Here is a 143,055-nt window from a genome sequence, read left to right on the forward strand (position 1 = left end):
AAGGAAACTGGGAAAGTTAGGAGAATAATGTAAAAGTTCAGAGGAGAGATGCAGAGGGTAACTGCTGTGGAGATGAGATGGTGTGAGGGAGTGGATCCAACTCTAGGGGATGGTAATCAATTATAGAAACAAGAAGATTTGGTTACTAAAAAAATGGTGTGAGTCCAAAAGGAAGAGACCAACCCCCATTTCAGTGTAGGGAATCAGATAAGCAAGGTAAGTGCTCTACCCCTGAGCCACATTCCTGGTTCCAGGAAGAATTTGAATAGAACTTCTAACAGATATATTTTCTGGCCTGAGCAGCTATAGTTCCTGATACCATTAATTGGATAAAAGTACAAGGATTGATGTGTGCGCTTCCGTGCGTGTGTGTGTGGGGGGGAGGGGAGAATGTACATTTAGAGGAAAAGGAATATTCACATTAAACGAAGAGCTTTTTTTTTTTTTAATGACACTCAACATCAGCGCCTTAAACCCTGAGGACATTTATTACCTGGCCAGCAGTAAAGGCTTTATTTTTACAGCCCCTGACAGCTGACTGTGGCCCCAACAACGTCCACGGGCAAAATATTAATTGTGATTAATGAGCATGTGGCACAGTATAAAGACGGGTTGGTTTATTGTGGCTTCCAAGGGAAGTGGCACGGGTTTTTCCGCCGCCACTCTCAAGGAAAAGGGAATTGGACAGCTCCCCGCGAGGCCGGCCGCCCTTCCCGAGGCAAGGGCGGCCAGCGGCGGGGCGGCCCGCAGTCTTGGGGGAGCAGGAGGCGTGCGCCGGGCCTTCCAGGTCCCGAGGGTACCGGCGCTCGCGGATGCTCCGACTCGGTCGCGGGGGTGCCGTGCGGAGCCCGCTTTGCAGCCGGCCGCCCCGGGCATCTCGCGGGGGCGGGGCTGGCGGGAGCGGGTCGGGGGCGGGGCTCCGCCGAGGCCCCACCCCGCGCCCGTCGCCCCCGACTCCCCGGCCCGCGGTGCGCAGCGCGCCTGCGCCGGCCCTCGCCTCGGAGCAGCCATGATGGTGGGTGTTCTCGGCGGCGCCGAGCCCGGGACGCGCGGTGGGGGCGGCGGGCGCGGGGCGGGCGCGGGGGCCGCGCCGGCCTGGCACTAATGTCTCCTTTTGTGTCTCCCCTACTCCTTCCTCTTCCCCGCGCGGCCTGCCGGGCCCCGGCGCCCCGACAGGAAGGCCTGGACGACGGCCCCGACTTCCTCTCGGAGGAGGACCGCGGAGTAAGTTCTGCCTCTTGCCCCCCCCTCGCTCCCCGCTCGCTGCCGCCGCCGCCGGCGGGACCACCCCCCGCACCCCCGTCCATCCCCAGGGCGTGGTCCCCGCAGGGGTCCCAGCGCGCCGCGCCCCTCCCTCCCCGCGCTGCTCCTTTCGCTTTCCCTGGCGCCGCCCCGCCCTCCCGCCGCCTTCCTCCCTCGGGACCGCCCGGCTCTGATTGACCCGAGACCCGCGGCGGCCCACTGGCCGGTCCCGACCCCGGCGCGTCTGTCTCTTCCTCCCGCAGCCGGGTCTGGGGGGGACGGCGGCGCCTGGAGGTGGACACCTCCCCCCTCCCCCGGCTCCCTCTCCATCCCCACCCCCCGCTACTTTGCGAGCTGTGGAAACCCTGGCGGCACCCTCGATCTCCTCTTTCTGGGGGACCTTCTGGAACCCGCTCCGCCCACTCGCTGTATCCCCCTGAAAACACAAGCGTACGGGCTGATTCTCAGAAACCTTTTTTTTTTGCAAGACATTTTACAGTCGCAGAGCCCTAAAGGGCCTCTCGGGTATTCTGGGAGATTTTGCGAATTGCAGATAATCCCGCGGCACCTTTACTTTCATGAATGCCACCCCACCCCCATCCCCCATTCCCCTTTCTCCCCTTTCTCCCCGAATCCCCTCCTTTGCAGAGTTTTCCTCTCGGTGGTGTTTGAGGGAGTTGCGTTCCGCTGCAGAAGGGTCCTTGAGGACCCTCTCGCCCGCCCACTCACTTGCCTGGGCTGCAGGGTGGCTGTAGGTGAACAGTGGCTTGTCTGCGGGAGCGCTTGAAAAACACCTATGCGCGGTGGTTTGCTTTTAGCTGAGCACCGGGCTGCCCTCACATATTCTTCTCCTTAACCGCCTGCACTTAAGTTTTCGATTTTACTAAACACATCTTAAGTAATGTGAGAGACGCATTTGGGCAGGTGATACTCTTATTTTGGCGGGGCGGGGGGCGGGGGTGGGCATACCTGGCTCACGGTTTAGTTAAGGCTCTGCACTCAGGGATCACTCCTGGCAGGGGCGGGCTGTATTGGGGTGCAGGGGATGAAGCCTAAGTGGGCCGCATGCAAGGCAAGCTCTACTCTACTGTCTCTCCTGTCCCATTGGCAAGTAATAATCTTTTTTTTTTTTTTTTTTGCGGGGGTGGGGGGTGGTACCGGGCTGACTCCTGGGCTCTGCACTCAGGAATTACTCCTGGCTGTGCAGGGGATCGTATGGGGTGGCTGGGATTGAACCCAGATCTGGTGCATGCAAGACAAGAAGCCCAACTCCCTGTACTATTGCTCCCACCCGGGAAGTGATACGCTTGTAGGATATTATTGTCCCTTAAGCGATGAGCTAATTTTAAAAAATAAAAATAGATAACGTACTGACGTTCTGAGAATTGATGATCTTTATAAAGCTTCAAAGGTAAGAAAGACGCAGAGGTTGTGCATTCTTTGTTCTGCATATCAACGAATAGATGTGCTGTTCGTTTACATAGAAGCACCCTTTAGAATTTCTAGTTAAGTCAAAAGCATCATATGTATTCCTGGTTTCTAAACATTCTAAAAAATATTTTTTTCTAATAAAATTGAAGGTAAGCCACATCCAGTAGAGTTTAGGGCTTATTCCTGGCTCTGTGCTCAGGGATCACTTCTGTCAGTGCTGGGGGGAAGGGGTGGCAGTGGGGGGTGTGTGCATGTTGGGTACAGTATAGGTGCCAGAAACAAAAGGAGTCAGCAACCCCTGTACTATTATTTTCCTTCTCAGTCTGATAAGTAGAATACATAGATATTACATATAGTTGTGTGTTAAAATAGAAGAAACCAGTTGAGTTCTTACACACACACACACACACACACAAACACACCACCACCACCACCCCCTGTATTTTGGGCCACACTCAGTGATGCTAAGGATTTACTCCCGGCTCTGAGCCTGGCAGTGCATGTGGGACCATGGGATGCTGGGGATCGAACCCAGGCTGGCTGCCTGCAAGGCAAGCTCCCTACCTGCTGTATTATGACTCCAGCTTCCACCAGTATAGTTCTTAGTTCTTAATTAACTAAGATTAGTTGATTATGGCAGTTATAATTAAACTGATTTTTAAAGCTGAATCACCATTAGATAAACAGTTACAAAGTTGTTCATGATTGAGTTTTAGTCATACAGTGGTACAACACCCATTCCTTAACCAGTGCACATTTCCTGCCACCAGTGTCCCCAGTTTCCCTCCCGCCCAGCCCCACATTTCGCCTCTATGGTAGGCACTTAACTCTTTTTCTATTTTCCTTTTAGGCACCGTGGTTTACAGTACTGTTCTTGAAAGGGTATCTTGCATATCACTTTACTTCTTTGAGCATTCAGTTTTTGTCTAGAGCGATCATTTTCAATTGTCCCTGTCATAGTGGTCCCTTCTCTGTCCTAATTGCACTCCTTTTCCCCTTTGTGGTAAGCTTCCTACCATGGACCTGTCCACCTGGCCTTTGTTTCTATTGTCTTTGGGTGTTATTCAAGTACTATGTTTGGTTTCATTTTGTTTCTTTATATCTCTCAAATGAGTGCAATCTTTTTGTTTGCCCCTTTGGGAAGCTCTGACTCATTTTACTCAGAATGATGCTTTCCATGTCCATCCATGTATAAGGCAATTGCATGACTCCATTTTTTTCCTAATGGCTACATAGTATTCCATTGTGTAGATGTACCATAATTTCTTTATCCACTTATCTATTCTTGGGCACTTTAGTTGTTTCCAGATTCTGGCTATTGTGTATAGTGCTACAGTGAACATAGGAGTGCAGATGGCTTATCTGCATTGTCTTTTGAAGCCCCTAGGGTATATTCTCAGGAGTGGTATTGCTGGGTTGTATAGAAGCCCAGTTTCTAGTTTTTTAAGAAATGTCTATATTGGGGGGCTGGAGCGGTAGCACAGCGGGTAAGGCGTTTGCCTTGCAAGCGGCCGCCCCGGGTTCAATTCTCAGCATCCCATATGGTACCCTGAGCACCGCCAGGGGTGATTTCTGAGTGCAGAGCCAGGAGGAACCCCTGTGCATTGCTAGGTGTGACCCAAAAAGCAAAAAAAAAAAAAAAAAAGAAAGAAAGAAAAAGAAATGTCTATATTGTTTTTCAGAAAGGCTGGACCAATCAACATTCTCACCAACAGTGCATGAGAGTCCCTTTCTCTCTTTGCATCCATTCCCAGCCTGGTGGTTGTTTTTGATATGTGTGAGGCTCTGTGGCATGAGATTAAACTGATTTAAAAAAAAAAAAAGATAAAACATTATATAGGGGGCTGGAGCGATAGCACAGCGGGTAGGGCGTTTGCCTTGCATGCGGCCGACCCGGGTTCTAATCCCAGCATCCCATATGGTCCCCTGAGCAACGCCAGGGGTAATTCCTGAGTGAAGAGCCAGGAGTAACCCCTGTGCATCGCCGGGTGTGACCCAAAAACAAAAAAAAAAACACCATTATATAGAACTGGAGCAATAATACAGCAGGTAAAGTGTTTTCCGTGTATACGGCAGACTGGGGTTCACTCTCCAGCACACCATGTGATCTTCTGAGCCCATCAGGAGTGATCCCTGAGCACAGAGCCAGGAGTAAGCTTTGAGCACTGCTGAGTGTATACAAAACCCCTAAATAAATAAATAAATTTCCTTATAGGAAATTTGTCCATGTAGGATTGCTATAATTAGAACTTTTAGCATTGCACTTTAAAATTATTTTGTTCCACCTTGTAAGAAGGTGTCTTGGTAGAGAAAATTCTTGAACTGAATTTGCAAATATTGACAAATATTGCAGAGGGAACATCATGGATTGAAAAAAATAATGCGAGAATTTTCATTATTCAAAAGCAGCAAGTAAGTAAAAATAAAATCAGTATTTAAAAAAAATTTAAACAGGGGCCAGAGCAATAGTACAGTGCTTTGGGTGTTTGCCTTGCACACAGCTGACCCTGGGTTCGATCTTTGACATCCAGTATGGTCCCCTGAGTGCTGCCAGGAGTGGCCCCTGAGCTGATATTGCCGGGTATGACCCAAAAAGAAAAAATAAAAAGTTTGTTTCTATAACGAATTAGATAATTAGAGAAGAAAATCTTTTCGCCTAAGAAAGTACTGTTTTGTGATAAACTTAAAAAACAGACTTTAAAAATAAATAAAACAGACTTTAAGAATATGCAATATTAAATTTATTGGCTACTTTTTTAAGATCTCTTCTGCCACACCTCTGCATAATAGGGTATTTTTTCCCAAATGAAGGACAGTAACGTATTATTTAGTAAACAAATGAACCCTTTGAATTGAACACATTTTGCTCTGATGTGCTTGTTAAATAAGAACAGTCCGTGCCAGTGTGATGACATAGTTCTCTTAGCACTTAATTTGAATTCTAAATATTATGTTTATTGTTTTCAAAATTGCTTAAGGTGGAGTAACCACACTCCTCCTAGATTCCTAGTCCTCCTTCTATATTTCTTATCTTCATTAATGTCATCATTTTCCATTCATGCAGACAAGAAACTTCTGAATCATGTTTTTCATCTCCATAGACACTGAAAGTAGTTAATTTCACTTCAGAAATGTTGATTATCCCACCTTTCATTTGCATGGCCCCCACATATGCTCCTTGCTATTTCTTTGCTGGCTTTTTGCTTAAAAAAAAAAAAAAAGGATCTGTCTCCTATCTTGTACTTTTCAATCCTGCTATTACATTACTTCTGTTACCTAAATGATTAAATCACACTGCACCAATAGTCATTACCATTACTTCACAGGAAGACACAAAGTCCTTAGGCACTTAGCATTCAGCATCCTTCATATCCCTTTCAGCCTGTTTTCATTTTTCTCAGAATACTCCATTCTAGGGCTGGAGCAATAGCACAGTGAGTAGGGCATTTGCCTTGCACACGGCTGACCCGGGTTCGATTCCTCCACCCCTCTCAGAGAGCCTGGCAAGCTACTGAGAGTCTCTCACCCACATGGCAGAGCCTGGCAAGCTACCCGTGTCGTATTCGATATGCCAAAAACAGTAACAAGTCTCACAGTGGAAAAGTTACTGGTGCCTGCTCAAGCAAATCGATGAGCAACGGGATGACAGTGATACAGGGATACTCCATTCTACTTGTCATTGCCCAAGCACCTCTATGCTTTGTTCTGGCACTTGGCATTGAAACCAGGCCCTCCTATATGTGAAGAAGCATGCACTCTACATCTGAACTACACCTATGCCCCAACTGTACTTTAATCACTAATTATATGTGGTTTTCAGTGTTTTTCCTCACTTTTTTGCCCCCCAGTGAAATTTATTTTAGCTTTCAAGACTTAATGTAGAAGTTTGTATTTTCTTTTATACTTCACTGCATTTAACTTGAACACATTCCATAATTATTGGTAATGATTATTTACTTTGGGTTTGGGTACCATACCCACTGGTGCTCAGGATCTGCTCCCAGCTCTGCTTGAGAAACCATGCATTGCCAGTGAAGTCCCTACTGTTTTTCCTATGTTGAAAAGAAAAACAGGTTCAGAAAGATCTGATAACTTATCCAAGGACATACAGCCCAGTACAAGCTATGTGCAAATTCAGTAGTTTAATTCTAGGCCTTAAGCTCTAAACTACTGTTATTACCTAAGTAAACTAAGCCTTACATGTTTTGTGGATTTAGGGACCACACCTGACAGTTCTCGGGGGTCTGTTACTGGCTCTGTGCTTAAGAACTACCCCTGTCATTGCTGAGGGGAATTGAACTCTCAACCTTAAATGTTGGGCCAGGAATTTTTGTATTGGTCTTGTTTGGGGGCCACACCTGGTGGTGCTCAGGGCTTACTTCTGGCTCTATGCTCAGAGATCATTCCTGGCAATATTTCGAAACCATATGTGATGCTAGGGATCGAAGTGTGCAAGACATCTTAACTCGTGTACTATTTGTTGTGCCCTGATCAGGAATTTTGTAGGCTCTCAGGGAAGGGGAAAACTTGCCAAGCAAGAGGATACATGTGTAGGTGATTTGGTTTCAACTGGATATCATAGCTCTTTTGTTGTTTTGGGGGGTCCACATCCAGTGGTGCTCAAGGATTAATCCTAGCTCTATACTCAGAAATCACTGCTGGCAGATTCGAAGGACCATGTGAGATGCTGAGATTGAACCTAGGTTGATTGCATGCAAGGCAGCCACCCTACCAGCTCGGGCCCACAATAATATTAGTTATTACTGGAAGATACAAAGGTTGAAATGAATGGTATGATCGAATATAAATTGGATACATGACTCCAGGCAGTGAGCAGTGCTGGGGGATTTGAAACGAAGAAGGACATGCCCAGATGAAAATTATCTTGTAGATTACGCTGTTGTGAAAGTATCCTTGATTGATGCTTCCTTTCAGAAAGTAGAGAAACCAGTTAACAGGCTATTGCAACAGTCTAGATGAGAATGAAGACCATAGAAGTAAAAGAGGAGATAGCAAAAAGATGCTTAGAGGAGACGGCATGATGACTGAGTAAGTACACAGGCTAGGCAGAGGAAATAAAAATGAATAAAAAGGAGTTAGAAAGTGGATAATATGTTCTATTTGAGGTACCTATGAGACATTGAATCCTGTCATGGCCATTAAAATGTAAGATCTGTAAGAGCAAGGATATGTCTTCACTGATTTATCCCCAGCACAACATAAGCACTCAGTTATTTAATAAATGAAAACAACCAAATGGATATGACCAGCTTAAAATTCCAAATAGCAACTTAAAATAGACTTGAAGATAGAAATGTGGGATGTGGGAGTTAGTTAATATGGCTTAGATTGGTATGGTAAGGTAAGGTAAGGTAAGGCTAGATAACAACAAGGGGAAACTGACAATAGGGGGTAGGAGATGGCATGGATAGACTCATTGGTACTGACATGGCTAGGAGGAGTCCCCAGAAAATAGACCTTCTCCACCCCCCCCCCAGCACCCCACCCCTGTTCCCAGTGTGCTAGGACCTTATTCCTCTCTCTGTTCCAGGATCACTCCAGGCAGGACTCGGGGAACCCTAGGGGTTGCTAGGGATCAAACCTGGGCCCTGTCTGCTATGCTATCACCCCAGCCCCAAAGTTGAGACTTTTAAGAAGAAATTATAATCATCACCATGAGGGTAAAATACTACAGTGGGTCAAGAAGACAAGAAGTGTTAATATTTGGGGGACTGGAGCCATAGCACAGCGGGTAGGGCATTTGCCTTGTATGCGGCTGACCCGGGTTTGATTCCCAGCATCCCGTATGGTCCCCTGAACAACACCAGGAGTAATTCCTAAGTGCAGAGCCAGGAGTAACCCCTGTGCATTGCTGGGTCTGACCCCCCCAAAAAAAGTGTTAGTATTTGGAAATTAGGAACTTACTCTCGAAGTTTTATGAGACGAAGTCTGCTTAATTGGAATGGCAGCATCAGCAGGTCCTGGAGCAGATAGGAAGATCAGGTGTTGAGGTGGACTGACAGTTATGAGCAAGCAGAGTTGGGGAGGTAAAGATGTATTCGTGAAAAGGTTTATTGTTGGGGGTTGAGTGTGCGTCAGTGGTAGAGCATATACCTTCTATGTGTGAAGTCCCTAAGTTTGATCCCCAGCATCACAGACTCAAGAAGAGTTTGTCTTAAATAAGAGAAAAACAGCGTTTTCTAGTGTTTGTTTCTCTAGGACACAGGAGTCAGTGTTGCTTGGGAGGGTTGATAGAGGGTTTAGTTTGTACATTGGAAGTAGTTGTGAAAGGAATCAGGCTTGCTGAGCAATTTGTTCAGGATTGTTGAGTGAATTTAAAAGGTTTGTTCAACTTCTGTGACTTTTCTCTAGTCATACTTAGAAATTCAAGAAGTGAAGTTGATGGTTGAAATGATCCCGAGTGTGGGAATTTGCAAGCCAGGTATGCTAAAAGAGCAGTGGAAGTTTATAAGGCCAGCAAGAAAAGGATTTTTGTGTGTGTGTGTTTCCCCCTGTGGGAAGCTCCCAGGTGGTGCTCAGGAGGTCTGGGGGCCCCACCTGCAGTTTTCAGTCAACGGGGGCTGGTGGGTCAATGCAAGGGACCAAGGATGTGCTGCTTAGGCCCTATGGTGCTGGGAAAACCCTGGCCATGGTGGTGGTGCTGGGGGCTTCCATGGCTGTACATGGCATGGCCTTGGGGTCTGTGTGGTGCTAGAGAGCAACTCGGCATGCACCCTCACTGCTCTGTTTCCTGACTCCAAGAAATGGCATTACAACCATTTAAAGATTTTATTATTTTTGGTATGTTATGTGAGGAAATCTGCTTGCAGTGTCAAATTTCCAGACAGTGTCTGTATAATCAACCATTTGATCCTTGGGTTTGGAGGCCATAGAATAATAATAGAAATTATTTATCACAAGACTTCCAGAGTCATAACTGGACTGAGTGAAATAAGTATAGGATTTGATCTAAATGTTACTTGACTGCCTCATGAGGTTTTTCATTGATTGTACTATAAAATACCTGGATACAGTGTCTTAGCCTAGCTATATAATTAGACCTTTTTTTGGTTCTTTCCTTTCATTCAACAACAAAGATTTATTGAGGGCCACCCCTTAGAATTTAGCAATGAATAAACAAAATCTATGGCCTCACAAAGTTGAAATTCTAGTTAGCGAGGACTATTTTTAAAATATAGCATCAGTGAATAAGTGCTAGGGTAAAAAAGGAGGGAGTCATAGGGATTGGTTGTGATTGAGTTGTGGGGGTGGTTGAGCTGCAGTACTTAGGTTGGCCGGAAAAAGTCCTTCCTGAGAAGGTGACATTCTAATAAAAACTTAAAGGAAATGAGGGAGTAAGTCAGGCACAGAGATAGCTGAGCGGAGTATTTCATGTAGAAGGACCAGTCACTCCGTAGGTTCCTCAAGCAGCAATAAGCAGCAATGTGCCTGGGTGTTTAGGGAACAGTAAAGAGGCCAGATGGCAGAACTGCAGTGAGCTTGAGGAATGAATGGTAGATTAGTCAGAGAGATTATGTCAGAGGCAGATTTTATAGGACCGGTGGGCCACTGTAGGTATTTCCGCTTTTCTTCAAGTGGAAACCCCTTAAGTTTTGAGCAGAGGAATGACTGGACTCGAGTAAAGCATGGGTTCTTAGCTCTGAGTGATCAAACTGACCTTATTAGTTGCAGGAAGTTAATTAAATGTTGAATTGGGGCTGGAGCAATAGTACAGGGAGTAGAGCATGTAATTTGCATGCGCTTGATCCAGGTTTGATCCCCACCATCCCATATGGTCTCCTGAGCCCCACCAGAAGTAAGTTCTGAGAATAGCTGGATATGGCCCAAACTCCCCCCTCCAACACCACAGTTGCCTATTAATTGCCTTTTAATGCATTGAAAGGCATTATTCTCATTTATAAAAATTTTAAAAACTTAATTTTGGGGAGGAGGGTCACACCCAGTGATGCTCCAGGGTTACTCCTGACCCTGCACTCAGGAATTACTCTTGGCAGTGCTGGGGAACCATATTGTAATGCCAGTCATTGAACCTGGGTGAGTCACATGCAAGACAGACGTCCTACCCACTGTACTATCGCTCCAGCCCCAACACTTAGAATTTTATTATGAAATAACAGGAGCTGGAGCAATAGTATAGCAAGTAGGATGGGTGTTTACCTTGCATACAGCTGATCTGGTTTGATCCCTAGCACCCCATGTGGTCCCCAAGCACTACCAGGAGTGATAGCTGAGTGTAGAGCCAGGAGTAAGCCTCAAGCACCGCCAGTTGTGACCCCACCCACCCAAAAAAACAACAGATTCGCTTCTAGTGGAAGTTTCATTGATGTAGGACATGATTTCTTATTGACTAAACTTTGCATTCTACATCTTAGTTATTAGTAATGACTTTTTAAAAAATCTGGGGCCAGGGAAAGTTCAAAGGACTGGAGCACTTCCTTTGCATGCAGAAGCCCTGAATTCAATCCTGGTAATACTTAGACCCCAAACACACAAGTTCTGGTGGGATCTGGTACTCAGAGGCCCCTTTCCACCCCTTACCCCTGTAAAACCAGATAGCCATTGATCATAGGTATATGCCTTGCATATGCTGAAACCTGAGTTTGATCCCTGACACAGTGTTTGATCCTTCGCTGGTTGGGAGACTACGTGGTACCTGGGATGGAACCTGGGCCACCTATCCACCTGCAGTGCAAGCACTCAGCCTATGAGTGAAGAACGCTGCTGGGTGTTGCCCTGTTGACCCCTGAAGTATGGCTGGATCCCAGCATTGAGCCATTGACTGGATTTGAACACTGTTTTAGAGGCCCCTGCACCCACTCCCACCCTTCCTCTCCCCTTCTGCTTTTTTTCCATTGACAGGGGAAATGGGAGGAAAGTTGTTTTAGGTTATACAGTATATATAGAAACTAACTGCAGAAAGATGCAATATCAGAAGGAACACTTTGATACTTTCAACTTACAATGAAAAATTATAAATTAATCTCACCATCAACATCTTGCTATGATCACATTTGTAATTTTTACACATATTTTTCTGAAATTAGTTTTAGAATTCAGTTGTTAAAGGGCATGAGTGGATTAAAGGTCTTTGGCAATACATGAATAGACAGCATGGCTTTTTTTTTTTATTTAATCATCGTGAGATACAGTTACAAAGCTTTTATGTTTGAGTTTTGTCATATAATAATTGAACACACATTCCTCCACCAGTGCACATTTTCCACCACCAATGTCCCCAGTATCTCTCCCCCATCCCAAACCTCCCCCTGCCTCTATGACAGACAATTTCCCCCATACTCTCTACTTTGAGGCATTATGGTTTGCAATATAGGCACTGAGAGGCTATGACATTTGGTCCTTTATCAACTTCCAGCACACATCTCCCATCCCGAATGATCCCTCCAATCATCATTGACTTAGTGATCCCTTCTCTCTTCCAGCTGCCTTCTCCCTGAGCTCATGAGGCAGGCTTCCAATTATGGAGCAATATTTCTGTCCCTTGTCTCTACGGTCCTTAGGTGTCAGTCTCACATTTGTTATTTCATATTCTACAAATGAGTACAGTCATTCTATGTCTGTCCCTCTCTTTCTGACTCATTTCACTTACATGATACTCTCCATGACCATCCACTTATAAGCAAATTTCATGACTTCATCTTTTCTAACAACTGCATAGTATTCTATTGTGTATATGCACCAAAGTTTCTTTAACTAGTCCTCTGTTCTTAGGCACTCGGACTGTTTCCAGACTCTGGCTATAGTGAACAGTTCGACAGCATGGCTTAACTGGCATACTTGGGAGACTTTGTAGTAGAATTATACAATAAAGAAGTACAGGCATAGGGACTAGAGCTACAGTCCAGTGGGTAGGGTGTTTGCCTTGCACGTGGTCGACCCGTGTTCAATTCCCAGCATCCCATATGTACCCCAAGCACCTGAGTGCAAAGCCAGGAGTAACCTGTGCATCACACATTTGGGTGTGACCCAAAAAGCAAAAAAAAAAAAAAAAAAAAAAAAAATACAGGCATAAAAGAGACACATTCATACATTTGTTAAAACTCTTCAAACTCTGTGTTTTAAAATATGTATTTCAGGGGCTGGAGCAATAGCACAGCGGGTAGAATGTTTGCGTTGGACGTGGCCAACCCTGGTTCGATTCCCAGCATCCCATATGGTACCCTGGGCACCGCCAGGAGCAATTCCTGAGTGCAGAGCCAGGAGTAACCCCTGTGCAACTCCAGGTGTGACCAAAAAAAAAAAAGCAGAAAAAAAAATATGTATTTCAATGTATATAACATTTAAAGATGAAATTTTTGTTTTTGAACCATACTCCCAGCAGTGCTCAGGCACCATGTGGTACGAAGGTCAAAACCAGGCCTCCTACATGCATACATAGCAGGCACTCAGCATGTGGAGCTGTCTCTCTGACCTAAGTTTAAAGTTTAAATTAATTAAATAGCTGCACAGACTGAGTACTTGCTTTGAGTATGGGTAATTGGCCCGTATTCTATCCCAGGTACCAAGTGGTCCCCCATGGGAGTCTGGTAAGAGTAGCTTTTGAGCACCACTGAGTATGACCCAAAAATAAATAGATTTTTTAATGATTTTTTGTATATATGATTTTAGAAATTGAATCTAAGGGAACAGGAGCATGTATGACATCCTGTTTTATCACAGGTTCAAGTTTAATTACATATACAGAGTTCTTTTTTGTCTCTTGAGGTAATATCCAAAAGTTCTAGGGTTTTAGATGTGACTTTCTTATGGGAAGCTATTATTCATCCTGCTATCATAGACATTTTTAAGGTGATCTGAATATGAATGAAGAGAGAAAAAGGAAACTGTCTAAAATTAAGAAGTTGGAGAAAAAAATATGAAGAACTATATAAAAATCTGGTTAGGCTATACAGAAACAAGAAAATCAAAGAACATAGTGCTCTGTTATGTTTCCATTATTGCCAAAACAGTTATATAGTTGTCACAGAAAAAGAATACTTTTTTTGTAATCCAAGGCAACTTTTCATTTCTTTAATCAGCCTTGCTACATGCACATTGAGTACAATGCATTGTCTTTCAGTGTTGGGAATCAAATCCCGAGCCTCACATATGTGAGACGTTTGCTCTGCCGCTAAGCCCTGGCCTGCAGTAATAGATTTTAAATATTATTTTAGGATTTTTTTTTTTTTTTTTGCTTTTTGGGTCACACCCGGCGATGCACAGGGGTCACTCCTGGCTCTGCACTCAGGAATTACCCCTGGTGGAGCTCAGGAGACCATATGGGATGCTGGGAATTGAACCCGGGTCGGCCACGTGCAAGGCAAACACCCTACCCGCTGAGCTATCACTCCAGCCCCTTAAATATTATTTTAAGCACCCCACTTTTGGTTTTTATTTGGGGGGTGGTTTCCTGGCTTTACCTGACAGTACTCAAGCTACTCCCCAGTCATTATTGGACACTTATTATTCCTGGCAGTGCTGGGATCAAACCCGGGATTCCATCATGCAAAGCATCCTCTCCTGTCACTTGAGTTCTCTGGCCCTGTGCCTATTTATTTATTGGTTTTGGGCCACATTCAGTGGTGTTGTGGGTGTGGTAGCTATCCTTGGCTCAGGATAGCTGTACCTTGGGAAGCATGTGAGTGCAGGGGCCTGCTGCATGCAAGTCAGGCAGGCCTCTGTCTTCTGTGCACTCCAACCCATGGAACCTACTCTTTTTTAAAAAATTGTTCTATTTTAAACACAATTTGCTACTTTTCCAGTTCTAATAAAGTTAAAACTACCCTGTTTATTGAGAAACTTGACAGGATGTGTATTTTGGGCGGCCAGAGGCATAGTACAGTGTGTAGGGCTCTTTCCTTGCTTGCAGCTCACCCAGGTTCCATCCACAGCATCCCAGATGGTCCCGTTTGTTTTTCACTTATTAATAGATCACAGGATTTTTTTTTTTTTCCCTTTTTGGGTCACACCTGGCAATACGGGCTGGAGCGATAGCACAGTGGTAGGGAATTCGCCTTTCACGCGGCCAACCTGTGTTTGATTCCTCCGCCTCTCTCGGAGAGCTCGGCAAGCTACTGAGAGTATCTCACCTGCACGGCAAAGCCTGGCAAACTACCCGTGGCGTATTGGATATGCCAAAAACAGTAGCAATAAGTCTCACAATGAGACGTTACTGTTGCCCACTCGAACAAGTCGATGAACAACGGGGATGATAGTGATAGTGACAGTGACCTGGCAATACACAGGGGTTACTCCTGGCTCTGCACTCAGGAATCACACCTGGCAGTGCTCAGAGGACCATATGGGATGCTGGGAATCAAACCCGGGTCAGCGCGTGCAAGGCAAAAATGCCCTACCCGCTATACTATTGCTTCAGCCCCCACAGGATTTTTTTACTTAATTTTTTTTGCCATATCTGATGGTGCTCAGGTTTCTCCTAGCGTTGTGCTCAGGAATCACTCCTGGAGGCCATAGAGGGTGCTGTGGATCAGACCTAGGCCTGTCGCGTGAAAGGCAAGTGCCCTACTTGCTGTACTTCACTCAGGCTGCAGCTCGCAGGAGTTCTGTTTAAAGAGGCTTACCTCTTATCTATATATAACATACATTTGTCTTGTAGAAATTTGGGTGGGGACAAAGAAATAAATAATAGAATCTGCTGCTATTCATATTTTGTTTTATTTCATATGTCCTTTTCTGTGTGCATTTAAAATTAGATAATTAAAATCATTGCATATAAACAGTTTTGCTTCTAACGTTTTCCCCCTCCATTTAAATTATAGTTGAGCTGGGATAGAGAGTTCTGGGATTGAGGCATTTGCCCTGCTTCCTGCCTTCTTCAGTTTGAATCCCTGGTACCATTTATGGCCCCCTTGTCACCACTGCCAAAGGTCACTGCTGAGCACTGCCATTGTGGCCCAATCCCTCCTCCAAATAATTATAATACTAGATTAGGTGAGGATCACAAAGTAAGTCTGGGTTTTACAACTAGAATATTTAAAACAAGCTGGTTAGACTTTAAATACTTCTTTGCAGCTAAGACTTTGTGATTAGAGAATGTGGTTCTTGGTTGGGGGGGCGGGGCGGGATTATAATATAGCAGCTAGGGCATTTCCCTTGTATGCAACTGACCTGGGTTTAATCCTTGGGACCCCAACAGCAGGTAGGTCATTAGCCTTGCATGTGGCCAACCTGGGTTCGATCCCTGGAACCCCATATGGTCCATCAAGACCACCAAGCATCATTTCAGAGTGCAGGGCCAGGAGTAAGCCCTTAGTACTACCAAGTGAGGCCCCCAAACCAAGAAATAATATAAATAAATATACTATGTAATTCTTTTATAAATTTCCAGGTTACCCAAATATGTTAGAACATAGGGAACTGAAGAGTTAGTAGAGTGAGTATGAGTATGGCACTTGTCTTGCACATTCCTGGGTTCCATCCCTGATACTGTGTATGATTCTCTTAAATCCCTCTAGGAGTGATCCTTGAACATAGAGGTAGGAATAAGCATTGAGCACCACTGGGTATCTATCCCAGACCAAACCAAACAAAAAATTACGCATGCACATATACATACTGGGTTTGGGGCCATACCAGTGATCTACTGTAGCCTAGGCTCGGTGCCGGAAATGTGGGGGTGTGGGTCACTCTGATGATGCTCAGGGGACCAAGTGATGACAGGAACTGAGCCTGGGTCTCCTGCATGCAAAGCAGGAGACCTGATCCTAGAATTTTTCAAATTTTATTTATATATATATTTTAATTTGGGGCCCATACCCAGCAGTACTCAGGGCTTACTCATGGCTTTGCACTTTGAGTGGACAGAGGTGAGGGGCAGGAAAAAAAGAGAAGATATGAAAAGAAATTGCTTCAGGAATAACGAACTCAAAACTGGCCAGAAAGATAGTACAAGGGTTATGTACTTGCCTTGCATGCAGCTGACTCCAAAACCTCATGGTCTTCCAAGCACTGCATGGAGTGATCCCTTAAACACAAAGACAGGAGTAAGTCCTGAGGACCACTGGGTATTGGCCCAAAATCAAAAAAGTAAAAATAACATATCCAAAGCATTTGCCCCAAGATATGTAGATTAAATAGACTAGAATGCTTTTTTTTTTTTTAATATTTTAGGTTCTTTTTTTTTTTTTGTATTATAGGGGAAGAGTGAATTATACAAGCCTACAGAACTTTCTTTTTTTTTTTTCCTAGCTTAAAGCAATTAATGTAGATCTTCAAAGTGATGCTGCTCTGCAGGTGGACATTTCTGACGCTCTTAGTGAGAGAGATAAAGTAAAATTCACTGTTCACACAAAGGTAAATGTGATTTTATACTTGTGCTATTTAGCTATTTATTGTGCTATTGTCAGAAGTTGACCAGAACTTTAATTTTTAACAGAATCAGAAAGACTAGTTTGCAATTTATTGCTGTTATTTTAGCAAGGAAAATTTTAGGGAGAGGGTCCAAGGATCGCTCAGTACTGGACCTTGAGAAGGAACTCTCATGCACTGCCATTTCTGGTCCCCACTGCCATAGCAGAATATGCAACCTGCTATGCTCTGCGTCCAAGTGTGTGCACCCCCTGCCCATCAAAACAACAGCAACATTGACAGGTAGGGGGCAAGGAGATTGTGATTATAAGCAAAATATATAAAAGTAACTTAAAATTTTAGGAAACTGTATTTTCTTTTTTTTTGTTTTCTTTTTGGGTCATACCCAGTGATGCACAGGGGTTACTCCTGGCTCTGCACTCAGGAATTACTCCTAGAGGTGCTCAGGGGATCATATGGGATAATGGGAATCAGACCCTGTTCAACTGCATGCAAGGCAAACGCCCTACCCACTGTGCTATTGCTCCAGCCCCTTAAGATTAAACAATATTTACAACCTAGACTTAATGGAATTTTTACTTTCCCTAGACTTTTTTATTTTGGTTTTGGGAGCCACATCTGGCAATGTTCAGGAATTATTCCTGGTGAGCTCAGGGGACTATATTGGGTGCTGTGGTTGAACCCAGGTCATCCAAGTGCAAGGCAAGCACCCTACCCACTGCATTGCTGCTCTGGCTCCTCTAGGCTTACATTAATACCTTTTCCAGTCTCTGTGGGATCTCCAGACCACGGGACTGTCAGGATAGTTTGCCTCACTATAGACTCCCTCACCAGTACAGGGGTGTAAGCTCTTGGTCTCAGCTTGCAGGGCCTTTTTCTTTGTTTGTTTGTGTTTTTTTTTTCCTTCGGTTTTTGGCCACAACTCAGTGTTGCCCTTCAGTCACTTCTGATGGTGCTGAGAGGACCATATGGGATGCTGTGGATCGAACCTGGATTATCTGCAAGCGAGCAAGACAAAGCGCCCTGCCACTGTACTATTGCTCTGGCCCTTTGGCATGGCTTTTCTGAAGCCTCTGGCCATCTTCTGCACCTTTCTCACTGGGGATCCCATTCGGCAGAGCTGTCAGGATTGCATATGCTAGGCACTGGAATTTTTATTTTGGCATCACACACCACACTCAGTGGTGCTCAGAGGCTACTTCTGGCTTAGCGGTTTGGGCTTGCCCCAGCAGTCATCATGGAACCATGTAGCGCTGGGGACACAAAGCCCGTGCTTCAGCTGACTCTAGCTCCGAAGCCCAGGCAGCAGATTTGAACTCACAGCCTCTTGTCCGACAGCATTTGAAGCTACTGAATCATCTTCAGGAACCCTTTTATCTTTCATCAGTCTTACTAAATTTTGTTGTTGTTTCTTCAGTTAATTAAATTACTCTTAGAAATTAATTTTCATTTTAGATTTTAGTTGTCAGGTTCATTTTCAGGTTGCAGATCTATTTTATTTAGTTAAGTTTGATATGTCTTAATGTAACTTCAAAGTAATGGGGAGTTTTAAAGTACTGGTAAATAGTTCATGTTTATTAAAATCTTTTTAGTGTCTTTTTTAATTTGAAAGAATCTCTTTCTTTGCAGAGTTCATTGCCAAATTTTAAGCAAAATGAATTTTCTGTTGTTCGACAACATGAGGAATTTATCTGGCTGCATGATTCCTTCGTGGAAAATGAAGATTATGCGGGTTACATTGTAAGTATTTAGTTTTGTTTTAATTTCATTTTCTTGGAACAGTTTTTGTTGTTGATGTAGTACCCATCAATGCTCACTCTGAGCTTGCTCCTGGTGGTGCTTGGGGGACTATACTAATCATTCTGGCCCCTTTATCTGAACTTTTTAGGTACTTTATTATGTGTTAAGTCTCGTTTAGTAATTTGATATAATTTTTTGTTTTGACTTTGAGCCCATACTTGGCTTGCTCAGGGCTTACTCCTGGCTTTGTGCTGAGGGATCACTCCTAGCAGGGCTCATGGGGCCAGATGGGATGCCGGGATTGAATCTGGGTGGACCATTTTCAAGGCAGATGCCTGACCCTCTGTTCTGTCTCTCCAGCTGCTCTTTTTTTCCCCACCTCTTCTTTTGTTTTTGAGCCACACTGGGACTGTTCAGGGCTTGCTCCTGGCTCTAAGCTTAGGGAGCTCCTGATGGAGTTAGAATCAAACCCTGGTCAGTCATGTGCAAGACAGGACTTATTCCTGGCTCTAAAGCCCAGGTAATCACTCCAGATGGGGTGACAGGGATGAAACCCTGGATAGCCATGTGCAAGACAAACACCTTACTCAGTGTGCTCTGTCCCCTGATTTTGAACTGTTAGGTAGACAGATTTCTTTATTTAAGGGTTGGAAGGCTTGGGGCCAGAGAGATAGTACAGGAGTTAAGGCACTTGCCTTGCACGTAGCCAACCCCTGGCACTGTGTATGGTCCCTGAACACAGAGTGAGGAGTAAGCCCAGAACACCACTGTTATGGTGCCAAAACACAAAAAAATAGTGCTTTGTTATGTTTCCTATTTAATATAAAGAACTTAAGGAAATTTTCACCTTTTTGGGAGCTGGAGCAATAGCACAGCGGGTAGGGCGTTTGCCTTGCACTCGGCAGCCCGGGTTCCATTCCCAGCATCCCATTTGGTCCCCTGAGCACCGCCAGGGGTAATTCCTGAGCGCAGAGCCAGAAGTGACCCCTGTGCATCGCCGGGTATGACCCAAAAAGCAAAAAAGAAAGAAAGAAAGAAATTTTCACTTTTTTTTTTTTTTTTTTTGCTTTTTGGGTCACACCTGGAGATGCTCAGGGCTGACTCCTGGCTCTGCACTCAGGAATTACCACCATGTGGGATGCTGGGAATCGAACCTGGGTTGGCCTCGTGCAAGGCAAACGCCCTACCTGCTGTGCTATCACTCTAGCCCCAGAAATTTTCACTTCTTAAGGCCTGCTCACTTTTTCTAATCTTGGGTGGGGGGATATTTCAGTTCCTTATTCATTCAGGATATTTTTCACTGTTAGTCTTTAATGGTAAAACTACTAGAGAAATGAAATCATCTTTGATTTTCTATTTTTGTTTTTTTTTGTTTTTGTTTTTTTCTGTTTTGGGTTCACACCCAGCAGTTCTTAGGGCTTATTCTAGTCTCTGGCTTGGGGATCACTCCTGACAGACTGGGGAGGAGAGAAGGAGTACCCAGGATAGAACCCAGGTCGACCATGTATAAGGCAAATATCCTACCCGCTGTACTATCATTCCAGCCCAAAAAATGAAACAGTCTTTGAAATTAGTGATTTTGTGCTGGGGATGTAGCCCAGTGATAAAGTACATGCAGAAATCTTGAATTTGATCCTCAGCAAAACAAAAATAAACATAATGTCATATGTTTTGTTATAGATTCCACCAGCACCACCACGACCTGATTTTGATGCTTCAAGGGAAAAACTTCAAAAACTTGGAGAAGGAGAAGGGTCCATGACAAAAGAAGAATTCACAAAAATGAAACAGGAACTGGAAGCGTATGTGTTTTGTTGTTGTTGCTGTTGTTGTTGCTTTTTGTTAATTCTTGCTTGTTTTAATTCCTTTTTTTTCTTTTTTTTTTCTTTTTTTGTTTTTTTTGGTGCTCTCTGATATCCCATCCTTTTAATCATTTTCACCATAGTAACTCTTTTGGAAGATGCAGTTTTAAACCACACAACCAGTATTAATGATCATGATCAGAGTCCACAAGAAAATTATAGAACAGTTACCTGCATTGTAAAAGTCTTTAAGTTGACAGTTTAAATAGACTCTTGAAGTTAAATAGTGCAGCATCCAAAAGCTTATTTAAAATATAATAGGGGGAAAAAAAAGTAGAAAACTAATGATTTGGCCAGGGTGAGGGGGCACACCTGGAGGTGCTCAAAGAACGTTGGAATATTGGGAGTTAAATCCAGGGTTCTTGAATGCAAAGCATCTGCTGTACTTCTTTTCTTAGAGCTGTCTCCCATGCCCAGAGAATGAAGCAGGTTTTTAGTTTGATATTTTTCCCCCCCGGCCATCACTGGTAGTATTCATAAGTTACTCCTGGCTCAGGACTTGGTGGTTGCTCCTCAGAATGCTCAGAGGACCATGTGGTGCTGAGGGTTAAACCCAGGCTTTTAGCATGCAAAACATAGACTCTGGCCCATTGAGCTCTCTCTCAAGCCCCTGGAAAATAAAGAATTTTTAAAGCAGAATATAAATTATTTTGTTTAATATTTCCAGGGCCATGGTCATTTCCAACCTTATTATTGTTTTTGTTTTTGTTTTTTTTAAGGTTTGGGGGCCATGACATCTGTGGTGCTCAGGGTTTACTCCTGATGGGCTCAAAGAACCATATGTCCATGTGTATAAGGCATATGCCGTACCCACTGTACTATCACTCCACCCCGCTAGTTCTTTTTTTTGATGCATGCATAATATCAAAACTTCTGTTTTGCAAACAAACATCAACTAAGCTGCTCTTTGCATCTATTCTATTTTCTATTTTGTTAAATGAGAGGGTGTGATTACCTTTCTTTTTCTGCCTTTCACTTTTGGCATAAAGGAAAGGAATTGGAATAAAATAAAGACAGTAGTTTTAAAATGTATTTCAGGGTCAGAGATTTAGTACACTGGATAGGGCGCTTGTCCTGCAGGTGACCAACCCGTGTTCACTCCCTGGCATTCCATATGGTCCTTGAACACCATCAGGAATGATTCCTGAGTGCAGAACCAGAAGTAACCACAGAGCACCACTAGGTGTGGCCAAAGAAAAATTTGCTTTTAAAAAATCAAATTTAAAATGTTTTTATGGGGCCAGGGATATTGCTCACACTTCATCTTGTATGTGTGAGTCCCTGGGTTCAATCCCTGGCACCACCAAAAAAGTAAACTAAATAAAAATAAAAGTACTAGCGCTGAAAAGAGAATACAGGGATTAAAGCTTTTGCCTTGAATCCCTCTGACTCCAGTTTAAATCCCTGATGCTGCATATGGTCCCCTGCGTGCTGTCAGGAATAGCCCCAAAGCACCACTTGGTTAGGTCCAAAAACCATTCAGTCAATAATCAATATATAAGACTAGAGTCCAGGGAGATAGCTCAGAGAGCTGGAGCACATTATTTGCCCACGGGAAGCCCAAGTTCAGTCCTCAGCACTGCATGCTCCCCTGAGCATAGCCAGGAATAGCCCCTGCGTGTCACCATATGTGGCACCAAATCCCCTGCGATAAAACTAAAATGTTGCCAGAGAGTGAGTTAGTACACTGGGTAAGGTGCCTGTCTTGTGTGTGGCTGACTTAGGTTTGATTCATGGCACCACATTTTGTCACCTGCACACCACAGGGAGTAATCCCTGAGCAGAGCCAGGAGTAAGCCCTGAGCCAACACCGGGTATGGCCCAAAAAACAAAAAAGAACGAAAAAGGTTTTTATTAGTTATTTTATATAGTTTCACATATACATATACATATATATGTATTAAAACCTTGAAAAAATAGATTTCTATTATATTTTCAACTTGTTGAAAATAATTTTGTATTATATATTGTTTCTCTGTATTTTGAGAGTTAAACAAGAGAAATAATTTCCTTATATTATCATCACCTCCATCACTCTTTTCCTGGTCATTTGTGCATTTTTCTTGTCTTCCACTTAGTTTTGCTTTTCAAACATACATTCACAGCTGCTATTGGATTCCTCTTCAGAATACTAAATTTAGGGACCAGGGATTTGGCTCAGAGGTACACAGCATGCCTCGCATGTGTGAAGCTCTGGATTCTATCCTGATAATATAAAAAGTACAGAATGCTAAATTTTCTTGGTAAATAAATGAGCAAAGTAGGTCTTTCTTGTCCAAGTGTAAGGTGACAGATATCTTAGGAATTCTGTCAGTGGTGGGTGCAAACTATAGTCTGATAGCAGAGAGATGTAATTTTTTTACATTTTTGAGACTAAAAGCTGGAAATTAGTAGAGCAGATTAATATAGAAGAATCTATGGTTTTCCAGTGGCCCTGATCATGATTCTTTTGTGGTCTGGTTAGGGGTTGGATAACAGAGAACCTTGGGTTTATTCTACTGCTACCTCCATCCTCTGCATCCTTCTTTTTTGTCTTCACTGAATGACTACCCTCACAGAGATCAAACTTCTCCCAACATTGGTCCTGCTGGTTTGCTGGTATGTAAAACTTATCCTCCTTGCACGTAGTTGAAGCAAGAATATTGGGCCGTTTCCTTGAGTGTTTTTTTTTTTTTTGCCCCCGAACTGACATATATTACTATTGATCGCTGTGAATCACTAGTGATTTTAAACATTTTAAATTCAGTTCTCTCAATTTGCGAGATGTATTGGCAAAAATTAGCCTGTGCTATATTTCTTGTGTGTTTGGATCGTTAGTTAAAAATTATTACTGTTGAAGTATGTTTACTAAGGTTTGGGTTTTTATATTTTTCTTAAACACAAAAGTGTTTAAGAGCAATAGTTATCTATAATTGAATCATTAAGATAGTACCACATAATTAAATATATTTTACCTGGAACTGAAGATAAACACTCCTATATCTGTCACCTTTAACATCAACTTGCTTAGGAAGAACGGTTCATAAAACCTAAAAATATTAACACTTACATATAATAAATATTAACCAGCATGAATTCTTTTTCAGAGCTGGGATTTGTATATTTTATTAACAGTTCAACTAAAATTTTTGTTTACATGAATTATCTTTGTATCCAAATATTCATTCACAGTAATCCAAAGAATATTTGCTAAAATATTATTGAATATGACTTTCTAGTTGATGCAGTAATTTACCTTTAGTTTTGTGTATTGTTTCTAGCGAATATTTGGCAATATTCAAGAAGACTGTTGCAATGCATGAAGTATTCCTATGTCGTGTGGCAGCGCATCCTATTTTGAGAAAAGATTTAAATTTCCATGTCTTCTTGGAATATAATCAAGATGTGAGTATTGAATTAATTAAAGCAATCAGTTTATTTTAGTGAATTGAATCACTAAGGTGATCAAGGTTTATTTTGAGTTGGTAGAAAAGGCAGAGTTATTTTTCAAGACAATTTGAAATGATACTTTTTCTTTTATACAACAGGTGTTTTTTTTTTGTTTTTGTTTTTTTTTTTTGCTTTTTGCTTTTTGGGTCACACCTGGTGATGCACAGGGGTTACTCCTGGCTCTTCACTCAGGAATTACTCCTGGCAGTGCTCAGGGGACCATATGGGATGCTGGGATTCGAACCCGGGTCAGCCGTGTGCAAGGCAAATGCCCTACCCGCTGTGCTATTGCTCCAGCCCTACACAACAATATTTCAGAGGCACTCACGTAGATTAATTGCAATAATGATGATATATCATCTTACTACATGGGCTGCTGATTTTCATTCTGTATTATGAACTTCTTAAGAAATGGGGTTATTGGGGGCTGGAGCAATAGCACAGCGGGTAGGGCGTTTGCCTTTGCACTCGGCCGACCCGGGTTCGATTCCCAGCATCCCATATGGTCCCCCGAGCACCGCCAGGAGTAATTCCTGTGCATGGCCAGGTGTGACCCAGAAACAAAAAAAAGAAATGGGATTATCAAATTAATGGTTATTTTGGAGCAGGATTGTTAGGCCACACCCAGCGGTGCTGGGGTTGCTCCTGGCTCAGTGAGCAAGGGTCAGTCCAGCAGTGCTAAAGGAACCTTGCCTTGCTGGGGATTGACTCTGGGACTTCTGCACTTCGCAAAGCATGTCCTCTGAGCTATCTCCTTGGTTCCTTATTATGTTTCTCAAGTATACATTGGGAGTGTTCTGAAGTCTCATGGGGAATTCCAGAAGATTATCTTGTTGTTGTTTTGGGGTCACACTCAGCGATGCACAAGGGTTGCTCCTGGCTTTGCACTCAGGAATTACTCCTGGCGGTGCTCAGGGGACCATATTGGGGTTCTGAGAATCAAACCCGGGTCAGCCGCATGCAAGGCAAATGCCCTACCCACTGTGCTATTGCTCCAGCCCTCCAGATTACTTTTGAGTAAACTTTAACTCTTAATTTATTTACCTCATAGGGCTGGAGAGATAGCACAGCGGGTAGGGCGTTTGCCTTGCACGCGGCCGACCCGGGTTCAAATCCCAGCATCCCATATGGTCCCCTGAACATGGCCAGGGGTAATTCCTGAGTGCAGAGCCAGGAGTAACCCCTGTGCATCCAGGTGTGACCCAAAAAGCCAAAAAAAAAAATTATTTATTTACCTCACCTTCAGGAGCTGATCCCTTCCTGCTTAAAATTATTAATAGTGCAAGGGGGGAGGATTGAAGTGGTTAAACTTCAAAAATTTCTTCATTCATGATGCTGCATGATGCTGCATAGTGGCCAGCAGGTAGGACACTTGGCTTTGCACACAGCCAGTTTCAGTTAGATCTCTGGCATCCCATATGGTTCCCTGATCTTCACCAGGAGTGATTCCTGAGTCAGAGCCAAGAGTAAGCCCTTAGTAAACAAAAATCATGATGCTGGCATAACATTTCTTAGTGAGTGATTCATATGTATCTTCGGATCTGTATTTAAATAATGAGATAAATTCATAATTTTAGCTAGAAACAGTTGTAGCGTAGTTTTTACTTGCTTACAAGTCAACATCAGCATCAATTTATTTTTTTTCTTTTTGGGTCACACCCTGCGATGCACAGGCATCACTCCTGGTTCTGCACTCAGGAATTACCCCTGGTGGTGCTCAGGGGACCGTATGGGATGCTGGGAATCGAACCTGGGTCAGCCGCGTGCAAGGCAAGCGCCCTACCCGCTGTGCTATCACTCCAGCCCCCCATCAGCATCAATTTTGTGTGTAAAATTTTTCCGCCTGATTTAGTTTAAGGGACTGGAGTGATAGCACAGCAGGTGGGGCGTTTGCCTTGCACGAGGCCCACCCAGGTTCAATTCCCCCGCCCCTCTCAGAGAGCCTGGCAAGCTACCGAGAGTATCTCACCCACACGGCAGAGCCTGGCAAGTTACCCATGGCGTATTCAATATGCCAAAAATAGTAACAAGTCTAGAAAATAAAAAATTTTAAAATTAAGAAAAAAAAACAGTAACAAGTCTCACAATACAGACGTTATTGGTGCCCACTTGAGCAAATCAGTGAGCAATGGGATGACAGTGGCAGTGACAGTGATTTAGTTTAAGCAGTTATGACAGTTAAATGTCCTGTTTCAGTATACTGAGAAAAAAAGTTTTTCAAGTGTAAAATAACTCAAGGTCACAGAGATGCTTCATCATAAGCATGAATATATTTATAAGCATAGATTTACATGGTACATGCATGTATTATAGCTAACAGTTGTAAAAAATGTTGACTATATCAGGCATGCGGGATGTAAACTCGAGTAGTATTCTGTGATTATCTACTTAAATAGTAAGAACTTCTAGAACTGTGAGAATGCAGAAGGACATGTTTTAGACATTTCCAAGAGAGGCATGGAAACGTGGGAGTCTAACAGGCAGACCGAAGGGGCTTGAATGAAAGAAACTAGAAAACTGTGGAGATTAAATGTGAACTGTTTTATACTCATCGAATGTGAGTTTAGTCAGATCTCTGTGTAAGAATATGATGTAGGGCCAGGGATGTTGTTCAGCAGTACAGCACCTGACTTGAATATATGAGGCTCTGCATTTGACTCCTGGTATTGCACGGTCCCTCCAAGCACTGAGCCAGGAGTAGCCCCCCAGCACAGCCCCCAAAAAATAGTTTGAAATAAGACCTAAGGTTTAGGAAGGCAGTTAGAGGTTTGTAGAGGTGACATTGAAGCCAAAGAAGGACATTACATGACTTATGTATCTGTGGGGCATCCTGGGGCATCCTCATGCTGCAAGTGGTAAAGTTAGAAGAGCTGCTCTCTGCTTTGCCTTTAAATGGCCGTTCAGGGTCGGGGGCATGGGGTAGTGTGGAAAGAATGCCTCACCTGAGACTGGTGAAGTTGTGAATTCGTTCCTTGGCTGCAACCCACATGTCCAAGTGTGATCCCAGCAGCTGTGCTATTTGGAATTCACGGCAAACACCAAGCCAAGTGCATGTGACCTCCAGTCATGGCAGATAACAAAAAGGAATGGAAATAAATGTTTGGGGGGAGTTGTTTTGTTTTGGGGCCACACCCTGTGGTGCTCAGGGGCTATTTCTGGCTCTACATTCAGGAATCACTCTTCGTGGTGCTCAAGAGACCATATGTGGTGCCGGGGATCAAACCTGGGTCAGCCATGTGCAAGGCAGGCACCCTACCCACTGTACTATCTCTGGCCCCAGTAAACAAATTTTTAAAATTAAGATAAATAACCAGTGGCTGGAGAGATAGTACAGTAGGTAGGGTGCTTTCCTTGCACGTGGCTGACCTGGGTTCAATCTCTGGCATCCCCTATGGTCTCCCTATCTCTGCTAGGAGTGATTCTTGAGTGCAGAGCCAGGATTAACCCCTAAGTATCACTGGGTATGACCCAACAGATAAATAATATAAAGAAAATAAAAGAACCACTCATACCATTCAGTCATCTTTTGTATTGCTTTTTAGTTGCTGACACTCAACACAGGATAAGAAATGACAGATGAGTTCAGAGTAAAGAATTTGCAGAGACTTGTGTTTCAGTACTTTAACAGGATCATGTGATTGTTCTCCAATAAATTTTATGTTTAAGGACTGAGAGAGTATGTGACAGGCTTAGCACATCTTTTATAGGATGCCTAGGATGTATCCTTGATACTTTATGGTCCCCTAGCACTACCAGAAATAAATCTCTCCACTCTTCTTCACCACCAGGTGTTCCCCTTAAAAAAAAAAAAAAGAAACTTTCACACCTCGAGGAACTTCTGATTTAAATTTTTTCGGTTGCCTTATAAAGTCCTGGTGGGCTCACATCTATTTGCTTGCACATTTCATTGTGTTACTGTGGATCACCACAGCGGAGCTCTCGATTGTACTCAGTAGCAGTGTGGGTACTGAGCACATCCCTGGGCCCTGGGTCCTGGACCCTAGTGCCCTAAAGTTTGGAAATCACTAATAAATATGATACAGTTGACAAGTTTTAAGTTTAAAATTGGGGTCTTGGCAGGGATGTAGCTCAGTGGTAGAGTATTTGGTTACCATGTGTGAGGTTGTAGGTTTGATCCATTACTCCCTCATTTCACCCCCTAAGAAAACAAACAAGCAAACTAGGTGTGTGGGGCTAAGAGATAATACAGGTGTGGGGCTGATAATACAGGGCTTGAGGCACTTGCTTTGCTAGTCCATTTTTCCTGTGGGGGGGTGATGATATGTGTGTGATCACTTAAATGAAAAATAAATTAAAATTTGAGATTGCCATTTTATTTTCAGAGAGTAAAAAGACAGTTATTCCCAATGTTTTTTTTTTTAATTTGACTTAAATTTACCTTTCAGTTGAGTGTACGAGGAAAAAATAAAAAAGAAAAGCTTGAAGATTTCTTTAAAAACATGGTTAAATCAGCAGATGGAGTAATTGTTTCAGGAGTAAAGGTAAGATTTTGTTATTATTAATAGAGAGGCATTTGATTTGAGATTTTACTACTTTTTTTTTAATTTAGGCACTGTGATTCGCAAAGCTGTTTCTAATAGAGTTTCGGGCATATAGTGTTCCCACTCCAGTCCCAGCACCAGTGTCCCCAGTTTTCTTCCCACCTCCCAACCCACCTTCTTAAAAGACACACTGATGTTCTACATCTTTTTTTTTTTTTTTTGGCTTTCACTTTATGTTTTATTGTTATTATTTTTTTAATTTATTTTATTGAATCACCATGTGAAAAGTTACAAAGTTCTCAGGCTTATGTCTCAGTTATACAATGTTCAAACACCCATCCCTTCACCAGTGCCCATATTCTACCACCAAAAACCCCAGTATGCCTCCCACCCCCACCCCCCACCCCTGCCTGGGTAACTGATAAATTTCACTCTTCTCTTTACCTTGATTACATTCCATATTTAAACACAAAACTCACTATTATTGTTCGAGTTTCAACACAGACTCACTATTTTTGTTGGAATTTATCCCCCAAGAATATGCCCTATTGACAAGGAAATATTTGATATTGAGTTTTCCACTGATGAGAATGAAGAAATAAAAAGTCTCGGCTGCGCGGTTTACAATTTCTGTATTTTAGTAATTAAATCCAGGGAGATTAAAGTTGGAAATTGAATCATTTCCCTTCCTGGAGCAGCATGGAGCAAAAGCTTAGTTCACAGTCTGGATACATGGTTGCAAACACTCTCTGGAACCCCAAATCTTATAGCTGCCTCTGGTTCCTGCTCGTTCGGCATTCCCGCGGCTGTGCAGAGGCATGGCCACCTGGGTCGAATCTCGGCCGGAGCCCAAGCTCCGGCCCTGGCCCAAGCCTGCCCAGGTGTCCCGGTTTCAAGTTCAAAGCACACTTTTTTTTTTCTGAGCCACAAAGTTCATACCTGCTCAAAGGACCCATAAAATGTCGGACACCGGGCTGGAGTGATAGCACAGCGGGTAGGGCATTTACCTTGCACGCGGCCGACCCGGGTTCGAATCCCAGCATCCCATATGGTCCCCTGAGCACCGCCAGGGGTGGTTCCTGAGTGCACAGCCAGGAGTAATCCCTGTGCATCGCCGGGTGTGACCCAAAAAAAAAAAAAAATGTCGGACACCATGCCTTCTCCCTCGGGAGGGAGGAGAGACCAATTTTGAGAAGGATATTTCCTTCGTTAGCCGGCTTGGGGCAAAAGCTTAGTTCACAGTCCGCATACATGGTTGCAAGCACTCGCCCGATGTTCTACATCTTTGAAAAGAAAGATGGATTGAGATTTCAGTGGTGCAGAAAATTATATTGTAGTAAAAGAAAAGTTTGGACAGTAGAATCTTCAGGGCTGGGAAACTTGGGTCCCCTGATTTGGGTTCCACTCTTTGGGAAGCCCCATCTTCAAGAGGTTTACAGGAGTTTTCCTGTTCCTCTGAACCCCCCACCCTCAAGACTAGACTGTGTTCCAGGTATCGAGAAACCCATAATTCCCTGCCTACATTCCAAGCCTCTTCCAAGGTCCTGTGTGGACTTCCTCCCTAAGTTTATTCTCTGGAACAGGATTTCTTCTTTTTCTCATTTGGTTTGGTCTGGTTTTGGGGCCACATCTGGTGGTGGTCAGGGATTATTCCTGGCTCTTGCTGAGGGGTCACGCCTGGTGAGCTTGGGGCACCAACCATATCGGGTGCCAGGGACCAAATTTGGGTCAGCACTGTGCAAAGCAAACACCCTACACATAGAGCAGGGTTTCTTAAACTTTTTCTACTTGCAACCCCTTTTTTGTCTGAAAAATTTATATGTGACTCAAGTATATAGGTATATAAAATAAGTAACCCTTGGGGCTGGAGTGATAGCACAGCAGGTAGGGCATTTGCCTTGCACGCGGCCGACCCGGGTTCGATTCCCAGCATCCCATATGGTCCCCTGAGCACCACCAGGGGTAATTCGTGAGTGCAGAGCCAGGAGTGACCCCTGTGCATTACCGGGTGCGACCCAAAAAACAAAAACAAAAATTAAATTAAATTAAAAATAAATTAAAAATTAAAAAAATAAAATAAGTAACCCACTTAAACATTTGCTGATAAAAAATTATAAAAGAATTGGGGCCAGAGAGAGAGATAGTACAGCAGGTAAGGCACTTGTTTTGTATGTGGCCAACCAGAGTCCTACCTCAGGCATCCCATGTGGTCCCCCAAGCACCACCAATAGTAACCCCTGAGCATTGCCAGGAGTGACTCAAAAAAACCAAACAAGGATTTTTTTTTTTTTTTTTTTGCTTTTTTGGGTCACACCTGGCGAAGCACAGGGGTTACTCCTGGCTCTGCACTCAGGAATTACCCCTGGCCGTGCTCAGGGGACCATATGGGATGCTGGGATTTGAACCCGGGTCGGCCGCGTGCAAGGCAAACGCCCTACCCGCTGTGCTATCTCTCCAGCCCGGATTTTTTTTTTTTTAAGTATTTTGATTGGTTTTTGTTTCTGGGCTACACTTGGCAGTGTTTTAGGTACCATGTGGTGCTGGGTGTGGAACAAAGGCCTTTTGCACGCAAAGCGTGCACTCAGCCCTTCACACTCTCTAGCTCCAAGAAATTTATTTTAGGGGCCAGAGAGATAGTGTAGCAGACAGGGACATTGCCTTCTATGTGCTGAAGTGGGTTCTATCTCTAGAACCCGCTATGGTCCCGAGCTCTCCAAGGAGTGATCCTTGAGCACCGAGCTAGGAGTAAGCCCTGAGCACCACTGGGTGTGGCACAAAACCTAAAAAAAAAAAAAAAAAAAAACCATAAGCAGTTTTTTAGGTTTTGTGGCACAAAACCTAAAAAAAAAAACCATAAGTCATTTTAAGATGACATTATTCAGTTATGCAACCCTGTACAGGGTCACAGCCTACAGTTTAAAAATCGAGCCTCTGGGGGCTGGAGCGATAGCACAGCGGGTAGGGCATTTGCCTTGCACGCGGCTGACCCGGGTTCAATTCCCAGCATCCCATATGGTCCCCCGGGAACCACCAGGAGTAATTCCTAAGTGCAAAGCCAGGAGTAAGCCCTGAGCATTGCCGGGCGTGACCCAAAAAGAAAAAAAAAAAAATGACCTCTTGGGGCTGGAGCAATAGCACAGCGGGTAGGGCGTTTGCCTTGCACACGGCCAACCTGGGTTCGATTCCCAGCATCCCATATGGTCCCCTGAGCACCGCCAGGGGTAATTCCGGAGTGCAGAGCCAGGAGCAACCCCTGTGCATCGCCGGGTGTGACGCAAAAAAAAAAAAAGAAGAAGAAGAAGAAGAAGCGAGCCTCTGAAGCAGTGTTTCACTCAAGTGAGCAATTGCACCCCTCATGATACTGAAACAATCCTGGGGAGGTCGTAGATTTGGGTGCTATTGTAGGACATTTCCTGTTTGCTTAAGAAGATAGATTTCCATTGGGGTACTGAGTGGTTTTGGTTTTGTCTTTTTCTTTCTGAAGGCGTTTATATAGGGGCCTGGGGAGATGGCTCAGTGGGTTATAGTGCATGCTTTGCATGCAGGGAACCGGGGTTTGATTCCCAGAACTGCATGGCCTATGAGGACTCCTAGGAACAGCCAGGAATAACCTCTGAGCACTGCTGGGTGTGTGACCCAAAATCCATAGTTGGGCAGGCAGAAGGCCAAAGGAGTTTGGTAATCTCTGCCCTAGAATGTTGACTGTTCCATTCTGGTATGTGCTCTCCCTGCGTGTCAAGGTGTGATCACGGCACAGTTGGTTGGAGGGGAACCTCAGGGAGATGAGTGTGTGGAGTGAAATGTCCAGCCACAAGCACATGAGGTGCCTCACTGGGTGCGAGGTAAAGAAGGGGCTGCCTCCGTTGGTATGCAAATCCTTAATCTTGCAGGTATTAGACATCAGATTGAGAATTAGAAGAGCTCAGTGAGATACTCATTTTCAAGCTATACGGCCCCGAAAGTCACTGATATTTGGTTTTATTTTGTTTGTTTGTTTTCACATTTTTTGGGTCACACCAGTGATGCTTGGGGTTTACTTCTGGTTCTGCACTAAGAAATAACTCCTGGTGATGCGCTGGGGACCACATGAAATGCTGGGGATTAAACCCAGGTCAGTTGCGTGCAAGATAAATGCCCTCCTTGCTGTACTGCTCCAAACCCCCGAAAGTCACTTTTTAACATAAGCACTTTCAGAATTTTAAAAATATTTTTAATATACCCTACCTCTCAGGATTGTTGGAAAGGCTGAATAAGGTAATATGGATCAAAATTCTTTAAAAGTTAGTTACCTAAGCAATGCCTATTTTTTTCTTAATGATGTCTTAAGAATGTAAAAGAATAGATTTACTTGGACTCTTACCATTAAAAGGGGGAGATCTTTATCAAGCAAATCCCTAGGGGAAGAATGTGGCTTTATCCCTTTTTTTTTTTTTTTTTTTTTTTGGTTTTGGCCACACCTGATGGTGCTCAGGGATCGTTCGGTCCTAGTGGTGCCTCAGGGACTATATGGGATTCTAGAGATGGCACCAGGTCAGTGGCATGCAAGACAAGTGCCCTGCTCACTGTACTATCTCTCTGGACAATTTTTTTTTATTATTGTAAGTTTATTTGCACATTTTTCTGTTGGAGCTAGCAGGTGTGGTGAGAAGGGTGAGAGAGTGAGGGCAGGTGTAGAAGAAGAAGTCAAGAAGTGTCGTGCGCATGCGCGCCTATGGCGAAGCAGGGGCAGGTCGTCGGGTGCTGGAAGTACAGAGCTCCTGCATAATGTGGGCACTAAAGTCTTGCCAGGCTCATTAGTGCTGTCATCTCAGTGCACCTGACTCACTTGCTCTGTGGGACGTGGAGAGACTACTCCTTGAGAGTTTGGGTAGCCATGATTCTGAGACAGAGACAGGTCCGCTCTCAAGTCCCTGCTTATTTAATAGGGACTCTACTTTCCAGGGAGGTTTTTTTTGTTTGTTTGTTTGGGTCTTTTGCTTTTTTTGTTTCTAGGGCACACTTGGCAGTGCTCAGGATTTACTCCTGGCTCTGTGCTCAGAGATCACTCCTGCTGGTGGGCTCTGGGGATTTTAGGGGACACCAGGGATCAAACACAGATCAGCCACATGCAAGGCACGCGCCCTACTTGCTGTACTGTCCCTCCAGTCCCTTAGCTTCCATAGTTTTGGTACCAAGTATTGATTTTTATTTTTGTTTTTATTTTTGTTTTTTGGTTTGTTTGGGGTTTTTTTTGCTTTTTGGGTCAAACCCAGTGATGCACAGGGACTATGTGGGATGCTGGATGCTGGGAATCGAACCCCAGTTGGCCATGTGCAAGGCAAACACCCTACCCTCTGTGCTATCACTTTGGCCCCTTTTAACATTTTTCTTAACATGAAATGTAAAACCACCATTTGATTATCATTTTTGTAATCTTCTTAGTAAATAAGTGACAATTATTTAAAACACTATTTTTAAAAAACATTTACAGTGTTTTTGTTGACAACCCTTAACTTTCTTGGTTTGTACAACCCTGTTTTTTTTTGTTTGTTTGCTTTTTGGGGTTTTGGGGTTTCAGGCTGGTGGTGATCAGGCTTACTCTCCTGGCTCTTTACTTGGGAATCACTTCTGGCAGGCTCAGGGGACCATATGTGGTGTGGGAGATTGAACCCAAGTTGGCCACATGCAAGGCAAGTGCCTTATCTTCTGTATTATAGCTCTGTCTCCTTTTTTGTTTATTTTTGTTTCAGGAATTTTTATGGTTGTTGGGCCCTACCTGTGTGTGCTCAGGGGTTCCTCCTGGTTCTGCACTCAGGGCTCAGGGATCACTCCTGTTGGGGCTTTCAGGCACCATATGTGGTGGCAGGGATCGAACCTGGGTCAGCTGCATGCAAGGCAAGCACCCTACCTGCTGTGCTGTTGATCTGGCCCCAAAAAGTTAGACAGGTGTTTTGTTTGTTTTGTTTTAGGACCATACCCAGTGATTGCTCAGGGGTTACTCCTGGCTCTGTACTCAGGAATCACTCACGGCAATGCTTTGGGGACCACATGGGATGCTGGGGATCAAACCCCAGTCAGCAGTGTGCAAGGCAAGCATCTTACCCACTGTACACTCTCTCTCTCTCTCTCTTTCTCTCTCTGGCCCCTAGACAGTTTTTTATTCCCATATTTACAGTTAAGAAAACTGGTATATTGGGGCTGGAGCAGTAGTACAGTGGGTGGGGCATTTGCCTTGTACAAGACCAGCCCAGGTTTGACTCCTGGCAACAAAGAGAGCACTGTGCACTACTGAGTGTGGCCCAAAACGCACACGCACATGCATGCACACACAAATCCAGAAAAAGGAAACTGGTATAGCATATATTGGGATCAGGGATATAGCTCCATTTAGAGTATTGCCTTGCTTGTTGGCTGCTGGGGTCCTCCCCACAAATACTGCGTGTGCATGATTTACAGCTTTAAAGTGCATTTTGCCAATGCTGATTTTTGCTTCTTACATTCTGTTGATGTGAGTCAAATTATATCAACTGACGATTTTTCTTTCATTAAATGTTATTTTACAAGTGAAAAAATACTGTAATGTTTATATTTTCATATATATCCACCTTTTTTTTCCACAGAAAAAAAGATTGTAAGCAGTGGTTAGTAAAATAGTTGTTCCTAGATAACTAGTCTCACCAGATTTATTAAAACAAAGAGCTAACCTTAATGAGTAAAACTTGTTAAGTCTTGGCGGATGGCCTGTAGAGTGTATTTCAGTTGCCTATCAGATTATTCCTTTTTTTTTACTCTATGTGTTTTTATTTATTTTATTTTTATAAAGTTGTTCACAATAGGGCTGGAGTGATAGCACAATGGGTAGGGCATTTGCCTTGCACGCGGCCGACCCGGGTTCAATTCCCAGCATCCCATATGGTCCCCTGAGCACCACCAGGGGTAGTTCCTGAGTGCAGAGCCAGCAGTGATCACTGTACATCGCCGGGTGTGACCCAAAAAACAAAAAACAAAAATGCCAAAAAGTTGTTCACAGTAATTTGTTACATTTAATATTCCAACACTAATCCACCCACCATTCTACCTACCCACCACCATATTTCAAATTCCACCATATTTCCACTCCGACCCCCAAACCCTGTCCCCAAAGCAGTACCTAAATAATTTATGTTGTTTATTATAAATAATCCACTAAAGTGATCCAAAAAATTTCCTTAGAGTTAAAAAATGTGAAGATTGTTGTATTTCATCGCAGAGTCGTTAAGTCCTTGTATAAGAATGAGATGTCATGCAGATTTTCCCCTTTTTCCCCTCTAAAAAGCAATTGGTCCTCCCCTGGCAGTATTGATTTGTTGAAGCAGAGCATGAGCAGAAACATACTTTAGACTATAACTTGTGAACGTGAACCATATGGAATGCTCTGAACCTTCAGCTACAAAACCACTGGAAGTTTCTTAATTGATAGAAACATATGTACAGTAAAGTCTGAACTTAGTGAAATCAGTATAACTTAACTGTTAGAGGCTAGGTATGCTGTTTTGCTGATGATCTTTTATGATGATAATGTTTATTTATGTTATTGTTATACTATAGTAAGTAAACTTAAAAGTTCTTATTTTCTTTTGATCCCATAGGATGTAGATGATTTCTTTGAGCATGAAAGAACATTCCTTTTAGAATACCATAACCGAGTTAAGGATGCATCTGCTAAATCTGATAGAATGACAAGATCCCACAAAAGTAAGGTTTTTCTTATGGCTATAGCTTATATTTATATATTTAATAATGATGGAGATTTTATGTTATTTACAATTTGAGGAAGTTGTGATAAAGAACAGAGGTTCTCAAACTATGGACTATGTATAAAGCCTTGAAAATCCAAGACTCTCTTTAGGAAGTCTGTGAGTTTAAACTTTTTTTTTTAGTTAATGATGTTCTTGATAAAGCAGTAAATTATCTATTGCACTAAACCTCCTTGGAGCACACATTTTAAAAAAATATTTTAGGTGATGAGTAATTTAAAAAATAGTTTAAAAATATTTTGAAAAAATATGCTTGCATACAGCTCTTGGCTCCATATTGAAATATGACTGATTGAGTTGGGACTGAACCAGCTGTTTTTTTCATAGAACACTTTTGAAAGATCAACTGAATAAACAAATTTAAAATAAGTTTTTCAGATTTGAGTGTTTGGTAAATATTTTCTCAGAAATTAATGGAGCCTGTCACTTCAGTGAAAACTGATAATATTTGTTGACAATGATAAAATTCACTTTTCAGCAATATTTAGAATTCTGGAAAATATCCATCACAATGAGCTCACTTCCCAGTAGTTAAAAAGTCAGCTAAGGATTAATGATAAATTCAGTATAAAGTTCTTTTTATGCTTTCTACTAGGAGGCTCAGATATTATATGTCAGTTTTGGGGAGTATTGCATAATTCATTAGGTCAATATTCTCTCTCTTCATGGAGGGGTAAAGGTCTTCGAAGAGGTTCAGGGGCCACTCCCTCTGATACTCAGCCAACTGAGCTTTGGTTTTGCTAGAGTTCAAGGATGCAGCGATACTCAGCACCTGTAGTGTTGGGACCTCCAGGGCTGTACCCAGTGATGCTCAGATGGTCATGTGATCTGGAGATTAAACCTGGATAATGTTGCCCTAACCTTTGTACTATTTCCCCGGCACCGAACCAGTACTTTCTAAGTGGTCAAATACAGGGTGTTACAAAGTCTTGTATGTAGAATTCCTTCAGAGTTTAAAGGGGTAGAGAGGCCAGAGCGATAGTACAGCAGATTGAGAATTTGCCTTGCACATAGCTGACCCAGGTTCAATACCTGCCATCCCATATGGATCCCCGAGCACTGCCAGGAGTGATTCCTGACCAGGAGTTACCTCTGAGCAATGTCTGTTGTGACCAAAAAAGCCTAAATAAATAAATAAACAAAGTAGGGGATGGAGAGATAGTATAATGGGTAGGGTGCTTGCCTTGAATGTGGCCAACCTGGGTTTGATTCCTGGCACCACATCAAGTACTATCAGGAGAAATTCCTGAGCACAAAGCAAGAAGTCAGCCCTGAGAATCACTAAATATGACCCCCAAAAAACATAAAAGAAAAAGTTTTCCTTGTGGCCCTTTGTTATTCTTCCTTCTACCTCTTGTCTTCAGGCATCTACTGATCTTTATAGATTGGTTTGCATTTTCTAATTGTTTGATCTTGTAACTAAATAAAATTATTATTGAATTTATCCATTATGTGTATGAGTAATTTAAAAAATAGTGTATCAGTTGTTCTTATCTCATTCGTATTTTTTTGTTGTGAGTGCTATTCTATCCTATGGATATGCCAAGCACCTATTTGTGAACTACATTTTGGTTTGTTGGAATGTTGTCTAGCTTTTAGCTATTCGTCATAAGTGTGACAGTCATTTGTTTTATGTCTTGATATAGATATATGCTTTAATTTCTCTTGAGTAACACCTAGACTAGATATGGCTGGGTTATGAAGTAAATGTATATTTTAAATATTTTTAAACTGGCAGGCCTTTTTTGGGTAGGGAGGTAGTCTACACCCAGCAGTGCTCGTGACTTGCTCATGACTCTGTGCTCAGGGATCTCTCCTTGCCATGCTCAAGGGTCCATGTGTGGTGCTGGGGGATGATCTGGGGTTGATAACATGCAGAGCAAGCACCCTAATCTGTACTGTCTTACTTGCCCAAGATAAATTTTAGTGGAAAAAAAATTTTTAATTATATATGTATGTATTAGTGAAATTTAATGCAAACAAATACAAAAAGTTTATTGGTAAATTTTAGATTCCCAATCTAACAACCTTTTAAACTATTACTGCTTTAATTTTGGAGTGGTATCAGAGTGCCTTAGTATATAGTAAATCTGAAAATATTAGTAGAATATTTAGTAGAAATTGGAGATTGAAGAGATAGTACAGCGGGTATGGCATGTGTCTTGCATCCTGCCAACCCAGGTTAGATCCGCAGCATCCCACATGGTCCTCCAAGCACTGCTAGGACTAATTCCTGAGTTCAGAGCCAAGAGTAACCATTAAGCATCACTGCGTGTCACTCCACCACCCCCCTCCCCAAATACTTATAGGATATCTCTTCCTTTTCTAGCTACATAATTGAATCTGGACTTCTAGATATACTTGAACTAAAATAATTTTTTTGCTGTAGATTGAATGCAGAAGCAAATAAATACAGGCCACCTTTTATTACATCAGACACAAAGGAGATTTGTGGCAAATGTGAAAAAGTGTCAACAAGACCTTTTTCAGGTCCTCAGATTAAAGGTGGTCTAAGACCACACTGTTTGAGAACATCTGATTAAGGAGAAATAATAGCTGCCTATAAATATAAATCTTCATTTTGAAGCATTTTTAAGTGCACCACTGAAAGAAGGAAATAAAGGTCCCTGACTTGATAACATCTATTCTTGTTTCATTCTTTTGGGAGAATTAGGAGTTTTGGGGGTTTTTTTTTTAGTTTTATTTCTTTACATCTTCCTAATTTATAGATCTATTTGATGAAATAATAGTTTTATTTGCCTTTTTTTTTTCTTTTTGGGTCACACCCGGTGATGCACAGGGGTCACCCCTGGCTCATGCACTCAGGAATTACCCCTGGTGGTGCTCGGGGGACTATATGGGATGCTGGGATTCAAACCTAGGTCGGCCGCGTGCAAGGCAAACACCCTACACGCTGTGCTATCACTCCAGCCCCTATTTGCCTTTTTTATAATTAAAAAATTGTAAAAGTGTGGGAAACTTTAATTCCTCCCTAGGATCATTACTGATTTATTTCAGAATCATGGGCAGGTCTCTAAATTCCCTTCTATTGGTTTCCTTATTTATAAGATTACATTAAGAATAAAATACCCTTTATCTGTGCCAGAGAGATAGTTCAATGGACTGAGCACAAATCTTGCTTCCATGTGTTCCAGCTTTGATCCTTAGCTCTCAGGGCCCCTTGAGAACCAAGGTAGGAGTAACTGTTGAGTGCTGCCAGACGTGACCCAACCCCCCAAGGCCCCAAACAACAACAAAATTCATTTTAGAACCTGTGGGGTTGGGGAGCACTTGCCTTGCACACAGCTAACCTAGATTTGATCCCTCATCCCATATGGTCCCCCAACCACCACCAAAAGTAATTCCTGGTACAGAGGCAGGAGTAACCCAGGAGGACCTCTGTGTGTGGCCCAAAAACCGAACAGACAAAAACCTATAGAGTCCAAAAAGATAGTACAGAGGGTAGGGCGCTTGTCTTGCACACGGCCAGCCTAGGTTCAATCTTGTCATCCCAAATAGTCACCAAGCCTCACCAGGAGTGATTTCTGAGCAAAGAACCAGGAGTAAGCCCTGAGCACTGCTGGGTATACCCCAAAGCCAAAATATAAAATGAACTGTGAATTGTTAATTATGAACTGTATCATTCGTAAATATCTGTTTTTTTGTCAGCCATTATATTAGACATGGATGATTTCCAGATGAAGAAAAAATATATTCTTTCTTGTTTATTTTTTATTTTGGGTCACACTGGCAGTGCTTAGGGCTTGCTCCCAGCTCTGTACTCTAGGGTCACTCCTGGTGGTACTCAGTGGATCATTTGCAGTGCCAGGGATCAAAACCAGGTTGGCTATATGTTCATTACTCCCTGTACTAGCTCTGCAGCCCTATGAAAATATATTCTTCAAGTCAGAGAGATAAAGTCAAGTGGTAGAGCACATGTCTAGCATCATCTATGCCCTTCATTCCATCTCTGACACTGCATACTTTACCCCAGCATAGTCTTCGTTTTTAAGACATTAGTAGCAGACTAGACAGATAGGAAGAACAAAACAGAACATTATAAGGCCAGAGAGAGAACACAGTGGGGAAGGCTCTTGTACAGTCTCTTCTATCTCTCTGGCCTCATATAAAATTTTGTAGATAGAATTTTACAGAATAATAAAAGGAAAAATGGATCGGCACTTATCTTGCATGCATAAGCACTGCTGATGTAATAAAAAAAAAAAGACAAATGTTCTTACTGTCAATATCACTTTGAATTCTGATCACTAAAACTGTGCAGTTTGTATGTTTTCATGGTCATATAATAATGCAGTCGCATAGGGGTAGTATTTCTCTGAGCCAGATGATAGATTGCCGAATTTCAAACTGAAAAATAACTTTAGCAGTGGGCTGGGCAGATAGCTCAAAGGTCAGCATGCCTTCTTTGCTTGCAGAAATGGTCCCTCCGCATCACCAGGAGGAAACCCAAAGCAAAATTTTTTAAATTTAAATGTATACCGTGCTAATGGTCAGTTTAAATGTATACCATGCTAACATATTAAGGGGGATAGTTTAAAGGGCTAGAGCATATGTTTTACACATGAAATCTCTGACACCTCAGGTGTGTCATGAACTCTCTGAGCACTGTGTGAGCAGGTGTGATCCAGAGACTGAAAAATAGTTTATTGAATGTTAAATACAAAAATCAGTTCTGATTGTTCTCTTTTGATAAAGAACTTATAAATTATCTGGGGGTGAAAGGCTCCGCTGCTTATCAGCCGACCCAGCCTGCAGATCAGTGCAGGGCTAGAGGATGCAGCACTCTCAGAGACAGCCTGGGTCACACTGGCCTGCTTGGGAGCCTCCAGGGGCCACACTCAGTGATGTTCGGAGACCTCCAGGGCCACACCAGGTGCTAGGGGTAGATCCAGGGCTGGCTGCCTGCAAGGTAAGGCCTTAATGTTGTGTTATCTCTGGTTCCTTGGTAGTTTTTGTTTGTTTGCTTGTTTATTGTTTTAATCGAGTTCTTTGGATTTGGGGTTGTTTTGGGGGGAGGGCAGAGGAATGCATGTGAGGATCTAAACCAGGACATCACTCATGCAGGCCTGTGCACTGTCTCCCCTAGCCATGTTTTTTTTTTTTTTTCAGTTTTTTATTAGAGAATCACTGTGATGTACAGTTACAAACTTATGAACTTTTGTTCATAAGTTTGCATTTCACTCATACAGTGCCTAGCCATGTTTGTTGTTTTTCTTTGATTTGGGTTTTGTGTGTATGTGTGTTATATTTAAAAAATTTTTTGGGGGGCCGGAGCGGTAGCACAGCGGATAGGGCGTTTGCCTTGCATGCGGCCGACCCGGGTTCGATCCCCGGCATCCCATATGGTCCCTCAAGCACTGCCAGGAGTAATTCCTGAGTGCAAAGCCAGGAGTAACCCTGAGCATCGCTGGGTGTGACCCAAAAAGCAAAAAAAAATAAATAAAAAATAAAAAAATTTTTTGTTTTGTCTTATTTTTTGTTTTTACTGGGGAGATAGCTCAAGATACTGAGTTTGATCCCTGGGATTGCATGGCCCCACCATGCACCTTGGTGGATCCTGGGCACCAGTGAGTGTGATGTGTATTAGAAAAGATAATACTAAGCAGGGCTGGAGTTATTAAGGTGTTTGCCTTGCACACAACCAACCCGAGTTTGATTCCCAGCATCCCATATGGTCCCCTGTGTACCACCAGGAGTAATTCCTGAGTGCAAAGCCAGGAGTAACCCCTGTGCATAGCTGGGTGTGACCCAAAAAAGCAAAAAATAAAATTATATATATATAATATATAGTAATATATATAGTAATATTATATATAATATATATAGTAATAAAATTTTATATATAATATATATAGTAATATATATATTACTAAGCACTTTCACATAGAGAAATTACCCTTCGGAAGTTTGTATTTAAACTTTCTGTATAAAAGAAATCAAAATAGGGGCTGGAGCGATAGCACAGCAGGTAGGGCGTTTGCCTTGTATGCGGCCAACCCAGGTTCGATTCTCAGCATCCCATATGGTCCCCCAAGCACCTCTAAGAGTAATTCCTGAGTGCATGAGTCAGAATTAAACCCTGTGCATCTCCGGGTGTGACCCAAAAAGCAAAAAAAGAAAAAAGAAAAATCAAAATAGATGTATTTTGAGTAATTTCAGCTTTGTAAATTGAACATAATTTTGTGAGACTTCTATATAATAAAACACATAAAAGTCTTATACAGAGACTACTCATACAATGGGGCTGGAGAGATAGTACAGCGGGTAGGGCATTTGCCTTGCATGCAGTCAACCTGGGTTTGATCCTTGGCATCTCATATGCCCCCCCCCAGCACTGCCAAGAGTAATTCCTGAGCTCAGTGCCAGGAGTAACCCCTGAGCATCATCAGGAGTGACCTGGAAACATTAAAAAAGATGACTGTTATGTGAATGCCCATACAAAGTAGGCATATCTTGAATTACATTAATATTATCAAATGATTTTGATATCAGTAATGACAGACATTTGTATAATATTATATTTATTTTTCGGTTATATCGTAATATTCATTTAATTCTCCAAATAATTAAGTAATTATATATGGTGGGTACCATAATTAGCCCCATTTCTAAATGAGGCATCTGAGGGAGAGAGGATTTAAGTGATACACTCAAACTCAGTTTGTTAGCTAGTTAATTGAAAAGTTAGAATTGATTCCTTTTTAGGTAGGTGTCAGATTCATGATCCAGATCGAGTTTTTGTGTTATGCAGTCCTTTTTGTGAAATGAATAGAAACATCTATTACCTTTGTATCAGTAAGTACCTTGTCCTGTGGTACAGCCATGAGAGAGTATGATATTGAAGTTTCAGTCTTGGTTTTGGTTTTTTGGGCTACACCCAGCTGCTGTGATCAGAGCTTACTCCTGGCTCTGCATTCAGGGGACCATATGTGGTGCCAGGGATCAAACCCACGTAAGCCACATGCAAGACAAGCACCTTATCCTCTGTACTATCACTCTAGCCCCTGATACTGAAATTTTTTAGTACTTGGCATTTGAAGTAATGGTGTCACATCCATCACCTTTCCAAGCTCTATAATTGTCTCTCCTGTCCCAGATTTAGAAACAGGTTTCTAAATCCTACTGTCATGCTTCCTAAATATCATACAGATTTCTAGTTTCTTTTTGCTTTCACTGTTCTCTTAATCCTCATCCTCAGTATCTGACATAACAGTTTTCTAGTTGGTTTTCTTCCCTGCCGCCTTTGTCTCTCCACTTCTAGTCCTTATACAAAATAGAAGAATGTTTCGTCTTGGTGCCAACGATCAAATTCAGAATTTAAAAAATTTGAAGTAGATAATTTTTTAAATTTTTATCCACAATGTAGCGCTAGGTATGTGCTACTGCTTGATCTAACACATACACACAAGCACACACCCCCACCCACTTAAGGTAGAAGCACCACTGGGCTTGACTTTAAAAAAAAAAAGTGTCGATCTGGGCAAGAGCAATAGCACAGTGGGTAGGGCGTTTGCCTTGCATGTGGCCAACCCGGGTTCAATTCCCAGAATCCCATATGGTCCCCCGAGCACCACCAGAAGTAATTCCTGAGTGCAAAGCCAAGAGTAACCTCAGTGCATCGGCGGGTGTGACCCAAAAAAGAAAAAAAAAAAAGATAATACTAACCACTCTCGTGTAGAGGGGAGAAAGGAAAAAAAAAAAGAGTCGATCTTCAGGGGTCAGAGCGCTAGCACAGTGGGGAGGGCATTTACCATTCATGCAGCTGCCCGGGTACAATCCCGGATATCCCGTATGGTCCCTCTGAGCACCAACAGGAGTGAGCCATGAGCCCTGAGCACAGAGCCAAGAGTAAGCCCTGAGCATCTCTGGGTGCAAAAATGCAAAAAATTAATTAATTAAATTAAAAGTCCATCTTCAGCTCTTTGCACCTCTCTCTGCACTCTGCAGTTCCATAGTTCCACAAGGCTTGCTGAATGTACTTTGCTCTTTCGTATCTTCCTGGATTTTACCATGCCTGTTTAACCAAATACTGTCCTCTCCACTTGGCCTGCTAAAGATTTCTTCATCCTCAGGCTGGAGAAAGAGCTCAACAGGGTTCTGTCCTCAGTATCAAAGTTAGGAATCAATTCTAACTTTTCAGTTAACTAGCTAACAAACTGAGTTTGAGTGTATCACTTAAAGCAATCCCAAGGAGCAGACCCTCCAGCACAGAGCCAAGAGTAACCCTTGAGTGCCAGCGTAGCCCCAAAACAAACAAAAATGTCTTCTGAGCTCCAGCTCATTCTGTAGTGTCTAAAACTTATCTTAACTTCCTCAGGTGAAGTAATCAAATGTTCTCCCTATTCCCAAATACTTCTAATATAATCATTCTTTTGTATTATAGTTGTTTCATTTTCTATGCTTGGGGTATTATGTTTTATGTACATTATTTGGCAGGGTGATACTCCTTGGGGGATAATTTCATAAGTATATTTTTATAAGTTTTTTTGAATCAATGAATAAATATATTGAATTCATAATACTTTTTCTGTAGGTGCTGCTGATGATTACAATAGAATTGGTTCTTCATTATATGCTTTAGGAACTCAGGATTCTACAGATATATGCAAGTAAGAACTCTGATTTAAAACAAGTACAAACAAAATTTTGTTGAAAGCCTGGGTATACGGAGTAATTTCTATTTTAGTAGGTATTTTGGAATTTTATCAAGACAATTGAGCTTTGCGGGGCAGGGGGGAAGACAATTGAGCTTCTTTATGAACTTAAGTCAGTGTCACTTTTTCTTCTCCTTTTCTACACTTATATTTTTATCTTAAATAAAAATGAGCCTGTAGTAGCTACTCTGAAGGGGGTTTTGTGTTTGTTCTTTGGCTTCCCAAACAGTGCTGGAGGCAGAGGGGGCCATTCCCAGTGCTTTTTGTGCTGGGTAGGAACAGGGGGCCACTAAGGTTTGCTGCTTGGGCCTACCAATTTAGAGCTTTTTTTTTTTTTTCTTTTTGGGTCACACCCAGTGATGCATAGGGGTTACTCCTGGCTCCGCACTCAGGAATTACCCCTGGCGGTGCTCAGGGGACCATATGGGGTGCTGGGAATCGAACCCGGGTCGGCCACGTGCAAGGCAAACGCCCAACCTGCTGTGCTATCACTCCAGCTCCAGTGTAGAGCTTCTTTTTTTGGGTGACACCTGGCAATGAGCAGGGGTTACTCCTTGCTCTGCACTCAGGAATTACTCCTGGCAGTGCTCAGGGGACCATATGGGATGCTGGGAATCTAACCCGGGTCGGTCGCATGCAAGGCAAACGCCCTAGCCACTGTGCTATCACTCCAGCTCCAGTGTAGAGCTTCTTAAACCTGGAGGGATTGTACAGTGGCAGGGATTGAACTTGTAGCCTTCACATGCAAAATGCGTACTCTTGACTCACTGAGCTAACTCCCTGGCCCTACTTTTATTGTGTTTCATGTGATGAAAATGGGCTGGTTTATGTGTGTAAGAGAGTGGTTGGTTGGTTGGTTATTTGTTTATGTTAGTTTTGGGACCACACTGGCAGTACTACTCTGGCGAGGTGCTCAGGGGTCATCCTGGTGAGACTTGGGAGATTTTGCAGTGTTGAGGATGGATCCTGAGCCTCCTGCATGTGAAGTTTGTGCTCAGTGCAGTGAGCTCTCTCTCCGACCCCTATGGGGTTCTTATTTTTTGTTCACTTGTTTGTTTTTCAGAAAAGGGTGGGGAGGATAAAAGGAGGAAAAAGAGGACAAATTCTGGTTCTTAATGTTTTGATTTTTGGTCCACACCTGCAGTGCATAAAGGCTTGGTGTTTGGGGGACTATGCACTGCCAGGGATCAAACCCTGGGCCTCTTTCATGTAAAGCTGGTGCCTAACATAGTTGTTGAACTGTCCCTGATCATGAGAAAATGTGTTTTAAAAATATTGGCAGGTTTTAATAGTTAATCATAAATGCTATTTTAGAATTAGAATAAGGATGTATGCGTTTATTGGAAGCTAGATTGATTTTTCTTTTTAGTTTCGGGGTTTTTTTTTACCCGGGGAGTGGGGGGATTGTATGTCTTTTGGTATATCCAGAGATGCTCTGGGGCTACTCCAGTAGTGCTTGGGGGTTTCTTCCGAAAGTGGTGGTGGGGTGCCATGTGATCAAACCTGGATCTCCTGCACACAAACTATGTGCTTACCATTGAGTTCCCTCTATGGCCCCAGAGTCTAAATTGATACTTAAAGTAAAAAGTGAAGGGCCAGAAAGATGGTATAGCAGCTAAGGTGCTTGTTTTGCATGATGCCAACCCATGTTCGAACCCTAGCACTACATATATCGCCCCACAAGTCCTGCCAGGTGTGATCCCTGGGTGCAGGAGTAAGCCCTGAACACAGCCAGATGTGGCTTTCAAGCCCCCAAAGTAGTAATGATAATTTCTTAATTAAAATTTTTTTTAATTAGGGGCTAGAGAGACAGTGCAATGGAGAAGCACTTGCCTTGCATGCAGCCAACCTGGGTTCAGTACCTGGAATCCCATATGATCCCCTTAATCACCAGGGATGATTCCTGAATCTTAAGTGCAGTGCCAGGAATTACCCCTCAGCGTTACCAGGTGTGGCCCCCAAATTTAAAAAGTGTGTGTGGGGGTGGGGGGGAGTGTGTATGTGTGTGTGTGCGTGTGCGCGCACAGGTCACTCCTGGCAGAGATTCGGGGACCATACCAAGTGCCAGGGCTCAAACTCAGGTCACCTGCTTGCAAAGCAAGTGCCTTACTCACTTGGGTCCTGATGCTTTTGTCTGTACTTCTTTTTTTTTTTTTCCGTGTGGGGTTGGACCACACCCAGCAGTGCATATAAATTGTTTTTGGCTCTGTACTCAGGGCTCATTCCTGGTGATGACTGGGAGAGTATATGTGGTGACAGGTACTGAACCAAGTCAGCCACATGTTTCACCTCCTGTTTTGTAACTTTTAATAGACTTGTTAATTGTAATATCTATAGTTTAGTGAGTCTTTGGATTTTCCAAGGGACACTGAATGAGGGAAGGTGTTCATATTAGCATAGAAGAGTTCTCGGAGTGCAGGGGGAAAGGGGAGGCCGAGCGGTAGTAAAGCGGGTAGGGCATTTGCCTTGCAGGCGGCCCACATGAGTTCAGTCCTTGGTATTTCATATGGTCTCTCAAGCACTGCCAGGAGTAATTACTGAGTGCAGAGCCAGGAGTTTTAGCCCTGATGACCCAAAAAGCCAAAAAGAAAAATTATCTGGGGGTCAGAGATAGTACGGTGCTTTTAGCACTTGCCTTATACACGTGGTCAACCCCAGTTTGATCCCCAGCACCACATATGGTCTCCCAAGATCTGTCTGGAGTACTCCCTAGGTACAGAGCCATGAGTAAAGCTCTGAGCACCTCTGGGTGTGGCCCAAAAATTTAAAAGAATTTAAATGAAGGGCCAGAGATATATAGTTCAGGAACTTAGACACTTGCTTTATAAATACCTAACCCAGTTCAAACCCAGCACCCACAAATGGTCCCCTGAGCACCAGAAGTGGTCCCTGAGCACTGTCATATAGGGCCCCAAAACAAAACAAAAACTAACATATGGCTTAGACTGTTGTCTTGAAACTTCATGATTTTCTGTATATCATTTTGTTGAATTAATTGAAGTCTATCATGAATAAGACCATCAAATAATGCTCTTTATTAATCTTGTTTGAGGGTATATTCTCTGAATATTTGAGGAGAAAATAATTTCAAACTTTTTTTTTTTTTGGGTCACACCCAGCAATGCACTTGGGTTACTCCTGGCTCTGCACTCAGGAATTACTCCCGATGGTGCTCAGGGGACCATATGGGATGCTGGGAATTGAACCCGGCTCAGCCACGTGCAAGACAAATGCCCTACCCACTGTGCTATCGCTCCAGCCCCCTAATTTCAAACTTCTTATGAAATCTTTTTCCTTTTCAGGTTTTTTCTCAAAGTTTCAGAATTGTTTGATAAAACAAGAGTAAGTACTGTTAATTCTTTGGTAGTCTAAACCTTTTATACAGTAGTATTTAATTTGTAACTATGTATGATTTTGTTGAGCAAGATTACATTTCAAAATAATAGAGACAGGTTTAAAATCAAAATTAAAATTGGGAGGTGAGGGGTTGGGCCTTCAGAAAAAGAACTTAAATAAAATTGGGGGACTTCAGAGATTATTTAAAGGGCTAGTGTATGATTTGGATTTGGGAGGCCAAGACCCAGGTTTAATCCCTTGCACATTGCATAGTCTTCTGAGCACTGTCAGGTATGATTGTACAACCCCCTCCAAAAAATGATCACAGGGCTAGAGAGATAGTATAGCAAATAGGTCACTTACCTTACATGCATCCAACCTACTTTCAATCCCTGGCACCCTATATGGTCCCCAGAGAACTGTCAGGAGTAATTCCTCAGTGCAGAATCAGGAGTAACCCCTGAACACCTCCAGGTGTGGCCCACAAACAAACAGACAAACAAAAATATGATTTCAGAGAGATAGGGCAGCAGGTAAGGTGCTTGTCTTGCATGTAGCCAATCCGAGTTCAACTCTTGGTAACCCATATAGTTCCCTTAGCTCTGCCAGTTTTGATCCCTGCATGCAGAGCCAGGAGTAAGCCTGAATACCACAGGGTGTGACTCAAAAGCCAAAAATAAAAAAGAAATCTGATTTCAGCAACTTGTCAATTGAGTGATATATAGTGAAGACAAGATGAAATCAAATGGGGCGGGAGAGATAATATAGTAGATTGGGTAGGTTAGTTGCCTTGCACGTGGCCTATCCTGGTACCACATAGGATGTCTTGAGCAATGTTAGATCTGGCCCCCACTTCACCCTCCACAACAAAACCTAAAAAATAATTAAAAATACACAGTCACATATAATTCTTTGGTTCATCATATTTTATTTTTTATCATTTACCAAAAAAATAGGAAAGTAGGAAGGACCCCTTGATAAAGTATGTTTTCAGTGGTAGGTAAGGACTGGTAAAGACTCCAGGAACTCCTGCAGGGCATGGATATCAAAGTACTGCCAGCCTGAGTAAGTCAGCTGTCAGACTGCATCTGGACCCATCCTGTCTTCTCAGTGAGGCAGCTGGCCCTTGCTGTAAGCGAACCCAAGTACAGGTGCTCACTGCTTAGAGGCCAGTTCCTTGAGAGACAAATAACTACTTGATGTGGAAAAAGTTTTCCTTGGATGCTAGCAATCTGAAAAAACTTCTTGTGCCCCCCAATTCATCTTACTCTCACTTTGGTGCTAGGGGATTATGTAGAGTTGGTTGGGAAAGTAAGAAGAAGAAATTCATGGTCCTGGACAGGGTAGAAGGGAGTCCTATTTCAAGGCAGTCCAGACTGACATTGTGATTAATGAATCCTGGAGGAAGGTAGCCTCGTTCTTGTAAAACTTGGAGATGACGTGGGTAAATTGCTTTCCTTCTCTGAGGTCTGTGTGACAACTTTGGTAGTCTTTTCCAGAGGACCTGGTGTCTGCTCCATTTGTAAAGGTACCTGGTTTATCAGAAAATATATAAGGCATGAGAACATCTCTTTGAGAGATAGGGCAAAGACCAGGATGAAACAGTTAGTTGAAAAAGTTACATATGTGAGGAGCTAATTCGAGTCTAATACTTGCTTATTGATACTTCCATCCCAATTTTCAGCCTTTGTGGTTTTCTGTCTGAATCTTAAAACCTTACAGATTTTAAGGCCAGAAGAGTTGCTGCATTCAGTAAAATGTAGTAGAGCTGGCAGAGGTAGAACTGAAGCGTGTGAAGGTAGTGTCATTAAAAGTTATGCTTTGCAGGAAAAGGAAAGTTAATCGTAATCTTCACAGGTTCCAGGCTTCTTGTTTTTCATTGCAGAAAATAATTTCCAGAGAAAATAGTGAAATAAAATAGTTCTAAGAAAATATGAGAGGATCAGAGAGATAGTACAGGGATTAAGGCTCTTAGCTTGTGGCCCACCAACCTTAGTTTTACCCCAGCACCACAGATGATCCCCACTAGCTCCACCAGAGGTCACTCCTGAACACAGAGCTGGTATTGCCTGGTATGGCTCCAATACCCCAAAAAATAAATACAGAATTACTGTTCTCTAGGCTGCCTCTCAGTCTTTGGGCACAGAGTCATTTCTAGGGGCTTGACTGTCCAGAAGACCTGTGGTCTTTTTAGGATGGATCCTGGCCTTTATCCTCAGCTGGGAATAGTATATTCCTTTTAGACTGTTTTCTTGTCCCCCCAAACATTTCTTGGTTTTAGTGACTCCCTGAAATTTACTGCTATAAGGGGCTCTACTACCTGACTACCCATCTCAATAGGAATGGATACTGTTGTAATTATAAATGCTGAGTAATTACCCAATTCCCCCTCCCTTTTTTTTTTCCCAGAAAATAGAAGCACGAGTGTCTGCTGATGAGGACCTCAAACTTTCTGACCTTTTAAAATATTACTTAAGAGAATCTCAAGCTGCTAAGGTACCTTTATTGTTTTGTTTTATTTTTTTATTTTATTTTATTTTATTTTTTGGTTTTTGGGTCACACTCGGCGATGCACAGGGGTCACTCCTGGCTCATGCACTCAGGAACCACTCCTGGCGGTGCTTGGGGGACCATATGGGATGCTGGGAATCGAACCCGGGTTGGCCGCGTGCAAAGCAAACGCCATACCCGCTGTGCTATCACTCCAGCCCCTTGTTTTATTTTTTTAAATGGGCTAATTTAACAAAAAAGCAATCTGAGAGCAGTTGCCTGGGATGTGTGAGGCCTTGGGTCCACACCACTAAATAAATAAAACCATTTATTTTGAGATTGTTACACTTAAGATTATTTTTAAAATGATTTATTCTTGGAGTCTAGAGAGCTGACATTTCCCTTGCACGTGGCCAACCTGGGTTAAATCCCAGGCACCCCATTTGTAACCGTAAGTATCTCCATCAGTAATCTCTGAGCATAGAACCAGGAGTAAACCCTGAGCACCACTGTGTATGGCCCCAAAAATAAAAAATGTACAGAGGTTGAGGTGCCTTTCTTTCTCATGGATAGCCCTGATACAATCCCTGACACTGCCTATGGTCCCCTGAACACTGCTGGGTATGGCAAAAAAAACTGATTGTGGGGATACCAAGTTAAGGATACTATCACCATTGAATTGTGTACTTTGAATTAATGAGTAAACTATGTCTATAAAAGTTGAATTAAGTTTCCCCCTATTGGGAATTCCTTTTCCTTTCTCTTCTACTTTCCAATAAGCTCTTTTCTACTTCAAGTAAATATTTCTACAAAATTTATTTAAGGGTCTGGGGGTGTGACTCAGTAGAGAGCATGTATGAAGATATTTTTACCTGTACTGAGGAGAACAGAGCGTACTAGAAAGGTTAAGTGTCATGTTGTAGTCACCGTGTTCGCTCTGATCTTGATTGTGGGGGTGGGGGTTGCTTCTGGGGTGTAACTGCTGGGAATGTGCAGCATATCTTACTGTGAAACATTGTTTATAGGATCTCCTCTATCGAAGATCTAGGTCACTAGTGGATTATGAAAATGCTAATAAAGCACTGGATAAAGCAAGAGCAAAAAATAAAGATGTTCTACAGGCTGAGACTTCCCAACAATTATGTTGTCAGAAATTTGAAAAAATATCTGAATCTGCAAAACAAGGTACAAAGCAAACAAAATATTAACCTTTTTATATTAAATTAATATAAACGAAATATTAACTTTTGCTATGAACAAATAAATATGATTCATAAATATATGATTTATACTGTTTTGTAAATTAAATATGTACTTCCAATTTCTTTTTCAGAACTTATAGATTTTAAGACAAGAAGAGTTGCTGCATTCAGAAAAAATTTAGTGGAACTGGCAGAGCTAGAACTGAAGCATGCAAAGGTAGTATCATTAAAGATACTTCATTTTAGTTTATACTTTAGGAGTTAGTTGATTATGAAATTATAATTGGGGGACTGGAGTGATAGTACAGCAGGTAGGGCATTTGACTTGCAGTCAACCTGGTTTCACTCTCCAGCATCCCATATGGTCCCCCGACCACTGCCAGGAGTAATTCCTGAGTACAGAGCCAGGAATTGCCCCTGTGCATCGCCAAGTGTTACTCCTGCAGTGCCACGGGATGGGATGCCAGGACTGAACCCAGGTTGACCACATGCAAGACAAAATGCCCTAACCACTGTACTATCTTTTCCAGTCCCAATGTCTGTTGCTTTTTTTTTTCTTTTTGGGTCACACCCAGCGATGCACAGGGGTTTCTTCTGGCTCATGCAGTCAGGAATTACTCCTGGCAGTGCTCGGGGGACCATATGGAATGCTGGGAATCGAACCTGGGTTGGCTGCATGCAAGGCAAATGCCCTACCCGCTATGCTAACTCTCCAGCCCCCCCCCCATGTCTGTTGCTTTCTATGAAGATACAATTAGAACTGTTCCTGAATTCGATTCAAATTTTACAAGATAATTGTACTTCAATGTGCCAGATGGGCTGGAGAAATAATACAGTGGGTAGCTCATTTGCTTTGCACACAGCTAACTTGGGTTCAATCCCTGACACCCCAAATGGTCCCCAAAGCTGACCAGGAGTAATATTTCAGTGCAGAGCCAGGAATAAGCCCTGAGCACTGCCAGATGTAGCCCCCAAATCAAAACAAAAAAAGAGCCAAGGTGATACTGTAGCAGATAAGGCACTTTCCTTATGTGGGGCCAGTCAGAATTCCATTCCTAGCACCATATAGGATCCCCTGGGAACTCTGAGTGTTACCCAAAAATTTAGGGGAAACAGTGTGTAACCAGGGAGATAGCACAAAGGGCTAGTGCATACGGGAGCCCTGGGTTTGGTGCCTAGCACTGCAGTGTTCCCTGTGCACTGCAGGGTGTGGTGCCAAAATGGATAAACAAAATACTTGGTTTTACTGGAGAGATAGCACGGTTGCCTTGCATGTGTCTGACCAGGATTTGATCTCCAGCATCTTCTATGGCCCCCCATACACTGCTAGGAGTATTTCTTGAGTGCAGAGCCTGAAATACCCCTGGGTGTCTCTGAGTGTGACCCAGTAACAAAAAGCAAAACTTGGGTTTGGAACTGTGATGTTCCTCAGTTGTACAGTTCTTGCCTTGTGTGTATGAGGGTTCGGTCCCCAGCACTGCATATTACATATATATGTGTGTGTATATGTGTATGTATGTCTGTATGTATGTATGCATGTATAATATTATATACATGCATACATACATACAGACATACATACATATATGTATGTATATACATATAATATACATTCTCTTTTCACTTGTTTTATAATATTTTTTTACTTTGATTTTTTGGACGAGTTGTTTGTTTTGTTTTGGGGCCACACCTGGACATTCTCGGGCCTGACTTCTGGCTCTGCACTCAGGAATTACACCTGGTGGTGCTTGGGGAACCATATGGGATGCTAGGGATCAAACCTGGGTTGGCAGCATGCAAGGCTGTACTACCTGCTGTACTATCCCCATTTTTTTTTTTTTGCTTTTAGTTAAGCGCCCCCCCTTTTTTTCCTGTAGTTTATGAAAGATAAATTTGAAGCAACCTTATAGCAATTTTGAAAATAGAGATTCTGGGGCTGGAGCGATAGCACAGCAGCTAGGGCATTTGCCTTGCACGAGGTCGAGCTGGGTTTGATTCCTAGCATTCCATATGGTTCCCTGAGCACCGCCAGGGGTAATTCCTGAGTGCAGAGCCAGGAGTAACCCCTGTGCATCTCCAGGCATGACCCAAAAATAAATAAATAAAATAAGTAAAAATAAAAATAGAGATTCTGAATTGGAGTGGTAGTGGATAAGGCGCTTGACATGCAAGAAATTGACCCTGAGTCTATCCCCATATCACTGGGTATGGCCCAGAGTCAAAAAGTAAGAGATTCTTAGGATCGAAGCTAATTTTAAAAATCATCTGTTCAAGGTCAGAGCAGTAACACAGTGGGTAGGATGCTTGCCTTGCATGCAGTCAACTTGGGTTTGATTTCTGACATCCCATATGGTCCCCTGAGTACCACAAGGAGTGATCCTTGAGCGTAGAGCCAGGAGTAATTAATTCCTTGTAAGTCCTTGAGCATCACCAAGTGTGGCCCCTCACCCCCTAAAACAAAACCTAAAGAAAATAATCTTATTCAAGCTTAAATAGTATTCATAATGTCTCTATGGGTACTTGACAACTGCATGGCCTCCCAGAGCCAAGCTAGGAGGAGTCCGCAAGCACTGTCACACCATTTCCCCTTAAAATAAGTAAATTATAGGGGCTAGAGCGATAGCACAGTGGGTAGGGCGTTTGCCTTGCACGAGGCTGACCCGGGTTTGATTCCCAGCATCCCATATGGTCCCCTGAGCACTGCCAGGGGTAATTCCTGAGTGCAGAGCCAGGATTAACCCCTGTGCATTGCCAGGTGTGACCCAAAAAGCAAAAAAAAAAAAGTAAATTTTACAGAGCAATTATACAGTGGATTGGGCACTTGCCTTGCATGCGGTTGACCTGGATTTGATCCCTGGCACTACATATGGCCCCCAGTCTCTGCCAGGAGCAAGCCCTGAGCACCGCTGGGTGTGGCCCCCAAACAGACAAAAACACATAAGTAGAAAATCTTGGGTTAAGTTTTCTTTTTTGTCTTATTAGTTTTTCTGTTTTTGGCTTTTGGGCCACACTTAGCAGTGCTCAGGCCTTACTCTTGGCGTGGCTCGGGCAACCACATGGGGTGCCAGCGATCAAACCCAGATTAGTCACATACAAGGCAAGCACCCTACCAGCTGTACCATCACTCTTCCATTGAAGTATATCCCAGCCCCAGGTTAAATGGGGTTTTTTGTTTGGTTGGTTTTTGGTTTTTTTTTTTTTTTGCTTTGGGAGTCACACCCAGTGATGCTCAGGAGTCACTCCTGGCTTTGCACTCGGAATTACTCCTGGCCGTGCTCAGGGGACCATATGCGATGCTGAGAATCAAACCCGGGTCAGCCTCGTGCAAGGCAAACGCCCTACCCACTGTGCTATCACTCCAGCCCCAAGTTAAATGTTTTCATTGTAATTGCAGGTTACCTTTATATCTATTAAATATTAGCATCCACAGCTTTAGTTTAATGCATCAAAATTTGGGAAGGAAGGGTGAACTTGGGTTTGATCATACAGAATTTGATTATTTGACTAGTTATTCCTTTCAAGCCACGGACATTTTTTTTGGCAGGGGTACATGCCCAGTGATACTTAGGAACTGCTTTTAGCTCCGTATTTGGGAATCACTCCGGTAGTGCTAGGGGAGTGTGAAGTGCTTGGGATTGAGCCCCAGCTTCCTGCATTCGAAGCGTGTGCTATTGCCCATTGAGCTATCTTTCTGGTTCCAAGTGGTTATGTTCTTCTCATGTTATCATCTTAAGTTTGCATTAAGAGATTGATTACCAGGAACAGAGCAATAGTACAGTGGGTAGGACATTTGCCTTGCACATGGCTGACCTGGGTTTGATTCCCAGCATCCCTTTTATAGTCCCCTGAGTACTTCCTGAATGCAGAACCAGGAGTAACCCCTGAGCAACACCAAAATACAAAAAGAGAGTTGATTACCACCCCCCCCCAAAAAAAAAATTAGTGAAAACATTTTTGGATGTTCAGTTTTATTCTTTTTTTTTTTCTTTTTGGGTCACACGTGGTGATGTACAGGGGTTACTCCTGGCTCTGCACTCAGGAATCACCCCTGGCGGTGCTCAGGGGACCATATGGGATGCCAGGAATTGAACCTAGATCAGCCACGTGCAAGGCAAATGCCCTAACCTCGGTGCTATCACTCCAGCCCCGTTTTATTCTTAAGAGTCATAAATAGGGGCTGGAGTGACAGCACAGCAGGTAGGGCATTTGCCTTGCACGCGGCCAACCCAGGTTCGATTCCCAGCATCCCATATGGTCCCCCAAGCACTGCCAGGAGTAATTTCTGAGTGCATGAGCCAGGAGTAACCCCTGTGCATCCCCAGGTGTGACCCAAAAAGAAAAAAAAAAGAGTTATAAAAATAGAAATAGCCAAAATATCCATCAACTACTGGTTGGATAAGCAGAATGTGATGTAATGATCTGTACAACATGGATAAGTCTCAAATGGATTTTCCTAAGTGTGAGATACCAGACACAAAACAATTGAGAAGTATCTGATTTGTAGTGAAAGAAAGTTGACAAGTGGAGAAAGGGAAGGATTAGAAGGGGCTCAAGTAGACTTTGGGGGTGATAGAAATTTTTGTTGTTTTGGGGCCACACCCAGCAGTGTTCCGGGACTACTGTGGGCTCTGCTCAGGGGTTGCTCCTGGTGTTGCAGAAAGGGACCGTGCATGCCAAGAATAGAACCTCATTTTCCCTCTTGCAAAGCTTGTGCTCAGCTCATTGAACTATCTTTTCTTTTTTTTTTTTGGGTCTCACCTGGGGATGCACAGGGGTTACTCCTGGCTCATGCACTCAGGATTTAGTCCTGGAGGTGCTCGGGGGACCATATGGAATGCTGGGAATCGAACCTGGGTTAGTTGCGTGCAAGGCAAACACATTACCCACTGTACTATTGCTCCAACCCTGAACTATCTTTTGACCCCTGGAAATATTTTTTATATTGGCCATGGTGGAGGTTTTATAGGTGTACAGCTCTGTCAAACACTCATCTCATTAAAAAGTTGACCTGCCTTGCACGCGGTCAACCCGGTTACGATTCCCAGAATCCCATATGGTACCCCGAGCACCAGCAGGAGTGCGTGAGCCAGGAGTAACCCCTGTGCAATGCCAGGAGTGACCCAAAAAGAAAAAAAAAAAAGTTGACTTTTAAGTGCAAGTAAGTATGGGCCAGAGTGATAATACAGCAAGTAGGGCACTTTATTTGTATACTACTAACTCAGGTTTGATCCCCGGCATCCCATATGGGCCCCCAAACACTGCTAGGAATAATTCCTGAATGCAGAGCCAGGAGTAACCCCTGAGCACTGCCAGTGTGGCCTAGGAACAAAAACGAGGAAAAAAAGTAAATAAAAGGTTAATTAAGGCCTACATCTTTAGAACCACATATGATCCTCCAGCACTGCCAGAAGTGATCTCGGAACACAGCCAGGGGGCTGAAGCAATAATACAGCGGGGAGGGCATTTGTACACAGATGACCCAGGTCGATCCCTAGCATCCCATATCGTTCCCTGAGCCCCGCCAGAAGTAATTCCTGAGTGCAGAGCCAGGAATAACCCCTGAGCTTCGCCAGGTGTGACCCAAAAAGCCAAATAAAGGAAGGAAGGGAGGGAGGAAGGGAGACAGACAGAACTAGGCATAAGCCCTAAACACTGCTGGGTGTTGAACAAAAAACAAAAATTTACTAAGCCCGTGTGGGTTTTCTGGTGTTCACTGTTGCACTTTTTTGTATATGTATTTTTTTAATCTTTATTTAGGGGTCGCACCTGGTGGGAGTACTCAGGCTACTCCACAACTGTTCTCAGGGGACATGCAGTGCTGGGTATTAAATTCAAGCCTCCTACATGCGAAGTTTGCACTCCATCCTCATGAGTTATCTTTCCCACCCTTTTTTTTTTCACTTTTTTCCTTTTCACATCAGATGGATAGTGTACTGACATGGCAGTGAGGTTTGAGGGAACCATATGCCACACAGAAGCATGTGTTCCCAGTTGTACATGCTATGAATCACAGAAGGTTCTGCTTTTGCTCTTTCTAAACAGATCATAAACTGAGGCCAGAGAGATAATATAGGGGACAAGGTATTATCTTGTATGCAGCTGACACTGGTTCAGTCCCTGGGCATATGGTCACCTGAGCATGGAGCCAGGAATAAGCACTGCGCATTGCTGGGTGTAGCCCAAAAACCAAAAATTATGGTCTGGAGTGAGAATACAGTGAGTAGGTCATTTGCCTTGTACATAGCCTTGTCAGGTTCAATCCTGGGCACACCATATGGTTCTCCAAGCCATCCAGGAGTGATCTTTGAGCACAAAGCCAGGAGTATGCCCTGAGCACTACTAGCTGTAACCCCCAAAACAAAACTGTAAAAAGCACATTTCATATTTTGTTATGTGATGATGAGGGGGGTAGCAATTAGGCCATGCCCAGCAGTGCTTACTTCTGGCTCAGTGCTCAGGAAGCACTCCTGGTACAGTGCAGGGGACCATATGCAACATCAGCCAGGATCAGTTGCATGCAAGGTAGATTCCTTCTCTCTCTGCCCCTTGTTAACATGATAGTTTAATGAAATAAAAGTTTAATCTGTAAATATGGATACAGGCAGGTTCTTTTCTACTGTCAATTGCTTTTGTATTTATACTGTTATAGTAAGGCAGAGACCAAAGGCTTCTCAGAGCCTGAAAAGTTTACTGTTTAACTCTTCAAAAAGTGTTTGCTGGGCTCTATGATAAGTTGATACCAGCATATCTTTTTATATCCTTTTGAAATTATTGGTTTGTTGGTTTGTTTTTTGGGGGGAAGGGGGTCACTCCCAGCAGTGTTCAGAGACCACATGTGTTTCTGTGTTCAGGGGCCACTCCTGCCATACTTGGGAACCATGAGCAGAGCTGTGATTGAAACCATTCACAGCCTCAGCCACATGCAGGACACATGCCTTTATACTGTCTGTCTCTCTGGACTGCCTTTTGGCTTTCTGGGTTTGGGTTTTGGACCACACCCCCATACTCAGGGCTGACTCCTGGTTCTGTGTTCAGGGATCATACCAGGCAGGCTCAGGGAACCATATGGGATGCTGGAGATCAAACCTAGATTGGCCATGTTCCAGACAAGCACCCTACCCACAATACTAGCACTCCAGCCCTACCGACCTGCGTTTCTGGATTTTGGGGGGATCATACCTAAAGGTTCCTCCCAGCTCAAAGCTTAGTGGTTTTCCTAGGAACTGTGCCATGCCATTAACTGAAACTGGGCCCTGTCACATGCAAGGCATGTACTCAGTTCATTTAGGTATATCTCTGGCCCTATGGAATACTTCTGTATCTAATTTTAACTTTTTTAAAAAATAAAAACTGGGCTGGAGCGATAGCACAGCGGATAGGGCGTTTGCCTTGCACATGGCCAACCTGGGTTTGATTCCCAGCATCTCATATGGTCCCCCGAGCACCGCCAAAAGTGATTCTTGAGTCTACAGCCAGGAGTAACCCCTGAGCATCGCCAGATGTCACCCCAAAAATAAAATTGCTGTAAATATGTACTGAAGTGTTGTGTATGTATATGTGTGTATACATGTATGTGTACATATGTGTGTATGTATATATATATAATATATACACAAAAAAATACTTGGGGGTGGTATTTGGGCCACACCCAACTTTGTTTAGGGATCGCTCTTGATGAGGCTCAGGGAACCTATGCTGTGATGGGGATATAATTCAGTTAGTCACATGCAAAACAAATACCTCACCTACTGTACTATCTCTTCAGCCTCACAATCTTATTATGTCTTTTTAAATTGAGATAAATTGGGGAGGGGGTGTTGCTGGAGCAATAATACAGTGGGTAGGGCACTTTCTTGCATATGGCCAACCTGGTTTTGATCCCTGGCATCCATGTGGTCCCTGGAGAACCCCCCAGAATAGTTTCTGAGTGTAGAGCCAGGGATAACCCCTGTGCATCACCGGGTGTGGCCGCAAAACAAAAGTGGCTTTTGAGGGGCAGGAACATATAGTGGGTAGGGCGTTTGCCTTGTATACAGCCAACCCAGGTTCTCTGAGATCCCTAATGGTTCCCTGAGCCCGCCAGGTGTGGTCCCAAACCCCAAAATAATACAAAATGGATTTTTCCTGAAAGATTCTTCTACATGATTTCTTCCTTGTGAATTTAAACTTCACAATTTATTTTCCTTTTTTTTTTTTTTTTTTTTAGGGTAATCTGCAGCTACTACAGAACTGCCTGGCAGTGTTGAATGGAGACACATAAACCACACTCCACCCCCTGGTTACAAAGGGCTGCCTTCCTTCAGATTTCATTTTTGTTTTCTTAATGATGTTAGGCATTTACTGCTCACTGGAACAAACAGCTGACAAAGTGCATCTACTCTCCTTTCCTTTCTGAGTAACAAGGGAGTGGGGCTGTCCGCAGTGCTGCAGCCCCCGGGAACAGCGTTCTCCCTCGTCAGTGAGCCCGGACCATCTCCCGCTATCCATCATCGTCGGTCCTGCCTTCCTCCTCCGGGGCCCAAAGCTCCTCCTTTTTTACAGTAGCCTCTGTAACTGTGTTTATTTTATGAATGGTATTCCTTATGGCTGCCAATCTATTTACCTTTAAGTGATTTCTGAAGTTTAACTCTTTCCAAAATACATTGTTCAAACAAGAGAAAGATTGCTTTTCCTATTATTTTTTTTTATTTTGTTTTAAAAAAATATTGCATACCACCGCAGTTCATTCATGTATCCTGGGAGAGCATCTTAATCAGACTTATTTTTAATTAACGAATATTTCTTAGACATTTTGGGACAGACTTTCTGTAATCTTTCTAAGTATGATTTCTGAAAAGCAGCAAATGCATTAGTATGTTTGCCTTAAACTTGTAGACTAAACCAATTATTGTCAAATAAACAGTGATAACAATGATACTTTTTAAACTGTGGTTCATTGTATCACTAAAAATTTGGAGTAGCTATAATAAATCGCTCTGATGTATACTTTACAGTGCAGGTGTTAATGGTTTTTGTCTCTTCTTTCAAAGTGGCATCTTGAACCAAGTTCACTTATCCTGTATTAAAGAAGAAGCTACTTTGCAGGGCTGGAGCAATATCACAGCGGGTAGGGTGTTTGCCTTGCACACGGCCAACCCGGGTTCAATTCCCAGCATCCCATATGGTCCCCTGAGCACCGCTATGGGTGATTCCTGAGTGCAGAGGCAGGAGTAACCCCTGTGCATTGCCAGGTGTGACCCAAAAAAAGAAAAAAAAAAGAAGCTACTTTGCATGCTTTCTGCAGAAAGCATAGAAGGTAGAATTTGGTAGAGTCAGTTAAGAGACAACTGTTTTTTCAAACACTGGTTTCCGGCAATCAGTCCCTAGCACAGGTAGTTCACCAGGTAACATGCCACTTGAGCCTCTTGGTAGCTGGCCTGGCCGTGTAATTTGTGAGAAAGTAGACATGCTATAGGATATGGCTTAGTAGTACTGGAGCTAGGCAAGGTCAGGTTATTTGGAATAAAAAAAGATACTAAGTGTCAACTATTGTTGCAGATGTTACTGGGTTTTCTGCTGTGAATGATCAAGACATCATTTCTAGTCTCGGATTACACTGGAGGACTGGAGAGAGATAGTACAGGGGTACCTTGATTCCCTAAGCACTGTCAGGGTTTACTCCTGAGCACAGAGATAGGAATCGTGCCTGAGCACAGGTACCACTGGGTATGGCCCCAAGAAACAAAAAACAAAATTAAACTGGAATTTGGTTTTTGTTTTGGGGCCATACCTGGTGATGTTCAGGGGTTACTCCTGGCTCTGCACTCAGAAATCACTCCTGGGGGTGCTTGGGGGACTATATGGGATGCTGGGTGGGATCAAATCTCAGATTGGCCATGTGCAAAGCAAGCACCTTATCCCCTGTGCTATACCTCGAGCCTCTGGAATTTGTTTATGTTTTAGGGCATCAACCAGCAGTGCTCTGGGACTGTCCCCAGTTTAGTGCCTAGGGATTATCCCCAGTGGCCAGTGGGGCTGGGGTTGGGGGAGGGAGAGTAAGCTGTGCAGGGTAGAGGTAACCCAGCCTCAAGTGAATTTTTCTACTAACTGTATTAGGCTCTGTTTCTCCACTCTCCTCTTTCTAACTTTCCTCCCACTTGGAACCTACAGGCATTTGTATAGGTCGCCCCCTAGGGTGGGTTCCTAGTTTGACATTTTCCCAAACTATTGTGGAGAGTCATTGGTGAGGAGCTGGAAAGATAAGCTCAGGGGGTGAGTCAGTTGCGTGTGGTAGCCAACACAGTTTAATCCCAACACCACTTACGGTTACCTGAGCACTGCCAGAGTGATCCCTGAGCACAAAACCAGGAGTAAACCCTAAGGACAGCAGGGTGTGGCCCAAAACCAAAAAGATGCCTGGTTGAGCCGGGAGCCATAGTACAGAGGGGAGGGTGCTTGCCTTGCACATGGCAAACCCAAATTCAATCCAGGCATCCCATCTAGTCCCTGGACATTGCCAGAAGTGATCCCTGAGTGTAGAGCCAGGAGTAACCCCTGAGCACTGCCGGGTTCCATTAAAGATGCATAGTCTAGGTCTCGTGCTAGCTTCTCTGCAGCATGTTCTCTGTCGCATGGGTGTGTTGGTTCTTCCTGGCAGTGCTGTTGTGCTGTCTGTTCTTCCCTTTGTGTTTCCTTCTCTTTGAAAAGATATGCTCATGCAATGCCCTTTGATGGGTGAACATGGAAAGAAGAGCTCTGGCTTCAGGGTTCAGGTTCAGCCCCTCCACCCCGCCACCAGCCGTCCCTACAGCTTCAGAGTGGTTTATTTGACCACCCTCTGCCTCAGTTTCTCTACTATAAAGGAGTAGACCTACCTCACAGGGGTGTTGTGAGGCTTAATAAATGGTGTTCCAGTACTTTGGAAATGTGAAAGTACTCTGTGAAGCAAGTATAGGGCAAAAAGCTATGCTCTGTTCCATATCCATCAGCTCATGTTTCTATCAAGACGGCCTTTTGGGGGGGGATGGAGCAGAGTGTGAATTGGAAGGGACCAGCCATTGGCTCCTGATTAACGTTTGTACAGTGCCTCTAGCAGTGGGCTCAACTGGAACAGCAGTCAGCAGTTACGTTATTTGCGTGTGCTTGTGAGAAGGAGATTGCCATTACCTACAGTTGAAACCCATCCGAGGGCCTTCCCACTAACAAAACGTATAAGTGAGAGGGCTGGAGAGACAGTGCAGGGGTTAAGGCATTTGCCCCCACTTGATCTTCAGCACCCCATATGGTCCTCTGAGGACCACCAAGAGTGGACCCTGAACATACAACCAGGAGTAAACCTGCCAAGGGTGGCCCAAAGCCAAACACAAGGTAAAAATAATATGTTACAGGCTGGGGAGATGGTTCAAATGGTAAGTCGCACATGCCCAAAGTCATCCCCAAAGGTATCAATATCAACAGTAATTCCAAAACACTCTAAGTGCCTGATTTTAAAAAATGCCAGAGGCACATATGCTGCCTGAGCCCATATGCTGCTTGTGCCCATGTGGCCGAGCACATTCGGTGCCCGAGCACATGTGCCGCCCGCTTCTCCCGTCTTGAGATGTGTACTTTCATGCTTTTCGTGTCTAGTGCTAGGATGTGTGTAGAGCTCTCTCCACCCTTGAAGAAGCCCGCGTTCTCTCTTGAACGCATTACTCTTACTCTTCTCTCTCCCTCCACCTTCCCTCAAAAAAGAACCCTAAATAAAATGTTTACTTCACTGAAAAAAAAAAAAAGTCAGAGGTTAAGGCACGTTCCTTGCCGTGGCCAACCTGTACCTGGCATCCCATTCGATTCCCCCAGCACTGCCAGGAGTGCTCAGGAGTGCTTCCTCAGTAAGCCCTGAGCATCACTGGGTGTGGCCCCAAAACAGCAAAAAACGCCAGCCCTGAACACTGCTGTGGGGGGGTAGCATTCATTTAAACATTGTCCAGTTCTTTTTTTGTTTGGTTTCTGTTTCTTTTTGGGGCCACAGCTGGTGGTGCTCAAGTGTTATTCTGTCTCTCAGGAATCACTCCTGGCAGTGCTCAGGGCACCATATGGAACAACAGAGATCAAACCCAGGTTGACCATGTGCCAGGCAAGGGCCTACCTTCTGTACTATCACTCAGACCCCAGAACATTGACCATCCCTTGCCTAGGTGACAAGGATGAAACAGGAAGACATGTAGTGGCAGAGACACAGTTCGCAGTCTCAGATTTTCCTCAGATGATGTTTTATGCCCAAGGAGAGTGATCTGGGTGTTGCAGTGGAGGTGGAGGGTATTAGAGTGAGGGTTAAAATGGTGAGGGTTAGAAAAAAAAATTGTGACAAGACGGGTGGCAGATTAAATTTCAGAAGAAAATCAGAACTGTAGGCTAGTGGGGCTGGAGCGATAGCACAGCGGGTAGGGCGTTTGCCTTGCATGCGGCCGACCCCGGTTCTAATCCCAGCATCCCATATGGTCCCCTGAGCACGGCCAGGGGTAATTCCTGAGTGAAGAGCCAGGAGTAACCCCTGTGCATCGCCGGGTGTGACCCAAAAACAAACAAACAAACAAAAAAACAGAACTGTAGGCTAGTGGTTTTCAGGAGTTCTCCCTGGCTCAATGCTCTGGGAGAAGGCTCACCCCATGCCATGTTTAGTTACAACCTGAGTCCCCCTTACACATAGTTTGTGCTTGTCACCTATTCAGCAGTCTGGCCCTGCAAACTGATCTTTTTGAAATGGGACACTGCAGAAAATAGAATAGTACAGGGGAGGGACAAAGGGCGATTGGTTTAAAGGAAAACCTGATTCGGTGGGAGAGCAGATGATTCAAGACTGTAATCAAGAGAGAGAATTCTATTCGAACCCAACATGCTATATCTGAGTAGAGAATCAGTGCCCACCTCTCTCAGGATAAATGGGCAGTTTAGGCTCATTTTTCTCTTCAACCTAGAATGTCAGGAATGGCCATTGCGCACTGGCCCAGTGGTCACCCGCAGACTCCCTGCACTGCCCTGTCAGGCACATGCTGTCCTCCACGTTACTGTTAACCACGGGGCACGGAGATGACAGCCAGACCTCTCCAGGCCTCATTGTGACTTTCTATTCCCAGGGCAATAACTGCTTCAATTCAAGACCTTGTTGGCCAGGGAAACCCACACCTATGCATGCTGGAAAAGAGTGAACTCATCAGCTCAGGCCCTTCTGCTTTACTTGCAAGTCCCAGTCCCTCAGCTGTCACATGTGATACACTCCACCACCAAACTACAACACCTGAACTTCTTCCAGAAGATTTCTTCCAGGATAAAGAAAGCAGGAATGCAAAGCAGGAAAGAGACCCTGACTTACAGAGATAGAGGGGCCGGAAAGAGTGAACAGGGGTTAAGAGAAGCACCATGGTCAACCCAGGATCAATCCCTAGCATCACATACGGTGCCCCGAGTACCACCAGGAGTCACCCTTCACAGAGCCAGGAGTAAGCCCTGAGCATTGCTGGGTATAGCGCATAAACAAAAGTAATACGAAGTGAGGGGGCAGAGGTAGCTCAATAGGTTGGTGCTCTGCACTGGGGAGGCCTGGGTCTGATCCCCAACAATGCATGGCCTTAGGATTTCAGCAGCAGCTTAAGATAGTGTAACCCTCTGAGGGAGTGCCTGCACCCCACAAGACACGTCCCTCCATAACAAAACAAATAGAGGAATGTGTTCATGAGCCACTCCTGGCTATGGTCCAGATCATACTCGATGTCAGGGACCAAACTGGGCTTGGCAGGCAGTTATGGTGTCTGTTAGGATGTCTTCCTTGCACATGCAGGTACCAACCCCAGCATCCCATCAGGTCCCCTGAGCCCTTGTTGGAGTTTTCCTTGAGTGTAGAGCCAGGAGTAAGCCCTGAGCACCATCAGGTAGGGGCCAAAACCAAAACAAATTGGGGCCCTGAACGCTGTACATTTCTCTGGGCCCGTAACCCTTTTATTTGTTGTTTGGTTTTGGTTGGAGGTGAGTAAGCCATTTGCCTCGCATGTGGCTGATCCAGGTTCATTCCTCAGCACCCTGGACCCCACCAGGAGCCAGGAGTAAAAGCCTGGATAGGTAGTGGCTTGCTCATGCCCAACCCAGGATCAATCCCTAGCATCGCATATGGTTCCCCAAACATCATCAAGAGTGACCCTTGAACATAGAATCAGGAATAATCCCTGAGCATTGCTGGGTTTTGCCCATAAACAAAACTAATATGAAGTGAGGGGGACAGAGATAGTTCAACCGGTTGATGCTTTGCACAGGGGAGGCCTGGATTTGGTGTGCCCCCCAAAACATACACATACTCATATTCACACATATTATATATGTGTATATATTTATTTGTAAGACTATTTTTGTAAAACATAAATTTCTGCCAGTGTGTGTGTGTATATGTATATATATAAAGTGTGTATATATATGAACATACACACACACTCACACACACACACACACACACAACCCAAACCAATAACTGGTGGTGAACGGTGGGGAGAGGGACTGGTGTCATAGGCCATGGGGAGGTGAGTCTATGGTGGCAGGGATCAAAATCAAAACCTACCACATGGCTTCCAGCCCTTTGAGCTATCTGTACAGCTCCTCTTTTTCTTTTCTCTCTCTTATTGAAGATGTTTTCAAGGAATTGAATTCAAAGCCATTCAGAGCCAAGTTAGTTTCTTGGTACATCTTTGCAGAGATAATTCAATACCCAGCCCCACCCATACGTGCTGTGATGTCCCAGACAGTAGTTGGGGCTGTACCAAGGCCACACTTTCTAGAGCCAGTGACAGTCACACAGAACCAGTCCGTATCGCTGTGTCCCAGACACTAAGATTTAATTTACCTTTCATTTTCAATGGTAGGGTATTTCCCCTTGTATTTGGAAACTATTCGTAAAACATAAATTTCTGCCTAAATTGGGGCCAGAGAGATAGTACAGCAGGTAGGACATTTGCTTCACATGGGCCAACCAGAGTTTGATCCCTGGGACCTCATGTGATTCCCGGAGCACTGCCAGGAGTAATTCCTGAGTGCAGCACCAGGAGTAAACATTGAGCACTGTCAGATGTTGCCCCCAAACAGACTCCCCCCACCCAAAAATTTTTCTTGCCAAAATAAAAAATTACAAAAAAGGCACACTCAAAGGTACTCCCTCAGCCGGGGAAGTAATGAAGCCCTGGTTGCCCTCTCTTGTTCCACCAGTAAGAAAATCAAAGGTTCCAGCTTCAGCTGAGAGTTGTAAGCAATTGAACCAATTCTGGTTGATGAGTCTCCTGGTTCTCAGGCAAAAAGACCGTGGTATTTCCATATTCTCACAAAGGGCATAATACTATGTAAACTCTTAGGCACTTGTTTATTTTAATTTAGTAAGTCAATGAATCATATCCTGAGTAACATTAGAAGTCAAGAAAGACTGCTTGCCCTTCCTGAGGTCACACGAGCTAAGGCACCGAGCAACTAAAAAAATTGATTTCCAAGAAAGACTTGGAAAAGTGGTAAGAAATTGAACCCCCTCAATATAATTGAAAGCTGTAATCTAAATTTCATTTAGCTAATCTCTTACTGCGTCCTCTGGACTCTGGAGGCAAGAGTCTTAGGAAACGTCACCAGAAGGGCGTGTCATATGCAGATGACGATTCGCGCAGAGGCTCCCGGTGCTAATTTGCGGGCCCCTTTAAGTCACCTTCTGGAGGTTTAAGATTAATTTCTGAATAGAAGTTATTGGGGCGATGGCCTTGAGTGTCAGGGCCTTGAGTGTCAGGGCGTGCAAAGGGCACGCAGACCGAGCGGGCGTGTGTGAAGAGGGAGGTGGCGGCGGGGGTGGTGCGTGCGGGATGGGGATCAACTCATACTTACCTGGCAGGGGAGATACCATGATCACGTAGGTGGTTTTCCCAGGGTGAGGCTCATCCATTGCACTTGGGATGTGTTGACCCCTGCGATTTCCCCAAATGTGGGAAACTCGACTGCATAATTTGTGGTGGTGGGGGACTGCGTTCGCGCTCTCCCCTGGCATATATAGTACGAACAATAGAATGCAACACTAAGCTACTGAGAAGTACCTAGAAAACTGTTCTCAGCTTTTAATTTTCAGGGACGTCAGTAATGCACGAGACATACTCCCGTCTCTGCACTCAAGAGTCACTCTTGTTCGAGTCCAAGAAAGGAAACTGGGTCGGCTACGTGTAAGGCGAACGCCCTACCCGCTGTACTAGAGCTAGCTTTCCGATACACGCGTTTTCATGTATTCGCTGTGAGCCCAGACATAGCATTTTTGTCCTTCCTGAAAGAAGTAAGAATTAAAAAATAACTTCTCATCAATGCTTTTTTTTTTTTGTTTGCACTACACCTGGTAATGTCCAGTTTATTCCTGGCTCTTCAGTTTATTCCTGGCTCTATGGCTCTTGACGGTGCTCAACAACGGATGCTGGAATAGAACCGGAGTTGGGCCCCTACCCCGCTGTTCTATCTTTCCGGAATGTTTTTGGAAAACACTCAGGGAAAAGAAAGAATGTTTTCCTCATAGAAACATTCTCCAGTTGCCTTCTTTCTCTTCGTTTTTGTATTCTCTACTTTCCACCGACCTTCATTACTGGTAATTTTGCAATGACCTGAGGTTTGCACATTTGTTTATGAAATGCAGTTTTGCTCACTGGGGCTTGTACTTTTAGTTGAGGCTCATGTGTTCTCCTTGTGGTGTCTGCCAGGGGGTCACTACAGGGCTCACACATGTCACAAATGTTCTGGACAGAAGTCTCATTTCTGAATGTGGTGCTGGCACATCACATTTAGTAGCTGTTGCTTGCCAGGGTTGCACTGTATGTACGTGGTGCTCACATAGACCAGGCAGTGGCCTGGCTGGAAATTGCTTGCATTCTGGAGGAGTGGGGAGATTTAATTTATTCCTCTGGGTGTTCCAGTTAGTTAGAGCCCCTGGATGAGAAAACCACAGTGCTCAGGGAGAGTTCCACCACTTCACACCACCGGCCTTCCACCTTACTGTCCTTCAATCCCTTCTCACTTTAACAAAACCTGAAAATGGCAAGTCAAGAAGGAAGCACTTTATTATTTTTTTGGGGGGTGGGGGTCAGACCTGAAGATGCACAGGGGTTACTCCTGGCTCTGCACTCAGGAATTAGGAATTACTCCTGGTGGTGCTCAGGGGACCATATGGGATGCTGGGAATTGAACCTGGGTCGGACGTGTGCAAGGTTAACACCATACCTGCTATGCTATCGCTCCAGCCCCAAAGAAAGCACTTTAAAAGTATTTCCACATTCCTGCCCCTTCACTCTCCCCTCTCATTCAAGGTTAAATGGACACAAAAACTTACTTTTGTCCTTTCAGGATCTCCAGGAGGATCTAAGATTAAATAGGCACAAAAGATGACTGGGCTGGGGCAACAGTATAGCGAGTGGGTAAGGTGCTTGCCTTGCACGTTGCCGACCTGGGTTCATTTCAGGGCATCCCATATGATCTCCCAAGCATTGCTGTAGTGATTGCTGACTGCAGAGCCAGGAGCAACCCCTGACCATTGCAAGATGTGCCAGCCCCCTCCCTCCAAGAAAAATCCTAAATTAGGGGCAGCAGTGGGGAGAGATCTCCCAAATGATACTCAAGAGGCTGAGGGGCGCCTTCTTGCCATTTTTTTGGGGGGTGGTCACACCCAGTGATGCACAGGGGTTACTTCTGGCTTTGCACTCAGGAATTACTCCTGGCTGTGCTTGGGGGATCATATGTAATGCTGGGAATCGAACCCGGGTTGGCCTCATGCAAGGCAAATGCCCTACCCGCTGTGCTATCACTCCGGCCCTGAGGTAAGTACTTTTTTTTTAGCTTTTTATTTTTTGGTTCACACCCAGTGGTGCTCAGGGCTATAGCCTGGTTCTGCACACACAGATCACTCCTGAAAGGTGCAGGGGACCCAATGGGATGCCAGAGATCAAACCCAGGGCAGCTGTATGCAAGGCAAACAACCAACCTGCCTTACTACTGTTCCACGCCCATTACCGTACTGTAACCCAAGTACTCAGTCACTTGTCCCAACATAAAACAGATGAGCATAATTCAGTCAGCTAAATCAATGGCTGAATAAATAGCAGCACTCCTACATCATAAAAAATTTTTAAAAATTAAAACCAAACAAAAAACACAGATGAGCATAAGGATATGTACATGAATGCCCACAGGTTAAAAAAAGACCCAGAGATGTGGCGGAGTGGTCTTCACTGAGCTCAGAGTTTTTTGTTCTTGAAGAACGGGATTTATTTTGTGTGAGAGTCTTGGAGCTGGAGTTTGAGAGGTCTGGTGTTACCCCATAATGCTGAGGTTACTCTTTCACTCTGTGCTCAGGAGTGACCCCTGGCAGTGCTCAAGGGGTTAGCCTGAATTGGCTTCCAGGGCCCAGCTGTACTTCCTGTATTATCTCTCTGGCCCTGAGAATAGTACTTAGACACCAAGAGCTGTTTTTTTGTGTTTACTGATACTGATGTTAAGACAACCAAACTCTTGGGGCAGGAGAGATAGCACAGCAGGTAGGGCGTTGTTTGCCTTGCACGTGGCCGACCCGGGTTCAAATCCCAGCATCCCATATGGTCCCCTGAGAACGGCCAGGGGTAATTCCTGAGTGCAGAGCCAGGAGTAACCCCTGTGCATCGCCAGGTGTGACCCAAAAAGCAAAAAAAAAAGACAACCAATCTCAGTCAATGGATGCATTATATATTCTTACCATTATTTTGATCCCGCGGCCCGCCCCCCCCCCCCAAACCCTTTCAGGCCGGTTCTACCTAAATTGCTTAATTCACATTGATTTCAATCATTGTCCATTCTTTCTTCCTTTTTAAATTTGTTGCTCCAGTGCTCCAGGGCCGGAGGGATAGTAGGACAGTACAGCAGGGAGGGGGTTTGCCTTGTACGCGGTCATCCCTGGTTTGATTCCTGGTATCCCATATGGTACTCAGAGCACTGCCACGTGTGATGGAAGAGCCAGGAATTATTCCTGAGCATCGTCATGTGTGACCCAAAAAGCAAATTTAAAAAATAATAAATTTGTTGCTCCACCCTGTGTGGGAGCTGTTGAGTGACTGTCCGTGTTGTTGCGGATCAAACCCCGGGCTTGATCAGAGCCAGGCCCTCCAGCATGTCCATCCCTGTTTCTGGTCCTTCCGCCACTGTCCTCACTCAGGCCTGCCAGCCTCGCTCTCAGCGTTAATCGCAATAAAGTCTTTGCCAGGTTCTAGATTCATTGAAGACGAGTTCCAGTTAGCCAGAACAAAAGGGCTGAAAAGCAAGTGAGACCCACCTCACCTGTCACTAGGTCGTTCAACCTCAGGGTAGGATCACGGGAGGATCACGAATTGGACCCACTATGGGCGCTCAGCAGCAACCTCTCATCTAACTGGGATGGGTCAGGAGGCAGCTGCAAGGTTTCGGGTCTTCAAAGACTTTCGAAGGTCCGATGTCCACGGGAGGGCGTGTCGTATGCAGATGAGCGCTCGCGCAGAGGCCCCTGGTCGTGCCCCGTGGGCGCCCGCGCCACCCCGACCGGGAGCTCAAGTGCTGATTCCCTGGCGGGAGAGATCGGGGCGAGGGCCTTGAGTGTCGGGGCGTGCGGAGGGCTCGCGGGCCGAGCGGGCGTGTGTGAAGAGGGAGGTGGCGGCGGGGATGGCGCGTGCGGGGTGGGCGGTAACTCATACTTACCTGGCAGGGGAGACACCATGATCACGTAGGTGGTTTTCCCAGGGTGAGGCTCATCCATTGCACTTGGGATGTGTTGACCCCTGCGATTTCCCCAAATGTGGGAAACTCGACTGCATAATTTGTGGTAGTGGGGGACTGCGTGCGCGCTCTCTGACTTGAAGCGATAAAGTAAGGTGTTTTGAGTTATGAAGCTTTGCGGACGTAGTTTTTTGCGCTCTATCTAAATTAACTTTTTTTTTTTTTTTTTTTTTTTTTTTTTTTTTGCTTTTTGGGTCACACCTGGCGATGCACAGGGGTCACTCCTGGCTCTCTGCACTCAGGAACTACCCCTGGCGGTGCTCAGGGGACCATATGGGATGCTGGGAGTCGAACCCGGGTCGGCCGCGTGCAAGGCAAACACCCTACCCGCTGTGCTATCACTCCAGCCCCCTAAATTAACTTTTTATTCACGACACTCTACAGCTGCCCAGGATTCATTTTTTTAATTTTTAAGCTGTAAGTATTGTTTCGGTCTCACTGTTTTATTTTTTCATTTCCTTATTTTTGTTCTTTGGGTCACACCCGGAAGCGCTCACGAGTTAGTTTAGCGGTGCCCGGGGGCCATGACATCCTTGCCCATTGACGTCTTTGTAATAGAATTTTGGGCTAAAATTACTTCTGATTCTTAAATTCATTCACGTTAAGCGTTAATTTAAACGCTTGAAGAGGCCTTCCTGCTTCATGTGCTTCGCTTGTCACCAGCATTATAACTGAAGTAGCAGCCAAGAGTAACTTGAGGGTTTTATTAAAATAGGGGACCTGCTGAAAAAAACCGTTCCGTAGATGATTTTTTACGCAACCTGGTGTTTCTCACTAAGCAGACGCACACGCGGATTAGGGTCACCACAGTCCTATTTAAAAAAAAAAAAAAGTTAAAAGTAAACCGTGGGGGCTGGAGTGATAGCACAGCGGGTAGGGCGTTTGCCTTGCACGCGGCCGACCCGGGTTCGAAACCCAGCATCCCATATGGTCCCCTGAGCACCGCCAGGGGTAATTCCTGAGTGCATGAGCCAGGAATGACCCCTGTGCATTGCCGGGTGTGACCCAAAAAGAAAAAAAAAAAAAATAAACCGTGGGTCCATTAAGGAAAAGATCTTGATCAAACAAACACGTGCGTGAAGATTTCACTCTTCAATACTATATACATACTTATATATGTAAATATACTTGCACTCAATACTGAGTGAGAGAGCACTCAATACTGAGTGAGAGAGCAAATAGCACAGCGTTTGCATGAGCCAGGTTTAATTCCTGGCATCCCATACATGTCCTGAGCGATGATGCTAGGCAATACGCTGAATACAACCGTGTGCAACTCGCTGTGACGTCATCCACAGCAGAACTAAATAAAAAAAGAACTGCCCCGCATGCTATTATACTTCTAGACACCAGGAGAGAGCGCGAACGCAGTCCCCCACTACCACAAATTATGCAGTCGAGTTTCCCACATTTGGGGAAATCGCAGGGGTCAACACATCCCAAGTGCAATGGATGAGCCTCACCCTGGGAAAACCACCTACGTGATCATGGTGTCTCCCCTGCCAGGTAAGTATGAGTTACTGCCCACCCCGCACGCGCCACCCTCGCCGCCACCTCCCTCTACACACACGCCCGCTCGGCCCGCGAGCCCTCCGCACGCCCCGACACTCAAGACCCTCGCCCCGATCTCTCCCGCCAGGGAATCAGCACTTGAACTCGCGGTCGAGGTGGCGCGGGCGCCCACGGGGCACGACCAGGGGCCTCTGCGCGAGCGCTCATCTGCATACGACACGCCCTCATGTGGACGTCGGACCTTCGAAAGTTTTTGAAGACCCTACCTACTACTGCTTCCTAGATCCGCCTCTGTCTTATGGGTGAGATGGGGCTGCTGGGCGCCCCGTGTGGGTCCGACCTGGATCTCGGACCGCCCCGTGATCCTACCCTGAGGTTGAACGACCTACGGACGGGTGGGTCAGCACTCGGCTTTGGTTTCACAGTTTCTCAGTCCTTTTTGTTCTGGCTTACTGGGACTCCTCTTCAATGAATCGCAAACCTCGAATCTGGAAGAGTGAGGTTTGGGCCGCCGGGCTGGCAAGCCGAGACCGCGGAGGGATGAGGAGGATGTGAGCCCGAAGGCTTGGAGGGTTGGGTGGCTGACTCAGAACACCATCCCAGCCGCTCTCCGCCTTTGCCCCAAATCACTCTGTCATTGAGCCAGCTAGGACAACATGAAGGAAGATGATTTTCTATTGAAAACACTTAAAGGGCCGGAGCGATAGTACAGCAGGTAGGGAGTTTGCCTTACACGTGGCTGACTCAGGTTCCATTTTCGGCTTCCCATATGGTCCGCCGAGCACTGCCAGGAGTAATTCCTGAGTGCAAAGCTAGGAGTAAGCCATGAGCATCGCCTGATGTGACCAAAAGCAAAACAAGACAAAACAAAACCCTTAAAATCAGCAGGTGGTTAGCGGCTGGTCGGCACTAGATTCCCTGGAAAGGTGCATAGGGGGTGCACCTTCCTGTGGAAATCTAGATTTTTTTTTTTACTCCACAAAGCAATGACCCATGCTCCCCCCAAGCCCTCCTCTGACCTCTTAGGGCCCTATGGTTTAATCTGGGCCGCACCCAGCCCATAGAAAGGGAAGGACTCTGAGCACCGGAACAGCGCTGCAGCCACAGCTGTCAGCTGTCAGCAACTCTCCCTCCGGACACCCTACGGGCAGCGGGGCGCCAAAAATGTTGGGTACACAGGTCAGGGGTTTCTCAGGGGGCGTGTGCAGGCTCTGTGCGGAGGCGGGGATCGTCCTATCCCCAAACCCGCTGGCAGCCCTCGAAGGCCAGCGAACAGTCAGGAGCTGGGGGTAGTATCGTGAGCCCTGTACAGCTTAACAAGCAGGGATGACTGAGCCTGAGCCTGAGCCTGGATTGACAAACTCTGGTCACTAGGCCGGGGCACCCTCCCGCGGGCAGCAGCCCCTGCGGTCTGGACGCAGCCTCACTCACACAAGGCAGAACCGGGAAAGGCTTGTCGGCCCGAGCGTCTCAAAAGCAGCGAGTGCGTGGTGGCCGGGGAAGGCCCCTGGGGTCTTTCTCCACGGAACACGCGGCACTATCCCAGGGCTGTCGCCTTACCGCGCCGCCCCCACAAGTCCCACACTCTGAGCAGAGTTGTTAGGCGTGCTTTTTTTTTTTTTTTTGCCTGGGTCTCGCATCATCCTTATGGCTCCTTTTATAAAAACGATAAAAGAAGCCTCGCTAGCTGTGACTCACCAACACCCCACCCCTCAAATTAAAGAACTGTGGGCGAGGAGCGAGGATTGTCTGTGGTGCAGCCAGGAAGGAGCCCAGGTTTGAATCCATGGCACTGCATACCCTCCTGACCCCCAGCGATCGTGGGCACCATCCAGCAAGGCCATTAGTTCAATAAATAAGACAAGCGGTGCTCAGTAACTGATGTAATGGTATCTTACTGGCCATATCGATATGACGAATTTACGATCCAGGGGTGGGCCAGAACAGATTGGGCAGGGTGCTGGCCTTGCACACAGTGGACCTGGGTTCAACCCTGGTCACCCCATATCTTCCTCCAGAGCACTGCTAGGAGTGATCCCTAAGCACAGATAAGCCCTGGGCACCACAGGTGTGATACAAAAACCCAAAATTACAAATACAGGAGCCGGAGTCATAGTAAAGTGAGTTGAGCACTTGCCTTGCTTGCGGCTGACCTGGATTCAATCCATGACACCCATATGAAACCCCAAGCTCCACCAGGAGTAATCCCTGAGCACAAAGCCAGGAACTGTTAGGGGCAGCAGATCTCTGCCCGGGGGAGGCTCGGAGAGACAAAAGAACAAAACCAAGACAACTCTTTCTGCAAATGCATGGGGTTTATTTAAGCCAATATAGCTATATTGGGACCTTCAATTGTGCCTCAATAGCGTGGCATAACTGAAGGCCCCGAACTCAAAAAGCTAGCTGTTTTTATACCCTTTTGGGGGAGAAATGAAAATCTCACATATCAAAGGGAATCACATAGGTCACTTAATTTGCATACTTAAACATTTGTTGACAAATGAAAATCTCACATATCAAAGGGAATCACATCTATATATCAAAGGGGATCACACATATTGGGGGAAAATTACATGTATTGAATCAAAGGAGAATCATACATATCAAAGAAAATCACAGGTATTGGATCAATAGGAAAACCATACAAAAGGGAAAACCACACCTATTTCACTTAATATGCTAATTTCAACATTTGTTGACCGTTCTGAGCAGATGTTTGTTTACAGTTCCTAGGGGCAGTTTGTTGGCCCATTTGGTGACAGAGTCCTGCCCAGTGGTAGGTCCTGAAGACATCTTTCAAAGTAGTCAAGTAGTTACCAAGGGCAACTTCAGCGGTTAACCCTTAATCTGCCCTTCAGTTCTTGACTCTTAACCTGCCCTCCTCTTCAGAACAAGCTCTGACCATCGCTGAGTGTGGTCTTTAAAGAAAAAAAAAAAAGGCATGATCACGGACAGGAGACGTAGCAGGCTTGCCTTGCATGTGACCCATCTTGCTTAGATCCACAGGACTCGATATGGTCCCCTGAGCTTTTCCAGGACTGATACCTGAGCAGAGTCAGTAGTAAACTACTCTGGGTGTGGCCCAAGATCCAGATATTTTAAAATAACTTGCCGGTACCCCAGCCCGAAAGTGCCGGGAATATCGTGAACACTGCAGCAAACAGCCTGGCAGGCACCACAACATGAGCCTCAAATACAAACACCACAAAGCAAAAGCGTTTGCCAGTCAGCCGGGAAATGTGCAGACCTGATAACTACAAAATTACCACCAGTGAAGAAAACAGAAGCAAATGCGTTTCCAGCTCTTTTTCTACTAGGAAGAACAAAAACTACTTGGACTCACACAGCTGTAAAAACTCCTACTTCTGTGTCAAAGGTAAAAGAAAGAAAAGGTTTGAAAAATACAGTTCTGTCAATTTTTTCCACAGACCATTTGATGAAAAGACACAACTTAACAAGTGTAAAGCAGCTCATATAAAACCTGAAACACACCAAACTTTCCTAGTAATTAATAAAGAAGTTAAGTCTTACTTCAAAACCAATAAATCAGGGGAGAGCGCGCACGCAGTCCCCCACTACCACAAATTATGCAGTCGAGTTTCCCACATTTGGGGAAATCGCAGGGGTCAACACATCCCAAGTGCAATGGATGAGCCTCACCCTGGGAAAACCACCTACGTGATCATGGTGTCTCCCCTGCCAGGTAAGTATGAGTTGTTGCCCATCCCGCACGCGCCACCCCCGCCGCCACCTCCCTCTTCACACACGCCGCTCGGCCCGCGAGCCCTCCGCACGCCCCGACACTCAATGCCCTCGCCCCGATCTCTCCCGCCAGGGAATCAGCACTTGAGCTCCCGGTCGGGGTGGCGCGGGCGCCCACGGGGCACGACCAGGGGCCTCTGCGCGAGCTCTCATTTGCATACGACACGCCCTCCCGTGGACATCGGACCTTCGAAAGTCTTTGAAGACCAGGAACCCTGCAGCTGCCTCCTAGACCCGCCTCGTTCTTATAGGTGAGAGGGGCCTGCTGAGCGCCCGGAGTGGGTCAGACCTGGATCTCGGGGCGCCTTGTGGTGCCCTGAAGTTGAAGGACCTAACGACGGTGGGTCAGCACTCAGCTTTGGCATTATTTGCTTTCAGTTCCTTTTATTCTGGCTAAACTGGAACTTGTCTTTAATAAATCTAGGAAACGCATTATTGCTATTGACGCTGAGAGCGAGAAAGATTTAGACTGCCAGATTGGCAGGCTGTCGGGGTGACCAAAACCAGAGAGTGACGAGGGAGGAAGGTCTTGTAAAGAGGAAACTTTTAAGAGAGGAATGGGAGGAATAAGAAGTTTAGATTTTTTTTTCTTGTGTTAATTTATACATTTGTTAAAAGTATGGACTAGGGGCTGGAGTGATAGCACAGCGGGTAGGGCGTTTGCCTTGCACGCGGCCGACCCGGGTTCGAATCCCAGCATCCCATATGGTCCCCTGAGCACCGCCAGGGGTGATTCCTGAGTGCATGAGCCAGGAGTGACCCCTGTGCATTGCCAGGTGTGACCCAAAAAGCAAAAAAAAAAAAAAAAAAAAAAAAAAGTATGGACTAATGGTCCAGGGGCCAGAGCGATAGCACAGCAGGTAGGGCGTTTGCCTTGCACTCGGACGACCCGGGTTTGATCCCCGGCATCCCATATGGTCCCCCAAGCACCTACAGGAGTAATTCCTAAGTGCAAAGCCAGGAGTAACCCCTGAGCATCGCTGGGTGTGACCCAAAAAAAGCAAAAAAAAAAAAATATATATATATATATATATATATATACATGGACTAATGGTCCGGTGCTTATATGTCATCGTGATTGTATGTTGGCTTCCATAAAACAACTAGCTGTAAAAAACTCTTCAACAGACAGAAGTAAAAAGGGGTCCAGAAATGACAAGACAGTACTACGGCTGACATATTATTCTTGTAATTGATACTTGCTAGGAAATGGAATTTGCCATTTGTAGGATAACATTTGTTTGTCCTTTCTCCCTTGCCACAGAGAGCTTAGATTTATGGGGTTACTCCCAGCACTGCCTACAGTGCTCCTGAGGCACTCCCATTCCTCTGTTTATCTTTAACTTCTCTGTGCCCTGCTTCCCCTATCTTTAATCACCTATATCCCCAGAGCCTGGCAAGCTCCCCATGGCATAATCGATATGCCAAAAATAGTAACAATAAGAGGTCTCATTCCCCGACCCTCAAAGAACCTCCAATTGTTGGGAAAGACGAGTAAGGAGAGGCTGCTAAAATCTCAGGGCTGGGACAAATGGAGACATTACTGGCGCCTGCTTGAGTAAATGGATGATCAACGGGATGACAGTGATACAGTGATCTCCAAATCAGACCCTGTGATTTGTAAACTCAGATCCTTCTAAGGACTCTGGATTCTGTATTTGTAAGTGAAATATTGCTTTCCTCTTTCCCTTATGTCCTTTGCATAGTTTACTTTGGAGCAACATCCTTTTTGTATACACACAGGAAGAGAGTTGATGCTATGCTTCTGTAACTGTAGCACCGTCTTCCTGTTCTTCATCGATTTGCTCAAACAGGCACCAGTAATGTCTCCATTGTGAGACTTGTTACTGGTTTTGGCATATTGAATACGCCATGGGTAGCTTGCCAGGCTATGCCATGTGGGCTGGATACTCTCGGTAGCTTGCCAGGCTCCCCAAGAGGGACCGAGGAATCGAACCCAGGTCAGCTGCGTGCAAGGCAAACGCCCTACTCGCTGTGCTATCGCTTTTGTAACATGGGAGTTAATTGATTCCAAATAATCTTTACTCATGGGCATCCATCATATTTACCTGACACCTCAGTTGCCCTTACTTCCTAACACCTCCAAAAGGAGGGTCCCAGGAGGGACAAGGACAAACCCAGGGCAAGCTGTAAGCTACCCAGGCATAGAAAAAAGACAAGCTAAGTACCATAATAAGTATAATAAGTTAAGAGCAAACTCTTATCATGACCAAAAAAAGAAGTAACTGAATAAGTTTCCTGCGGGGGTTAGGAAAGACTAACCTGGACTGAGGATTGTGGTCTGGGATATAGAGTGAGATATCCCCAGGAAGAGCCAAACTGTAACTTAATACATCTCTTACTGTGTTCATATAAAGTGACTAGAAATATTAGTAAGAAATAAATTTACTATGATTGCTCAAATGGATTACTATCAGAGGAAAGGAGAAAGCAATATGCTTTAGATGGAATCCACCCTTGAGCGGCTCTCCTAGTAATCTAGAGTGCTGAACCCTAGATGAGATTTTGTCCTTGAGTTAATCTAGAAGGAGGAGCTCTACATCTGTTTGTTGTTATGACAATGTTCAACCTCACCTATGTGTACTCCCACCCTTCATCATTTCTAATAACTATGCCATAAGGAGAGAGAGATCTAACTACACTGGGGAAAAGCGGAAATAACGACACTGTAAGTAGGAAAATAATGACACTGTAATAGGGAAGAAGAGAAATACCTACGCTACTGCAGGGGAGAGAGAGATCTAACTATGCTGTGGAAGAAATAACTACACTGCATGAGATGAGAAGCAGGAGAATGAAGCTGTGAGCAGAAAAAGAGACGAGAGTAAAATAAACAGTCGCTGATTACTCAACAGCCTGGGGCCCTGTTCCTCTGTTCCCCCATTCCCCTGTCCTTCATCATCCATTGGTCACTGTGGGTAGGCCAGGGGAACGATTCTCAGCTACCAAATGCACACGTGCCACGTTTTTTTTTAACTCAGCCAGTATTTACCATTATAGCAACATTAACAGAGACTGAGTATCACGGGCATAAGGATGTTCTAGGATCATAAAATATCTTTTCATATGTTCCAAACAGTTTTGGTTCAGCTATGAAGGTCAGTCACCAGAGTCAAACTTGTTTCTTTATTTTATTTTATTTTATTTATTTATTTTTTTTTAGTGAGCCACAGTGAGGATACAGTTACAGATTCACACCTTTTTGTGCTTGTTTTTCCCTCATGCAATGGAGAGCCCATCCCTCCACCAGTGTCCATTCTCCACCACCAATGAATCCAGTATCCCTCCCACTCTCCGATCCCATCCCCCCCACCCCACCCCGCCTCTGTGGCGGGGCATTCCAATTTGTTCTCTCTCTCTCTCCTTTTGGGTGTTGTGGTTTGCAGTAGGGGCATGAGTGGCCATCATGTTCAGTCTCTAGTCTATTTTCAGCACGCATCTCCCTTCCCGCTCGGGATCTCCAATCACATTTTACTTGGTGTTCCCTTCTCTATCTGGGATGACTTTCCACCAACATGTGAGGCCCGCTTCCAAGCTATGGAGCCAACCTTCTGGCATTATATACTACTATTCTTGGGTGTAAGTCTCCTACTCTGTTATTTTATATTCCACAGATGAGTGCAATCTTTCGATGCCTGTCCCTCTCTTTCTGGCTCATTTCACTTAGCATGATACTTCCATATTGATTCACTTATATGCAAAGTTCATGACTTTATCTTTTCTAACAGCTGCATAGTATTCCATTGTATAGATGTACCAAAGTGCTGATGTCATTTTGACTATAGTTTTTTGTTTCTCCAGGATATATTCCCAGAAGAGGTATTGCTGGATCAAATGGAAGCTCAATTTCTAATTTTTTGAGAATCGTCCTTATTGTTTTCCAAAGGGGCTGGACCAGTCAGCATTCTCACCAGCAGTGTAGAAGGGTCCCTTTCTGTCCACATCCTCTCCAACAGCGGTTGCTTTTGTCAAACTTGTTTCTTAACAAGTAGGATTTTATTTAGGTCTGTTTAATCGAGTCTCTCCATCTTTCTGGGCCTACTCATTTACAGACAGAAGGAGGAACTATAACCAGGTTCTTCAGATCCTGCACTCAAGGGTGATGACCAGCCTTCATATGCTGTCCAGCTTAAGATAAAAAGGAGAGTGACTCACAGCAGGGCCACATAGATGGGGAGATTCCGTATAGAGGACACATCCTTTCACATCTTCCATTTCATCTTCTCAGGGTTCAGCTTCGGCCCAAGGCCCTCTTGATCTGGAACATTGAGGAGCGGCCTGTCGGGCTCTCAGCCTGGCCGAGAGCCTTTAGTTTATTTTTAGCTGACTTAATTGTGTCATTCCCTAAGTACACTGAACTTTCCAGAAGGGCCCAAAAGTCAGTCACAGATTGCATAAAGGAACAACGGGCTAGGATCCTAAAGGAATATGGGTAAAGATGAATGTTTAATGTACCCCTGGAATTAGCGCTCCTGGTTTGCCTTTTCTGTAACAATGTTTGCTTTGATGGGATTCTTTTATTTTTTATTTTTTTGGGTCAGACCCAGCGATGCACAGGGGTTACTCCTGGCTCATGGACTCAGGAATTACTCCTGGCGGTGCTCAGGGGGCCATATGGGATGCTAAGAATCGAACCTGTGTCGGCCGTGTGCAAGGCAAATGCCCTACCTGCTGTGCTATCGCTCCAGCCCTTGCTTTGATGGGCTTTTGTGAACTTACCAAGCAGCAGCATGGGGATCCACTGATGAAAGTGCTCAGGGCACCAGAACTAGGTTTTTCCTAGTAAAAGGCCAGTGCTTCTGCTGTGAGGTTGCTGCTTTTGCCTAGCAGAACAGCCCACCAGCTGGTGTCAATAAAGACCCCTCCAGGGGCTGGAGCGATAGCACAGCGGGTAGGGCATTTGCCTTGCACGTGGCCGACTCAGGTTCGATTCCCAGTGTCCCATATGGTCCCCCGGGCAGCGCCAGGAGTAACCCCTGAACATTGCCGAGTATGACCCGAAAAAAAAAAAAAGGACTCCTCCAAATTCTATGCTTTGGTTTCTGGTGGTTTTTTGATCGCGACCCCACACCAATCTGAGCACGGGAGGGCTTGGCTCTAATCAATCAAGCACCCAGTTTGATCCCCAGCAGCACAGTGACCCCTGAGCACCTCTGGAAATGAGTGACTCTTGAGCATCTCACTGGATGTGAAGTTGCTGGGCACCCACAGGTGACTTATGTAAAGCAGAGAGGAAAGGGCCACTTTCTCCCGATCTGCCTCTTCTACCCTGGGGCAGGCTGGGGAGGCTAGGGCTGATAAAGCCTGTGATGAGCCCCTCCCTATGCTACATGGACCTCGAGTTCTGCCAGCCCCACTGTAAATCGCGTGGGGTAGCCGGAACCGGGGAGGCAGGAGGCTGGCCAGCAGCGATCCTGACTGTCTCCAGAGCCGTCCGACATGGTGGGTGAGGGGTCTCTCCTGGGGGCCTATATCGGCGAGAGGGAAAAGGGATGACTCATGACTCGTGAGGGTCAAGAGCGTTTATTCAGAGCAAGGGGGTTGCTTATATACCTTGAAAGGGCAGTGGAAAATTCCCGAAAGATCAAAGAGCGGTGAGTGATTGCCACAGTCCGGGGGTCAGACCAGTATTTACATAAGACTTTGCAAGCAGGGGCATTGAGAAGCCCGTAGGTCACGTAGGTCACGTATACAGCGTACACGGTGGATGGGCTGAGAGGATAAGGGGCATGTACGTGCAATCATCAACTTACACATCCTTGACAATTGTATTGATCAGAGTGAGAGCAGGAACAGAGCTGTCAGCCCTAACTGTTTTCATTGTGGCTCTATATCCTGTTAGCGGGGGCTCGTGAACGTCTGTTTTCAGTCCCTCTATTGAGGCAGGCGGAGGTCATGCAGAGCTCACAAGCTGTGGGGGAGAGGGGCCTAAGACTTCTCGTCCACGGCTCCCCACACCCCACAAGGTGGCTTTCAAACCACACCTGACACCCACTTGTTGTTCTAGGCACAGCATTTAATCCTCACCACCCTATTCCTTAGGAAGCTGTGGACTCAGGCTGGAGCCAAGAATTGCTCTTTACAGGAAAAGAAAGTCCTAGGTCTTACCCAGGGCTTCCAGCTCTTTGTCCTATCTCACAGAAAAGAGTTTCAGGCATAGATGAGCAGTGAAGTAAATACAGATTTTTATTTGGAAGGTGTTTTTTTTTTTTTTTTTTGCTTTTTTTTGGGGGGGGGTCACACCCGGCGATGCTCAGGGGTTACTCCTGGCTCTGCACTCAGGAATTACTCCTGGTGGTGCTTGGGGGACCATATGGGATGCTGGGAATCGAACCCGGGTCAGCCGCATGCAAGGCAAAGGTCCTACCCCCTGTTATTTGGAAGTTTTTGAAGAAGGGGAGGAGGTAAAGAGAAATTCACTCAAGATAGAACGTGGGCTCTCCAGAGACTGAGAGAGCCCCAGTACATATCTCTTGCAACTGACACATGAGCTCGACCACGTGAGCACAAACAGCACAATGACGGGCAGCATATGCTGGGCCCTTCCTTTGTTCAAGTTGACTTTTACAGGGTTTTTCCCAAGCTGCCCTATATAAAGCTTTCTAATTGGGTGAGAGTCTGTTGCTAGAGTGGTTGCCAAGGGGGGTAGTTGGGATGGTCTTCTTTGAAATTCCTTCTGGGTCACACCTGGGGATACTCATGGGTTACTCCTGGTTCTGCGCTCAGGAATTACTCCTGCCAGTGCTAAGGGGACCATCTGGGATGTCAGGACTTGAACCCAGGTGACCCATGTTTCAGTCACACAATGTTCAAGTACCCACCCCTCCACTAGTGCCCATTGTCTACCACCAATGTTCCCAGTACCTCTCCCACCACCCCCACTCCTTTCCACCCCCTGCCTCTGTGGCAGACACATTTCCTCTTACTCTCTCCTTTTGGGTGTTATGGTTTGCAGTATAGATACTAAGAGACCATCATGTTCGGTCCATAGTGTACTCTCAGCACACATCTACCATCCTGAGCGATCCCTCCAACAATTTTGCCTAGTGGGTCCCTTCTACATCCCAGCTGCCTTTTCCCCCAGCACATGTGACTGGCTTCCAAACCATGGAGTGATCCTCCTGGTCCTTATCTCTATTCTCCTTAGGTGTTAGTCTCTTATGTTACTTTATATTCCACAAATGAGTGCATTCTATGTCTGTCCATCTCTTTCTGACTCATTTCTCTTCATGTCCATTCACTTATATGCAAATTTTATGGTTTCATCTTTTTTAACAGCTGCGTAGTATTCTATTGTGTAGGTATACCAAAGTTTCTTTAACCAGTCATCTGTTGTCAGGCACTCCGGTATTTTCCAGATTCTGGCTATTGTAAATAGTACTGCAATAACCATATAAGTGTAGATGTCATTGTTTTCCTCTTCTCCCCACATCCCTGCCAACAAAGGTTGCTTTTGTTCTTTTGGATGTGTACCATTCTCTGTAGTGTGAGATCATCTCATTGTGATCTGCATTTCCCTGATGAGTGATGAAGAGCATTTTTTTCACGTGACTGTTGGCCATTTGAATTTCTTCTTTGAGAAAGTTTCTGTTCATTTCATTGCCCCATTTTCTGATGGAATTGGATGTTTTCTTCTTGTGATATTAACCCCTTATCAGAGGGTTATTTTTTTGCGTCACACCCAGCAATGCACAGGGGTTATTTCTGGCTCATGCATTCAGGAATTAGGAATTACTCCTGGCGGTGCTCCAGGAACCATATGGGATGCTGGGAATCCGACCTGGGTCTGCCACGTGCAAGGCAAAATGCCCTACCTGCTGTGCTATTTATTGCTCCAGCACAGGTAATTAGTTACTTTGGCTGCAAGGTGGGTCCAATAGCTCTTAGTATGCTTTTATTACTCCTAGAAATTCCCTTGCCATGTACGGGGCCTTTCCTTTTCTATCTTGCCTGCCTACAACAGATGAAATAGTCCCCAACCCAGGTTGGAGCAACAAAATTAAAAATGAAAAAAATGGGGCTGGACTCCGGTGTGACCCAAAAGGAGAAAATAATAATACAGAAAGCATGACTGGAGTCCCTGTTTAAAGCAAACTACAGGCCAGTCCGAAGCGGCTTTCCTCACTGACCATCTTCAAATTTTACTAGAGAACAAACTACAATACGACCTTAACTTTGAAAACAGCTAGCTGTTCTTAAAAGCTGATTATTAAGCCACCGAAGAACAAGTATTTGTACAATCAGTAAAACCCTTACAACATCTGGGCTATTTTTGGGACAAGATTTATCAGGGGAGAGCGCGCACGCAGTCCCCCACTACCACAAATTATGCAGTCGAGTTTCCCACATTTGGGGAAATCGCAGGGGTCAACACATCCCAAGTGCAATGGATGAGCCTCACCCTGGGAAAACCACCTACGTGATCATGGTGTCTCCCCTGCCAGGTAAGTATGAGTTGCTCCTGACCCCGCACGCGCCACCCCCGCCGCCACCTCCCTCTACACACACGCCCGCTCGGCCCGCGAGCCCTCCGCACGCCCCGACACTCAAGGCCCTCGCCCCGATCTCTCCCTCCAGGGAATCAGCACTTGAACTCGCGGTTGAGGTGGCGCGGGCGCCCACGGGGCACGACCAGGGGCCTCTGCGCGAGCTCTCATTTGCATACGACACGCCCTCCCGTGGACATCGGACCTTCGAAAGTCTTTGAAGACCCGGAACCCTGCAGCTGCCTCCTAGACCCGCCTCTGTCTTGTGGGTGAGAGGAGGCTGCTGGGCGCTCGGAGTGGGTCCGACACGTGGGGCAGAGACCTGATTCTCGGACACTCGTGATGTCTTGAGGTTGAAGCACCTACCGGCCTTGGGTTAGGACAGTACCCTCTCCGGTTTCTTCTGGTCCTGTTGTATAAGTCCTAGTTCCACAGAAATTCTTTATTTAATTTTTTTTTTTTTTTGTCACACTCAGTCATGCTCAGGGACTAATGCTGGCTTGATGCTGGGGTTTTGCTGGTGCCAGTATACTATATAGAGTCTCCAGCCGCTGGAGCCGTCTCTCTAGCCGCAGGATCTCTTACTTTCAGTTTATGAGAGTAATTAAATAATGGTCCACGTTTTTGTTGTTGTTTTGTTTCGGACCACACCTGCAATTCTTAGAGGATACTCCTGACTGTGCTGAGGTGTCATTACTAACAGGTGTTAGGGGACCTTGCAATGTCTGATTCAACATGGACCTCCCACAAGCAAAGCATGCACTCATCCTGTTGAGGTCACTCTCAGGTTGGAATAGCCCAACTTTTGTGGCAGATGTATGGGTAGGTCAGGGAGCCGAAAGATAGTGCAGTGGGTAGCGCGCTTGCCTTGCACGGGCTAACCTGGGTTCGGTTCCCGACATCCCATAGAGTCTCCAGCCTACCACATCTTTTTGAAGTGTTGGGTGAAATAGTTGAAAACCATATCCTGTGTGGATTCAGAAACATAGCTCAAAGGGCTGAGTGTATACTTTGCAAGCACGGAGCAGGGGTTGATCCCATGGTACTCCATGAGACCCTCGTACCTCAAGGAGTGACTAGTACCTCGAGAAGTGACACCCCCCAAGAACAGCTGAATGTCTCCAAAACCAAACCAAACCAAACCAAACCAAAATGAAAGAGGGCACAATCCCACTAGAGATCCCACAGAAGATCCGACACACTGGATCTAAAAAGGCACCCTAGAGAACATATTGTATATTGTATGTTGCCATGACTACAGACTCACGACTGAAAGATGACCTAAGGCCATCTAGCTACTGCCCTAGACATTGAATCTGAATTTCCATTTGTGGTGCAGGCTGAGATATTTACTAGGCAGCTGGAAACTGATGGAGTATTGAATGAAAGCTCAGGGACTCAGACACAGTCGAATAGTCATCAGAATGGGGACGAAGAGATGTGAACCTGAGAATGTAGGTGCGGACTTGGGAAGAGACGGTCTCACAATCGAGGGGGTCATTCCCTCCTCCCATCCCCCCTCGAGTCCTCCCTCCTTCTTCCCCCAGTCTCCCTCGGCGTCTCGGCTAAGGCGGGTAAGGGCGGAGCAAAAGCTGGGGTGAGACGAGGTCAGGAAGCAAAGTGGAGACAGCTTTTCTAGTTTCCGATGCAGTCGGGACGTAAGTCCACATAATAATGCATAACACGAAGGCGCCGCCACCGCGCGGGGGGAAGTGGTGGAAAGCTGAAGGGCTGCAAGCGAGGAGGTAGGAGGGATGCCAGAGCGTGGGAACCCGATGACCGGGATTTCCAGCGGCACGTCCCTCAGCATCTATAGTTCTGCTTCTTTAACGTCACCGCCGTGACGTGAGACAGAGAGTCGAGTGTGGTCGCGGAACCTGCGGCCAATGAGGTTCTCTTCCCGGCTTTAACGCTGCAGTTTCCAAGCAAACAAAAGGTTGGGAGGGGCGGTGTGTGGGGCGGGGCAGAGGATCCAGTCCCACCCCTTCGGGGAGCGGGACGATCTGCGCAGGCGCAGCAGGAGGCCGCGGAAGTGCGGGCGGAAGTGGAGTCCGGGACGCTTTAGGGACGGCGCCCGCAGGGTAAACAGAGACGCGGCGGGACCCGGGCCGCCTCGGGACGTGTAGCCACCATGAACCGGCTCCGGGATAACGATGACCCCTACCTAATTGAAGAGGCGAGCGACGAGGAGCCGGCTCTGAGCAGGTGGGCCCTGCTCCCCACCCGGGCCCTCTGCGCCGCCTCCCTGCGCTCTGGCCGCCGGGTGTTTCGGGACCGTGGCAGCGGGAGGCCGTGGCCTGCGGGGTCTTTGTCTAGACAGACCCCTCACCGGCTCGGGGAAGGGCGGCCCCCTGTAAAGCCTTTTAAACTCAGGGATGTGGGCCGGAGAGATAGTCCCGCGGGCAGGAGCGTTTTCCTCGCACGCGGCCGACCCGGGTTCGATTTCCGCCACCCCCTTCTGCGTTCCCCCCTATCGTGCCCGGAATAATCCCTGTGAGTGCAGAGCCAGGAGTAAGCCCAGGGCATTACTGGGTGTTGCCCCCTCCCTCCCCCCAAAAATGAATAACAACGACAGCAACAAACGACCCTGTGATGTTCGAATTTTGCAGCTTTGCAGCTCAGTGGCAGCGTGAGCGAGCCAAGGCAGGGCCTTAGTCTCGGCTGGAAGGGGAAACTGATCTATCTCAGGACGTTCAGGGGTGTAATAGGAAGTGTGGGTCGGCGTCCTCGCAGCGCTGGGTTCTGTGCGCTCCCCGGACTGCTGCCGTGTCGCCGCTTTAGCCTCGCCGGTTCACCGAGTCCGGCGCTGCTGCCGTTCTGATGGACTTCCACCCGATCTGGGGGAAGTTGGTGCCCAGATTGCCAGGCCGACATGAACGTTTCTTATTTTTTGGGGGGGGAGGTCGCACCCGGCGATGCTCAGAGATTATTCTTGGCTCTACACTCAGGAATTACTCCTGGCGGTGCTCAGGGGACCATATGAGATGCTGGGAATCGAACTGGGGTCAGCGCGTGCAAGGCAAATGCCCTACCCGCTGTGCTATTACTCCAGCCCCAGACCGTTTGTTTTTGTTTTTGAAAGCTGTCAGCAGCTGCGCTTCCTAGACTTGACACGATTGTGTCAGAGCACCAGTCAGTGCCAGAAGGCCGACCTCCCTTCAGTTGCAGGTGCGAGTTTCTTTCTGTGCTGGGGTGGGGGGATGAGGACGGGTTCCAAGACTCGCTGTCAAGACGCGTTTCGGTGACTGCATCCCATCTGTGAAGGGTCTGGAGGCCGTCATGAGTGCTTCAGTGTGATTGGAATCTAGCAGTGTTCCAGAACCTGACTTAGCCTACCGTTGTCTCTATTTCACTTGGGTTACTTAAAAACAGTGCTTTTTTTTTTGCTTTTTGGGTCACACCCGGCAATGCATAGGAGTTACTCCTAGCTCTGCACTCATGAATTACCCCTGGAGGTGCTCAGGGGACCATATGGAATGCTGGGAATTGAACCCGGTCTGCCGTGTGCCAGGCAAACGCCCTACCCGCTGTGCTATCGCTCCAAGCCAAGCCCTTAAAAACAGTTCCTTTTTTTTGTGGGGGGGGTCACACCTGGCAATGCACAGGGGTTACTCCTGGCTCATGCACTCAGGAATTACTCCTGGCAGTGCTCGGGGACCATATGGGTTGCTGGGAATCGAACCCGAGTCAGCCACATGCAAAGCAAACGCCCTACCCTCTGTGCTATCCTTCCAGCCCCTTAAAAACAGTTCTTAAGGGCGGAGGGTGAGTACAGCGCAGAGGGCGTTTGCCTGGCACGCGGTCGACCCGGGTTTGGTCCTTGGCATCCCCTATGGTTCCCTGAGCACCGCCATGGGTAATTCCTGAGCGCAGAGCCAGGAGTGACCCCAGAGCGTTCCCTAAAAACAACAATAGCAGTAATAACAAGCTCTTTCTATTTAAGGGAGGGGAATGGCACACAGGGCTGGTGCATGAGTAAAATTCCCCTTGCTGCATGCACCCCTGAACACCACCAGGGGTGGATGCTGATCGAATCTTTCCTGACTCCTGGTTCTGTGCTAGCACCTTACCTGCTGTACTATCCCTGGGTCCTAGTACAGAGTGAGGAGGCACTTGCCATGTGAGTGATGGTGGCCATGACAGTGGTTCTAGTCCCGGCACCATTGTGGTCTCCCAAGCTCCCTAGGTGTGGCCCCTGAGTGCAGATCAGTCGTGGCTGTTGGTACCTCTCCCCTCTCCCCCCACAAAAAGTAGGGATAGGGTTATAGCTCAGCAGTAGATTTGCCTTGAGGTGTAAGACCTTGGGTTTGATTGCTGGTTTTATACCCCCTCCCCCCCATGCACCAATGCATTAACTTAGAAATTATGATGAAAATGTTGGGCATAGGAAGCTGGAGCAATGGTACTGTGGGTAGGGCTTTTGCGTAACTCCCGCTGATGCAGGTTCAATCCTCGGCAACCCATATGGTCCCCCAAGCACCGCCAGGAGTAAATTCCTGAGTTCAGAACCAGGGTTTGTGTGTGTGTGTGTGTGTGTGTGTAGATCCCCTGAGCATTGCTGGGTGTGAACCAATGCCAAAAAAATAAATAGAATGCTTAAAAAATATATCATGGGCATAGGAGATGGTCCAAAGGCCTGGTGCACATGCTTTGGGTGAAGGAACCTTGGGTTTGATCCCTGGTACTGCAGAGTATGGCATATTCATATGCCAAAACCAGTAACAATGATGGGTCTCATTCCCCTGACCCTGAAAGAGCCTCCAGTGCGGCACCATTGGGAAGGATGAGTAAAGAGAGGCTTCTAAAATCTCAGGGCTAGGATGAATGGAGACGTTACTGAAACCGCTCGAGAAATTCGACGATCAACGGGATGATGATGACTGTAGAGCAACCCCTGCAGGCCCCAAGCTGGGAGTCGCCACTAAGTACTACCCATATGTGACCCTCCCCCTCAAAAAAAAAACTAAAAAAATGCAGAAATATGGGGCAGAATGATAGTGCAATGAGTAGGGTGCTTGCCTTGCTCACAGCTGACCCAGGGTCTCTCTGTGCCCCCTGAGCTCTGCCAGGGTGAGCCCTGAGTGCAGAGCCAGGAGTGAGCCTTGAGAATAGCTTGGTGTAGCCTAAACCCCTGCAGCCCTCCACACCCCGCCAAAAAAAGAAAAATAATTGATCTATTAACTGATAATTGACCTATTAACTGATAATAACTAATTTGGCATATCAATGTAAACTTGTCAAACTGAAAATTATTGGGTGAGTTGAGAATGTTAAGTTGATTTGAATCATTATGATTGTTACTTTATTGGGGCCTCCTGAGCAGTGCTCTGGTCTGGCACAGCTTTCCTCATACTTTTCACACCTATGGGCGAGCAACTCTCCGGGTACTGGTCCATGGATCAGTAGTTATGATCACTATGGTAGACAGTGATTTTCAGCTTTTCTACATCTTCAAACCTTTGGATGGCTCTGCAGTTGGCAGCCGAAGACGACTAGTGGAGGCACCACTCGTGGTGATATTGACCTGGCTATGTGGACCTAATAGTGCTTGGGCCCAATAATGCAGTGCTTCTTGAACTCAGGGATCTGGGTAGCTACCAGAACCAACCCAGCATTGCTTAGGAGCCATTAGTGCTGCCCTGGTGTTGCTATGGGGGCGGGGGGGGGGCCGGCATGCTTTTCGGGGGCTGAACTTGAGACCTCGTGTTTCAAAAGTGTGTGCTCTGGCTCATTGAGCTATCTTCCCAGTCCCAGCTTTTACTAAAAGAAAAATAACAAAAGTTATTTCTATAGGGCCTAGGGGTTGTGATGTTCACACCTGTTGGTTGTGGTGCTGGCTAGGGGTTGCACACTAGGTTTTGGTCCTGGCACACCAGGATGGACTGAAAAACTTAGTTGTACTGCTCACTCAGTTGTGGTGTTTGCCAGGGATCACACATTTTTAGTAGTGGTAAGCTCACTCACAACTGGTTGCAGTGCACTGGAGAATACACACTTCATCGTGCACTGGAGGGTTCCAAAAAAAATGGTCTCACTGGCCTCATGTTTCTAAGGTAGGCAAGGGCCACAGCTGACAGTGCTCAAGGGCTCCTTCTGGAACCACATGGTGCTGGGAATCAAACCTGTGCACTTGCATGGAAAGCATCCACTCTAGTCCTTGGAGTCGTATCTTTTCCTTGCTTGCTTCTTTAATTTTTATTTTGTTGTTTTGTTTTGGGGCCATATCCAGCAGTGCTCAGGGATCACTTCTGGCTCTGCATTCAGGAATCATTCCTGGTAGTGCTCTGGGGACCATATGAGTTGCTGGGGATTGCACAGGTCATATGCACAGGTCAGCCATGTGCAAGGCAAGCGCCTTACCCATTGTACTATCTTTCTAACCCTTCTTTAATTTTTTCACTTATTATTTTCTTTTAATTTTGGACCACACCCAGAGTGCTCTGGGCTTACTTCTGGCTCTGTGCTCAGGGATCACTCCTGGTGGGATTTGGGGTGCCATCTGTGATTAGAGGTTAGACCTAGGTTGACTTTATTTAAGCCAAGTGCCTTAGCCATTCTATTACTTCTCTGGTCCCCTAATTCTTTGCTATTCTTTTCTTTTGCTTTTTGACTCACACCCAGCATTGCACAGGGGTTACTCCTGGCTCTGCACTCAGGAATCACCCCTGGTGGTGCTCAGGGGACCATATGGGATGCTGGGAATTGAACCCGGATCGGCCACATGCAAGGCAAACGCCCCTACCCACTGTGCTATCACTCCAGCCCATTCTTTGCTATTCTTTATGATTGTATTTATACTAGTTCTGAAGATGAAGTGGATGTGCTTTTACATGGAACTCCCGACCAAAAAAGAAAACTCATCAGAGAATGTCTTACCGGAGAAAGTGAGTCATCTAGTGAAGATGAATTTGAAAAGGAAATGGAAGCTGAGTTAAATTCTACCATAAAAACAATGGAAGACAAGTTATCCTCTCTGGATAAAGGTAAATTTTGCTTGATTTTAATGTATTTTTGTGAGCTCTGGAGGTCAAGAACCTAATTTATGCTGTTTTGTCTGTGGTACTTTCAGTAGGTATGAAGTGAATCAGTAAGTATATTTGGCAACCTGAGCTTACTCTTCTGTAATTGTCCAGTGATGAAGTTACCTATGTTGTTGAAGAGACTTTTTTTTTTTTTAATTTATTTTATTGAATCACCATGTGGAAAGTTACAAAGTTCTCAGGCTTATGTCTCAGTTATACAATGCTCAAACACCCATCCCTTCACCAGTGCCCATATTCCACCACCAATAAAACAAAAACAAAACAAAAACAAAAACAAAAAAAAACAGTATACATCCCACCCCTCACCCCCCAAGCCCCCTCTGCGTGACTGATAATTTCACTTCCTTTTCTCTTTACCTTGATTACATTCCAGATTTCAACACAAAACTCACTATTGTTGTTGGAGTTTCAACACAGACTCACTATTTTTGTTGGAATTTATCCCCCAAGAATACAGCTCTATTGACAAGGAAATATTTGATAATAAGTTTTCCAGTGATGAGAATGAGTAGATAAAAAGTCTCCTCATTTTTAATTATATAATATTTTTATTATATAATTACATTTTATTATATAATTACTATAATACAATTTCTGTATTATAGTAATTAAGTTCAGGGAGATTTAAGTTGGAAAATGAATCATTTCCCTTCCTAGAACAGCATGTAGCAAAAGCTTAGTTCACAGTCTGCATACATGGTTGCAAACGCTCGCTGGAACCCCAAGTCCTAAAGCTGTCTCTGGTTCCTGCTCGTTCCACATCCACGCGGCTGTGCAAAGGCATGGCCACCCGGGTCGAATCTCGGCCGGAGCCCAAGCTCCGGCCCCAGCCTGAGACTGCCCCGGTATCCCGCGGCTGTTTCAAGTTCAAAGCACATTTTTTAAATTTTTTTTTTTTTTCCGCGCCACAAAGTTCATACCTGCTTAAAGGACCCACAAAATGTCGGACACCACGCCTTCTCCCGGAGGGGAGAGAGACCGAGAAAGAAGGATATTTCCTCCGTTAGCCGGTGTGGGGCAAAATCTTAGTTCACAGTCTCCATACATGGTTGCAAGCGTGAAGAGACTTTTTTTAGTAGTATTTACTTGGATAATTTCCTTTTGTAATTTTCACTCTGTATAAAAAAAAAGGGGGGGATACATTCATAGAAGTATTTTTAGCTTTATATAATGTTGACATGTCAAATTGAATCACTGAAATTCCTGTCTCATTTTTGTAAGTAATAAAACATATTTCATTTTGATTCTTTTTTTTTTCTATTTTTGGGTCACACCCAGCAATGCTCAGGGGTTACTCCTGGCCCTGTGCTCAGGAATTGCTCTTGGTGGTGCTTGGGGGACCATATGGGATGCTGAAGACTGAACCTGGGTCCACCTTGTGCAAGGCAAACACCCTACCCGCTGTACTATCGCTCCGGCCCTTCATTTTGATTCTTTTTTTTTTTTTTTGCTTTTGGGGTCACACCTGGCAGTGCTCAAGGGTTACTCTTGGCTTTGTACTTAGGGATCACTCCTGGCCGGGCTTGAGCAATCTATGGGGATAGAACCCAAGCCAACCAACCATGTGCAAGGCAAGTGTCCTATATGATGTACTATTGCTCCAGCCCTGATTCTTGATCTTTTTTGTGAAATGTCCCTGACTTGAAATCTGATTCATGAAAATAAGTCTACTAGACATTGGTATTCTGTGTATTAAGTAATAATAAAAACAAATGCCAATTAAGAGGGAGATTTAGGGATGCAAGAGTAAGTATAGGTAATGTCATGTGCTTGGCACAACTAGAGAAAGGAAGAATGTGACCTGGATTCTTGAGAATTTTATTGGCTTAATCTGTAAATTTCCTTTATGGTTTGAATAGGGTCTTCCTCAGGAAATGGGAAAGTTGGAACAGCTCCCTCAAAATACTATGATGATATATATTTTGACTCTGATTCTGAGGAAGAAGACAAAACAGGTAAGTAACTTGTTACTGTGTTTAGCAGTTGTGGGGGACCATGTGGGATGGGATGCTGGGGATCGAACTTGGGTCGACTGTGTGTAAGGCAAATGCCCTTTCGCTGTCCTATCTAGCCCTGCCTTTTTGAATTTTTAATTCCCATTCTTTTTCTTTCTAGTCTTTCCAGGACAGGGGGGTGTTATTTTTGGGCAATGCTCGGGGGTTACTCTTGGCTCTGCACTCAGGCATCACTCCTGGCAAGCTTGGAGGACCATATGGGATGCCAGAGATTGAACCTAGGTGGGTTCAGTGCAAGGAAAACGCCCTACCTGCTATACTATAGCACCTGCCCCTCACTATTTCTTCTAAGTTCTTGAGATACCAGTTTTTGATGAAGGAACAAGTTTTACTTCTGTTATTCTCATTTTAGTGTCTCTTTTTTTTTTTTTTTTCTTTTTGGGTCATACCTGGCAATGCACAGGGGTTACTCCTGGCTCTGCACTCAGGAATTACTCCTGGTGGTGCTCAGGGGACCATATGGGATGCTGGGAATCGAACCTGGGTTGGCCACGTGCAAGGCAAATGCCCTACCCGCTGTGCTATCGCTCCAGCCCTGAGTGTCTTTTTTTTCCCAACTGAGCAATAACTATTTGGGAGGGTTAACTGAAAAATCTTTAAGGAAAATATGAATAGAAAAAATATAGCTGAGGGGTTGGTGTTTAACATTGTATGCCTGAAACCCATAAATAACTTTGTAATTCATGGTTACTAAATTTTAAAAATACAAAAAAACAGAAAAAAAATACAGCTTAGGAAATGGAACTCTGTATTCTCTATTAAAGAGATATGAACTTCAGACTTGATACTTAGCCATATCTTTAACATTTTCAAAATCAGCACAGGTAACCAAGAAAAAAAAGAAAAAGCAACACAGGATTCCAACAAACGATGAATTATTGTATGACCCTGAAAAAGATAACAGAGATCAGGCCTGGGTTGATGCACAGAGAAGAGGGTAAGAATTTAAATTTAATATCTCTAATATTTAGAAAAAAGTAATTAAAAGGTGATTTTGCTTTGGTTATTTGGCCACACTTGGTGGTGCTCTGGGGACGTTCCTGCTCAGGGGCTGCTCCCTGTATTACTGGGGGTAGTGCCAAGTGTGCCGGGGCAGTTCCTGGAACTCTGCATGTGAAACATGTGTCTACCCAGTGAGCCATCCCTCTGCCTCTCGAAGGTGGTTTTTCCTACTACACTCGCATTATGAACGCTTGTTAATATAGTTACACATAAAAAAGTTGGAGGAAAGAATGATGAACAGTGTTTTGTTTTTGGGTTTTGGGGCTACACTTGGTTGTGCTCAGGGCTTAATTTTGGCTCTGTGTTTAGGGATTACTCCTGGCAGAGCTCAGGGGAGCATTTGGGATGCTGGGGATGGCACCCAGATTGGCTGTGTGCAAGGCCAGCAAGTGCCCTGCCCAGTGTACTGTCTTGCTGGTCCTGAAAAACTGTTGGGTCGTTTAATTTAAAAACAGCATACTTCAGTCATAACTTGCCTTGAAAAAAATCCGTTGTTGGGGAAAAATATAAACGGAGCAAAAAAAAAACTAAAGTCAATTTTTATTGCTGGGGCTGTGGAGATAGCTCAAAGGGCTTGAATGTGTGCTTTGCATGCAGGAGCTCCAGATTCTGTCTTTGGTACTGTTGAGTATGGGCCCGCTGTGCCCCTCCCCCACAGAAAACCCAAAATGATGTTGTTCAATTCAAGCTGCTGTCATCAGTCCTCCTTTGTGAAGGGGGTGGTGGTGCTATGCTCAGGGGCTATTCCTGATTCTGTGCATAGGAGTGACCCCTGGCAGTACTTGGGGTACCATATGTGTGATTCTGGGGAGAGAATATGCCTGGAGACTGGAGACTTAATCGTGAGTTAAACCACATGCCTTGCACATGATGACCCTGGTTTAAGTCCCTTCCACCACATATGGACCCATGACTACTGCCAGAGTTAGGATTGAACTCTGAATACCACTGGGTAAACCCCACCTACCCTCTTCCCCACTGCCAAAAAAATAAAAAAGAATGGGGTTGGCTGCAGGCAAATGCCTTAACCCCTGGACTATATCACTGACCCTGAGCAGTTCTTTTAAAGAAAAGTTTGGGTCATGGGGCCACAGTGATAGTACAATAGGCATGGTGCTTGCCTTGTAAGTGGCTGACCTGGGTTCGATACTTGGCATCCTATATGGTCCTCTGAGCACTGAAAGTGGTGATCCCTGAGCCCAGAGTTAGGAATAAGCCCTAGGTACCACTGCGTGTGACCCAAAAACACAACAGAAAATTGGGGGTGCCATACTCAGACACTTTTTTTTTTCTTTTTGGGTCACACCCACGATGCTCAGCGAGGGATCACTCCTGGCTCTGCACTCAGGAATTACTCCTGGCGGTTAGTCACATATCTGACTCTGTCCTCAGGAGTGACCCCTGGCAATGCTCAGGGACCAGATGGGGCTGGGGGTCTGGGGATTGAACCTGGGTCAACTGCATGCCATGCCAGGCAAGGACCTTATGCCTATACTATCTCTCCTGCCCTCTAACAAAAGGAGAACTGCCAAGTATATTGTAGCAGTTCTTCTACTGTGATTTGCCTGTTTTTCTTATGAACAGAGTGGGATGATATGTTTTTAGGAAGACAGAGGGAAAGTGCTATATTTATCATGTACCAAAGATAAATGACTGTCAACCTAGTTTATGTCTATTAACACTCATCTTGATCTGTGAGTGAGATCCTTCAATAAGTTGAAGGATTCTCTACCTTCAACTTATTTCCACTGCCCCCTCACCCTCTCCATGCCATCCGCTTTGGAAGGAAGTCTTCACCACAATGCCCACAGGTATGGAGTGGCAAGTTATCCTCCACTTCCTCGCTGGGAGAGTAGCTTCATCAGTTATTTGCCATTCTTTGGTTTAAGAAAACTGGCTGTACCCCACCACCTCCACCCCCATTTATTCTTTGTTTTTTGGTTTTGCTTTTGGGGCCGTACCTGGTAATACGCAAGGGTCACTTCTGACTCTGCACTCAGGGATTACTCCTGGCAGTGCTTGGTGCAACATATAGGATGCTGGGGATCTAACCCAGCTTGGCCATGTGCAAGGCAAGCACTATACCTGCTGTAATATTCTTCCAGCCTTTTAATCATTTTTTAAAAATTCTAACAGTTCCATGGGTATTTATATATTGGAGTATTATTTAATACTTTGATGTTACTCAGTTTTTCAGCTTACACTAGTGGGGGCTTTTCAGTTGGCCCTTCTACTCCTTTGACATGCCCACTTTTTCCTTCATATTTTTTTTGTTTTTGTTTTTGGGCCACACCCAGTCATGCTCTGGGGTTACCCTGGCTGTGTGCTCAGGATCCACGACTGGTGGTGCTCAGGGACCACATGGACTGAACCCAGGTCAGCAATGTGCAAGGCAAGTGCCTTACCTGCAGTACTACCTTTCTATCCACTTCTTTATTTTGAGCATTTCCTTACTCTCCAATGACTCATGATGGTCCAGATTCATGTTGACGCCCTCCAATGCAAGGGCATAGAATTAGTCTTGAAATTAGCCTTTCTCCTAAGCATTGAGATGTCTTTTATTGGAGAATAGAATTAGAAATCAAGAGCTGATCATAATGCAACTCCTTCCCCCTTTCTTTCTTTTTTTCTAGCTACCATGGTTTGGGACTACGGAGATCATATCAACAACGGCCTGTTCCAAACAGTGATGCTGTCTTGAATTGCCCTGCCTGCATGACTACATTGTGTCTTGATTGCCAAAGGTAGTGGAAAAGAAGTTAACATACATAAAACAGTTCAGAGGTCTATTTTTTTTTTGCGGGGGGGGGGGCGTGTTGGACCACGCACCACCATGTTCAGGGGCTTATTCCCTTATATGCAAGGCAGATACCTTTCTGTACTATCTCTCTAGCCCCACTGGTGGTTCCTTTTTGAAAAATCAGAAATAGACTTTTGAGTGTCTTAGGAATTCTGATCAAGTTCTAACCTCACATATCCTTGATGCCACATGGCTAATCTTTATGCAGATATTTTTGGTTATACATAACGAAGCACGTGATTTGCAGATTGGAGTGGGAGGCCCATGTTTGATACCAGCATTACATGATCCCTTGAGAAATGGCAAGAATGACCCCCCCTGCCCGCACCCCCTAAAGCAGTGTTCCAGGAGTAACCTCTGGGCACTGCAGGATGTGACTCCTAAATTTAAAAAATGAATTATTTTTTCCCCCTGGGCAGGGGTGGTAGTGCAGAGGTTAAGGTATATGCCTTGCACGTGACTGGAACTCGTAGAGCGATTTGAATTCTGGTATAGCATTAATGCCCAGAGCACAACTAGGTGTGACTCCTGAATACTGACCTGAGTAGTGACAGGAGTGCCCTGCTTGCTCTCCCTGCCCCCATAGTTTTTTCTGTTAAAAAGAACTTTGAGTATTCAGGATTTTTTTTTTTTTTTGAGAGGATGTTTTGTTGTTTTTGGACCACGGCTGGCAATGCTCAGGGCTTACTCCAGGCTTTGCATTCAGGAATTACTCCCGGTAGTGCTCTGGGGACCATATGGGATACTGGGAATCGAACCTTGGTCAACCACATGTAAGGCAAGCACTCTACTCACTGTACTATCTCCTAGCTCCTGGGTATTCAAATTATTGCCAATTAGACATTTGAAAAGATTTGTGATTTGGGGGTTGGAGCGATATAACAGTGGGTAGGACATTTGCCTTGAACATGGCCGACCCGGGTTCGATTCCCAGCATCCCATATGGTCCCCTGAGCACCGCCAGGAGTAATTCTTGGGTGCAGAGCCAGGAGTAATCCCTGTGCATCGACAGGTATGACCCAAAAAGAAAAAAAAATATTTTGTGTTTGGATAAAAATTGGTGGTACTCAGGGATCATCCCAGGGGACCATATCCGATATTGGTAATGGAACTTGGGCTGGCCACATGCAAGGCAAATGCCTTATCCCCTTATTCTCACTCTGGCCCTTGGAATAAACTTTTTGAACCACTCCTGGCATTTCTCAGAGAATCCTGTGGTATCAAGAATCAATCAAACTTCAGCCTCCTGTCTGCAGAGCATGCCCTCAGCCCTAAGTTTATGAACTACTTTTCTGACACCTGGACTATTTTTAATTTTTTTTCTTTTTGGGTCACACCCGGTGATACACAGGAGTTACTCCTGGCTCTGCACTCAGGAATTACTCCTGGTGGTGCTGGGGAACCATATGGGATACTGGGAATTGAACCGGGTTGGCTGCTGTGCAAGGCAAATGCCCTATCCGCTGTGCTATCACTCTAGCCCCCTATTTTTCATTTTTAAAAATTTTATTTTAAAAAATTGTGGGACAGGACTAGAGAGATAGCACAGAGGTAAGGTGCTTGCTTTGATGTAGCTGGTCTGGGTTTGATCCCTAGTTTTGCCCAGTCCCCTGAGCACTACCTGGAGTAACCCCTAAGCATTGCCTAGGTGAGGCCTACAGAAACAAAACAAAAAATTGGGGATTTGGGGCATACCCAGCAGTGCTCAGGGGCTATTTCTGGTTCTGCTCAGGAGTGGTTCCTGGCCAGATCACCATTGCAGTACTGGGGACTGAACAAGGGTCTACTGAATGTATGACAAGCATCTTAGCTCCTATACTAACTTTTCATTCCTGGAAATCTGAGGTTATTTCAGTAAATTGTGATTTTTATTGGGGGACCACATGTGGTGCCAGCGATCACACGTGGGTTGGGTGCGTGCAAGGCAGAAGCGCCTTACCTATCTCTCCAGCCCTGTGTGTGCTGTTTGCATCTCTCTCTGCTGCCACTCTGCAGATGTTCCCCTTTTCTCAATCTGGCTTCTCAGAGTTCCTTTGGTCACTTCCAAGTTCAGAACTCCAGGTTTGCTCTTCCAGACCATATTCTTCCTTGAACACATATCCTGCTTGCTTGTCTGTGTGTTTCTTTGCATATTTCCATTCTGGAGAAGCACGTGTTCTCTCTTGAACACATACTTCTCCCTTTCTCTCCCCTCACATCTTTCTAAATAAATTTGAATAAAAACTTTGTTACACACACACACACACACACACACACACACACACACACACACGTTCAGATCTCCAGTGAGTTGAGTGAGAGCTTCCACAGATGTTCGGGCTCTTTGGGAGACTACTGACTTAGACTTGACAGCAATAGAAGGGGAGACATTGACCATGACCCCGTGAGCCAACGAAGAGTAGCTTAAAGAGTGTATCTAGAACTGGAGCTTTATTACTGCAGGTAACGTGCTTGCCTTGCACATGGCCAACCCCAGTTTGATCCCTGAGCACAGAGATGGTGATAAGCTCTGAGCATTGCTGGATATGGCCCCAACCCCTCCCATTTTTCTTTACTTCTCTCCTCCCAAAAAAGAATGTATCCCTATTTGACTGTAAGAAAAAATGAAATTATGGGGTTGGAGCACTAGTACAGTGGGGAGGTCACTTGTCTTGCATGTGGCCAACCTGGGTTCCATCCCTGAACACCATCAGGAGGGTTCTCTCAGAGACAGAATAAACCTTGAGTACTGTCTTAATATAGTCCAAAAAAAACAGGGGGGGGGGAAAGAGAAAAGATGAAATCATGTGGTTAGCTGCCATATGGATAGACCTGGAGAAGTTAGTCAGAAGGAGAGGAATAGGGCCAGAGAGGTAGTACAGTGGATAGTACAGTGCCTGGCACACAGGCACCCCGTAGGATCCCCCAAGCCCACCAGGGGGTCTACACCCTGAGCACTTCTGGGTATGGTCCAGAAACAAAGGAAAGGGACAGAAATAGAATAATCTCCCTCTTATGGGGGTATGGAGAGACATAGTAGGGGAATGGCAAATGCCCAAAGGCAACTTAAAATAGTTGTATATCCCAGGCCCAACTCATAAAACTAAAAAATACCAAAATAGAACAAAAAGCAGAAGACCAAACAACAACAAACAAACAAAACTCTGGAAAGAGCCCAGAGTGCTGAAGCACTTGTCTAACATGCACATGGTATCGGGTTTGATCCCTGGCACTGCTTGACTCTAGAGCCCTGCTGGGTGTCGTCCTGGTGTTCACCAGCACCGCTGGGGAGGGCCAGAGGTGTAGTTCAACAGTACAGTACTTGACTTACATGTATGAAGCGCTGGTACTTCAAAATGAGATATTTTTATTTCAGTTGAATCACCGTGAGAGAGAGCATTCGAAAGCTGTTCATGATTGGGTTTCAGTCATACAATATTCCAACACCCATCCTTCCACCAGTGTGATTTTCCAGCACCAGTGTCCCTAGTTTCCCTTCCAGTCACCATGTCCCCAGTCACCATGTCCCCCCCCCCCACCTAGATATGCCAGTTTTTATTTTGTTGGTTACATTGAAAATTTTACATTAAAATTTTTATCTAAATGGATCCTTAAGTGAGAGAACCAATCCGAGCTCTTTGTATTCTTTTCCTCTTAGGCACGAATCATATAAAACCCAGTATAGAGCAATGTTTGTGATGAATTGTTCTGTCAACAAAGACGAGGTTCTGAGATACAAAGTCCCAGAGAACAGGAAGAAAAGGCGCAGCCATAAGAAGATGCGGTCTAGCGACGGAGATGCCACAGGGCCGGAGGACACAGAAGAAATCTACCACCCGGTGATGTGCACCGAGTGCTCCACAGAAGTGGCAGTCTACGACAAAGATGAAGTCTTCCACTTTTTCAATGTTCTAGCAAGCCATTCCTAAATAGCACAGTTGGCATTTAATTGCCTGATGTTGTATATAAGGTAAATATAAACAGTTACTTTCCTCCTGCTTTTTCATAAAGTCAGAGTCTGCATGGTTATGTGAGAAAGCAGTGACTTTTCTTTATATTTGTGAAAGAGAATGGTTATCGTCTTTTATCCCACACTTCCTTTTTTTTTTTTAATTACATTTTTTCCCCCCTTACTCTGATGGGACTAATTATTCTTTCCTTTAGATGGACATTTGAAAACTTTGGGGCTTTCTATTTATTAAAGCTCTTTAGAATTAAACTATTGTAGAGTTAAAATACTCTTTGTTTCAGAGTATCATTATTACTATTGTTATTTTTGGATATACCCTTGGTGTGATTTAAACTAGAAATTATTTTTTGTTTCTGTGAAGAAGTATCGTTTCTCCTCTGCCCTTTAGGATAAGAGTGAAAGTATTTAGTTATTGTTAGAATTACATGGGGTTAGTATTGCTTTGAGGAAGTAGATATTTTTTCTTAAAAAGATTGTATTTAATAGTGTTCTTTTGGTTTTTGGCCACACCGGGCAGTGCTCAAGATTTACTTTTTACTCTATGCTCAGGATGGCTCTGGGCAGTGCTGGGGGGACCATATTGGGTACCAGAGAATTGAACCCAGGTCAGCCACACATAGGCAAGCACCTCACCTACTTGCCTGTACTATGGCCCCTTGATGCATTGTTGTAGGAAATTCAGGGGCTGGGGAAGTTTGGGGGGGCATGGGCATACCACATTGTGTTTTAGGGCTACTCCTACAGTATAGTGTTTGGGGGAGCATGGGTGTCAGTGATCAAATCTAGGTTTTTCATATGAAAAGTATGTACAGCATGTGCTCTAGCCCTTTGAGCTAGCTCCCTGGCCCATTTCTTTTTTTTTTTTTTTTTGGTTTTTGGGTCACACCTGGCAATGCACAGGAGTCATTCCTGGCTCATGCACTCAGGAATTATCCCTGGCGGTGCTCAAGGGACCATATGGGATGCTGGGATTCGAACCCGGGTCGGCCACGTGCAAGGCAAATGCCCTACCCGCTGTGCTATCACTCCAGCCCCACCCCCGGCCCATTTCTAAGAATTTTGTTGGGGTACAAATTTAGTAGGAGTATTAGGACTGGAGTGATAGCACAGCGGGTAGGGTGATTGCCTTGCATGCGGCCGACCCAGGTTCGATTCCTCCGTCCCTCTTGGAGAGCCCGGTAAGCTACCGAGAGTATCCCGCCTGCACAGCAGAGCCTGGCAAGCTACCCGTGGCATATTTTATATGCCAAAAACAGTAACAAGTCTCACAGTGGAGACATTACTGGTGCTCACTCGAGCAAATCGATGAACAATGGGACGATAGTGCTACAGTGCTATTTAGTGTGAAGTGTGTATGAATATTCCCATTTAAGACTCTTGAGGCTGCTTGAGCACTGCCATGTGTAATTCCTGAATACAGAACCAGGCATAACCCCTTAGCATCACTGGGTGTAGCCCCCAAACAAATGAAAAATACTCCTGGGTGTGGAAGATAATATGGCATGTAATGTGCTTGCCTTGCACACATCTGACCCAGGTTCAATCCCTAGCACTTCAAGTCTGATGGCCCCTTAAGTCTGCCAGGAGTGATCCCTGAGTGTAGAGCCAGGAGTAAACCCTGAACACTGATGCTTGTTGCCCTCCACCAAGAACCAAAACACCAACAAACTGAAAGATCTCCTCCTGGGGCAGGAGAGACAGTATAGGGCTTCGGGTACTTGACTTGCATGTGATCAAACCCATTTTGCTCCTCAGCATGACATGTGCCCCAAACACACTGAGGAGTCACTTCCGAGCGGAGAGTTGGGAGTCACTCAGTGTTAGTACAGCACTGTTTGGTGTGGCCCAAATAACCCCCCTCTCTCCTCCACCCCTCAGTCTTGCCATAAGATTCTTTAATCTTGCCAATAATTGCCATATTTAAATTTTACTAAAGAGTGCAAAATAAAACAGGAAAAACAAACCACCAACACCACCCTTTAGTTGCACTTTGCTAGTCATTGGACCCAGCAAGCCCCTCATTCTGCCACTGTTCTACATTGGCCTGTAGAACAGGTGTTTTTTTTTTTTTTTGTGATCTTAGTTTTGCTCTTCCTCATTGCTACTTGTTTTCCACTCACTCATTTATCTTCACTTTAAAACTACCAGGTGTGGGCTGGAGCGATAGTATATTGGGTAGGGCATTTGCCTTGCATGCAGCCAACCCAGGTTCGATCCCCGGCATTCCATTCAGCCCCAAGTACCTCCAGGAGTAATTCCTCAGTGCAGAGCCAGGAGTAACCCCTGTGCATCGCCAGGTGTGACTGAAAAAGCAAAACAAAACAAAACAAAAAAACCCTGCCAGGCATGGGTGTTGGAATATAACTGAAACCCAATAATGAACAAAGGTGGTATCTCACTGTGATTGAATAAAAAAGTAAAATAAAAAAGTTCAAAAATAAAAAGCAGGGTCTGGAGCATAGCACTGTGGGTAGGGCATTTGCCTTGCACACAGCCGACCTGGGTTCGATTCTCAGCATTCCATATGGTCCCTCAAGCACTGCCAGGAGTAATTCCTGAGTGCATGAGCCAGGAGTAACCTCTGCAACGCCGGGTGTGACCCAAAAAGCAAAAAAGATAAATAATAAAAAGCAGCTAGATTTTTCTGGGGCTAGAGAGATAATACAGTGGGTAGGGCATTTGCACACTGCGCTGGGTTTGATCTCTTCGGCGTCCCATATATGGTCGGCATTCTATATGGTCCTTCGAAGACAACTGCTTAGGTGTGACCAAAAAGCAAAACAAAAACAGAGTTTTTCCGCTTCTTTTATCTTGAGGATTCAGCACATCAGTGGAGATTCTTGTCGGGTTTATTTTTCTAGCCTCCCAACTGTGCTCAGGGCCTCTCCTGGTGATACTCAGCGCTGTGGTATGGGCCTGACAGTTTGGGACATGGGATTTGTGGTACTGCTTAGCCTTGTGGTGCTGCAGGCCACCAGGACCGCACCCAGCCGTGCTTGCAGGGACTGAGCTGTCAGGGTAGAACTTGGGGTCTCCTGCACTTAAGGCATATACACCATCTCATTGAATCCTTAGCCCCTGATGATTACTTTCAAATCTCAAGGGCTGGAGTAGTAGTACAGTGGATAGGGCATTTGCCTTGTACACAGCCAATCCAGGTTCGATCCCCGGCATCCCATATTGTCCCCCAAGCACTGCCAGGAGTATATTCCTGAGTGCAGAGCCACGAGTAACCCCTGAGCATCGCTGAGTATGGCCCAAAACTAAAAACAAAACAAAAAAGGGATGGAACTTTCATCTGAAGTGGACCATCAATCCTGAAGTTTTTTGATTTTGAATTTAGGTGTTGTTTGGTTTTTTTGGGCCACACCCTGCATTTCTCAGGGACTGTTCCCTGTGGTGCTTAGGGACCTATGTGAGTCTGGGCCTTCTACATGAAAGTATGCCCTCAGTCCCTTTAGTTATTTTTCTGACCTTTAGGGGTATTTTGTTTATTTTCTGTTTTTGAGCAACACCTGGAGGGAACTTAGGGCTTTCTCCTGGCTCTATGCTTAGGGATCACTTTTGATGGGACTAGGGGGACCATTATGTTGTCAGGGATTAAACTCAGGTTGGCCACATACAAGGCAAATGCCTTGACTGCTATATTATTGCTCTGGACTTGGCCCTTAGTTTTTTTTCCCCCCTTTGGGCCATACCTGCCAGTGCTTAGGGCTTATTCCTGGCTCTATGCTTAGGGATCACCTCTTGCGGGCTTCAGGGGACCATATATGGTAGGAGGGATTGAACCTTGGCTCAACTGCTTTCCAAAAGACAAGTGTCCTACTTGCTGTACTATTTCTTTGGCCCCATCTGGCCTTTAGTTTGTGTATGTGTGATGTGTGTGTGGGTGGGGGGGGATGGCGAGAGGGGGTTGCTGAGGACTGACTGAACCCAGGGTCTATGTTACTTTTACTAGAGCTATTAGCCAGTGCAGTTAGATAAGGAGAATAAATCCAGGGGCTGGAGAGCGAATACAGTGGATAAGGTGCTTGGTTTGTATACAGCCAACCTGGATCTGATCCCTGGTACCATATATGGTTCCCTGTGCACTGCCAGGACTCATCCCTGTGCAAAAAGCCAGGAATAATCCCTGAGCATAGCTAGGTGTGGCCCAACCTCAACATTTCCAAAAGGAGAAATTAAAAAGTAGGGCCAGGGAGGTGGCTCAAAGGACTGCTATGTATGCTTTGCATACTGGAGCCTGGATTGGATTCCCGGTACCAACTGGTCTCTGAGCACTGCCAGAAACAACCCTTGAGCACTTCCAAGTGTGGCCCCGAACCAAAAATTCATTACTAATAGATGATAGAGACACCTCCCCCCTAAAAAAAAAGCCAAGAAATTTTCAAGAATATGGAAGATTTACAAGATGACATATATACATTTACACACACACACACACACACACACACACACACACACACACACAGAAGCTGATTTTATTTATTTTTGATGCTCTGATTGAATCCAGGGCCTCGTACATGCAAGCAAGTGCTCTACTACTGAGCCACATCCCCAACCCTATAGACTGACCTTGAGTGGGTGAGTTATCTGGTATGTGGGTTATAGATCAATATAGGTGTTTCAGAAAATCTGGCATTTGTTTTTGAACCATACCTGTCTGTGCTCAGGGCTTACTCTTGACTCTGCATTCAGGGATCACTCCTGGTGCTGCTCAGGAGACCATCTGTGGTCCTGGGGATTAAACTGGGGTGGGCTGTTGTGGAAGGTGGGCACTTTCCCTGTTGTACTGTCTCTCTGGCCCTGGCACCGGCTTCTGGTTAGGAAGTGAAGCAGTCCCTGATGCTAGCTTAAGATCTACAGATGCTTAGTCAGTTCCGATATATTTTTATTACACTCGTCAGTTCCAATATATTTTTATTACAAAAATTAAAGTAATTTCCCCCTTCCCTTAGATATTATAATGATGATAATAATAATTGTAATGCATATTTGGTTGCAGTCTTTGCCAGGGGCCATTTTAGTTGCAAGGCTTGCCCATATAGTCTCTACAACTTGCCAATTTAGTGACAGTTCATGTTTGAAGGGTTTGAGAGGTAGTATGTTTTTTTTTTTTTTTGGCTTTTTGTGTCACACCTGGTGATGCTCAGGGGTTACTCCTGGCTCTGCACTCAGGAATTACTCCTGGGAGTGCTCAAGGGACCATATGGGATGCTGAGAGTCGAACCTGGTTTGGCTGCGTTCAAGGTAAATGCCCTACCCGCTGTGCTATTGCTCCAGCCCCTGGAGAAGTAGTATGGGGGTAAGGTTCTTGCCTTGTATGCAGCTGATCCTGCTTTAATCCTGTCATTGTCAGGGGTCACGCCTGAGCACAGAGCCAGGAATAGCCCTTGGGCACTACTGGGCACAGCCCCCAAATCCAAAAACATTTCCTGCTCTAAAGAAGTAATTGGCATTTACTTATTTTTGGTTTTCGGGCCACACCTGGTGGTGTTCAGGGCTTACTCTAGGCTCTGTGCTCAGGGTTCACTCCTGGTGGGGTTTGGGACGCTATGGGGTAATTGGGATTGAACCTGGGTTAGCCATATGTAAGGCAAGTGCCGTACCCACTATGCTACTGCTCCAGCCCATAATGATATTTCTTTAGTCTAATCCTTATGCCTCTTCTTTCTCATCTTAACTGGCTAGGGGTTCTGGTAAGTGTTGGATGAATAGCATTGTGTAGTTGCTATTGTCTATTCCTGACTTTAAAAACATGGTTTTCAAGGGAATAGACAGTGTCCAATAAAAACAAACCCTTGGACTCTGATTGCACAACTGAGGTTATCAAATGTGGGGGTGAGTTGAGGCAGGTGGGTATGGGGAGGGGTGGAATGACCTAGAAGGGACCTATAGACTCTGGTAGAGGGTATTTGACACTGGTGGCTGTGTTGGTACATTCACCTTGCACACCAAGTACATAAGCATTAACACTATTAACACTATCATAAATCATATTACCTCAATAAGAAAAAGTTTTTTGGTTTTTTTTTTTTGGCCATGCCAGGGATATTTTCTGCCCCTCCCCCCATTTTTTTGCCACACCCAGGGATAATTCCTGGCTCTGCATTTGGGGATCACTCTTTCTGAAACTCAGGGGACCATATGGGGTGCTGGGGATCAAACCCAGGTCAGCCATGTGCAAGGCAAGCCCTTTGTATTATTGCTTCAATGCAATAAGGGAAAACTTTTTAGAAATAATGTTGGGAAGGGCTATAGCTCAGTGGGAGAAGACTTGCCTTGCCTTTGTGTGACCTTGAGCTTGATGCATGGCTGTCTACCCAAAAATTTGTTTGCCAAAGGCTTCATGTTTCCTGGGATTTATGAGTTTTTTATTTCAAATTTTTATTGAATCACTGTGAAATACAGTTACAGAGCTTTCATATTTCAGTTTCAGTCATACAGTGATCGAAGTCATCCCTACACCAGTGCACATTTTCCACCACCAGTGTCCCCAATATTTCCTCCACCCATAACAACCCTTCCCCTGCCTCTATGGCAGACAATTACCCCCATACTCTTTCCCTACTTTGGGGCATTATGGTTTGCAATACAGATACTGAGAGGCCATCATGTTTGGTCCTTTATCTGTGATCAGCACGCATCTCCCATCCTGAACAATCCCTCCAACCATTATTGATTTAGTGATCCCTTCTCTATTCCAGCTGCCTTCTCCCCCAGCTCTTGAGACAAGCTTCCAACTATAGAGCAATATTCCTGGCCCTGTCTCTACTGTCCTTGGGTGTCAGTCCCATATTATGTTATTTTATATTCCACAAATGAGTGCAGTCATTCTATGTCTGTCCCTCTCTTTTTTAAATTAAAAAATTTTCTTTTTTGGGAGGTCACACCTGGCGATGCACAGGAGTTACTCCTGGGTGTGCACTCAGGAATTACTCCTGGTGGTGCTCAGGGGACCATAAGGGATGCTGGGATTCGAACCATTGTCAGCCGTGTGCAAGGCAAACGCCCTACCCACTGTGCTATCTCTCCAGCCCCTCTTTTTTTAATTTTTAAGTTAGTTATTTTATTGAATCACCATGTGGAAAGTTACAGAGTTCTCAGGTTTATGTCTCAGTTATACAATACTCAAACACCCATATTCCACCAGTGCCCATATTCCACCACCAAATACCCCAGTATACCTCCCACCCCCCGCACCCCCACCCCTGCCTGCGTAACTGATAAATTTCACTTCATTTTTTTCTTTACCTTGATTACATTCCATATTTCAACACAAAACTCACTATTGTTGTTGGAGTTTCCCCCCAAAGAAGACAGCCCTACTGCCAAGGAAGCATTTGATAATTAGTTTTCCATTGCTGAGAATGAAAAGTACATAACTCTTTTTTTTTTCTCCTTCCCATGCCACCAAGTTTGTGCCTGCTTAATAGTCATCATAATATGGCGGACGCCACACCGCTTCTCCCCGATCAGGGAAAGAAAACAGAAAGATTTTGGTTTTGGTTCATACCCGATGGTGCTCAAGGACTACTCCTGACTGAGAGTTTTAGGCTCATTCCTATCTCTGTAGGAGACCATGGGATGGTGGGGCTAGCACCTGGGTCTCTGGCATGTGAAGCCTCCACACTCTCCCTGACTCATATACGATTTCTCCCCCAGCACCTCCCCTTGGTGTTGGGATTGCAACCACAACAGTACCAGTGACATATTTGCCTGGCTCTGGAGTGTGTGCATCTAGCTAAGGGACTCGTCAGGAGCTGCACCTCAGGTTACAGTGCTCACACTCTTCACTTTGATGCTGAGGGTCCCACATGTGTGCATGCTGCACTCGGCAGTGCTCAGGGGTTGCACCTGAAACAGTCATCCCGGTGACTTGCTCAGGGCACCATGCAGTCTGGGGGATTGGACCCAAGGCCTTCTGCATGCAAAGCTTAGTACCATTCGTTTAAGTCTCCCTGGCCTGGGGGGGGGTCACACTCCGTGATTGTGCTCCCCAATATTTCAGATATAGTTAGTGCTCTCTGGGGCTTGTTGGGGTGTTTCCATGTGTAGGTGTGAGGGTTTGCACTTCCGTTCTTTGGTTGTGGGGCTGGCTCGGGGCCGCACCCCTTGGCTGAGGTGCTTACACACAAACCTGGCAGCAGTGCTGCTAGACATGGCCGTGGCTTCAGGTGCCACGGAGCAGGGCTGCCAGGCAACAGCTCAGTGCTGGTGGCGGTACTTGGGGCTTCAACTTGCGACCTACCCTTGGAAGGCAGGCAGGCAGGTATCCTCAGCCCGAGCTGAGGCCCCACTTGCTCTCATTGGAAATTCACCACCTCTCCGAAACTTTGATTGCCAGTAGTTTTGTTTGTCTTGTTTTGTGGGCCTTTTTTTTTTTCTTTTTTGTGGAATGCCATTTGGTGGGGAAGGGGAGTTGGGGCCACACCCAGCAGTGCCAGTGATCAAGCACGGGTAGACTGCTTTGCAACACAACTGTCAACCTGTCTACCCTTACTCTCTGGTCCCTCAACTTTTTTTTTTTTTTTTTTGCTTTTTCGGTCACACCCGGCGATGCACAGGGATTATTCTTGGCTCAGCATCAGGAATTACTCCTGGCGGTGCTCAGGGGACCATGTGGGATGCTGGGAATCTAACCCGGGTCGGCCGCATGCAAGGCAAATGCCCTACCCACTGTGCTATCGCTCCAGCCCCAAATTTTTACATTTTTTTAATTGAATCACCATGAGACAGAGCATTACAAAATTGTTCATGATTGCATTTCAGTCATACAATGTTCCAACACCCAACCCTTCACCAGTGTGATTTTCCAGCACCAGTGTCCCCAGTTTCCCTCCCACCCCTTCCAAGCCACCCCCCAACCCCAGCATTCCTCTATGGCAGGTACCTCTCTTCTGTCTCTGTCTCTGTCTCTCTCTTTCTCTCTCTCTGTCTTTCTTTATTTTAGGCATTATGGTTTCTGATACAGATGCTGAAAGGTTATAATGTTTTTTTTTTAACCTGTTTTCAACACACAGTACTTGTCCAGAATGATCATTTCCAACTAGTATTGTCATAATGGATCCTCCTCTATCTTAACTTGCTCGAGCGGGCACCAGTAACATCTCCATTGTGAGACTTGTTACTGTTTTTGGCATATCAAATACGCCACAGGTAGCTTGCCAGGCTCTGCTGTGCGGGCAGGATACTCTCGGTAGCTTGCTGGGCTCTCCGAGAGGGACGGAGGAATCAAACCTGGTTTGGCCACATGCAAGGCAAACGCCCTACCCACTGTGCTATCGCTCCAGCCATATATGTATATATATATACATATATATCTCACAAATATATACAGCATTCTGTATCTGTCCCCTTCTTATTCATTTCACTCAGCATAGTCTCCAAGTCTCTCCATTTATAGGCAAAATTCATGACCTCATTTTTCCTAAGAGCTATGTAGTATTCCTTTGTGTAGATGTACCATAGTTTCTTTATTCATACATCTATTCTCTGGCACTCAGGTTGTTTTCAGATTCTGGCTATTGTGAATAGTGCTGCAATGAACATAGAAATGCAGGTGGTGTTTCTGCAGTGTGTTTTTGAGGTCCCTCAACTCTTAATTCTGAATGTCTGAAAGTATATGGGAAATTAGGACATTGTAAACTCTGTTTCTCTTAAACTGACCAAATTGCCTGCTCTAGGATTCCTTTATGCTGGTTGTGGTATCCACTTCCTGTGTATGGTTAAAATCAAATTTGTTTTGGGGCTGGAGCAATAGCACAGTGGGTAGGGCATTTGCCTTGCACGAGGCCGACCCGGGTTTGAATCCCAGCATCCCATATGGTCCCCCGAGCATCGCCAGGAGTAACCCCTGTGCATCGCCGAGTGTGACCCAAAAAAAAACAAAAAAAATCAAATTTGTTTTCTACTTCTACTTATTTGGAATTCTTCCCTCCTTTCTTTTTGTTTTTGTTTTTGGCCCACACCAGGCAGTGCTCAGAGCTTAATGCTCGATGCTCTGAGTGCAGAGCCAGGAGATACCTAGTGGGTTCGGGGTTATCACTCAAGGTGCACCTGGGTCAGCTGCATGCCAGGCAAATGCCCTACCTGCTGTACTATATTTCCAGCCCCTCTCCCACTCCTTTTTAAGGTCATGTTGTTCTTTCAGTCATACTGAATATAGGTCATTTTCATCCCGTTTCACTCCATTACATTGCCCCGACCATTAGAACCATTTCCCATCTGCTATTTTCCTGCCTCCACTTTCTTCTTTCAGCATTGAGCACCTCCTATTATTTCCAAGGGCTGGGAATTTGTGTGTTAATGACTGGCTGCTCTCAGCCAATTGAGATAAATAAGAAAGAACAAGGAACCCAGCAGTTTATTGTGTATGTCATGGCACAAACGTAACACAAGGTGCCAGCAGAGTATAGAAGAGGAGGATCCAAGTTCAGAACAGAGCCTTATGAAGTTGGTCTGAATTTTGGCCAGGAATTCAGGAATTCCCTAGAGGCGTTCCCTCTGAGGCAGCTAACGCTTTGAACAAACTTCTTTGAGGATTCCTTTTTCTCTGAAAGCAAATTTCCCATTTATCTTATTTTTTAAAAAAATATTATTTCACACATCCTTTTGCTATTCAAGGACAGAACTAAGATTTAAGCTAACAAATGACTATTTTTACTGTATTTTGGTGTTTGGACCACACCTTAGTGGTGCTCCGGGCTTGTTGGGATGCCAAGAATTAAATCCCAGTCAGCTGCAAGGCAAAGGAAAGCACCCTACTTGCCTGTATTATCACTGCAGCCCTTAAAATGCTTCATTTTGGCCTATGTCATTTCAAACAACAAAGCTTTTGATAATTTGTGGTATCAGAGAATGAAAGTTTTCAGTAAGTACCAAAAAACAGTCTCTCCGTGCGGTTGTTAGGTGTCATGGCAGAGATGCTTTTGTTATTTTGCAGCTCTCCTTACCTTTGCCTTTTTACCCAGTCTGGGCAATGGCAATACAGACTTTGGGTTTTTACAATCTTACCAGTGCTCACTCCGTTTTAAAACAGACCATGGCCAAAGGGCCCAGAGGCTTGCTGAAGGAAAGCAGTCCTGAAGGACGCCTCTGGCTGGTGGCCTCTGCGTGCTGGGCATCAGTGGCTTTCTTTCCTCCGCCATGGAGTTGTTTGGAGCCATCTGTTACGTATCTGGGCCATGAGCTTCTCGAGAGCTGCTGTGCCTTTCAAAGATTTCCTGTGTACTTACTGCCAGAGGCCGGTGCACAGTATTGAGGGAACTCACAGATGAGTCATCAGGGCTGTTTGCCTCCCTCCTTTGACCAATCTGCAACTTCTTGCACCGTAGCCAAGGAGGAGGTGGCAAGGGCTGCCTGTGGCCAGACTCAGCTCATGCCCAGAATCCCACGGGCAGTAAGAGTGCTTGTCGTCATCTGTTGTTGCTCGACCATTGAAGAATGGTGGAGGAAGTCATTTGCATATATTTCAAAATCAGCCAACTTTGTCATGTGGAGCCTTACGTCATGTTCTGAGTTTCCAGTGGACTCTCTGGGCCAGCCTTCAAAAGCAAGGCCTCTCCTTGGGTTGTGGGGGCGAGGCACCTAGGCTCCCCAGGGCACAGCTGCCCTGTGAAAGGTGACAGTGTTGTCCCAGCACATCTTAATGAAATAGAAACAGGGAAGCAATGGTTGTGGATTTTCAACTCACTGAGCTTTTTTGTTTGTTTTTGGGCCACACCTGGCGGTGCTTAGGGCTTATTCTTTGATCTTTGCTCAGGGGTCATTCCTGGTTGTGGTTCAGAATTCCAGGGATTGAACCCAAATTGGCTGCATGCAAGTGCCCTAACCCACAGTACTATCTCTCCAGCCATACTCACAGGGTCTTAAAGAAACTATCATAGTTCAACAAGCTAAGCCTCTTAATCTACCATCATTGGTGTGTAATCTATCCCTGTTGACATAGGAGCAGCCAAGGAAAGTCAGTTTAAAAGCACTCAAGTTGAGTCACTCTTTTCTGGGTCGTTAAATTGCCAGGTGGGGTGTGCATCATCCAGGGTTTCTGTACATATGTAGAAAAGCCAGTTTTTGTGGGGTTTGTTCTAGGTATGAGGGCCCCGAGTGAACTCCTTCCTCCTTTTGCTCTAGCAAGGAGCTTTGTAATGTAGCTTCAGCTTTTAATCCTTCAGCTCCCAGTTTAGGATCATTTTATTGCATTAGATGAACTCTGTTGATGCAAGCTTTTTTGAAGGGGGGGGTGTTGGGCCACACTTGGCAATTTCTCCTGATTATGCTTGGCAAGACCATTTCAGGTGTTGGGGATCAAACCTGGATTGGCTGCGTGTAAGGCAAACACCTTACCTGCTAACTTGTCTCTCTGACCCCTCACAGTGTAAGATTAATACACCAGTTCCAAGGCACTTTTCCACTTGCAGTAGTAGCACTGTAGCACTGTAGCACTGTCATCCCATTGTTCATTGATTTGCTCGAGCGGGCACCAGTAACATCTCCATTGTGAGACTTGTTGTTACTGTGTTTGGCATATTGAATATGCCATGGGTAGCTTGCCAGGCTTTGCAGTAGTATGATCAATAATTTGTTAGGGAGAATCAGCCTGTCATAATATGTACCTTGTGCTTCCAGTGGCTTTTACCTGGAGACCTCAGGAGAGCTTTACACAGATGACCCAGTACTGTATGTGCCTGTTGCTGGTGTGGGGCTGGGAATGGGGTTCAATGGGGAGAGGACATTTCTTGCTTGGATGAGATCTTGGGTTGGATCCCAGCACCTCTGTTATCCTGGTACTTCAGGGAATAGCCCCTACAACAACCACCACAAAAATGATTTGGGTCCAGAGAGATAGTTCAAAAGGTTGGAGCACATGCTCTGTGTGCTAGGGGCCTGGGATCCATCCTTGGCACTGCATGGTCCCCCGAGCACTGCCAGGAATGATCTTCTAGCACCAACTTGGGAGTAGCCCCAAGCATTATTAGATGTGGCTCAGAAAAGCAAAAGTTAAGAATGGGGGCTGGAGCAATAGCACAGCGGGTAGGGTGTTTGCCTTGCATGCGGCCGACTCGGGTTCGATTCCCAGCATCCCATATGGTCCCCTGAGCACCGCCAGGAGTAAATCCTGAGTGCAAAGCCAGGAGTAACCCCTGTGCATTGCCGGGTGTGACCCCCCCCAAAAAAAAGTTAAGAATGGTCTTCATTGGCAATACATAAAACTACCCTTTAACACAGTGACTCTTTTTATGATTTTATCAAATAAAGTCTTTAAAAATAGCACTAAAAGGTAACAAAATTAGTCTTTCCTTCTATGGTACTGCTACCTAGAACTTACCTTTGATTTTTTTTTTTTTAATTTTATTTTATCACCATGTGGAAAGTTACAAAGTTCTCAGGTTTATGTTTCAGTTATACCGTATTCAAACACCATCCCTTCACCAGTGCCCATATTCCACCACCAAAATCCCCGGTATATCCCCCACCCCCCACCCCAACTGTATAACTGATGAATTTCACTTCATTTTCTCTTCACCTTGATTACGTTCCATATTTCAACACAAAACTCACTATTGTTGTGGGAGTTATACCCCCAAACAAGATAACCCTATTAAGGAAGCATTTGATAATTAGTTTTCCAATAAAAGATTGTATGTTTTCAGGTTTTAGAAAAGGTCGCGCGGCTGCGTTAGTGGCCGCGCGGCTCGGATATGTCCCAGTCCCGAATCCCGGAGCCGTGTTAGTTGCTGCTCAGTGTCGCCAGGGCTCCGTCTGGAGAAGGTGTTGTGGCTGCACCTCCTCCTTCCGGCTCCCCGGTATTTTTTGCCCCAATTCGGGTCCGGAGCATTTTCCAGGCTGCGTTGCTCACCAGACTGCCTGGCCGCTTCTCTGTTGATTGTGGCAAGATGGCGCCGAGGGTGGGTCGAGGGCGTGACTTCCTGCGGCCGGGACCACTTGGAGTTTTGGGCTGGCGCCGCCCCACTCCAGTGCCCCCCTCCCCCGAGGCTCGGATGTGTCCCAGTCCCAAATCCCGGAGCCGTGTTAGTTGCTGCTCAGTGTCGCCAGGGCTCCATCTGGAGAAGGTGTTGTGTTGGGGTTTTTTTGATACTTGTTTCCTCTCTCTAAATATCCTGATGCTGTAGAGTCTTGATTTTTTCTTTGTTTTGGGGCCACAACTGGCAGTGCTCAGGGCTTACTCCTGGCTCTGCTTTTAGGGATCTCTGCTGGTGGGACTAAGGGGATCATATCGGGTGACCGAGGACTAACCCAGGTGAGCCACATGCAAGGCAAATATCCCACTCTCTGCACTATCACTAATATGTCCATGTAATATTTTAATGTAATACTGGATCATCAGTATTATCCCGTTGGTCCCAGATTCCTGGTTTGTCTAGCTGATTAGTTTTCTTCCTTCCCTTGTTGTGACTTCCACTGCCCTTTCAGTGACAGCCCATCACATTTGCTCATGACTTTGGTGCTTGTATGTGGGTGTCACACATCAAAGTTCACTGCTCACATTCTTGGCTACAGAAGTGAGCACTATAGCCTTTTCCCTTTTCCACTGTATTTTTTCAGTGCTAGTGCTGGAACCCAGGGCCTTACCACATATAAGACAAGTGCTCTATCGCTGACCTCCACCCTGCCCTTTTGCCTTCCTTTACTTGCAGTGCTTGCCTCCAGGATGGGGGTCATGCTCTTTAGCTGAGGCACCCGTGTTACGGCTGGATTGATTGCTAGGGTCACACTCTCCACAGTGCTTGCACCTGGCTGTGATGTGGCTGGAAGTCACTTGTGGAGGAAGCGGATGACACAGATTGCCAAGCTCCTTACAATACACTTACAAGGCAGGCTTCCTAAGGCTCTGTGCACTTCTTCCCAGTCCTGATTTATCAGATTTATGTAATAGCACTTTCTTTCTCTATGGATATAAAGCTCTGTCGGACCCGGTCTTCCTCACTCTGAATAAGACACAGCTTTCTTTTTGTTTCTTTGCTTGTTTGTGGGTCACACCAGTGATGTTCAGGGGTTACTCCTGGCTCTGCATGCAGGAATTACTCCTGGAACTGTTTGGGATGCCAGGGATCAAATCCGAGTCTGCTGCATGCCAGGCAAATACCCTACCCACTATACTATCACCCTGGCCCCAAGGCACAACATTCTAACTCCAGGAATTGATTATTGGCTGACCTAAGCAATATGAGATGGTTACAATTCCTTTCAATTTTTGCTTTCCCTGCCTTATACATTTTGAATTTTTTTTGTGGGGCCAGAGCAATAGTACAGCAGGTAGTGCATTTGCCTTGCATGTAGCTGACCCTGGTTTGATCCTTGGCACCCCAGAAGTGATCCCTGAGTGCAGAGCCAGGAGTAAGCCCTGAGCACTTCCAAATGTGACCCCAAAACCAGGAAAAAATTATTATTTTTTGCTAAGCCTATTTTATGTTTTAATACATGAGAAAAGGTATATGGAAATCAGGGGCCAGAGACCTATAGAACAGCAGGTAAGGCATTTACCTTGCACCATATTGGACCATATGGGGACCATATGGATCCACAATATCTCCTATGGTCCCCTGAGCCTGCCAGCAGTGATTCCTGAGCACAGAGCCAGGACTAAGCCCAGAGCACTGCTGGGTATGGCCCCCAAGCAAAATAAGATATATGGAAACCAGTATATATGACTAATATCTCAACAACTATAACTACAGTTTGGTAAGTTTAGAACTGTGAATGAGGGCAGTGCAATAGTACAGCTGGTAGGGCATTTGCCTTGCACACTGCCGAATTCGGGTTCTATCCCTGGCATCCCATATGGTCCCCCAGGCACCGCCAAGAGTAATTCCTGAGTGCAGAGCCATGAGTGACCCCTGAGCATCTCTTAGTGTGGCCCAAAAATAATATATATATATATATATATATATATATATATATATATATATATATAATGTGTATTAGGGCCTGAGGTGATAGCTTGAAAGGTTGAAACACTTGCTTTCCATGCTGCCAGTGGGGCTTGATCCTCAGCACTGCGTTGTCTCCGAGGCATTGTTGGGGACAACCCCTGAGCACCATGCTGGCTGGAAGTAGCCCCAGAGTAAGGTGAGGTCCAAAAACAAAAACAAGAGTGCCAGGCACACAGTACAGTGGGTCGGGCACCTGCCTTGCATGTGGCCAACCTGGGTTTGATCCCCAGGACCCCAGATGGTCCTTTAAGCTCCACCAGGAGTGATCCCTGAGTACAGAGCCAGGAGTAAGCCCTGAGCACCACTGAGTGTGGTCCCAAAACAAACCAAAACAGAAACCAAAAAAAACTATGTATGAGAAATAATTGTCACTAAGAATTTTAAGGGCAAGGACAAAGCTTAGCAGTAAAACCTTTGCCATGCCTGTGTGTGTGAGGCCCTGAACTAGATCCCTGACACTGTTAAAAGGAAAAACTAGACATTGCTTCCCTTTATTCTCAGACCCAGGTTGCTGTTAGAAATCAGACTCCTTTTCTCTGTCAACACAGAGGCAGGTGCTATTCAAATCTGTCTGTAGCTCCTCCACCGCCCCGCTTCCCGCATGCAAAGGCTTCTGTAGCACACACAAAGCTCAGCTCTTGAACTTTCTCTAGACAGGGTCTTCCCCAGATGGCTAATATTGCCATGTAATACTGCTAATACGGTCCTGAAACAATGTTGATCGGTGGGGTCTCAGTAGTAGCCTTGGGTGCAATTGTGCATTGTTGAATAAAAACAAAGGAGTGGAAGGAAATAAAGCATCAGAGGCTTTTCAAGCCCATGTTCTCCCATGAGCGTGTATCTCACTTGCTTGTCTCCATATTTTTTTGCTTTTTCCATTCTGGAGAAGTCCATGTTCTCTCTTAAACTTCTTCCGGGCCAGAGCAATATACAGTGGGTAGAGTATCTGTCTTGCACAAGGCTGAGCCAGGATTGATCCCCACATCCCATATGATCCCCTGAGCACTGCCAAGTGTGGCTCCCAAACAAAAACTAAGGAATAATTTAAACAAAGGCAACCTTAACAAAAACTTAACATTTTATTTTTTTTTTTTTTTTTTTTTTTTTTTTTTTTTTTTTTGCTTTTTGGGTCACACCCAGCGATGCCCAGGGGTTACTCCTGGCTTTGCACTCAAGAATTACTCCTGGCAGTGCTTGGGGGACCATATGGGATGCCGGGGATCGAACCCGGGTCGGCCGCGTGCAAGGCAAACGCCCTCCCCGCTGTGCTATCGCTCCGGCCCCAAAAAAAAAACTTAACATTTTAATTCCTGTATTTAAAATTTTGTCAGTTCTTGATAAATTCAGTTTGATATCTGGCAATTTATTTTTTTATTTTATTTTTTTATTATTATTATTATTTTTGCTTTATGGGTCACACCCGGCGATGCACAGGAGTTACTCCTGGCTCTGCACTCAGGATCACCCCTGGTAGTCCTCAGAGGACAATATGATATACTGGGAATAGAACCCGGGTTGGCCGTGTGTAAGGCAAACGCCCTACCCGCTGTGCTATTGCTACAGCCCCAATATTTGGCAATTTAATATCTACTATATATATGAGCTAGGAACAAAACATAGTTTATTTGTTTCAGTGGTATTTTGTTTTTTGCTATCCTATGCAAAAATAATCATATACCTAATTTTGAGATGGCTATTCTGTAACAACTATTGCAAAACAATTTTGATTCTGGAGTATTAGTACCAGGTGTACTTGCCTTGCACTCAGCCTTCCTAGGTTTTAGTGTTTGATCCTTGACAACCCATATGATCCCCCAGGCACCACCAGGAGTGATTCCTGACCACAGAGCCAGGAATAGCACCTGAACTTTTCTGGGTATGACTCTAAAACCAAAAAAACAACAACAAAAAAGTTTTTTTGGTTCGGGAGAAACTGCTTTATCTCTTAATAATTAGAAGTCTCCATATGATAAGCACATTATTTTTAAAAAATCTTATTAGAAAATCACTGTGATGTACAGTTACAAACTTATGAACTTTTGTGTTTGCATTTCACTCATACAGTGATCGTTTACGCATCCCACCACCAGTGCCCATTCACCTCCACCAATGATCCCAGTATCCCTCTCACCACTCCCACCCCATCCCCCACCACCCCACCCTGCCTCTGTGGCAGGGTATTCCCTTTTGTTTTCTCTCCTTTTGGGTGTTGTAGTTTGCAGTAGTGGTATTGAGTGGCCTTCACGTTCGGTCTATAGTCTACTTTCAGTTCGTATCTTCCAACCTGAATGGGTCCTCCCAACACCCTCTACTAGGTGTTCCCTTCTCTATCTGAGCTGCCTTTTCCCTCAGCATGTGAGAACAGTTTCCAAGCTATGGTGCAGACCTCCTGGTCCTTAACTCTACTACTCTTGGGTGTTAGTCTCCCACTCTGTTATTTATATTCCTCAGATGAGAAGCACATTATTTTTTAGAAGATAATATGCCTGGAAGCTGGGAAGTATAGTACAGGGGTTAGGGCACTTGTGCTGCATATACCAAACCCAAGTACCATCTCTGGCTCTATCTGTTCCTTGAGTATTCCAAGATGCAACTCTGAAGGTTCCTTGAGCACCACTGGAGTGGCCTAGGTAATCCTTGGCTCCACAGGGCTGAGCAACACCACATCCTTGGGCTATCGAATTGAACCAGTGTTTGGTTGGCTGGCTGAGAATCACTAATCAAGCCTCCAGGTCTCCTGAACACTGTTTTGAATCACCCCTCAAAGGTATTATGACTGAGCCTAAGGAAAAAAAAATCTAAGTATAGTAATGAGTATTTGAAATATGACTTACCTACAAATAACCAAGTACCTGTATGCCAGACATACCAAAAAGGATTTTTTGGGGGTTCACACCAGCGGTGATCAGGGGTTACTCTTGGCTTTTCACTAAGGAATTACTCCTGGTCATGCTCAGGGGACCATATGGGATGCTGGGGATCAAACCCGGGTTAGCCGCGTGCAAGGCAGATGCCCTACCTGATGTACTATTGCTCCAGCCCCATACCAAAATGTTTTATCAAATGAAGCTACAAAGCCTTTCAGACTATTAGAACAATTGATGTAAGTTCATGTTAATAAGGTAAGGATTTATGTTATTTTCAAGCATGATACATTTCTTTTTGAGATGGCCAAAATTGGCAGAATCTTCCAATAGCATCAAAACTGCATAACAAATGGCTTGCATGCCATTGCTAAGTTACTAACTCAGGAAAAGCACATTCTATCAGCGAAGAGCGAATTCTGTGCCTCTAAATGAGAGAGTAGGCACTTTTTTGCACAGGCTGCCAGCATTTGCAACAAGATTTCTTTGAGCACTGGAGAGACGTTTAAAGGACCGAGCACTTGGTTTGCATGTAGGAAGCCTAGGTTTAATACCTGGTACTACATGGTTTCTTGAGCACTACTACAAGCATTTCCCAGCACAGAGCTGGGAGTAGCCTCTGAGCACTGCCACATGCAGTGGTTGCCCCACCACCCTCAGCACACCAGTGTCTTTGACATGCGAAGAAGCGTTGATAAGATGGCTTAGAATGTTGAAAACTCATTATGTGCATATTTAAAATTATCGCAGTTTTGTTGTTGTTATTGTTAGTTTGGGGTCATACCTGTTTCTGCACTCAGGAATCACTCCTGGCAGTGCTTAGGGGACCACATCCCCTGCTGGTGATCGAGCCTGAGTCAGTAGCATGCAAGGTAAGTGCCCTACCCACTGTACTATCTCTATAGCCCAACAGTGATTTATTTCCTTATTCCCTCCCTCCTCTATCTAGATTCTTTTTTGGGGGGTTGGGAGAACCACATTTAGTGGTGCTAGGTTCTCTTTCTGACTCTGTGCTTGGAGGTGGTACTTGGGGACAGCTTGCAGTGTCAGGAATTGAACCTGGGTCTCCTCCGTGCAAAGGTCAGTCCATTGAGTTATCTCTCTGGCCCCCATCTAGATTTTGTTTTGTTTTGGGACCACACCTACCAGTGCTCAAGTCATACTCATGGCTCTGTGCTCAGAGCTCCATCCTATCAGTGCTTCATGGACCATTCATGGTGTTATGGATGGAACTGGGGTGTGGCTCTGTGGAAAACAAGAACCATACCCACTGTACTCTCTCTCCAGTGTACTGTTCCCCTTTCCCCCTACACCTCCCACCTTAGATTTTGTTGCTGTTTGGAGGCTATACTTGGTAATGCTCAGGACTTAACTCCTGGCTCTGCTTAGACAACTCCTGGTTGTGCTTAGACAACCATATCAGGTGTCAGGGATGGAACCTGGGTTGACAAGGCAAATGCCCTACCACTCTATCACTCCGGCCCTCAATCTAGATTCCTAAAAAGCTGCATCAGTCCCTTCCAGATTAGAGTGGAAGAAAACCCAGAGCAAGATTAAAAAATAATTTTATTAGAAAAATATTAATCTGAGGTTTTAGATTCCATTGGTTTATTCATATATTCTTACCCTCATTGGTGCAAAACTGATTGGGTCAGGGATGTAACTCAGTGGAAGAGCATTATTAGCCTTGTGTGAGTGAGGCCTTGGGTTCAATCTGTAGTATTGAATGAGAGATTCAATATGAGACATCTAATTGCATACCAAAAAAAAAATTATCTGTTGCCAGATGCGTCTTTGGTTTCTTAAGCAGCTGAGATGATATCTCCAAACTTAGTCTCATTGATAACCTAATCTGACAGAACATTTTAACATGGAGGCTTGAAGGAATCTAAAATTAGCTTAGAGTTTATCTTTTAAAACAAGTCTAGTAAATCTAAGTGTCATAAATGAAAATACCCACAAAATCTAAGCAATACCCACAGAGTTTTTTTTTTTTTTTAAATAAGTTTTTTGGGCTGGAGCGATGGCACACAGCGGGTAGGGCATTTGCCTTGCACTCGGTCGACCCAGGTTCAATTCCCAGCATCCCATATGGTCCCCTGAGCACCGCCAGGAGTAATTCCTGAGTGCAGAGCCAAGAGTAACCCCTGTGCATTGCCGGGTGTGACCCAAAAAGAAAAAAAAAAGCGTTTTAATTTCCCCCCCCCCCATTTTATCCCCATGGGATATACAGTTACAAAGCTATTCATGATTGGATTACAGTCACACAATGTTTCATCACCCATCCCTCTACCAGTGTAAATTTCCCACCTCCAATGTCCTTAGTTTCCCTCCACCCTTCAAGACCCCCTCTCCCCCCATCGTCACCTCCAGCCTGCCAGCACTTTTGTTTTTTGGGGGGTAGGGGCCATTTATCTTTTATTTATTATTATTATTATTATTATTAATTGTTATTTTTATTGAATCACTGTGAGATAGTTACAAAGCTTTCATGATTGAGTTTTAGTCATACAATGATTGAACACCCATCTCTCCACCAGTGTACATTTTCCACCACCAATGTCCCCAGTATCCTTCCTACCACCCCCACCTGACTCCACCCCCTGCCTCTATGGCAGACAATTTCCTTCTTACTCTATCTACTTTTGGGCAATATGGTTTACAATACAGGTACTGAGAGGTTATCATTTTTTGGTCCTTTACGTACTTGTAGCACACAGCTCCTATTCAGATTAATCATTTCCAACTATCACTGTCTTAGTGGTCCCTTCTTTATTCCAACTACCTTCTTTCCCAGCACTTGAGGCAGGCTTCCAACCATGGACCAATCCTCCTGGCCCTTGTTTCTGCTGTCCTTGGGTATGAGTCTAACACTCAGATGCTTGAGATAGAAAATTCACCTGGAAGAAAGCTTTTATGTTCATTACAAATGCATTTTTGTTGTTGCTCTTGTTGTTTTGGGGCCACACCCTGCAACACTCAGGGGTTACTCCTGGCTCTGCACTCAGGAATTAATTACTCCTGGTTGTGCTTGGGGAACCATATGGGCTAATGCAAACACTCTACTGTTATACTATTGCTGTGGTCCCTCATTACAAATGCAAAACACACGAGTTTGTTCTTCTCCCCAGAATGGCCCTGTCTACTCACCACACAGTCAGAGGTCATGTGGGGGAAGAAAGCTAGAAGCTGCAAACCATTGCCTCTTCTAAAGCATTTGCTTTTCTGACCCCCCCCTTTCGTGGTTTCACCCAGTCTTGCCTCATCAACTGTCTCCCTCATAGCTTTCTCCTCTCCCTGACCCCCATTCTGGAGTGGGAGTTTCCCAGCTTGCTCTCCCTGGACTCTGGACGTGGCCATCAACATGTGCTGCCTTTATCTTTATGTCTCATCAACCCCCAGATGCTCACTGGCCACTCACCCTCCTGTCCACTCTCTGTCTTTGTCTCTCTTTCTCTCTCTGTCTCTTTCTCTTTCTCTGTCTCTGTCTCTCTCTGTCTCTGTCTCTCTTTCTGCCTCCATATGTATTACCTGAATAGTTTCAGGGGTATTGGGACCACATCTGGCCGTGCTCAGGGACTATTCTTGGCTCTGTGCTCAGGTGTCACTCCTGGCTTTGGAGCTGGGGTTCAAACTAGGATTGGCTGCTAAGGCAAGTATCTTTACCCCTTGTTCTATTTCTCATCAGACTTCATCTTTATTCACCCCTAGTCACTGGGTGCTCGCCACCTGATTCTGTGTCCTAATCCTCAGAGAAGCCTGCCTAGTATCCACCTTAGGTTGAAGCTCCTGTTTTACCAGGTAAACCATAGTGGTCCCCCTTAGAGCTTCTCTGCTGTGACCAAGAGAAGTCACATGATTTATTTAATCCACTAAAAAATTACAGAGTGGGGACATCTATCCATGTACCATAGTGCTTGGCTTCTTGGTCGTGGATCAATAAATATTTGTAGCATGCATGGGCAAAAATGAACTTAATGGGATGCTCCTGAGGAAAGACAACGTGTGAAAGGTATTTTGCAAATTAGGTGACTCTTAAAGACCCTCTCATCCTTGTGCCCTATGATTATTTCCTAGTCAAGGGTTAGGCATGATCAGAGTTAGGTATCTTGTGGGAATATTTCCTCATTCGTGTATATAAAGCTCATCTTCACGTAGTTTCTAAGTCTGGGTTATATTGACATTTTGGGGCTGATAAAACCTGTGTGTGTATGTGTATGGGAACGTTCTGGGTTCTACCTTGTGCATTGTGGGATATTCAGCAGCATCCCCACCCTCTGTGCACTACACACCAATAGCGGCCCCCCAGTTCTGGCAACCACAAATGTCTCCAGATAATTGCCAAACATTCCCTGGGTGAGAGAAAGTAAAATCCTCCAAGTGAGGAGCCGGAGTGATAGTAGAGCGGTGATCTTGCCTTGCACACAGCTGACCCCGGTTCAATCCCTGGCATCCCAAAAGCAAGCAAGCCAAAAAAAAAAAAAGTTTTAAAATCAAGGGTCACCAGCCTGTAAAGTGACAAAATGAAGTCTAGCGCGGATGACACCCATGGCCCTGTATGTGCTGGGTGCCCCCCACAGCTGCCGGGCTCAGAAGTCCTCTCAGCCCAGACTGCGTGCTTCTCCCTCTCAGAGCTCTTGGCTGTGCTCGCCTGCGGAGGAAGGAAACCACCCACAGAGAAGGCAGACGTGGGATAGTGCTCTGGTTTGAGAAATCTCCTTCTAAGTACTTAGAAACCAGATAACTTAGATAATTTGCTTTTTTCCCCTTCCTTTTAAAAACAATAACCTGCTAGTTCTCAGAGTTTTCCTACCTTCCAGTTTCCAACTTCCTCCCAGGCTGGGGCAGGAGGGCAGGTGGTCAAGTTTGGCTTAATTCCTAATTACTATTAGGGGTTCAAGTAGGAAGCACTTGGGTATTTTTCTAAACTGGGGAAGAGCACCACTGAAGGCTTTGTCCTTGAAGGACTGACGTTCTCCACACACCATTGTGGATAGGAGAGATGATACAGTTAAGAGCCATCCAGGAGACATCGCCCAAGTCATTGAGCTTGCATCAAATATAGGGGCTTGCAGACAAGTCTAGCCAAGTCATGCTCACCCAAGAGATACGCTAGTTTGTATTCTTCTCTATAAGGGCACAGATTTAGGACATATCCTTGAGGACACTTAGGTGATAGTGCTCTAGAGTGATACTCCTCTAGAGGTAATACTAGATCTATACCATGTGACATGAGTTGTTAATACTGGAGGTGTTCTATATTAGAAGCTGTAAATAGGTCTGACCTCTGCGGAGGCTAAGCTCTTGACTCAACTGACCTCTACCATCCATAAGTTCTACCTAGTACTACTTTGACTACAGCGGAAATAAATATTAAATCAGTCATCAGTTATGCCGAGGTTGATGACTTGAATATTCTAGGTACTTGTGGAACAGCCATAACAACAGGATTCATGAAGAATGGAGACCCTATTGACTTGAGATCTCTCTGTTGTGAGACATAATCCTCTAGAGCGTGTCCTTCTGTATGTCCAGTTTATCACTCACTCTTCTCTCTCATTGTATCAGCAGCAAAGAACATATTACACGAAATTAGAACCTTGCCAATTGTTATGATGAAATCTCAAAATGGTGACTGAATGGGGAAGAGAAGTAGGATGGCGTGGTATTTTGTTTCCCATGATCAGTTCGCTCCATCAGTTTTTTTTCATTTTTTGCTTTTTGGGTCACACCCAGCGATGCACAGGGGTTATTCCTGGCTCTGCACTCAGGAATTACTCCCGGCGATGCTCAGGGGACAATATGGGATGCTGGGAATAGAACCCGGGTTGGCCTCGTGCAAGGCAAACGCCCTATCTGCTGTGCTATTGTTCCAGCCCCTCCATCAGTATTTAGAGTTTATAAGATCAAAGGTAGAACTTAAACGGAGGGGATGAAATGTTTTGCTTCTGCGAGGGATTCACGTCCTCATCACCGATCCTTGTTTATGATAAGTCTGTCAATTTTTTTTTTTTTTTCTTTATGGGTCACACCTGGCAATGCACAGGCTTTACTCCTGGCTCTGCACTCAGGAATCACCCCTGGCAGTGCCCAAAGGACCATATGGGATACTGGAAATCGAACCCAGGTTGGCTGCGTGCAAGGCAAACGCCCTACCCTCTGTTATTGCTCCAGCCCCCATAAGTCTGTCAGTTTAACAAACATTGTCCACTTGCTCCAAGCACCCTTTGCTCCAATCAAGAAAAAAACAAAAGAGACACACCCAGGGGGGTGAGGGAGCAGTTCAAAGGGCTAGAGTGAGCACTTTTGGTAACAGTCAGAGTGTAGGGTTTGAGCCACATCTGGCTTAGCTCAGGGCTTGCTCCTGGCAGTGTTCAGGGGACCATATGTGGTGCCAGGGATCAAACCAGGGTTGGATACCTGTAAGGCAAGCACCTTACCCTCTCCCTGTATATTATCCCTTTGACATCCTCCTTCATTTTAATATTTTTTGTTCCAGGACAGGACAGGAATCTCTTGCATTCCTTTGTGTTTCTCCCAGGTTGCTAGTAGTATAACCTGGTGTCTAATAAAATGGGGAGCATTAGCACATAAAAAATGGTTAGAGCAGAGAAAATGTACTCTTTCCCTTCTTTGTTCTTATGGCTGTTTGAATAATTCAGTAATACAAGGCAGATTAACTAGAGAAAAACCAATTTAACTTCAATATGAGGAGTTCCGAAGACAAAGATAAAACAAGGTGTATATGCAGCTGAGATGTAGCTCAGCAGTAGGGCACTCACCTTGCAGGTGTGAGGACTTAAGTTGGATCCTGGCAATGCAATAAAGAAAAATGAGGCCTCCATGTTCTACTGGTGAAAGAACTGAAGACCAGGCTAGGGTTCTTGGCCTTTGTAAGGGGAGGAGTGCAATTAACTGTAAGAACAGGTAGCATAGTCTTGGTAATTAAATATTTTCCCTCATACAGTTAAGTCCTTCAGATTAAGTTTCTGGTAGGCCATAACTTTTTTTCCTGGGGGTTTTGAGCCATATTCAGGGGGACACAGGGACTGTGCCTGGATCTTTGCTTTCCTGATGGTGGTCAGGGGAATGTATGTGGTCTCAGGGACCAAACAAGGGAGCAGACTGTTGCATGCATGAGCAAATACCTTAATCCTTGTCCGATCTCTCTGGCCCAATACTAGTATTCTGAATGGGACTCCCAATTAAGAGTCTCTTCGGTAGTTATGGAGGTGCATAGGAAATCATCCCATACCATACTATGTTCTTGAGATCCTTAACAAACAAGCAATAGGCAGATTGATAAGAGAAAAAGTAAAAAGATTTTTACTAACAACGTATGTGGCTCCTGGATATGTGGGCAAGACCCAGCAAAGCCAAGCAGCCCACCCACATGGCTTTAGAGGCCCTTCTTAAGTTTTGCGAGAACAGAGAAGGTCTTGAGAAAGAGCAAAAGGGAAGGTCACGCAGGGAGAGTCTTCAAGGAAAATCAGAGCAATAATGTATACAGATTTAAGTTCTCCCCCATTGAAAAGGAGATTAGATCATTAAGGGGGAATACTTTCAAAGGGCGGAAGGCATCCATGTAAATATACTTCTCAGTATCTTCCCTTTGTCATTATGGATGTTGTTGTCAGGACCTGGGCTTGTGCATGGGCCTGACTGTGGGGCTCGTATGCTCACTTTTTTCTTTTTAAGCTTGAGGCACCTGACAGGGGTCCTGCCTCAGGGTGAAGTGCTAGCGACACACAGCGGTGGAGCTCACGGAGGTTTGCATGCCTTTAGGTGTGGCGCTTGCACATGTGCTCCCCAGGGGTTTCCACCTATGGCTGTGGCTCCATGGTGGCTAGGGATCACACTTCATGGCTGTAGCACTCACACATTTTTTTTTTCTTTTTGGGTCACACCTAGCAATACACAGGGGTTACTCCTGGCTCTGCACTCAGGAATTACCCCTGGCGGTGCTCAGGGGATTATATGGGATGCTGGGAATTGAACCCGGGTCGGCCACGTGCAAGGCAAATGCCCTACCCGCTGTGCTATTGCTCCAGCCCCTCATACATTTTTCTTTTTCCTTTATTTACTTTTTAAAGTTATGGTGCTTGTTGGAGCTAGAGGTGGGGGATGGGGTCACATCCCTTTTTGTGGTGCTCACACAAGCCTGACTGTGATGTGTCCGGAAATCACTTGTGCTGCTGGGGATCCTAGAGAACAGAGCTTCCAGGGTTGTGCTTGGCACATGTGGGACAACAGGGATTGAACTCATGCCCAGGTGTTTGCAAGGCGGATGCTCCGAGCTTCTGTGCTCTTCCTCCAGGCCCAAGCCCCTCCCTCCAAAGAGCCTTTTACAGCTCCTCCCTTGCTAACCCACTGTAGGGTTTGCTTCCCTACATAGTGAAGAGGCAAAAGTTTTTTCTTGAGTCTGCAATGTCTTGGTAGTTTTTAATCTCTAAGTGCAGGACATGCCATGGGAAGACCGCTCTCAACCCCTCCATCAGCATTCAGCAAAGTTGTGCTAAATGTATAGAAGAATAAATATAGTGGTCAAATAAAATCTGTTATAGTTTCTCTCCCGGAGTCAAGTTATATGCATATTTAACTACATTTTAACCAACTGGCAGAGATATTTACTTTTGCAGAGGGAAATGCCAAAGTTGACTTTACCCCATTCTGAAGCCCATTTACTTAACTCTATTCTTATTTCACAGAGCAGTCTAATTGAATAAATTATGTTTAATAGGTCCTTAAGAGTAGAAATTCTGCATTTGTAACAGTAAGTTCAGGGGTCATTTAGCAATCATTGGAGTCTTCTCTCTGGCCTCCGCACAAAAGTTTTAACAAGCATTTGTTGTGTTTTGAAACTGTACGTGTTTGAAGGGTTTCTCTTAGTTATATTACAAAACAAAATCCACAAATTTAGAGATCTAATTGGCTTTATTGAGTGAGATGTGAATGGGCTGTCTCCAACCTAGGGCCTGGCAGAAGCAGAACAAAAGGTTGGTTTATTATATAGGCAGAGAGAGGTAGTGTGAGGTTCTTATAAGATGTGGTTCTTAGGGGTGAAGCCACCTCCCCTCAGTGGGAGTGGGGCAAGGAGCTCTCAGTGGGACTCACTCCAACATCTCCAGGCTGATTGGTTCAAGATTACACATTTGGGAAAGGTTAAAACTGCCTTCGGATTAGTTTGGTTGGGGATTTGGCATGAATGACTTTACTTGGGGGAAATTTTTCTTTTATTTGACTTTATTTATTTTCTTTTTTGGCTTATTATACCTGGTGGCACTCAGGGTTTACACCTGACTTTGTGCTCAGGAATCACTCCTGACAGGGTTCGGTGGACCCTATGGAATATGAAGGATCAAACCTGGGTCAGCTGCATGTGAAGCATGTCTTACCTTCGGTAACACTGCTCCAGTATTCTCTTTTCAGTAGTACCCCAAGTGACTGGCTACAGTGTTTGCCCATGTGGGTGCTGTGCAAGCTTTCTCAGTGTGGTGCTCATGGGGCTTACAGTGCTTCCTGGGGGTTGTGCTCTTGGTTGCAAGGCGCTATACTTGCAGTATGCTGGGGGATCTCAGTTGGCAACACCCCTGGAATTGAACTCTGCATGTGGCTGATGCATGGAATGAGGGGCTGACTCCTGGCTCTATGCTCAGGGATCACTGCTGGTGGGCTTGGAGGACCACAAAGGGTGCTGGAGATTGAACCGGGGTCAGTTTGTGTGCAAGGCGAACACCCTACCCGCCCTGGTTCCTGTGATAAATTATGTCTTAGCCCAAATATTCATGTTTTAAGAGTTGAGAAACACAGGTTCATGGGAGTCAAATCAAAGAAATTCTCATGTTTCTGTCACTTAACATTCAGAAAGATGTCAGCTAGTCTGTTTTATGCTAGTCTATCATGGAATCTGTGTCTTCTTTCTTGCTTCTGAGAGCAATCGGCAACCCTTAGGATGCAAGAAAACTGACAGAGGAAATCCTGCACATAGGAGGCCTTGCATGCTTGCTCTTCAGGCCTGTGTTCTCCCGTGAACATCTTGCTTGCTTATCTGTTTCTTTGCTTGCTTATTTCCACTCTGGAGAAGTCTCTCTCTCTCTCTTTCTCTCTCTCTCTTTCTCTCTCTCTCTCTCTTTCCCTCTCTCTCTCTCTCATTAAAAATGTTTTTGGCCAGTGGTGCCCAGGGGTTACTCCTGACTCTGTGCTCAGGAATCACCCCTGGCAGAGCTTAAATTAAACCAGAAATTACCAGAAATTAAACCCAGGTTGGCCATGCACCTTACCCACTGCTGTACTCCCTCTCTGGCCCAGGCAGCGTTCCGTGTTCTCTCTTGAATATACCACTTATCCCTTCCTCTCTTCCCTTACATCTTTCTGAATAAATTTCAATAAAAACGGTGTATGTATATAAAAGAAGGCCTTGCACCACAGGCCTTTTTACATCTATATATGAGGCCTTACAAGTTTGTGGGTGATATTTGCCCCCTGTCCCCTGAAAATCCTGATATTGCTTTGTGGGAAGCTTTATGGGTCACACCAGGAGGGGGGCTTCTTGAAGTTTACTCCTGGCTCTGTGTGGTGTTTCTGGCTCCCTGACAGTGCTCAGGGTAGACCACGTGGTGCTGGGGAGACACTGGGTTGGCTGAAAGCAAGGCGTCTCCCTAACTTCTGTACTACCTTTTTGGCCCTCTTGAAGCAGATTTAGGAGACTTCTCCTGCCCTCTTTCTTTTTCCCTTTGTTTTGGGAGCATACCCAGTGGGTTGCTCTCCCTGGCATCCGGGGGGACTGATGCAGGAGTGGTGAAAGTGGGTCTCTGTGTGTCCACTGTTCCCAGAATCTTCAATCTTTTCAAGGAAGAAAGTATTGAGTAATAAAGACTATTTCCTAATGTTTTCAGGAAAGTATTGAGTAATAAAGACTATTTCCTAATGTTTTCTGTTTTCTACCTCATTCAAACTAGAATTAGAAAATAGAGGTTGATAAATATATAGTAAGATAAAACTTAAAAATTAGTTATATATTATATTTCAAACTTCAGATTTTCCCACTGGCTATGAAGTAAACTCCAAAGTTCTTTATCCAAAAAGAAATAAAGAAAGAAAGAAAATAGGGAAGTTATTGGAAATTAAGTAGAAGAGAAATAAACTCCCCAGAAGGGGGAGAGCTTAGTATAGGACTAAGTTGAGTATAGCTTGTTTCGTGGGGTTTTATAGGAAAATTGGGTCTTTGTGTTACTTATCGAGTGAAGTATAAGGGATTCCCATTTGCTTACCAGAGAGGTCTTGTTTAGGGCCCATCTGTGTTAAGACTAGCATCCTATATGCATTTAGAATCTTTTAGGCTATTTATTCAACCATCTCTTTGGGTATTGTTTATTTCTTGGTCTCCTGTGAGCCCAGAGCTGGATAGAATTTATGGTCTTGGGAAAGCATATTGGTCTTGGGTCTTTGAGACTGGATAGCTTCAGAGCTCAAGAATTTGCAGGAATGTCTAAAATGTAGTCAGCTAAAATGGAACCACGAACAACAATGGGCAAGGGGGAAACTGAGATTTCCTCCTTCAGGACCAGCAGTGCTGGGTGACTGCATTCCAGAGCCTCGTGCTAGCCCATTGAGCCATCTCCCCAGCAGATCACTTTTCCTTTCTTTTTTTTCAGTTTTTGGGCCACACCCGGCCATGCTCAGGGGTTACTCCTGGCTCTGCACTCAGTAATTACTCCTGGTGGTGCTTGGGGTCCATATGAGGTGCTGGGGATCAAACCGGGGTCAGCTGTGTGCAAGGCAAACCCCAAACTGTTGTACTTTCCAGCCCTGACTTTTTCTTTTTTTTATGCGGAGGGTAGCATGCCCCAGTGATGTTACTCTTGGCTCTTGGCTCTGCACTCAGGGGACTATTCCTGGTGGGCCAAAGCAGGCCATGTGGGGCAACAGGGATTGAACCTGGGTCAATCCTGAATTGACTGTGTGCAATGCAAGTAGCCTCCCTGTTGTGCTTTCTCCACCCCACACCCACAAATTTCTTTTTCTGTCATTTTTTTGTTTTGACTTTTGCTCTTTGGGTCACGCCTGGCGATGAGCAAGGGTAATTCCTGGCTCTGCACTCAGGAATTACTCCTGGCGGTGCTCGGGACCATGTGGGACGCTGGGAATCGAACCCGGGTTAGCCGCATGCAAGGCAAACACCCTACCCGCTGTGCTATCACTCCAGCCCCCAATTTCTTTTTCTAAATCCTCTCTTTCAAACTCTTAATTCACTTTCAAACCCTGCCTCTTGTTCTCTTTCTTTTTTTTTTTTTTTTTTGCTTTTTGGGTCACACCCAGCGATCCTCAGGGGTTACTCCTGGCTTTGCACTCAGGAATTACTCCTGGCCGTGCTTGGGGGACCATATGGGATGCTGGGGATCAAACCCGGGTCGGCCGCATGCAAGGCAAACGCCCTACCCGCTGTGCTATCGCTCCGGCCCCACTCTTGTTCTCTTTCTGCCTCCCCCCTCAACTTTCTTTTTCTAAATCATCTCCTTCAACCTTTTTACTTTTTTTTTGACATGTTTTTATTATTTTTTATGAAACCTCTTTACTTTCAACAGAAGATCTTCACTAAGAAAACCACAAAATAGGGTTTTCTTGTGTGTGTGTGTGTGTGTGTGTGTGTGTGTGTGTGTGTGTTTGTGTGTGTGTGTGTGTGTGTGTGTGTGTGTGTGTGTGGTTTGTTTTGGGACCATACTCAGCAGTGCTCAGGGGACCATATATGGTGTCAGGGTTGGAATTCAGATTGTCTGAATGCAAGATAAGCACCCTACCCCCTGTACTATCGCTTCAACCCCCAAAATAGGGTGTTTTTTACACTTCTTCCATGTTTATATTCGTGTGACTCCTGCTTTCTCACTGTAGGGAAGGGTCTACCAGCTTCTGCTTATTAAAGCTTTGATACACTCCTCATTCCCTCTTACCTGTATTTTGATTTTGAACCAATAAACTTGCTCAGTTACTTTCCCTATTTGAAAAATAAACAAAACCTTCTCTTAAATCTCCTTGCATTCACAAAGCAAGCTTCCTGCACAGATAAGTGTGAATTTGCTTTCTTGTCTTACTTCCCTCTCTCTCTCTCTAATCTGGGTTTTTGCCTTGGTTTTTGCCTTTATCACTCCACAAAGAAAAGGTCAGTCATCCATTCAGCTCCATGTGAAGGAAACAAATTGACATGTTCCTTCCTCATTTTGCTTCTCCTCCCTGAGTTTGGCAAGCTGCTGACCTTGTGTTGTTCCTCTCTTGCTTTGCTCAGATCTCTGTCCTATCTGATTGCAGGTCTCTGAGCTGCTCCCCTGGACAGCTGGGCCCCTCGGCATATTTTATTCTGTGCCCTGCACTCTGTGTTTTTACCCTGGGGGGCTGCCCCTGCAGGGGTTCAGTGAAAATTCTGGTGTTTGTCTGAGCTTTAGACCCACAGGCCCAACTACCACCTCCACTTAAGTGTCCTAACAGAATTTTTAAAAAAACTTTTTGGGTCTTACCCGGTGGTGCTCAGGGGTTATTTCTGGTTCTACACTCAAGAATTACTCCAGATGGTGCTCAGGGGACCATATGGGGTGCTGGGGATCTAACCCGTGTCGGCCACGTGCAAGGCAAATGCCCTACCTGCTATGCCATCGCTCTGACCTGCTATATAATTTTTGTTGTTTTGGTTTTAGTTTTAGTTTTGGGGCCACACCCAGGAGTGCTCAGGACTTACTCTTGGCTCTGTACTCAGGGATCATTGTTGGCAGGGCTTAGGGGACCATATATAGGGCTGGGGATCAAACCCAGGTCATCTGTGTGCAAGGCCTACCTGCTGTACTATCACTCTGCCCTAGAATCCATTTTTTTTTTTTTCAGTCAGATTTCTTCTCCTGGGTTCTCTGCCATCTAGGATCCCAGATTTATTTCTAGTCAAACATTAACATCAGGGACTGGAGCGATAGCATAGCGGGTAGAGTATTTCCTTGCACATGGCCGACCCGGGTTTGATTCCTCCGTCCCTCTTGGAGAGCCCAGCAAGCTACCGAGAGGATTCCGCTAGCACAGCAGAGCCTGGCAAGCTATCTGTGGTGTATCAGATATGCCAGAAACAATAACAAGTCTCACAATGGAGACGTTACTGGTGCCCACTCAAGCAAATCGATGAACAACAGGATTATAGTGCTACAGTGCTACATTAATATCAGCATGATTTTCTTTCTTTCTTTTTTTTAAGCAAATCAAACCAGAGGTGGGGGCAAGCAATAGTAAGAAAGGTTCCTTGAATGTGGCTGACCCGGGTTCAATTCCTGGAATCCCAGATGTCCTCCAAGCATTGCCAGGAGTGATCCCTGGATGCAGAGCCAGGAGTTACCCCTGAGCATTGCCAGGTGTGGCCCCCAAACAATAAGACACAAAAATAAGTCCCAGGGAAGCCAAGGAACTTGGATTAGCATGCAGGGCTGTTCTTCTGATGAGAAGCAGTGGGTTGCTGGGATGGTATAGGTGCGGCTGTGTGCACTGGAGAGAGCCGTGTGGTAAGAATAGTAGGTGCATTGGGGCTGACCCAGTGAGGGAGAGCAGCTGTGGGTGGTGCTTGCAATCGTGGGTAAATTAAAATAAGCTTCACGTGCTGAGGTCATTGGCCTGTTGAGGAGAAAGGGAGCGGAGCTTCCTTTGGCCAAACTGATGTGAAAAGAAGTAGCTCAGAGAGGAACATGGAGGAGCCTAATCTGCTAAGATTTGAATGTGGGAGGGCAAGTGCACGTGGATCTTTGCAAAGTAAAGAGCTCCCAGGACCAGAAGCACAGGCCACATTTCAAGGCTCCACCTCTGTTCCGTCTCTAATCTTCTAAGTAGCCTTCAGGCTGCTACTCAGCCCATTTGCTCATTTGTGCAAGATGTAAATCTTATTAAGCCATGTCTCTCAAAACTTTTGGACACCAATTTTAAAGTTTCTTAGCTTCTCACACAAGGTCTTTCTGGAGAGCAGCCCCTGGGTTTAATATTTAGTTCCATCTCCTGCTGCTACTACACATTCTTTGTGCTTCAGTCATGTACAAGTTTCTTTCAGTCCTTTAAAAGGTCAAGCTCTCACATAAAGTCTCTTTATGTAGTTTCACAACAAAGGGTCACATACGCCCCTGTGCCGGGAAGTTCTTCCCATCTTCTCTTCCTTCCCACCCCCACTCATTTTCCCATTTCTACCTCTTCCTTTAATTCTGTTCACACACTCTTTAAAAAAGACAATAAAAAAAATCAGCCCCCCTTCACTCCTGTACCCCCATTTCCCTTTTGTAGATCTTGATGTTCTGATGACTGGTACATTCACATGTGCCTTGGTGTGGGAGCAGTTAGGTGTGGTTTTCATTGCTTAGTGGACCATAAAGCACCGTTTAGGTGTGGTGCTTAAGCACAGGTCTTGGCTGTAGTGCTCACAGGGATCACATCCTGGTTGTTGCTAGAGGTGGCAGGTTCTTTCTGTGGTTGGAACATTTTTTTTTTCCTTTGGGTGGGGGAATTGTTCAAGGACTATTCCTCGCAGTGCTCGAGGGACCATGTGGGATGCCATGGATGGAACCCAGGTCAGCTGCATGTAAAGCAAGTGGCCTACCCACTGTACTGTCTCTCTACCTCTCCCCCTCCAATCTTTTTTTTTTTTTTTTTTAGTGGGAGTGCTTGCAGAGGTTGGGGGTGGAGCTTTTATCCCTTTTGTGGTGCTTACATCCTTCTATGGTGAGCCTGGATACCCCTTGAGGTACTAGGATCACAGACAGCTGAGTTGCCTGAGGGTGTTTGCACATGTGGGACCCTTGGGGTTTAAACCCTTGACTACATACTCTTTCAGGGATAGCCCTCCGAGAGTCACTGGGCATTCCACCGGGCCTCATCTCTTAGAAACCTAAGATTTACCCTCTAGACTGTAATGGATATCAGCCTACCCACAATATAAAATTACTTTCAACCACACCTCACTGTAAACTCCTTTCCCTTCCCTAGTCTACCAGGTACTTTCTCAAGGTAGATCTCCTTCTGTCTGGTCTTTTTCCCCCAATGCTCTGCTCTTTAAGTTTCTAAGTGAATAAAAATTCACCATTGAGCTCTAAAGTTTAAGCTGTAGGCTAACCTAGAAACTTCTTTTTTGAGGGGGAAGCGGTTTGTTTTGGGGCCTTATCCAGCGGTTCTAGCGGCTTGTTCCTGTGTCTACACTCAGGGATCACTCATGATGGCGCTTGGGGGAACCATAGAGGGTGCCAGAGATGGAATCTGGGTCGGTCACCTGCAAGAAATGCACTCTACCCGCTACTATCTCTCCACGGGAAAGGGAAGCACTCTACCTACGCCTAATCTAGAAACTTTAAAGCAAACAACTGGTCACTTAACATGCTAACTCGGTATAGGCTTCTAACTGTGATGTTGAGGGCTCATTTGCCAGGAGGGAAGATCTGGATGCGGTACTGGAGGTGATGCCATCAGCTCTTAGAAGAATCTCAAGCATCTCAATCTCTAGAAGCCTCCTGATTCGGGCCTTCTGCCCTTTACTCACCGAGTACCGAGTACCTAGAGCCTCCGAAGGAGGTAGGCGGGCGGTCATATTTATAGTGACCTCTTTTGCCTTCTGAGGACGCGGCCTGTTGGTTTATGTGGGTGTATTGTGTGCACATGTGCGTGGGGGAGGAAGGTAGGAGGCAGTGCGCCCAGCACTTCTTCAAAGACACCTTCCCCTTTCCCCGCTCTGCCAGCACCTTAGTCTCCGCCTCTGCACCTTGAGTAGCTGACAGGTGCTCGCCGTGCGTCTCCCACCTCATCAGCTGCAGGAAGTAGATACCCTAACACGTTCCCGTTTTCTCCTTTAACCCCCCCCCCACCCCGACCCCACTCCCACGGAACGGGCATTTCTCAACGATTATGCTTCCACGAAGCATTCCCGGGCACATTTCTGGATGCGACTGGACGGACTCCCTCTGCGCGCCGGTCACTCTGCCCGCTCGCTCCTGCGGACCCCAGCAGGTCCCAACGCTCACCAACGGCTGGGGCGGGGAGGGAGAGCCGCGGCGGGGCCGGGAGCCGCTCTCGCGGGGACCGTTCAGCGGCGCGCGTGGGCGCGGCGGGCCGGGGGCGCGGAGGGGCGGGCGGGCGGCGCGACGCGGGGCCGTCCAATGGGCAGCCGGCGGGCGGGGCGCACGGCCGCGGTGGGGCGCGCGGGGCGGGCGTGGCCGCGGTGACGCGCGGGGCCGGGCCGCCAATGGGCGCGGGCCGGGCGGGCGGGCCCGCAGGCTGGGGGCTTTAGGAAGGAGCGCGCGCGGCCGGGCCGGCAGACTGACGCTCGGCGGGATGGCGCTGGCGCGGGCCTGGAAGCAGATGTCCTGGTTCTACTACCAGTACCTGCTGGTCACGGCGCTCTACATGCTGGAGCCCTGGGAGCGCACGGTGTTCAGTATCCTTGCCCGGGGCCGGGGTGGGGCTGGGCCGCGAGGCTGCATCCTCCGGGGCCTAGGGCGGGGGCTGGGGGCGGGGGCGGCTGCGAGGCCGGCCCGGGGGAGCCGCGCGCCCGAGCACGGGGTCCTCAGCGCCGCGCGCATGCGGCCGGGGGTGTGTGTATGGGGGGAGGGGAGAATCTCGCTCCCGGGTTGAGCTTGGGAGGTCTCGAGCGGGGCGGAGGAAATGCCCTGGGCGAGGTCTGCCGGCCGCTCCCCGCCGGCGCGGGGGCTGCGCCTTGCCCGGGGGAGGCGGGGATCGCGGTCGGCGTGGACGCCTTGACCTTTACCTGTCCGCGGTGTGGCCGAGTTGGGTCCGGATGAGAATGCGCTTAATAACTTTTATTTATTTATTTTTTTAAAATTTTAACCTCGGGGAACGAGTATGTGTGGTCTGTTCTTCCGAGGAGAGCTTAAAATAAAAAAGGCGTTTTTACTTTTATTGTTCCGTTTTGTTCTTCCACGACGAGTAGTTTCCGAAGTGGTGCTCCGTTCGTGAATTTGCTGCGTGCACCGTCTGCAGAAGTTGAGCCCGAGAAGGAGGCTGTGGTTAGTACGTGGTGTTTGAAACTGTATTCGTAGACAGATAGTAAATACTTGTTGGCGAGCGATTATTATGAGGCAAGCCACCGTGCTAAGCATTTTCCTGTATCTCAACTCACCTACCTTGCGTAACCGCCTCATGAATAACTCAAGGTTGTGAAGTTAGACTCCCTGAAGTCTGATTTTTGTGTCTGCACTTGTCTCCGTTTGTCTCCAAAGGACTGGACGTGCTTTGGCTTTCTTGCAGAATAAATATATGAAAAATGAGGCGTAACTTTAAAAAGACTTGGTCATATGAAACAGATATTTCCCATAACTTGCTTCACCCAGGTCTCTCCTTTTCATTGTTTAATTTGTAGTAGTTTCAGGACCGCTGTGCACGTTGCTCTATTGCGTTATGGTGGCATAACTTCGGTTCGAGCCTTTATCAAATCTGTGTATCTTATATTGAACTAGCATTAAGATTGTACTCAAAGCTGAGTCTTTTCAACACTTTCCATGAATCGTAGCTGCTTACCCGGAAACGTTTTTATTTTTGTTGGCATCTCTTTTCAAACCTGGAATTTAAGAACTAGAATGCTGCTTTAATTTGTTATTGTGTTTATTTTTGGGTCACACCCGGCAGTGCGTGGGGACTACTCCCAGCCCTGCCCAGGGTCGCTCCTGGAGGTGTTCAGGGTACCATCGAACCCTGGCCTCACGCCTGCAAAGCGTGGGCTCAGCCTGTGAACCGCCTTTCCAGACCTAGAATGCATGAATTTTGAGTCTAAATGTTAAAGCATGCTCTCATTTCCTTACCATTTAATTGAAATGGCAGTATGGTTTCCCTCTAAACGCCATAGTAAGTAATCCCAAATCATTCTTCTAAAAATGTATACTAACATGTAGACTTGCTACTTGTTGATTCAGTTTAAATAATCTTAGGGGGCTGGAGTGATAGCACAGCGGGTAGGGCGTTTGCCTTGCACGCGGCCGACCCGGGTTCAAATCACCCCTGTGCATTGCTGGGTGTGACCCCAAAGCCTAAATAAATAAATAAATAAATAATCTTAGAAGTGAATTTAAACAATGTTACACCAAAAATTGAAACTGGTAGAACTCACCTGGTCTATTATCTGTACATTTTACACTGTAGCTTTTGTTGGTTTGGGAATGAATGATAGTGTGTCAATGCTGTTAGGGTCTCTATATTATGTTGTAATAGGGGATTTTTCTTTAATATTTTTGAAAGGAATGGTTCTTGTGAGAACTGCAACCAGCTAACATCTTGGACTACAGAATCTCATGGATTTAAACCTAAGATTAAGGGTTGTGACTATCACTTACTGGCAGAGCCTGTGGATTGCATGTGTGAAGTCCTGGGTTTGATCCCTAGCAGCAACATGACAAAACAGTATTTCTCTGCCCCATCCCCGTAACCCCAGAAAACAAATTATAAACCCTAAGATGTAAAACAATCTTATTTCTAAGTTTAGGTTATTAAGTTGAGATTCAAAATATAATTCTTGAGCTGGGAGATAACTCAATGGACTGGAGCATAAGCTTTGCATGCAGGAAGCCTGGGATTCCTTGTCACTTCAGGGCTCCTGAGCACTGAATTGGGAGTAGTTCCCCTGTACTCTGGGTGTGCCCCTCCTCCAAAGCAGTATCTTTGTCGAAAACTCATCAAAATAGTCTCAGCTGCCATACTTTTATTAGATGATTCCAGAGTTATTTACTTTTTTTGTTTTATAGGGCCACACCCATGCTTAGGGTTTATTGGCCTCCCCTGGCAGTTCTGGGGGTGGGAGTGGGACCATATGGGGTGCCAGCAATTGAACCCCCGATGGCTCATGCAAGGCAAGCACCTTGCCCAATGTATTATCTCTCTATCCCTCCAGAGTTATTTTAAAATCAGGCCTTAAATTATTCTGTAGTTTGGAACACTCATTTTAGATTGAGTGCTCATTCTAGTTTGAAGACAAGAACTGTACGAGAAAGCTGTATCTTTTCCTACTTAACAGAACCCTTAATTACTGTGGTGAAGTAATTTGATTTCATCAACTCATTAATAATTAGCGTCAATCTGAACTGTTTTGCAATTAGTGACATGGTTTTGTAAAGTTATATTTTTTAAAAAATTACATTGGAAATAATGTTTGCTGCTGGAATCTGAAATTTAGTGTAAGAGAAACTCACCTGTCTGGAAATCTTTCTGGGTTAGACATCCTGGATTGAGGAAAATTCTAGATGAAGATAAATGTGTTACTTTGTTTCACTGCTATAAAACTTAATAACTATATTTAATAATATGAAGTTGTTCTTTGTTTTGGTTTGGTTTGGGGGGCATACCTGTTGGTGCCCAGAGCTTATTCCTGGCTCTGTATTCAGGGATCACTCCTGGTGGTCCTTGGGGGGTCTATAAGGGATGCTAGGGATTGAAGCAGATTGGCCGTGAGCAATGCAAGAGCCTTACCCACTGTACTATCACTCTGGTCCTAATTTTAGATATGTTATGTCAAGCCAGACACATTGTAGATGCTTCTTTTTTTGCTTTTTGGGTCACACCCTGCGATGCACAGGGGTTACTCCTGGCTCATGCACTCAGGAATCACCCCTGGAGGTGCTCAGGGGACCATATGGGATGCTGGGAATCGAACCCTGGTAGGCCGCTTGCAAGGCAAACGCCCTACCCGCTGTACTATTGCTCCAGCCCCATGTAGATGCTTCTTGATACAATAAAACTTAGAGCTCACTTTTTAAAAATACTACCTTTTTTTTTGTTTGTTTGTTTTTATGCTACATTCATCCATATTCAGTTTATTCCCGACTGCTCAGGGCACCATGTGGGATGCCACGGATCCAACCTGTTTTAGCCGCTTGCAAGGCAAGCACCTACATGCTGCACTATTGCTCCTGACTAAACTTGCAGATAGTTTTACGCCTTTCATGCTTGGGCATAAATCCTAAGTTTTCGCTAGAAAAATGAGCATTTGGTTTGTCAACTGGTATTTGAACTTTTTCCATATGGTGACATGTTTATATATCACAGGACACTTGCATTAAAACAGAACATTAGCACAATAGATAATGCAGTTCTGAGTGGTAGTGAAATGAGAGACCAGCTGCATGCTGAGAGCCATTAGCCTCCATCTTGGCTAGACGGTTCAAAAAACTCCCTCTTCCCAAGTGGCAGCCAACAGTGAAAAAAGAAATGTGCAGGTCTGTAACCAAGTAGGTTTTGGTTTGGTTACAAAAGGAAGAAGACACTAATAACATTGTAACCATCCTGCTGAAAGAAGGTGGAAAATGTTCAAGTATGTATTGTTAAAAACACAATTTGAGGCATAAGTAAAACCTAGTTAGGCCTTGTTTTAGTTATAAAATACATAAAGCTTTCTTCTGTAATCAATGAATTATATTATGCTTTTGTATTTGTTTTATTTGTATTTATTTTAAACAAAATGTGGGCAGTTTTTGGTTTATGGTTCCCCTTAAGAGGCAGTCTATACTTAGGCAATATATATAAATTTTAAAATATGCATTTTTGTTTTTTGGGTCATTCTGGTAGTTTCTAGTTCAATCCTAGAGTAATTCAGGGGGCTAATCTGGAGGTGTTTGGATAGTCATGAGACCCCTGGGGACATGGAAAGCTTTGCTTCAGACCTTTGTGCCATTTGTCCAGCTCTGTATATATGCATTTTTAAACCACCATGCTGGGGACACAATATTTGAGAAACATTTGTTTATATATTGATTTGTCATTCCAAAGAGTTGCAGAGGTATTTTGGCAGTGGTGAAGAGAGTACTTTCAGAGTAGATTTGGAGCATGTCTGTTTCTAATGG

General features: G+C 45.2%; 3 protein-coding genes and 6 non-coding genes across 11 annotated transcripts in view; 5 read left to right on the top strand and 4 right to left on the bottom strand.

The window, feature by feature from the left end:
• The first annotated feature begins 949 nt into the window (after positions 1–949).
• SNX6 (sorting nexin 6) lies at positions 950–61,020 on the top strand. Of its 2 annotated transcripts, XM_055132630.1 has the most exons (14): positions 950–1,015; positions 1,177–1,224; positions 16,900–17,004; positions 18,649–18,759; positions 20,440–20,561; positions 23,882–24,005; positions 28,457–28,552; positions 36,160–36,265; positions 44,882–44,957; positions 48,305–48,344; positions 50,748–50,834; positions 51,854–52,013; positions 52,162–52,247; positions 60,237–61,020. In XM_055132630.1, exons 1-14 carry the CDS (start codon positions 1,010–1,012, stop codon positions 60,288–60,290), a joined length of 1,221 nt encoding a protein of 406 aa, XP_054988605.1. In that variant the 5' UTR covers positions 950–1,009; the 3' UTR covers positions 60,291–61,020. The 2 variants fall into 2 exon arrangements, with proteins under 2 accessions (XP_054988605.1, XP_054988604.1); XM_055132629.1 differs by lacking the exon at positions 950–1,015 and having other exon boundaries at positions 1,024–1,224.
• LOC129404105 (small nucleolar RNA U13) lies at positions 57,946–58,049 on the bottom strand. Its single transcript, XR_008629694.1, has one exon. It is a non-coding gene; the product is annotated as a small nucleolar RNA U13 (small nucleolar RNA).
• Positions 61,021–67,883: 6,863 nt separating the features above from the next.
• Positions 67,884–68,047, top strand: LOC129403966 (U1 spliceosomal RNA). The gene has a single exon (XR_008629588.1). It is a non-coding gene; the product is annotated as a U1 spliceosomal RNA (small nuclear RNA).
• A 3,679-nt stretch (positions 68,048–71,726) lies between these two features.
• On the top strand, positions 71,727–71,888 carry LOC129404010 (U1 spliceosomal RNA). The gene has a single exon (XR_008629621.1). It is a non-coding gene; the product is annotated as a U1 spliceosomal RNA (small nuclear RNA).
• Positions 71,889–73,162: 1,274 nt separating this feature from the next.
• Positions 73,163–73,326, bottom strand: LOC129403977 (U1 spliceosomal RNA). Its single transcript, XR_008629595.1, has one exon. It is a non-coding gene; the product is annotated as a U1 spliceosomal RNA (small nuclear RNA).
• A 3,545-nt stretch (positions 73,327–76,871) lies between these two features.
• LOC129403988 (U1 spliceosomal RNA) lies at positions 76,872–77,035 on the bottom strand. The gene has a single exon (XR_008629606.1). It is a non-coding gene; the product is annotated as a U1 spliceosomal RNA (small nuclear RNA).
• An 8,360-nt stretch (positions 77,036–85,395) lies between these two features.
• LOC129403999 (U1 spliceosomal RNA) lies at positions 85,396–85,559 on the bottom strand. The gene has a single exon (XR_008629611.1). It is a non-coding gene; the product is annotated as a U1 spliceosomal RNA (small nuclear RNA).
• Positions 85,560–87,600: 2,041 nt separating this feature from the next.
• EAPP (E2F associated phosphoprotein) lies at positions 87,601–102,670 on the top strand. Of its 2 annotated transcripts, XM_055131882.1 has the most exons (6): positions 87,608–87,798; positions 92,395–92,576; positions 94,496–94,591; positions 95,471–95,588; positions 98,287–98,397; positions 102,091–102,670. In XM_055131882.1, exons 1-6 carry the CDS (start codon positions 87,725–87,727, stop codon positions 102,359–102,361), a joined length of 852 nt encoding a protein of 283 aa, XP_054987857.1. In that variant the 5' UTR covers positions 87,608–87,724; the 3' UTR covers positions 102,362–102,670. The 2 variants fall into 2 exon arrangements, with proteins under 2 accessions (XP_054987858.1, XP_054987857.1); XM_055131883.1 differs by lacking the exons at positions 95,471–95,588; positions 102,091–102,670 and having other exon boundaries at positions 87,601–87,798; positions 98,287–98,354.
• Positions 102,671–138,456: 35,786 nt separating this feature from the next.
• SPTSSA (serine palmitoyltransferase small subunit A) overlaps positions 138,457–143,055 on the top strand; it is a 16,468-nt gene continuing 11,869 nt past the window's right edge. The window contains exon 1 of the mRNA XM_004612114.2: positions 138,457–138,647. Within this exon, the coding sequence (XP_004612171.1) occupies positions 138,545–138,647 (103 nt within the window). The 5' untranslated portion in view covers positions 138,457–138,544. The remainder of the gene's footprint in view (positions 138,648–143,055) is intronic.

Source organism: Sorex araneus, chromosome 3 (assembly GCF_027595985.1).
Source record: "Sorex araneus isolate mSorAra2 chromosome 3, mSorAra2.pri, whole genome shotgun sequence".
NCBI lineage: Eukaryota > Metazoa > Chordata > Mammalia > Eulipotyphla > Soricidae > Sorex > Sorex araneus.

What these genes read in the sequence shown, in the direction of transcription:
- SNX6 (XM_055132629.1), top strand. Translation starts at nt 1,105, where the DNA reads ATGTCTCCTTTTGTGTCTCCCCTACTCCTTCCTCTTCCCCGCGCGGCC. An exon ending in AATTGTTTGATAAAACAAGA is followed by an intron (nt 48,345 to 50,747) that starts GTAAGTACTGTT and finishes TTTTTTTCCCAG; the next exon opens with AAAATAGAAGCACGAGTGTC. An exon ending in GAGAATCTCAAGCTGCTAAG is followed by an intron (nt 50,835 to 51,853) that starts GTACCTTTATTG and finishes CATTGTTTATAG; the next exon opens with GATCTCCTCTATCGAAGATC.
- EAPP (XM_055131882.1), top strand. Translation starts at nt 87,725, where the DNA reads ATGAACCGGCTCCGGGATAACGATGACCCCTACCTAATTGAAGAGGCG. An exon ending in GTTATCCTCTCTGGATAAAG is followed by an intron (nt 92,577 to 94,495) that starts GTAAATTTTGCT and finishes TGGTTTGAATAG; the next exon opens with GGTCTTCCTCAGGAAATGGG. An exon ending in GTTGATGCACAGAGAAGAGG is followed by an intron (nt 95,589 to 98,286) that starts GTAAGAATTTAA and finishes CTTTTTTTCTAG; the next exon opens with CTACCATGGTTTGGGACTAC.